Source organism: Bufo bufo, chromosome 6 (assembly GCF_905171765.1).
Source record: "Bufo bufo chromosome 6, aBufBuf1.1, whole genome shotgun sequence".
Lineage (NCBI taxonomy): Eukaryota > Metazoa > Chordata > Amphibia > Anura > Bufonidae > Bufo > Bufo bufo.
This window is the reverse complement of record NC_053394.1, coordinates 368,282,928-368,427,106: the sequence shown is the minus strand read 5'-3', so window position 1 is coordinate 368,427,106 and position 144,179 is coordinate 368,282,928. Positions and strand designations below refer to the sequence as shown.

The 144,179-nt window shown below is 44.1% G+C and overlaps 1 protein-coding gene across 1 annotated transcript; it reads right to left on the bottom strand.

Moving 5' to 3' along the window:
- Positions 1-73,254: 73,254 nt before the first annotated feature.
- NOTUM (notum, palmitoleoyl-protein carboxylesterase) lies at positions 73,255-135,504 on the bottom strand. The gene is made up of 12 exons (XM_040435559.1): positions 135,431-135,504; positions 99,793-100,117; positions 95,833-95,885; positions 93,721-93,816; positions 93,467-93,527; positions 93,297-93,355; positions 89,212-89,314; positions 88,919-89,110; positions 88,118-88,218; positions 84,072-84,219; positions 83,940-83,987; positions 73,255-73,898 (listed from the first exon to the last, which is right to left on the bottom strand). The coding sequence occupies exons 2-12, from the start codon at positions 100,095-100,097 to the stop codon at positions 73,598-73,600; spliced, it is 1,467 nt and encodes a 488-aa protein (XP_040291493.1). The 5' UTR covers positions 100,098-100,117; positions 135,431-135,504; the 3' UTR covers positions 73,255-73,597.
- Positions 135,505-144,179: the final 8,675 nt, after the last annotated feature.

The following is a 144,179-nucleotide window of genomic DNA, read 5'->3' as shown; positions in this document are numbered from 1 at the left end:
CTCAGCAGAAGTGGCCCAAATCATTAAAAATAAAAAGCTAGCATTTTGTAATTATAAAAAAAAAACAGAGCAATGAAGATAAGGAAATCTACAAGATTAGGCAGAGAGAGGCCAAGCAAGTTATAAGAACTTCTAAAGCGCAGGCAGAAGAAAAACTAGCTCAGTCTATGAAAAAAGGGGATAAGACATTCTTCAGATATATAAATGAAAAAAGGAAATTAAAACAAGGAATAACTAAATTAAAAACAAAGGACGGAAGGTATGTAGAAGAGAATAAAGGGCTAGCCGACTGCCTTAATGAATACTTCTGTTCAGTTTTTACAAAAGAAAAAGGAGAAGGACCTCCACTAGAAAGAATGACTAATAAATCGTTTGATGCATGTATCTTTACAGAGGAAGATGTTCTAAGTTTGCTGTCTAAGGTGAAGACAAATAAGTCACAGGGGCCTGATGAGATACACCCAAAATTATTAAAAGAGCTTAGTGGTGAGCTGGCAAAACCGTTAACAGATTTATTTAACCAATCATTAGTAACAGGAGTCGTCCCGGAAGATTGGAAATTGGCAAATGTCGTGCCCATTCACAAGAAAGGTAGTAGGGAGGAATCGAGCAACTATAGACCAGTGAGTCTGACATCAATAGTAGGCAAATTAATGGAAACCCTATTAAAGGATAGGATTGTGGAACATCTAAAATCCCATCGATTGCAAGATGAAAAACAACATGGGTTTACTTCAGGGAGATCATGTCAAACAAATCTTATAGATTTTTTTGACTGGGTGACTAAAATAATAGACGGTGGAGGTGCAGTAGACATCGCATATCTAGATTTTAGTAAGGCTTTTGACACTGTCCCACATAGAAGACTTATCAATAAACTGCAGTCATTGAGCATGGACTCCTATATTGTTGAGTGGATTAGGCAGTGGCTGAGTGACAGACAACAGAGGGTTGTAGTCAATGGAGAACATTCAAAACAAGGTCATGTTACCAGTGGGGTTCCACAGGGATCTGTACTGGGACCGATTTTGTTTAATATCTTCATAAGTGGATATTGCAAAGGCCTCGATGGTAAGGTTTGTATTTTTGCTGATGACACAAAGATATGTAACAGGTTGATGTTCCTGAAGGAACGCCAAATGGAAAAGGATTTAGGAAAACAAGAGAATGGTCAGAACTCTGGAAACGGAAATTTAATGTGGATCAGTGCAAGATAATGCACCTGGGGCGTAAAAACCCAAGGGCAGAATATAGAATATTTGACACAGTCCTGACCTCAGTATCTGAGGAAAGGGATTTTAGGAGTAATTATTTTCAGAAGACTTAAAGGTGGGAGACAATGTAATAGAGCAGCACGAAATGCCAGCAGAATGCTTGGATGTATAGGGAGAGGTATAAGCAGTAGAAAGAGTGAAGTGCTTATGCCGCTGTACAGAACACTGGTGAGACCTCCACTTGGAGTATTGTGCGCAGTACTGGAGGCCATATCTCCAGAAGGATATAGATACTCTAGAGAGAGTTCAGAGAAGAGCTACTAAACTAGTACATGGATTGCAGATAAAACTTACCAGGAAAGGTTTAAAGGACCTTAATATGTATAGCTTGGAAGAAAGAAGAGACAGAGGGGATATGATAGAAACTTTTAAATACATAAAGGGAATCAACTCGGTAAAGGAGGAGAGCATATTTAAAAGAAGAAAAACTACCACAGAGGACACAGTTTTAAATTAGAGGGGCAAAGGTTTAAAAGTAATATAAGGAAGTATTACTTTACTGAGAGAGTAGTGGATGCATGGAATAGCCTTCCTGCAGAGTGGTAGCTGCAAATACAGTGAAAGGGTTTAAGCATGCATGGATAGGCATAAGGCCATCCTTCATATAAGATAAGGCCGGGGCTATCCATAGTATTCAGTATATTGGGCAGACTAATGGGCCAAATGGTTCTTATCTGCCGACACATTCTATGTTTCTATGAGTTCAGATGGGACCAGTTCTGAAGAACTTCCTAGTAATCCAAAAAGAATAATCCAAGTTTCTTCTGGTAAAGTTTTTCTTTTTGATTGAATGAATGGATGGATCAAAGGATATATATAGATCCTTTTCTCTAGCCCCCTCTGCTACTCCGCACACGAGTAATTATCCCCCCCCTTATCTACATCATCCCCCCTTAGATTAGGGATTCCCAATCAGGTAAGGTGGGTGTATTCGCATGCTAATAACATCATGATGTCATATCAACTCTAAAATAGTATAGAACAAATTAATGAAATAATATAATATTGTCCATCCTGCCTCCAGATGTCACTGCGGTCCTGTAGATGAACATCAAACAACTTTTTATGCATTAAAAATAATATCTAATATTCTTTCACAGGACATCGTTGACCTTTCTAAATAAATCATTGAGAAGGTCCTTTTCCTGACACTTTTAATTACCTATATCCTGGACTTGTTGGAGTTGACTTTCTTCTCCTATCTTTTTGAAATATAGGTTGACTTGATGAAAATTTTATATAGCGGCTTTGATGCTTGGCATCGGAACTTGTACATTTCACTTATCTACAACCATGAATAACTATTGTTTTGAAATCCAATTAACATAAACGTACTTGTTTCTGTACCTTCTACAATACCTTCTAAATGGTAAATACATGGTATGATATATATATAAATCGATACATTGTTACACATAGATAACACATTATATGAATTATTGATTAACATATGTTATAAACTAAATATACCATGCAGAGATATATATATAATATAATTATGAATATATAAATTGAACCTCATACAGCAGGTGTGCCTCAAGGATATGAGTCCTTATCAAGTAACCTTGTTCCCTCCAGACAGACATGTCTTAGGGAGTTGACTTACTCCTTACAGATGGTCCCATATCTTTAGCAATAACTTTTAAATACAATGTCCGTTTATGTTCACAATTATTTTTTTCTATAAACTGAACTTGCCATGAACTCATCTTGGCTTTTTTTCAGCCACATAATAGAACTTTGGTTCAGGCTGATCTTATTCTTAAAGGCAATGAGATGAGCATTAATTTTGATTATAATGTCATTAGATAATATTGTATACGTATGAAAATGCAGAACAACTGTAGTGGAATTGGAGACTGAGACAAGGATGGTGCAATCCAGCTTATAACTTTTACTGAACGTTGCTCCTGGTAACGATTACATCCAAGTATAAAACAGTCTCTAGTACATCCAGATATGAAATACAGTCTTTTTAAGAGGGGTAGAGGTAAAGCTGCAAGAGGTCCACTGCTTACAGGTGTGACGTCTGTCTCTCAGGCTATTAATGATATAGATTTTATGCTTACTAGTAGAGGACTTCTACGCTGGTCTCTGTTATCCCAGTGCAGGTAAGTGAGGCTTCCGGAGGCTGGTAAATCCTTCACTTTTAACTCCAAAGGTCTTAAAGCGTGTATAGCAATATCCGTAACCCTTTGGGTCTCTGTTTCTTTAGTGTTTTCTGGATTAATATTCTTTTCTGAAGCTAAACTTCTAGCTGATGTCCACTAACTCTTAGCAGAGTTCTGAGTAGGATGTGGACCACTTCAGCTCAGGGCTGAAGACTGAAGACTAAAAACTAAGACTGACACACTAAGACTGACTCCTAACTAGGCCTGAGCTGGGCTATATATGGGATGTGTTGTCTCCCCCTAGTGGTAGGCTCAGTGTAATGGAATCTAACACACCTGTAGGCAGGGATTATGCATAAAGATGCACTACAGCATAAAACAGGTTAGATAAAGCATACAAAGCATAAGACTACAACTTTGCAGTACCCACGTGGGTAGTGGGACACTGCATACACCCTTGTTTAACCCGCGTTGTCCTCAACATGAAGATGAAGGTCTCCTGAAAGATACAAAAATAGAACAATCCTGTAGGCATGAAGAACAGTACCATTACCCATAATAATCCCTTTTCTTTAGACTGAAAAGCAATTGGTTAGGCACAAATGTAAATATCAGGCAAACATCAATAATGGTAGTAAACAAGTGAAAAAGGGCATTGTTTCTTCCCTCTGGAGACTGATGAACAGGGGCGCTGACCTGGCACAGCAGAGTGGCAATAAACCAGGATAGTCCGTAATGGGGAAATAATAAACATGGATGCAAGTCAGGAGGCTCACAGAGCATGAGTCCGTTCCCTGAGCATAGGGGATGTAAAGGTGATGGACAACAGAGAGGCTCAGGTACATTTGAGTCTTTCTTCGGGCACAGGTTTGAACGTTGCGACAACAAAACAAAGAAGACTGTAGAGACTCCTTGGAGTAAGGCAAATAATCAGAGTCAAAAAAAATTCTTACCCAGGCTCTGTAGTTTCACCAAAAAGCAAAATATTAATCCAAATTAAACTGGGATAGCTGGAAGCATTCTTCTCTGATTTTGAAGTAAACACTCCATATAACAGGCAGGTGGATCTGCGAAGTGGTGGTCCTTCTTCTTGCCTTGGCGCAAGGGGACTTGGTACATCTGGAGTTTCTTGAACTACTGAAACTTTTTCCTGAGGTGGTTCCCCTGGCTGACGTGACACTTTACTGACTGGAGTAGGCACAGTAATGTTTAACCATGGTGTAAGAAACCATTTTAGAGGATCTGTTTCTGTCATTACTTTTTCAACAGTTTGAATGGGCTCTACAGGCTTAACTTCTGGTTCAGGCTCTTGAATTGGAGGCTGATGTTCCTCTGCTACAGTCTCGTCTGGAAGGATTCCTCCTGGAGTATTTTTCTCTTTGTTGCACAGTTTCAAGCGACTGCGATGTACTACTTGAGGTCATTTGTTTTCTCTGGTGATCTCATAGGTGTCAGTTGCTGGATTGGGGATAGCTGAAACGATGTAGGGGTCTCTTTCCCACTTACTGTCCAACTTGCTGGTGCGATGATTGTTCTTTAGCCACACATAATCACTAATTTTAAGAGGCTCTGCTTTGGCAGATTTGTCATATTCTTTTTGCTGCCTTTTGTGAGCATGTTCCATGCGGTGGTGAACAATTTCTTGTGCATCAGCTAGCCGTCTTTGGTGCTCGCTCACCCAATCAGATTTTGGCAATGGATTGATGGCATAAGGCACTTGTACGTCCAAAGTATGGTCAGCAGGTAGTTTACCTTGTCGGCCAAACATGAGGTAGTAAGATGTATACCCAGTGGAATAGTGAATGGTATTATTATAGTATACATCAATTGAGGCAGAAGAGTAGGTCAATCATTCCTGGTAGCAGGTGGCACAGCTCTAAGCATTTCTATTAGGGTCTGGTTTATCTTTTCACAAAGTCCATTACCTTGATGGTAGGCTGTTGTTCTCATTTTCTTGCAATTGTGAAGTGAACACAGTTCTTTGAAGAGTTGCGACTCAAAGGCAGATCCCTGATCTGTAGGAATTTTTTCTGGACATCCGTATGGTAACAGGAAATGTTTCCAGAAGGCATCTGCAGTTGTTTTAGCGGTCAAGTCCTTAACAGGTACAGCTACGACGAATTTTGTGTAGTGGTCAATAATGGTCATAGCGTATGTGTAGCCTGAGCGACTTGGTTCCAGCTTGACGTGGTCAATTGCAATGATCTCCAACAGTGTCTGGCTTACAATAGGATGTAAGGGTGCTCTTTGATCATGCCTTTCACCTCGACCAACAGCACAGGCGGAACACTCTCGACACCACTTCTCAATGTCTCCTCGCCTTCCAATCCAATAGAATCGTCTACGGACGGTAGCTTCTGTCTTCTGCACGCCAAAGTGTCCTGATTTGTCATGGTACATCTCGAGAATGATGCTTGCATCCCGGTGGGGTATTAGGATTTGGTATACTCTGTCATAGGTAACTGGATCCAGACTTCTTCTCAATAGTAGGCCCTTCTGCAGAAAGAGTTGTTTCCGGTGTCTCCACAGCTTCAACAGTTCTGGGTCTGCATTTCTTCTGCGGATTCTCTCAGGTGTTCTTCCACTGGTGAGGAAGTCATGTAGTTCTCCGATTACTCTACTTTCTGACTGAAGTTTGATCCATCTCTCCTTCTCAATTTGAGATTCTGGATTGTTCTGTAGATGGGGATTTAGGACTCTTGTTTTTGATGGAGAGGATGCCTTGTTGGGTGAAATTTCTGTAGAAGTTAGGCATCTCCACTTCTTCCCAGACATCAATGTGTGCAGTAGGATCTTCCTTGGTATGAAGGCAAGATAAGGCATCCGTGTTCTCGTTGCCCGTTCTGTGTTTTACAGTGAAGTTGTAGTTAGCAAGACGTGAGGCCCATCTTTGTTCAAAGGCACCTAGCTTGGCTGTATTGAGATGTGCCAGTGGGTTGTTATCGGTGAAAGCTATGAAGAGAGTTGTAGTTCCGGTCATTCTTTTCAGCTCCTTTCAGGGATCTACAAGCGTAAGCAATCACTCTTTCGTGTCCTTCTTGCATTTGGGACAGAACAGCTCCCAGGCCTTTCTGGCCGGCATCAGTGTAGAGATGGTACAATATATGGGGTTCGGACCGCGCTTCTGGTCCAGGTCAGTATGCAAGTTCTTAATCCTTCTCACTTCCTCGTTTGCAAAGAGAGCCTGAAGGCTGCAAATATCCCTCAAGTAGATATCCTGCAACCAATGGAATTATAATAGTGTGAATCCGTATGTCACAGTAACCTGCATTGCACTGATTATACTCACACACTGCGTATCACACAAGGCGTAAATGTAATCTCTCCGTGGTAGGTTGCTCTTGTTCTGTCGAAACAGCCACGTTTCCATACAATCTGGTTCAGTCCCCACACGGACTCAAATGATATATACCTCAGACAGATCTATATTTCTTTTCTTCAGATTCCTGAAAGTATTCTGTGGACAAGAATGGCTTCTGCAATAGTGAAGCTCCGTAATACTTCTTTAAAACTTTTTATTTGTCCATACTTACAAGACAACTTTCTTAAAACAGCTTTTAAAACACATAAAATTCCCAGCGTCTGCTGCTTCTGCCCGACCCGGGTTTCACTCCTAGAGCTTCGTCAGGGGCACACTTGTTTTCACCCTCCCCCTCCTTCTTATTCATCCATTGCAACTAATCAGGAATCAGGTGTATTCCTCCACAGTATTTTCCTATCCTGCTATTAACCCTATACTGGACTCTCCTCATCCCCAGGGGAAAGAAGACGCATGTTATTACGTCCCCATTCACATGAGCATGCTTTTTAATATATCGTTTTTTCACTGATTCAATACAGCCTGCAGGTCAAAATCTACATTTAGACCTCCCGGCTGTAGTGTACTTAATTCATATATCCACTTGATATATGAATTAAGTGGATATATGAATATGAATTAAAGACTGCCTCCCCTCCAATGGTTTTGTACGGATTCCACTCCCATAAACTTTAGACCCTCTGTGTTTTTTTGGTGGTATTTTTTATAATGGGCCGATACTCCATGACTTTCAAGACCTTTTTTTATATTTCTTATGTGTTCCTGTATGCAGACTTTTAGAGGTCTAATAGTCCGTCCAACATACTGGAGGCCACAAGGGCACTCCAGTACATATACAACCCCTTTACTATGACAAGTCATCTCACCTACTACTTCTAGTTGTTTGTCTTTATTGGTACTTTTGATTAACGTATTCTTTTGTAATTTTTCTGTAATTTTTCTGTTCTTGCATGGAACGCAAAAACCACACCAATTAAAGCTATTTTTCATTTTTTATATTTATTTTCAAAACGATTGGCGCTGTGTACCAATTTATTTTTTAAATTGGGAGCCTTTTTATAGATGACTATCGGTTGCTCAGGAATTACACGTCCCAATATTGGGTCGTTTTTTAAAATCGACCAGTTCCTTCTGATTGCGTTTTTCAGTTCACCAGAACACTGTGTGAACTGGGTTATAAATGAAAAGCGGAAATCCATGGTCTTCTCTATTTTTTTAGGTTTATTGGGAGTTCCCTCTTGCTGTTCTGTTACATCTTTTATGCACCTCTCCAGGTCTTCATTTTTATAGCCTTTTTCAACAAAGCGCTCCTTTATTACATTGCTCTGTTTTTTAAAAATCGCCGAATCAGTGCAGTTGCGGTGGATTCTCTGGACCTGTCCCTTCGGTACATTAAGTAACCAAGGGGCATAATGACAGCTCGTTAGATCTATATAGCCGTTTACATCAGTTGGTTTAAAAAAGGTCTTGGTTTTGAGCTGTCCTTCTTCGGCATATATAGTTAGGTCCAGAAAATCCACAGCCACCGCACTGATCGTACTGGTAAAACTAAGATTCCATTCTTTATTCTCCAAATTGGCAATGAAGATCTCAAGTAGGTTTTTATCCCCTTCCCATATCAACAGGCAATCATCTATATATCTTTTCCAGGTTTTTAGGGTTCCCCTTTTACTGGATTTTTTTAGCTCGGGGTCAATGAACTGCTTTTCCCACCTGGTCATAAAAATGTTAGCGAAACTGGGGGCGAATTTCGCCCCCATCGCCGTCCCGACCTTCTGTAGGTAAAACTGATCCTTGAACCAGAAGTAGTTGTGTTCTAAACAGAATTCAACACATCGTACTACGAAGTCCGCTTGTGTCCTAGTCATGTCAGGGTCACTGTACAGGGTTTCTCTTATTGCTTGCAGTCCTAGTTTTTTCGGGATGATGGTGTATAGGGACGATACATCGATGGTGGCCATCCATGTATTGTCCCCAATTCCCTGCAATTCCTTTATTATTTCAACCACACTCCCGCTATTTTTCAAATAGGAAGGTGCCATTGGTACATACTTTTGTAGGAAATTATCTATATACTCCGTCATTCTACTGGTAAGAGAATTAATCCCTGATACTATCGGTCTCCCGGGGGGATTTGTAATACTCTTATGTATTTTCGGCAGTATATAGATAATTGGGGTCATTGGTTCTTTTATATTTAAATAATCCATCTCTTTTTTGCTCAGGATGCCTTTTTCACCACCATATTTCACCAGAGTTTGTAGTTTGTTTTTATATTCTAGGAGGGGGTCTTTTTTCAGCACGGTATAGGTCTTATTATCTCCCAACTGTCTTAGGACCTCTGCTTCATAGTCCTCAATATTCATAACTACTACCCCCCCCCCCCTTTATCCGCAGGTTTTATTATTATATCTAAATTTTCCTGTAACATTTTTAGTGCATCTTTTTCTTTTTTGGTTAGATTGCCCCTTTTCTTTTTTGCATCTATTTTTTCCAATTCATTCAAGATGCTTCTCTTAAAAGGCATCTATGCATTCATTATTTCTGTTTTTCGGATAAAATTTTGACTTATCTTTTAATTTTGTATGTATATATTGTACCTGTTTATAAAGTGATTGAACCCACATCACTTTTCGGACCTGCTGCATAGCATTATTGCGGACTGGTGATATATTTATTTCTTTAGTGTAGAGATGGAATGGCTGTTGGTAATATGGATATCCCAAAACAGGTGATTCGGTCAGCTTCTTTTTCAGGAGCTGGAAGGCAATTTCTCTGTCTTTATTCCACTCCACAGGTATCTGAGTCTTCTGATACTTCTTTGGATGTCCTCTTAGGAGTTCATGAATTGGCTCAGCAATCTGGGCGAAGTGAGGGATAAAGCATCTGTAGTACCCTGCAAAACTAAGGAAACTTCTCACCTCCTTTACTGTGGTAGGAGTAGGCCAATTCTGGACTGCAGCTAACTTTTCCGGATCTGGTTTAACACCTTCTGCACTGACAACATGTCCCAGGTACTTGACTTCTGGATTCAGCAGGTAGCACTTAGATGGTTTGATCTTAAGTCCATGTTTAATGAGGACTTGGAAGACTTCTGTAAGGTGATTCAAGTGGTCTTCGTAGGATTTGGAATAAATAATGACATCATCCAGATAGAGTAGGACAGTCTCAAAGTTTCTATGGCCTAAACAGCGTTCCATAAGTCGTTGAAATGTTCCTGGTGCATTACAAAGTCCAAAGGGCATGTAATTAAACTCGAATAGGCCCATGGGATGGTAAAACCTGTTTTCTCCCAGTCTTCAGGAGCCATGGGTACCTGCCAGTATCCACTGGTCAGATCAAGGGTAGAGAAATAGGCTGATGACCCCAGTGCTGTCAGGGATAGACATCCTTGTGGGTGATTTGATGAATTTTTCTGTAATCCACACAGAACCTGATGTTACCATCCTTTTTCCAGACAAGAACTAGTGGTGCAGCCCATGGACTATGGCTGTCTTGGATAATATTGGAATCCTTCATCTCTCGGATCATTTGTTTCACAGATAGGTACATCGTTGCTGGTATAGGCCGGTACCTTTCTTTTATTGGAGGGTGAGAGCCGGTAGGGATAGTGTGTTTGATTCCACTGACTTCCCCATTATCCGTAGAGTGCTTACTGAAGGCTTGATGATGTTCCTTCATGTTATTCAAAACTCCTTCAATTTGGTTTTTGGGCGTACAGCTGTCTCCCACGTTGAGTTCTTCCCACCATGATGCAGGCGGAGCATGTGCTGGAGTACTGGAGCCCTGCGCATATTGTTCTACTTTAATTGCAGGCACGCTGATGACATCCTGGAAAGAAATTAGCAATAACTGAGCAACAGGATAGTGTTTAGTGAGGGTAATGTGGTGATCATTCAAGTTTAGGAGACGGACAGGGAAACAGTCACTAAGCTCCTTGCAGCTCTGACTAGAAAATGATCATCTAGCGCAAAGGGCTCTACCATGGCTTGGTAGTCTTGACCTCGAATTTCCAGGGCGGCATGGCACCATATGCGTGTCTCGGTATTTGGTTTAAGGATCACAGGTTGGTTATCGCGAATGCGGACACAGCAGATTTCCCCTCTCTCATTAGCGAATTTTTGTTGTGCGCTTAACACACAGATGGTCTGTTGTATGAACCTTTTGGAGGCAGGTGAAGCAGTGGGCATAGATTGGCGTAATGCCTCAAGGACATTTATTCCTAGGATTACTGAGGGGCACCTTTGTCTCCATCTTGTACAACGATAATGCCTTGTCCAGGTAGGGTGGTTTCTCCTACTTGCAGAGTTGGCTCCCAATAACCAGGATTCTGGCGGTTGCGTAAATTGTCACTGGTCCCAGTATTTATCAAATGCAGGCTGTTGGATGGTAGTGACCTGAGATCCGGTGTCTAGTAGGGCGACAAAGGGAACTCCGTTAATTCGGATTGCTACTTCCGGGCGGGATCCTACATATCTGGGCATCCAGTTGGGATCTTGTGGACCTACTGGTTTACCTCCCGAGGGGCGGTCCTTAGCCTCGATGGTTTCTCTTTTGACCACCAACACAATGTTTCCACATGCCCTGACTTAATGACAGTAGTTGCAAATAGGTCGCCTGCGGGTGTTGGAGTGGTCATTTGGACGCTGGGATATACAGTATATCTTTGTAGTTAGGAGGGAAATGTTTTCTTGGTAACGATGTTTCATCCTCCAACAATAAAGGCTTCTCCCACTGTTCTAATTTTTGACACACCTTCTCCAGGCTTTTGTCAAGAAGTTAACCTGTTCTGTTAAGGCTGCTACAGCATTAGGGACTCGAGTTTGAGCTGCGTGACTGGCTACCGGACAACACATGGAAGGGGTAGCAGGCGTATGGACAGGAGTTTTAGCAAATTTAGCAGGCTCTGGTGGCGGACTCTTTCCCAGAATGCTAATGGCTAGCTCTTTAAAGTCCAGGAAGGTGACGCTTGGGTGTTGTACAGCTAACATTCTCAACTGGCTTTTTAGGTTGTCAGTGTTAACACCTTCAATGAATTGTTCTTTTAGAGTTTTTTTTGTAAAGACAATGCAAAGTCTCTGAGTGACTCACCGGTTTGTTGTTTCGTGCTGAAGAACCTCATTTTGACCTCTGACACGGTCTTGGGTTTGAAGGTGGTGTAGAGTCTCTCAAAGATCTGTCCCAGTGTTCTCCTTTAAGAGCTGAGCCAGGACTTCACCTCAAAGAGTGCGGCTCCCTCTAGTTGCGCTAGGAGCATTTCCATTTGCTGTTCTGTGGAGACAGGGAACAACCTGAACAAGGCACACATTTTCTCTTTAAAGTCTCTTAGTGTGTGAGCTTCCCCAGAGTATCGGGGGAACCAAGGGGCCCCAAAGTAGTAGGGCATGGTGAGCGGCATCATGCTGGCTGCTGCATCGGCAGGGGGTGCACTGGAGCCAGCTACGGCTGCTGCAGGGGATCCGCTGAGGTCGGGCTGCGTGGCTTCTTCCTGAACAGACATGGTAATGACAGTTTATTTAAATGCTACAGGCTAAATTTGAGCTTTATTTACTATAGGTAATGGTACAAGACAGGGTTGCCCCTTGTCCCCCCTGCTCTTTATCATTGTAGTAGAATGCTTGTTTCAAGCGATAAGACAGGATGATGGAGTCCAGGGTATGAAGGTGGGAGACACTTATCACCATTTAGCGGCTTTCGCCGATGATCTTTTGGTTATTATAACTAATCCAATGGAGGCTTTTCCGGCCATACAGAACTTGTTCCTGAAATTCGGAACCATGTCCAACTTCCTTATTAATCCTACGAAATCCCAAGCTCTAAATGTAACGGCTAGTAGGGACTTACAGTCGTCCTTAGAGACGCAATTTGAAAATGTCTGGACAACTAGTTCAATCAAGTTTTTAGCGGTAAATATAACCTCATTACCAAGTGACTTATTTGAGGCAAATTTCCGTAGTTTACCTAAGTCTATAACAGCCACTATTGACTCATGGAGCATCCCCTTCACTTCGTGGTTTGGGAGACGTACGCTGATTAAAACAGTATTAGTCCCTAAAATACTGTATTATATGTCGGTATTGCCTGTGCACCTGCCAAAAGCTTTTTATGCCCAACTGAGACAATGTTTTTCTAGATTCCTTTGGAAAAAAGCTAGACCCCGTATCCCGCATTCAACAATGATACAGCCAAACAAGCTAGGGGGAATGGGTCTTCCTGATATGGCAGAATATTACAGGGCTATTCAGGGAACGAGATGTTTGGAGTGGATTAGGAACCCAGAGAACAGACTTGACACTTGGGCAGATGCAGGTGACTCGAGACTTCCTTTGAGGTCTTTCCTTCTCTCGCCCCCTAAAGATATGCCTCAACAGATCAGGTCACTTAGCAACATGACAAAAATACATTGAAATTATGGCATTCTGAGCTTTCTAGAGTGCTGCTTTCGGACCACGAAGTGTCACCTGTGATTCAGGTGAGAGATGTTCTGTGGAGTTCTGGCGGAGTCTTTGGTTCTACCTTGCCAGGGGGAATTAGAGATATGTCCCTTCAGTTAGTAGATTTATTGGACCCTTCGGGACTTCTAATAGACGGATGGGATAATCACCCTAAATTGCAAACATTGTCCTTTATTCATAAATTGTACATTAAGCAATATTTGGGGAAAAAGAAAATCTCTCCAACAGCTTCTATGACACAGTTTGAAGTGATGACACTTTCCAAGGTGCCCCCTAGGAAAAAAGTGGCACAGCTATATTCTGTGCTTGTTTCCCAGACCAGACCTGACTCATACAGCTTCGTCCGTAAGTGGGAAAAGGAACTGGGAATCCAATTCTCAGATAGGGAAGTTGCGCAAATATGCTCTAACACTCCCAGGGTATCCAGATGTGTAAAGTTGCAAGAAAGCCTTTACAAGGTTATCACTAGGTGGTACTACACACCCCATAAATTACATCTCATTTACCCGAATTGTGATTCCAAGTGCTGGAGGTGTCTTAATGCAGAAGGCTCCATGCTACATATATGGTGGACATGCCCTACTATATCTGAGTACTGGAAACAGGTCTGCTCAATATGTTCACAGATCAGTAGTGTACAGTTTACGCCCTCAGCTAAAGGATGTTTATTAGGATTAATAGAAAAAGTTAAAGGAAACAGATATATTACCTCCTTACTAGGCCAACTCCTTGCGGCTGTGAGAGTTCTGATAGCGTTCAAGTGGAAAAGTCGTAGGGCCCCGTCCATCTCCCAGTGGATTGAGAAGTGCGATGCACTTTATAGATTGGAACAGATTGCAGGGTGGGAGTCCAAAAGAACACAGGTGTTCGAAGCCACATGGTCCTCGTGGAAAAAATATAGAGATTTCTCCTCATAAGGTGGATACGTTTTTGTATCAAGTGATATAGGGAAAGTAGGATCCCCCCCTCCCTTCCCACTTCCTTCTCTTCTTTTCTTTTATTTCCTCCTCTCCCCCCCTCTTCCTCATTATTGCTGGTACTTGAAAATGTTTGTATCTCAAACTGAATGATATGGAAATAAGTACCCTATTGTGGGGTTGATGTATCTTTTGTATTTTCTGCTTAAGATTCAGAATAAAGTATTTTCAAAATGAAAAAAAAATAAAAATAAATTTGAGCTTTATAAAGTTTTTGAATGGGGTTGCTATAGGCAACCGTTGCAGGTGTATGGCCCTTTAAGGCGAGCGGTACAGGCCAGAGGTTCTATTGAGGGAAATTATTATTAAATGTCTCCTCTGCTACTGATGGATGACTTAGACAGGCTGAAGAGTAAGATCGGGGCCTTTACTTGCATTTATCCTGTGGAGGTTGGCTGGCAATGCGACAGACCTCCTCTTTCTAGTTCGCATGCCAGATCTCGCGATCCGCGAGCGTACGTCACACACAAGTCCCATGTGTGGCACCTCTCTTCAACGCGATCCACAGCCAGAAGGGGCAGTGCTACACTCTGCATACAGCTCGGCCTCTCTGGACCTCAACAGGAGTGGTAGGCGGTACGCTGAACTATTCTTTTGCATATGGGGCGGTGTATCAACTTTTTCCGCTCTGAGAGGGGGTGTAACTTAGCTTTTCCCGCCAGGCTGCTCAGTGATGGCGCAGCAAACAATTACAAGTCCTTTAGGCGGCCATCTTAAGTGCAAAACAGTCCATTCAAACAGAGCAAGAAGCGCTATAGACTTTTTGAAAAATCCACAATTTAGCAGTTTTAAAAATGCGTTTTTTGTAGTAGAAGTGTAGCGCAATACATGCAGACAGTCTCTAAGCAGTCTAAACAGTCCTTTGGTCCAATAAAAGCAATCAAACAGTTCGGGCTCATTCACAAATGGCAGGCTATAATGGCGCAGGGGTTTGCAAATCCTGTTCACACAGTTTATTATAGGCACAAAGAAATGAATCCTGTTCGTGACACCAAGATTTATTATGCAGTAAGCCAGACCGACAGGGGAATTATATCTAAGGTCACGGTGTGAGCAATAGGTGGGCCGAGGTAAATACAGTTCTGGTTACTCACGGTTATGTCGTCCCTGGGCAGGCCTGCCCAAGTGATGAGGAGAACGGCACAGGAATTCTCTGGGGCACACTCTCGTGTAAGGGACACAGGCCAGATGGTGGTTCGAGGTCCCCTTGATGGTCTGTATTAATGTGCCTATGGCAAGGTCCCTTGTAGTCGTGACGCCAGTACCTTTTATGATGGTGCAACCATTTACTGTAGTGTTAACTGAGGAATTGGAGACTGAGACAAGGATGGTGCCATCCAGCTTATAACTTTTACTGAACGTTGCTCCTGGTAACGATTACATCCAAGTATAAAACAGTCTCTAGTACATCCAGATATGAAAGACAGTCTTTTTAAGAGGCACAGAGGTAAAGCTGCAAGAGGTGCACTGCTTACAGGTGTGAGGTCTGTCTCTCAGGCTATTAATGATATAGATTTTATGCTTACTGGTAGAGGACTTCTAAGCTGATCCCTGTTATCCCAGTGCACGGTAGTGAGGCTGCCGGAGGCTGGTAAATCCTTCACTTTTAACTCCAAAGGTCCTAAAGCGTGTATAGCGATGGCCGTAACCCTTTGGGTCTTTGTTTCTTTAGTGTTTTCTGGATTAATATTCTTTTCTGAAGCTAAACTTCTAGCTGATGTCCACTAACTCTTAGCAGAGTTCTGAGTAGGATGTGGACCACTTCAGCTCAGGGCTGAAGACTGAAAACTAAGACTAACACAATAAGACTGACTCCTAACTAGGCCTGAGCTGGGCTATATATGGGATGTGTTGTCTCCCCCTAGTGGTAGGCTCAGTGTAATGGAATCTAACACACCTGTAGGCAGGGATTATGCATAAAGATGCACTTCAGCATAAAACAGGTTATATAAAGCATACAAAGCATAACACTATGACTTTGCAGTACCCACGTGGGTAGTGGGACACTGCAAATGTGTGTAACACTTGGCATTTATTTTATGGTTGTTGTTAGGTGGTATATCAAAATTCTCTTAGTAATTTATACAGAAAATAAGTGTACAAATAAAATAAATTCATCTGATATCCACTTTCCCTTGGCTTTTTAATATGGTTCATGAGGACAGTGAGCCCCATTATGTGCTGTGCCCTCTGGGTTTATCTTGATGTTGGTCATTGAGGCCCAGCAGAAGTTTCTTTTCTCAATTTATTGTGAATGACCACCATTAATTTTCCATTCACAGGAATCCGCCCTCTTGTGATAAGGGAAGTAACAAAGCACAAAAAATTACAAAGAACAAAAAAAATGGAATAGACGGCTCTACTGCTCAGGCAAATGATCGAGGTGCGGGGCTGCTAGAACTGACTCACCCAGTCAGGAGTAGATTATTTGAAAGAAAATAAGTAAGCAGGCACACTCTAATTTGGGTCAATCTATTAATTTATTTCTATATAGTGGATGTAGGATATATTAAAATTGTTCGATAAAATGAGGCAAAGGTGTAGCATATAGTATGAAGAAACGTATTGGGGAATAAAATTCGGCTAACTGTCCTTTTTAATGGATAAAAAGTAATGGATGTGGAGATGGGTGGGTTGTCACTAAATGGTCACCAGCTGGTATTGGGGATGTTGAGGTAATAAAATATAAAAATAAAAATAAAATGTGCGCTAAAAAAATGATGCGCTAATAGAACGAAGGAGGTAAAAGAGTATAAGTAGGATAGTTGTCCTTATATATATTAATAATCTTTTCATGAAATAGTAGTCTCAAAGTGGAGGCTAAGAATAATGCGTATTGTTCCTTATATAGGATAGTTTTATTCTTTTGTGGTGATATCCTCTGTCTAGATAATAGATAAATATGTGAATATTGCGCCTTGTGACTCCTTATATGATTTGCGCTGTTAAATCGAGGGTACGTGATGCGCCTTTTTGTTATATAAATAGATCAGTTAATTGTCATAGAGTGTAATGTGTAGAGTGTAATGTACAATGTACATTAGTACATTGTAGCAATAAATAGATGTTATGCTTCTTATGCGGGTGCTATGGGAGGAAGGGGTGCTCTGTGCCTGAGTGCGTTGTCCCGCACTGTCTCTGACTACAGAGATCACTTACCCTTCACCCGGCGCTGCTGTCTTCAGTCCTCTGGCGGTGATCAGTTCTCCCTGGGCGGCTGTCTTGAATCCAGGAGTCGGCGGTGTATCTCGTGTTGCCAAGGACGCCGGGAGGCGTGGTTCGCGCGTAGGTAGTCACGTGATCGCGATCTTTCCCGGCTTGTACTGAATGGTCCCGGCCTATTCTGAATGATCCTCTAGCTCCGTTCCGAGTAATGGGTATTCCGACAATCCTCTGCTCCTTAAACGCGTTTCGGGAGTCTCTCTCTTCATCAGTAAGTGGAGGATTGTAGTGAATACTGGAGTATTTATAGGGCAGAGGCAATTAACTCATTTATGAGCTGATTAACTTTTTCAATCATTGCATATATTTTGTTCTGATTGTCTTATTGGAATCTAATATGATAGATTCCAGTTTGGCACATTTAGTTTATTACACAGGTAAATGTATGGAAAAAAGAAATTAAATGAGTGCAATGAATAGATAAATGAATAAATAAATGAAAAATATTGGAATGAATAAAAAAAGGCATAAAAAAAAGTGTGTCTAATTGAGACAGATTATTCCTTTAATCTATTTTGCTGGGTATTGTGATTATGTTCTTTAGTGCATGGGGTAATAATAATAATTGTAGGTTCATTGCTTAGGGGCCTACATATAGGCAGTGTTGTAAGTTCATTACTTAAGGGCCTACATATAGGAAGTGATGTAGGTTCATTGCTTTAGGGCCTACATATAGGCAGTGGGTCAGCCTGTGTGGCACAATATAAGATCATTGGTCCGTATTTAGTGAATGAGGATTTTTATCTGTCTATACTGTATTTATTGAAGGTTCCTGGTAATTAATATATAGTAATATTTGCCCATTCTATCACTGGTCCGTAGGGTAAAGGACCCAATGGATGTTAGGGTTTGTCATCCCTATATATTTAAATGAAGAGGGAAAATGCACAATGTAGCAAGAAAGTGGTAGATATAGTGCAGCAGAGGAAGGTGCTTACTGTGTAAAGTGCAGTATGCAGCATAGAGAGGTACTTACTATATAGGTGTAGATATTGTTTTGTATAGGTTTATCTGTGTATATAATGTCGATATGGGTATTATATATATTTTTTTTATTATTTATTTTATATTTTATATTTTTTCTTGTGGTGTTGCTGGTAGATCTTGATGTTCCCTGGTTGTAAGTGCACAGACGGATGTACCTAATATGTCGCTGGTCCGTAGTATAAAGACCCAGCGACTATTTGGGTTTATCATCCCTGTGCGTTTTCAAGAGGGTGAGCGTCATATAACATAACATCAAGGATGGATACTATTCCATCGTTGATAATTTTGTATAGATTAGGGACCACTTTCTATATTTAGTGGATAAGGATTTTTTCTCTGTCTATACTGTATTGTTGAAGGTTCCTGGTAATTAGTATATAGTAAGATTTGACCATTCTGTCACTGGTCCATAGGGTAAAGGACCCACTGGATGGATAGTGGAGTAGTGAGGGGCGGCCGTCCGCCAAGGAGCAACCGGAAGAAGTAATGAAGACCCCGCCGGTTTCTCGTCAGCAAGCGGCAACCCCCCCATTAGAGGAAGCCGAAAATTTCCATCTCTGCGTTCAGTCCATTTGGCAACACAGAGTTGAATTCGAAGATCCTCCTTGTAACGGCACGTTTCAGCAGACAAGGGGTTAAAATCCGTTTAGGCGATAAGCCCCTTTCTGAGAGACAGGCACAGCTACTGCAGGACACCAACTCCCGAACTGGATACAAAGTAGCACTCCAAACTGGAACCTCACGAATAGCTGCTAGCAGACGAACAGGAATCAGCTTACACTCCTAGCAATCAGTCTGTAACAGCATACAGTGAATCCCCCCAATAACGAGACAAGGCTCCGTGTTGAGGGTCAATCAGTGGTCTGACTGTACTTCACGTACAGCCTCTTTTATTCATAAACCACAAACATAGTACTGCCCACAGGGGTTTGAAATACAACCAATCAGTAATTAACAACACATACAATGTAACTACAGCAACCAATCGTTCACGCCCCCAGAGGACCAGAATGAAGACTGTGACATAGGACAACATATCCCCACAATGCATCATGGTCTCCTCCCCTCTGTCTGGAGACAACCTGAGGAGCAATCCAATTATCTCTCAGAACAAAGGGAGATCGCCAATACACATGTAGATACAACAGGACAGACATCACCATTTAAACACACAATGGGACAATGGCACAATAGAAACACACCCAGCATTTTCCTCCCAAGCTGACAAGTTACAATTATTATAGATTGTTACAACTTTGTGAGTTTACATTGGCCATACATATAACTTACATTAATTCAAACAGTATAACGTGGGGACAAACCTATCCAAAATTCACTTGAATCGGTTCAGGGGTTTAAAAGTTAGTATATGGCCCATAATCCTGGGGCAAGAGGCCAGCAGCCAGTCCTCTCCAAAACCCAGTGGCGAGGTCGGTTTCGCCACACATCTCCCCCCCCCAGGGAAGACTAACCAGATACCTGACCTCACGCCGGTCGGTACCTGAGTTAGTCTGGCAGCCCACCCACAACCAACTACTGGACCTGTTGACTTTAGTAGCCTGTCTCTGTCCAGTGAGTCCACCAAGGTTATGTTGGAAGCTGGTACTCCCGCTCTCTGTGTTGCTCCCTGGCTTGGAGTGGAGTTTGCTTTGTGGGCAGGGATCAGCGGTACTCTGCCCTGGTGCCAGCGCTACCACGGAAGAAGCCTGGTTGGAGCCTGGTTGTTGGAGGGGGAGACCGACTGTCTATACCCCCTGTGCTGTAAGTGCAGAGACCACGGTCCCATCTGCACTGTTGTGGGGCTTACTGTCTCCCCCTGGTGCGTTAAGCTGCCGCTGGGGAGAGGGGGTAACGAGCTCCTCTCCCATACATACTTCCAGCCGCTGGGGAGGGCGACCGACCGTCTCCGCTCCCAATACAGTGTCCTGCTGCTGGGGAAAGGAGACTAGGCTCTCTATTCCCTGCTGGACACTCTGCCGCTGGGGGACAGGACCGACTGTCTCTGCCCCCTGTAACTCCGCCTGCCGCTGGGGAGGGAGGACGCTGCTCTCCTCTCCCTGCATTTCACACTGCCTTCCCGGCATATCAATCTGCTGCTGGGGGGCAGGAACAACTACCTCTGCCCCCTGTAACTCAGCCTGCCGCTGGGGAGGGAGGAGGCTGCTCTCCTCTCCCTGCACTTCACACTGCCGCTGGGGAATGGCGACTGGGCTCCCAATTCCCTGCAGGACCGGTGGAGAGACCTCGGTCCCATCTCTACCGGCCACCTGGGGTCCTTCCCAGTAACACTCTACAATATCTGCCCAGCTGAATGGGTCTGGATCTGGGTCTGTCACCTTACCGTCCTGCTGAGCCTTCTCAATGGAGTGGAAGAGATCTCGGTAGTCCTGCTCCAGTTCCCACTCCAGGGTTGCTAGGTGAGCCAGGTCTTGCTCTACCTCATGGGGGTCATCCCACTCATGCCTAGCCTCCCTCTCATAGAAAATGTCCTGAAGTCTGGACTGTGCAGGGCTCCCGAAGTCAGGCTCTGCAAAGGACTCCCATAACAAGCCAGGACCATAAAACTCCTCTCCCTCTGGCTTGTCATGTTCGGCTGTCCGGGGTATATACTGTGCCATATACCACCAAAGCGCCTGGTAGGCATCCTCCAGCCATAGCTCCTGCCATACCCGGTGCTCTAGTTCCTTCACCCATTCCTCCAGGGGCTGCTCTCCCAGGAAGGGCATCCGCAGGGCCACTTGCTTCTGTAACCGCTGCTCTTCACTGGGGAGACTCTCACCCCGCTGGTATTGTAGATTATCCAGGGCCTGGTACCAGATGCCTTTCCTTAATGCATCCCGGCCATCCAGGTCCTCCTCCTCGTATAACACTGCTGGTTCCATCCTGCTGCTGTCAGGGACGCTGTACTGGGACATGCGTTGTCCTTAAATTGTAGAATCCACAGAAATGGTGTCTCCTGTAGCTGTCCTTCTGGCTGTAGGAACGATCCCGCTGCTTGCCACCAATGTAACGGACCGTTTCAGCAGACAAGGGGTTAAAATCCGTTTAGGCGATAAGCCCCTTTCTGAGAGACAGGCACAGCTACTGCAGAACACCAAAGTCCCGAACTGGATACAAAGTAGCACTCCAAACTGGAACCTCACGAATAGCTGCTAGCAGACGAACAGGAAAAGCATACAATCCTGGCAATCGGTCTTCTAACAGCATACAGTGAATCCCCCCAATAACGAGACAAGGCTCCGTGTTGAGGGTCAAACAGTGGTCTGACTGTACTTCACGTACAGCCTCTTTTATTCATAAACCACAAACATAGTACTGCCCACAGGGGTTTGAAATACAACCAATCAGTAATTAACAACACATACAATGTAACTACAGCAACCAATCGTTCACGCCCCCAGAGGACCAGAATGAAGACTGTGACATAGGACAACATATCCCCACAATGCATCATGGTCTCCTCCCCTCTGTCTGGAGACAACCTGAAGAGCAATCCAATTATCTCTCAGAACAAAGGGAGATCGCCAATACACATGTAGATACAACAGGACAGACATCACCATTTAAACACACAATGGGACAATGGCACAATAGAAACACACCCAGCATTTTCCTCCCAAGCTGACAAGTTACAATTATTATAGATTATTACAACTTTGTGAGTTTACATTGGCCATACATATAACTTACATTAATTCAAACAGTATAACGTGGGGACAAACCTATCCAAAATTCACTTGAATCGGTTCAGGGGTTTAAAAGTTAGTATATGGCCCATAATCCTGGGGCAAGAGGCCAGCAGCCAGTCCTCTCCAAAACCCAGTGGCGAGGTCGGTTTCGCCACACTCCTGGATTCTATTCTTGACATTTTGTGTATGAAATTTCCCCCCCTCCAATCTTTTTTTACCTTTTCAAGTGCCGTATATTTGAGTCCACTAGGATCTTTGTTATGGGTTATGCTGAAATGATTTGATACTGTGTGTTTGTCGTAGCCTTTTCTTATGTTTGCAATGTGTTCGGATACTCGTTTTTGGAGTGTTCTTTTAGTGCGGCCAATATATAGTTTTTGACATGGGCATTCTAGGGCATATATAACTTCTGTCGAGCTGCATGTTAAAAATTCTTTAATTTCTTGTTTATGAAAGTTTGTTTTGGATATGACGCAGGTGGTTTTTTTCGGAAAGGATGTGGTCCGACAGTTCTTACATTTTCCACATCTAAAGAAGCCTGTGATGTCTGCCCATTCTTGAATTGTTGTGGACTGTCCTGTGGTTTGTTTAATGGTGGGGGCAATTTTTAGGCCTAAATTCGGAGCTTTAGTGAATGTGATTAGTGGAATATCTGTAATGGTGGACCCTATTATTTTATCCTGTTTTATATGGTACCAATGATTGTTTATGATCTTTTTGATTTTTTTGTATTGTGGATTGTAGGGTAATATAATCCTGGGTGATATGTCCTGTTCTTCTTGTGTCTTAGTTGTTTTGTTAAAAAATGATTCCCTTTCCATTTTTTTTACTTTATTCAATGATGTTTCTAGCAATTCAATAGGGTATTTTTTATCAATAAACTGAGTTTTCATTTTCTCCGATTCCTCCTTGAAATGAGATTCTATTGTGCAATTTCTTTTAACCCTACGGAACTGTCCCTGTGGAATGTTTATGAGCCATGTCGGTAGGAGGCAGCTGTCATATCGGATAAAGCTATTTTTAGATGTTGGTTTGTGGTAGGTGGTGCATATGAGTTTGACTTTTTCTATTGTTATTTGTAGGTCCAAAAATTCTATTTTCGATGTGCTGATGGATGAAGTAAATTTTAGGCCATACAGATTTGTATTGATTGTTGTTAGGAAGGTATCCAAGTTGTCTTTGCTGTCCTGCCATATGAAGATAATGTCATCGATATAAAGTTGCCAGAGCACCAGATCCGACCCCAGTCTGGGTGTTATGGTGTCATCCTCCCACTGCGCCATAAATAGGTTTGCGTAACTGGGGGCGAATCTGGTGCCCATGGCCGTTCCTTGAGTCTGTAGGTAAAAATCTGAGTTCCAGTAAAAATAATTGTGGTTGAGTATGAATTCTATGCCTCAATTTGTTCCAGGGGGTAGTTTGGCTTCTTTGATCAGTTGTTTTTTAACTGCCTCTGTTCCTTGTTGATGGTTGATACTGGTATAAAGTGATTGAACGTCTAGTGTTCCTATGTGCCAGTGTGATTCAAACTTTAGATTTTCAACTGTTTTGATGATTTGTGTGGTGTCTTTAATATATGATTTATTATTTTTAACTCTTGGCTGTAGAAGTGTATCTATATATTGTGATAGGTTGCTTGTAAGTGATTCTATGCCTGAAATGATAGGGCGGCCGGGTGGGTTATCTCTGTTTTTATGTATTTTTGGGAGACAGTATAGTGCTGGTAGTCTTTGGGACGTATTGACTATAAAGGTGTATTCTGTTTCTGATAGGATGCCGCTTTCTTTTCCTCTTTCACAGTATTGTACTAGTTCATGGTGGAATTTTTCAGTTTGGTTATTTTTTTATTTTTTGTATGTGCTTGTATCTGCTAATTGATTCATTCATTGTTATAGTCGGAGATATTCTGGATTACAATTGCTCCTCCTTTGTCAGCTGGGTGTATTACTATATCTTTTTCTTTTTGTAATTTTTTTATAGCCTCTATTTCTTTTCTAGATAAATTATTCCATTTCTTTGGTTGTTCCTTCATGTTGCGTATGTCTCTCTCTACACATTGTTTGAATGCTGCCAATTCTTGTCCTATTTCCTGTCGCGGATATTTTTTGGATTTACTTTTTAATGGAGTGTGTTCATATGTTCTATTAGTTGTGTTATCTTTTGTGATGGGATTTTTTATGTAGTATTTCTTCAGACAAAGTTTTCAAATGAATTTTTCTATACCTATAAAGGTGTCAAATTTATTGAGTGTGTTGGTGGGTGCGAATTTGAGACCTTTGTTCAATAGGCTGGTTTGGGCCTTTTTTAAAGTGACACTACTTAGGTTTATGATTGTGTCTTCGTGATGGTCTATCTGTTGTATTTTGGTCTTATGTCCCCTTCCTCTGCGTATCTTTTTCTTTCTCTTGAGTCGTGTTGTCTTGTTTGATATGTTTGGTGATTGTCTCTCCTTTGTGGTGCTTGGTGATTCTCTCCTGGTTGTTGTTTTGCTCTTTTTGGGTATTGTGGATTGTGTTGGTGATGTGGTCTGTATTCTTGTTCTGGTGATGGTTGTCTGTATCGTAGATTGTATCTGTGATTTTGAGGGGTCGGTGTTGGGGAACGTGGTGGTCTCTGTCGGGTGTGGGGTCTGTGATGTGGGGGAGTGCGGTCTAAAAAATGGTTTGACTCTTCCAGTATTTCAAACCAGGGAGAACTGATCACCGCCAGAGGACCAAAGACAGCAGCGCCGGGTGAAGGGTAAGTGATCTCTGTAGCCAGAGACAGTGCGGGACGCCGCACTCAGGCACAGAGTACCCCTTCCTCCCATAGCACCCGCATAAGAAGCATAACATCTATTTATTGCTACAATGTACTAATGTATATGCCTGCGGCTCTATGTCAATTAACTGATCTATTTATATAACAAAAAGGCGCATCACGTACCCTCCATTTAATAGCGGGAATCATATAAGGAGTCACAAGGCGCAATATTCACATATTTATCTCTTATCTAGAGGATATCACCACAAAAGAATAAAACTATCCTATATAAGGAACAATGCGCATTATTCTTAGCCTCCACTTTGAGACTACTATTTCATGAAAAGACGATTCTATATATAAGGACAACTATCCTACTTATACTCTTTTACCTCCTTCGTTCTATTAGCGCATCATTTTTTTAGCGCACATTTTATTTTTATTTTTATATTTTATTACCTCAACATCCCCAATACCAGCTGGTGACCATTTAGTGACAACCCACCCATCTCCACATCCATTACTTTTTATCCATTATAAAGGACAGTTAGCTGAATTTTATTCCCCAATACGTTTCTTCATACTATATGCTACACCTTTGCCTCATTTTATCGAACAATTTTAATATATCCTACATCCACTATATATAAATAAATTAATAGATTGACCCAAATTAGAGTGTGCCTGCTTACTTATTTTCTTTCAAATTACAAAGAACCATGCTGGGCATAATGCATACATTGATTGCACTGTTTTGTTGGTTGCATTATTGCTAATAGCAAGGAACTGAGGTTCCCATAAAACAGAAATATCAGTTCCCGCAGTCTGAGAGTCTTAAGATACTATGTCAACACCCAATGCTCTCTACAATAGAAAACAATGGGGATACCTACCTCCAATAGTGAAGTACCACAGCTCCTGCTTCTCTACACAAGTATTTTTGAACAGGCACATCACATAAAAACTTTAGTGGGATGTCATAAATTGAACCACATGTAGCCAATTCGAGTTTGACCTTTATGTCTTCTTCCAGGGAAAACTTGGCTTACATGTTGTTGTACTGGTGCTCACCATTCAGACTTTGGATCAAATTTAACAGTTTGGCCACCACTAACCAGTTTGTGCCCATCATTATTGATTCAACCACAGCCTCAGATGATGACTTATTCTTTAGTGCCCTAGTGTGCACACAGTGTGTGTGAAGAAGCTGCAACAGAAGCTGCCCTAATCTCAATTGGACCTGTGGACCTTTTAGTGAACAATGCTGGAGTTGGAAACAAGCAGCCCTTTCTTGAGATTACACAAGATGGATTTGACAGGTATATATCATACAATTTTATTATTTCTATTAGTGTGGTGATCGGTATCTCTGCAGTTTGGATTCAAGCAAGCCAGCTCTAGATGCTCCTATAATAATCCATAGCACAGTGTCCATTTACTGAACGATAAATAAATTAGATATGTCACTGTCTATCAGTAAAACCTTCCATAAAATTGTATTTGAAAAGTCGGTGTCATGTACAGTGGCATTCAAACGTTTAGGCACCCCTGGTTAAAATTACTATTATTGTGAACAGTTAAGCAAGTTGAAGATTAAATGATCTCCAAAAGACATAATGTGAAAGATGACACATTCAATTTGTATTTTAAGCAAAAAAATCATTTTCATCTTTTATATTTTCAAAATAACAAAAATGGAAAAGGGCCTGAAGCAAAACTTTGGGCACCCTGCATGGTTAGTACCTAGTAGCACACCCTTTGTCAAGTATCACCGCTTGCAAATGCTTTTGGTAGCCAGCCAAGTGTCTTTCAGTTCTTGTTTGAGGGATTTTAATCCATTCTTCCAGTTATGTGAGATTCCTGGGCCGTCTTGCATGCATGGCTATTTTGAGGTTTAGCCACTGATTTTCAATGATGTTCAGATCAGGGGACTGCGAGGGCCATGGTAAAACCTTCAGTCTGTGCCTTTTGAGGTAGCTTTTTTTACTGTTGGCATTATGTTTTTTTGAACATCATAGACTGGTTTTACTGGTGTCTGCACAGACGGATCCGCTCCTATAATGCAGACGTTTGGATCCGTTCAGAACAGATCCGTCTGCATTATAGTTTAGAAAAAATTCTAAGTGTGAAAGTTGTTCAGACGGATCCGTCCAGACTCTACATTGAAAGTCAATCCGTTTGAAAATCCGTTTGAAAATTTAGCCATATTGTGGATTACATTGTAAGTCTGGACGGATCCATTTGCCTCCGCACGGCCAGGCGGACACCCGAATGCTGCAGGCTGCGTTCGGGTGTCCGCTTGCTGAGCGGAGCGGAGGGTGAACGCTGCCAGACTGATGCATTCTGAGCGGATCCGCATCCACTCAGAATACATTGGGGCTGTACGGATGCGTTCGGGGCCGCTTGTGAGAGCCTTCAAACGGAACTCACAAGCGGAGCCCCGAACGCTAGTGTGAAAGTAGCCTAACTTTGCCACTGTATTCTGATTTTGCCTCTAACATGACCTTTGGGTATTTGACGTTGCTTGATTTTGACCTCGCCTTTGCCTGCTGACTTTGTCTCTGATGTAATCTCCTGGTTTGGCTTAGCCTTTGGATTCTGATCTGGTCCTGGTTTTGCCTGTCTGGTTTTGACCCTTTTCTGTCTGACTACTTTTTACCTATTTAAGCTTAGGTCCCAGCACTTAGTGAAGTCAGGTACCGTTGACAAGTTGTGGGCGCCATTAGAGGTGGATAGTTAATTAGATAGGAATTAGATTATTCATTACCTACCTTCTTGCTTAAGGTCCCATTTCATTAGCACTAGTGGCACAATCCCATCATTTATGGCCTTAGTTAACCTGACCTGACCGTTTCTTGTGGTCCCCAGGCTGCTGAGTCAAAGGTAGCACCTCTCATAAGCTTTTCTTATGGGTAACTAATTTCATTGCTGGCATGGCATACTTATCCTAGATGCCTAGATGTCCTACATGCTTCACTAGATGCTTCTATTTCAATACATAGTACAATTTTATGGTTTCTCAACGTCAACTACATTATGTTATCCTGTCCTGGCTTCATAGGTATATTGCTGATAATACAAGGGCAATAATCCCAGTATCACAGGTAAGATAAACAAAATGTGGGACAGAAATCCCAGTATTACTTTGTATGGATGGCAATAGACAACTCAAGCAAGACAAATTATCTCATTAACCATTTAAGAATGTGGGCGCCTACAGTAAGTACTACATTATAACCTAGTCATTACTGTAATTATATTCCAGTTATTCCTTATGAGATGTGGCTAATGTGATTGATATTGTAGACCAGAATTGTTTTACATTTGTAGATAAACTGAATTATGGGTGTATTCTAAAAGTGCCCATACACCTTTGATAGCTGCCTGTCCACGTTCGGTTCAGCCGAGTATATGTTGTCAATGTGGAAAGAGGAGAAAGCTGCTGCCAAACATATCTGACTGCGGCTTACTTCTGGCATTGAAACCCAACGCTCTCAGATCTGTCACTGCCATTAATTTTGTTTATTTGTTCGTATAACAGAAAATGGAAATACACAATGTACATGTGAACTTAGGGTACTTTCACACTAGCGTTTTTCTTTTCCGGCATAGAGTTCCGTCACAGGGGCTCTATACCGGAAAATAGCTGATCAGTTTTATCCCCATGCGATCTGAATGGAGAGTAATCCGTTCAGTTTGCATCAGGATGTCTTCAGTTCAGTCATTTTGACTGATCAGGCAAAAGATAAAACAGTAGCATGCTACGGTTTTATCTCTGGCGAAAAAAACTGAAGACTTGCCTGAATGCCATATCCGGCATTTTTTCCCATAGGAATGTATTAGTGCTGGATCCGGCATTCAAAATACCGGAATGCCGGATCCGTCATCCGGTAAAAATGTGAAAAAAAATACAAGACGGATCCGTCTGTCCGCATGACAAGTGGAGAGACGGATCCGTCCTTGCAATGCAATTTGTGAGACGGATCTGGATCCGTCTCTCAAATGTTTTCAGTCACATCAAAATCGGCGGATCCGGTGGGCAGTTCCGACAACGGAACTGCCAGCCGGATCACACTGCCGCAAGTTTGAAAGTAGCATCCTCAGTCATGCTGGGAGGTGCATGGCAGGATGGGAGTGGTGGCCCTGATAGGAGTAGTAGTACTCACAGTTCACACTGGCAATCTTCCCACTGGTGCTCCATGGGCCATGCAAAGTGAGTGGAGGGAACACCCCTTCTTCCCTTAGGGCTTCTGTCTATGGTAGTTGGGATGCTCTTGATGTTAGGTGTGTGGCAGGGTGAAAAACAGGAGTAAAGATGCCTCGGAGGGTGCGTGGTGAAGGCAATAACCAGGGCCAGTAAGAAGATTATAAGAGTTGCAGTGCAGATAGCAGCAACTGGTACAGTCCTGAGGTACATCACAGAGCTTTCTTGGTTGTGTATAGCCAATAGCAATGATGATGGCAGTCCTCCGAGTCTCACTCTAAATTCATTACACAATCTTCCAAAATAGCCAAAGGTATGCAATTCCGTTCTCCTTAATTCTTTATTCAGTTCCCAGTCTGATGGGTCTAGATCTTAGATTGGGATGGCCAGTCCGTCTCAAGGTGTGTGGCGGGTGCCAGAGAAGTATAACCCTTTCAATAAGCAGTAAAGTCTGTATGCCATAAACAAGCGGTATCTTACTGCCTGAATCCAGTGCACTGCCTTGGAGTGTGGTTCTAGACCTTGTATAGCTGTCAGTTCTCTTATCCTTAGGTGTATTCTTGTGGTAAAGTTGATTCTCTGTCAGCTGTAGTCTGATAAAAGAGATGAAGGGTTCTCTGCATTTGAGCATAGTTTTCAGGAACTTGCACATGCACCTTTGATCTCTAGGCTTGCTCAGATCAAACTCTCTAACCAGGGGGAGGGCTTAGCCAATTAGCAGCAACCTAACCAAGTCTGCAAGGGTTAACTATATATTGCCAATACATGACCATTTGAGACACATAGTGCATAAAGAAATAAATGTTCTAACAACAAACCACAACATTTGACTCGTGGTGCATCAATAAATCTTAACCCCTTTAGCAGTGTACCTCTGGGTCACTACACCTGCATTTTAACTGCACTTTGATGTAGTTTTTTGAGCCAAGGCGAAAAGTGGATCCAGCAGGAAGGATAAGTATAAATCCTTCCATTATATTTCTCATTGCCTTCCAACCCACTTCTAGCTTTGGCTCTATAAACAACATAAAAAACTGCATCAAAACTGCATGTGTGATTTAAGCCTAATAGAGCTACTCATTATCATTACTATATTTGATTTTGAGTTTACAGGTGCCAGTAAAGCACCTATGGACATGCTAACTAAAGTTATGGGGCTTGAACTTGGACCCCAAAAGGTATCACTGCAGATTGTAATTTGCTGTTTAAATAGTTAAAAGGGTTCTCCCACCATTACGTATCATATTCATTTTACAGGTCATAAGAAGTTAAAAATGGTTGCCATATTCTTGCTGTTAAAAAATTATCCAGTAAAAAGATATGACATTTACCTACATGGTATGGCGCCATCTGGTGTCTGGTGGACATGCATGCTCAGTCACTCTTCTGAGAGCCAGGTCTTTGCATAGTCATCTTCTCCACTGCAGGGCAACCAAAAGAAATTGCTTTCTGTCCTGCTTGTCAGGAAAGAGCAGAGCCTTTGCAGTAGCATGGTAATATAGCTGAGAAATACTACTATAGGAAGTACTAGAGGAAGTAGGCTATATTGTCAGCTGCCAGAGGGGAAAGGAGACTAATTCTGTCCAGAGCTCACCCTCAGCAGGTAAGATTAGCAGCATCATCATGGGGGACACATGAAAGCAAAAGATGATTAAAAGGGGTATTGTTTATGCAAGAAACGCTGCTGATTACTTGAAAGGGTCACTGAGTTTTAGAGCTTCTCACAAAGTAACTTCAGTGTTTGCTGAGGGCAATGTGAGGATCCATTCCAGCCTCCCCCAGTGCTCTTATCTGCTTTTACCTGCCCCAGTCTGTTGCCCCTGCACAGGGGCGTAGCTAAAGGTTCAAGGGCCCCGATGCAAAAGTTCAGTTTAACCGCACCCGGGGGGTGCACCCCTCCTCAGTGCTTTGCGGCAAGGGACATGGGAGCGCCTAGCTTTTCTACTGCCTGAGGTAAAAATTGAAATGCCCCACACCATGCCAAATTCTCAACCTAACCCCTTCCCTCCAGGCCTACTGTTAAAGGGGTTATCCTCTCATTCTTCAGCGGTCATTAGAACTGTAGACTATTGATGGCTATCCCCTGACACCCCCGCCGATCAGCTGTTTGAAGAGAAGGCAACGCTCAAAAGAACGCTGCTTTCTCTCCTCTGTTTACCTGCTCGCTGCAGCAATTGCAGTGGTGAGCAGTGTAATTACAAGTGTGGCGTGCCCATTCGCTTTTATTGGACGGCTCAGTCTGTACTACAGAGCCAACTCATAGAATGAGGACACCATACTTGTAATTACACTGCTCACCACTGCAATTGCTGTGGTGAGCAGGTAAACAGCAGTGAAGGCAGCGCTCATGTGAATGCTGCCGTCTCTTCAAACAGCTGATTGGCGGGGTGCTAGGAGTCAAACCCTTGCTGATCGGATATCGATGACCTATTCTAAGGATAGTTCATCAATAGTAAAAAGCTGACAACCCCTTTAAAGACATACTTGAAAAACATTATATACTGCTCTACAAATGATAAGGGAGAATACAGCGCCAAATGTACAGTCGTGGCCAAAAGTTTTGAGAATTACATAAATATTGGAAATTGGAAAAGTTGCTGCTTAAGTTTTTATAATAGCAATTTGCATATACTCCAGAATGTTATGAAGAGTGATCAGATGAATTGCATAGTCCTTCTTTGCCATGAAAATTTACTTAATCACAAAAAAAACTTTCCACTGCATTTCATTGCTGTCATTAAAGGACCTGCTGAGATCATTTCAGTAATCGTCTTGTTAACTCAGGTGAGAATGTTGACGAGCACAAGGCTGGAGATCATTATGTCAGGCTGATTGGATTAAAATGGCAGACTTGACATGTTAAAAGGAGGGTGATGCTTGAAATCATTGTTCTTCCATTGTTAACCATGGTGACCTGCAAAGAAACGCGTGCAGCCATCATTGCGTTGCATAAAAATGGCTTCACAGGCAAGGATTTTGGGGCTACTAAGATTGCACCTCAATCAACAATTTATAGGATCATCAAGAACTTCAAGGAAAGAGGTTCAATTCTTGTTAAGAAGGCTTCAGGGCATCCAAGAAAGTCCAGCAAGCGCCAGGATCGTCTCCTAAAGAGGATTCAGCTGCGGGATCGGAGTGCCACCAGTGCAGAGCTTGCTCAGGAATGGCAGCAGGCAGGTGTAAGCGCATCTGCACGCACAGTGAGGCGAAGACTTTTGGAAGATGGCCTGGTGTCAAGAAGGGCAGCAAACATCAGGGACAGATTGATCTTCTGCAGAAAGTATGGTGAATGGACTGCTGAGGACTGGGGCAAATTCATATTCTCCGATGAAGCCTCTTTCCGATTGTTTGGGGAATCTGGAAAAAGGCTTGTCCAGAGAAGAAAAGGTGAGTGCTACCATCAGTCCTGTGTCATGCCAACAGTAAAGCATCCTGAGACCATTCATGTGTGGGGTTGCTTCTCATCCAAGGGAGTGGGCTCACTCACAATTTTGCCCAAAAACACAGCCATTAATAAAGAATGGTACCAAAACACCCTCTAACAGCAACTTCTTCCAACAATCCAACAAAAGTTTGGTGAAGAACAATGCATTTTCCAGCACGATGGAGCACCGTGCCATAAGGCAAAAGTGATAACTAAGTGGCTCGGGGACCAAAACATTGACATTTTGGGTCCATGGCCTGGAAACTCCCCAGATCTTAATCCCATTGAGAACTTGTGGTCAATCCTCAAGAGGCAGGTGGACAAACAAAAACCCACTAATTCTGACAAACTCCAAGAAGTGATTATGAAAGAATGGGTTGCTATCAGTCAGGAATTGGCCCAGAAGTTGATTGAGAGCATGCCCAGTCGAATTGCAGAGGTCCTGAAAAAGAAGGGCCAACACTGCAAATACTGACTCTTTGCATAAATGTCATGTAATTGTCGATAAAAGCCTTTGAAACGTATGAAGTGCGTGTAATTATATTTCACTACATCACAGAAACAACTGAAACAAAGATCTAAAAGCAGTTTAGCAGCAATCTTTGTGAATAGAGTTGAGCGAACACCTGGATGTTCGGGTTCGAGAAGTTCGGCCGAACTTCCCGGAAATGTTCGGGTTCGGGATCCGAACCCGACCCGAACTTCGTCCCGAACCCGAACCCCATTGAAGTCAATGGGGACCCGAACTTTTGGGCACTAAAAAGGCTGTAAAAAAGCCCAGGAAAGAGCTAGAGAGCTGCAAAAGGCAGCAACATGTAGGTAAATCCCCTGCAAACAAATGTGGATAGGGAAATGAATTAAAATTAAAATAAAAATGACTCAATATCAATTGGACAGAGGTCCCATAGCAGAGAATCTGGCTTCACATCAGCAGAGAATCAGTCTCTTCATGCCATAGCAAAGAATCTGGCTTCATGTCAGCAGAGAATCAGTCTCTTCATGCCATAGCAGAGAATCTGGCTTCATGTCACCCACCACTGGAACAGGCCACTGTCACATATTTAGGCCCCGGCACCCAGACAGAGGAGAGAGGTCCCGTAACAGAGAATCTGGCCTTATGTCAGCGCAGAATCAGTCTTCATGTCATAGCAGAGAATCAGGCTTCACGTCACCCACCACTGGAACAGGCCACTGTCACACATTTAGGCCCAGGCACCCAGGCAGAGGAGAGAGGTCCCGTAACAGAGAATCTGGCCTTATGTCAGCGCAGAATCAGTCTTCATGTCATAGCAGAGAATCAGGCTTCACGTCACCCACCACTGGAACAGGCCACTGTCACACATTTAGGCCCAGGCACCCAGGCAGAGGAGAGAGGTCCCGTAACAGAGAATCTGGCCTTATGTCAGCACAGAATCTGTCTTCATGTCATAGCAGAGAATCAGGCTTCACGTCACCCACCACTGGAACAGGCCACTGTCACACATTTAGGCCCAGGCACCCAGGCAGAGGAGAGAGGTCCCGTAACAGAGAATCTGGCCTTATGTCAGCACAGAATCTGTCTTCATGTCATAGCAGAGAATCAGGCTTCACGTCACCCACCACTGGAACAGGCCACTGTCACACATTTAGGCCCAGGCACCCAGGCAGAGGAGAGGGGTCCCGTAACAGAGAATCTGGCCTTATGTCAGCACAGAATCTGTCTTCATGTCATAGCAGAGAATCAGGCTTCACGTCACCCACCACTGGAACAGGCCACTGTCACACATTTAGGCCCAGGCACCCAGGCAGAGGAGAGAGGTCCCGTAACAGAGAATCTGGCCTTATGTCAGCGCAGAATCTGTCTTCATGTCATAGCAGAGAATCAGGCTTCACGTCACCCACCACTGGAACAGGCCACTGTCACACATTTAGGCCCAGGCACCCAGGCAGAGGAGAGAGGTCCCATAACAGAGAATCTGGCCTTATGTCAGCACAGAATAAGTCTTCATGTCATAGCAGAGAATCAGGCTTCACGTCACCCACCACTGGAACAGGCCACTGTCACACATTTAGGCCCAGGCACCCAGGCAGAGGAGAGAGGTCCTGTAACAGAGAATCTGGCCTTATGTCAGCGCAGAATCAGTCTTCATGTCATAGCAGAGAATCAGGCTTCACGTCACCCACCACTGGAACAGGCCACTGTCACACATTTAGGCCCAGGCACCCAGGCAGAGGAGAGAGGTCCCGTAACAGAGAATCTGGCCTTATGTCAGCACAGAATCTGTCTTCATGTCATAGCAGAGAATCAGGCTTCATGTCACCCACCACTGGAACAGGCCACTGTCACACATTTAGGCCCAGGCACCCAGGCAGAGGAGAGAGGTCCCGTAACAGAGAATCTGGCCTTATGTCAGCGCAGAATCAGTCTTCATGTCATAGCAGAGAATCAGGCTTCACGTCACCCACCACTGGAACAGGCCACTGTCACATATTTAGGCCCAGGCACCCAGGCAGAGGAGAGAGGTCCCGTAACAGAGAATCTGGCCTTATGTCAGCACAGAATCTGTCTTCATGTCATAGCAGAGAATCAGGCTTCACGTCACCCACCACTGGAACAGGCCACTGTCACACATTTAGGCCCAGGCACCCAGGCAGAGGAGAGAGGTCCCGTAACAAAGAATCTGGCCTTATGTCAGCACAGAATCTGTCTTTATGTCATAGCAGAGAATCAGGCTTCACGCCACCCACCACTGGAACAGGCCACTGTCACACATTTAGGCCCAGGCACCCAGGCAGAGGAGAGAGGTCCCGTAACAGAGAATCTGGCCTTATGTCAGCACAGAATCTGTCTTCATGTCATAGCAGAGAATCAGGCTTCATGTCACCCACCACTAGAACAGGCCACTGTCACACATTTAGGCCCAGGCACCCAGGCAGAGGAGAGAGGTCCCGTAACAGAGAATCTGGCCTTATGTCAGCGCAGAATCAGTCTTCATGTCATAGCAGAGAATCAGGCTTCACGTCACCCACCACTGGAACAGGCCACTGTCACACATTTAGGCCCAGGCACCCAGGCAGAGGAGAGAGGTCCCGTAACAGAGAATCTGGCCTTATGTCAGCACAGAATCTGTCTTCATGTCATAGCAGAGAATCAGGCTTCACGTCACCCACCACTGGAACAGGCCACTGTCACACATTTAGGCCCAGGCACCCAGGCAGAGGAGAGAGGTCCCGTAACAAAGAATCTGGCCTTATGTCAGCACAGAATCTGTCTTTATGTCATAGCAGAGAATCAGGCTTCACGCCACCCACCACTGGAACAGGCCACTGTCACACATTTAGGCCCAGGCACCCAGGCAGAGGAGAGAGGTCCCGTAACAGAGAATCTGGCCTTATGTCAGCACAGAATAAGTCTTCATGTCATAGTAGAGAATCAGGCTTCACGTCACCCACCACTGGAACAGGCCACTGTCACACATTTAGGCCCCAGCACCCAGACAGAGGAGAGGTTCATTCAACTTTGGGTTGCCCCGCAATATAATGGTAAAATGAAATTAAAAATAGTATTGAATGAGGAAGTGCCCTGGAGTAGAATAATATATTGTTAAGGGGAGGTAGTTAATATCTAATCTGCACAAGGGATGGACAGGTCCTGTGGGATCCATGCCTGGTTCATTTTTATGAACGTCAGCTTGTCCACATTGGCTGTAGACAGGCGACTGCGTTTGTCTGTAATGACGCCCCCTGCCGTGCTGAATACATGTTCAGACAAAATGCTGGCCGCCGGGCAGGCCAGCACCTCCAAGGCATAAAAGGCTAGCTCTGGCCACGTGGACAATTTGGAGACCCAGAAGTTGAATGGGGCCGAACCATCAGTCAGTACGTGGAGGGGTGTGCACAGGTACTGTTCCACCATGTTAGTGAAATGTTGCCTCCTGCTAACACGTTCCGTATCAGGTGGTGGTGCAGTTAGCTGTGGCGTGTTGACAAAACTTTTCGACATCTCTGCCATGCTAACCCTGCCCTCAGAGGAGCTGGCCGTGACACAGCTGCGTTGGCGACCTCTTGCTCCTCCTCTGCCTTCGCCTTGGGCTTCCACTGGTTCCCCTGTGACATTTGGGAATGCTCTCAGTAGCGCGTCTACCAACGTGCGCTTGTACTCGCGCATCTTCCTATCACGCTCCAGTGTAGGAAGTAAGGTGGGCACATTGTCTTTGTACCGGGGATCCAGCAGGGTGGCAACCCAGTAGTCCGCACACATTAAAATGTGGGCAGCTCTGCTGTCGTTGCGCAGGCACTGCAGCATGTAGTCGCTCATGTGTGCCAGGCTGCCCAGAGGTAAGGACAAGCTGTCCTCTGTGGGAGGCGTATCGTCATCGTCCTGTGTTTCCCCCCAGCCACGCACCAGTGATGGGCCCGAGCTGCTTTGGGTGCCACCCCGCTGTGAACATGCTTCATCCTCATCCTCCTCCACCTCCTCCTCATCCTCGTCCTCCTCGTCCTCCAGTAGTGGGCCCTGTCTGGCCACATTTGTACCTGGCCTCTGGTGTTGCAAAAAACCTCCCTCTGAGTCACTTCAAAGAGACTGGCCTGAAAGTGCTAAAAATGACCCCTCTTCCTCCTCTTCCATCATCGCCCTAAGTGTTTTCTCAAGGAGACATAGAAGTGGTATTGTAACGCTGATAACGGCGTCATCGCCACTGGCCATGTTGGTGGAGTACTCGAAACAACGCAACAGGGCACACAGGTCTCGCATGGAGGCCCAGTCATTGGTGGTGAAGTGTGTCTGATCCGCAGTGCGACTGACCCGTGCGTGCTGCAGCTGAAACTCCACTATGGCCTGCTGCTGCTCGCACAGTCTGTCCAGCATATGCAAGGTGGAGTTCCCCCTGGTGGGTACGTCGCATATGAGGCGGTGAGCGGGAAGGCCGAAGTTACGCTGTAGCGCAGACAGGCGAGCAGCGGCAGGGTGTGAACGCCGGAAGCGCGAACAGACGGCCCGCACTTTATGCAGCAGCTCTGACATGTCGGGGTAGTTGCGAATGAACTTCTGCACCACCAAATTCAGCACATGCGCCAGGCAAGGGATGTGCGTCAAACCGGCTAGTCCCAGAGCTGCAACGAGATTTCGCCCATTATCGCACACCACCAGGCCGGGCTTGAGGCTCACCGGCAGCAACCACTCGTCGGTCTGTTGTTCTATACCCCGCCACAACTCCTGTGCAGTGTGGGGCCTGTCCCCCAAACATATGAGTTTCAGAATGGCCTGCTGACGTTTACCCCGGGCTGTGCTGAAGTTGGTGGTGAAGGTGTGTGGCTGACTGGATGAGCAGGTGGAAGAAGAGGAGGAGGAAGCTGAGTAGGAGGAGGAGGAGACAGGAGGCAAAGAATGTTGCCCTGCGATCCTTGGCGGCGGAAGGACGTGCGCCAAACAGCTCTCCGCCTGGGGCCCAGCCGCCACTACATTTACCCAGTGTGCAGTTAGGGAGATATAGCTTCCCTGGCCGTGCTTACTGGTCCACGTATCTGTGGTTAGGTGGACCTTACCACAGATGGCGTTGCGCAGTGCACACTTGATTTTATCGGACACTTGTTTGTGCAGGGAAGGCACGGCTCTCTTGGAGAAGTAGTGGCGGCTGGGAACAACATACTGTGGGACAGCAAGTGACATGAGCTGTTTGAAGCTGTGTGTGTCCACCAGCCTAAATGACAGCATTTCATAGGCCAGTAGTTTAGAGATGCTGGCATTCAGGGCCAGGGATCGAGGGTGGCTAGGTGGGAATTTACGCTTTCTCTCAAATGTTTGTGAGATGGAGAGCTGAACGCTGCCGTGTGACATGGTTGAGATGCTTGGTGACGCAGGTGGTGGTGTTGGTGATACATCCCATGTTTGCTGGGCGGCAGGTGCCAACGTTCCTCCAGAGGCAGAGGAAGAGGCCGAGGCGGCGGCAGCAGCAGCAGAAGAGGCCGAGGCGGCGGCAGCAGCAGAAGAGGCCGAGGCGGCAGCAGCAGAAGAGGTAGCAGGGGGAGCCTGAGTGACTTCCTTATTTTTAAGGTGTTTACTCCACTGCAGTTCATGCTTTGCATGCAGGTGCCTGGTCATGCAGGTTGTGCTAAGGTTCAGAACGTTAATGCCTCGCTTCAGGCTCTGATGGCACAGCGTGCAAACCACTCGGGTCTTGTCGTCAGCACATTGTTTGAAGAAGTGCCATGCCAGGGAACTCCTTGAAGCTGCCTTTGGGGTGCTAGGTCCCAGATGGCGGCGGTCAGTAGCAGGCGGAGTCTCTTGGCGGCGGGTGTTCTGATTTTGCCCACTGCTCCCTCTTTTGCTACGCTGTTGTCTCAGTCTCACCACTGCCTCTTCCTCCGAACTGTGAAAGTCAGTGGCACGACCTTCATTCCATGTGGGGTCTAGGACCTCATCGTCCCCTGCATCGTCTTCCACCCAGTCTTGATCCCTGACCTCCTGTTCAGTCTGCACACTGCAGAAAGACGCAGCAGTTGGCACCTGTGTTTCGTCATCATCAGAGACGTGCTGAGGTGGTATTCCCATGTCCTCATCATCAGGAAAAATAAGTGGTTGTGCGTTAGTGCATTCTATCTCTTCCACCCCTGGGGAAGGGCTAGGTGGATGCCCTTAGGAAACCCTGGCAGCAGAGTCTTCAAACAGCATAAGAGACTGCTGCATAACTTGAGGCTCAGACAGTTTCCCTGATATGCATGGGGGTGATGTGACAGACCGATGGGCTTGGTTTTCATGCGCCATCTGTGCGCTTTCTGCAGAAGACTGAGTGGGAGATCATGTGAACGTGCTGGATCCACTGTCGGCCACCCAATTGACTAATGCCTGTACCTGCTCAGGCCTTACCATCCTTAGAACGGCATTGGGCCCCACCAAATATCGCTGTAAATTCTGCTGGCTACTGGGACCTGAGGTAGTTGGTTCACTTGGACGTGTGGCTGTGGCAGAACGGCCACGTCCTCTCCCAGCACCAGAGGGTCCACTAACACCACCACGACCATGTCCACGTCCGCGTCCCTTATTAGATGTTTTCCTCATTGTTCCCGTTCACCACAATTTTGAGAATGGCAAATTTGGGAATAGTTTTTCAACCCAGAACAAAAAGTGTGCTTTTACGGTCACTACAAATAACTTGACCAGCTAAAACAGTACAGATTTGGTTGAATAGAAATGTCAGGCCTGTTTTTTTTTTGCGCTGTGTGACAGGTATAGGTTTAATCACAGAATCAGACTTCTATCTGCACGGTAGCGTGTGTCTTAGGTTTTTCTGAATGACACTATCAGCACCTTCAATGTAAGATATCCTTTTTGGGATAGATTTCAAGTAGGCCTCATATACCAGAAACTAGTTATTTTGAGAATGGCAAATTTGGGAATAGTTTTTCAACCCTTAACAAAAAGTGTGCTTTTACGGTCACTACAAATAACTTGACCAGCTAAAACAGTACAGATTTGGTTGAATAGAAATGTCAGGCCTGGTTTTTTTTTGCGCTGTGTGACAGGTATAGGTTTAATCACAGAATCAGACTTCTATCTGCACGGTAGCGTGTGTCTTAGGTTTTTCTGAATGACACTATCAGCACCTTCAATGTAAGATATCCTTTTTGGGATAGATTTCAAGTAGGCCTCATATACCAGAAACTAGTTATTTTGAGAATGGCAAATTTGGGAATAGTTTTTCAACCCAGAACAAAAAGTATGCTTTTACGGTCACTACAAATAACTTGACCAGCTAAAACAGTACAGATTTGGTTGAATAGAAATGTCAGGTCTATTTTTTAGGCGCTGGGTGACAGGCTCAACTTGCCCCTGATGTAGTATATGGCCAAAAAATAACCACACTATTGATGGTTAAATGCACTTGGGTGACACAGGCTCAGCCTGCACCAGATGTAGTATATGGCCAAAAAATAACCAGACTGTTGATGGTTAAATGCACTTCGGTGACACAGGCTCAGCCTGCAGCTGATGTAGGATATAGCACAAAATAACCACACTATTGATGGTTAAATACACTTGGTGATAGCTTGTGCTGGCGCACCACAAGTCACAAAATGGCCCCAGAAAAAAGTGATCTAAAAACGCTCTGGGCAGCCTCAAAAAAGTGAGCAAGTCGATATTAGCACTTCAATGATCCACAGCTGCAGATCGATCACAGAATGAAGTCTTTTGGAGGAGTTAATCTGCCTAATCTCGCCCTAACGTCGCAGCTGCAACCTCTCCCTATGCTTGAATCAGCAGAGTGACGTGCAGCGCTACGTGACCCAAGCTTATATAGAGGCTGGGTCACATGCTGCACTGGCCAATCACAGCCATGCCAATAGTAGGCAAGTAGTATGATGGCCTCTTGGGGCAAGTAGTATGACGCTTGTTGATTGGCTGCTTTGCAGCCTTTCAAAAAGCGCCAAGAAAGCGCCGAACACCGAACCCGAACCCAGACTTTTCCGAAAATGTTCGGGTTCGGGTCCGTGTCACTCATCCCTATTTGTGAAAACTGATATTTGTGTCATTCTCAAAACTTTTGGCCACGACTGTACATATGTACCTCCTACATCCAGTGACGTCTCCTCTGATGTAGACATTCTCTTTCCTTATCTTCTCCATTCAGACCAGACTGCCATGATGATTTCTTTCAGCCACATGTTCTCTCTGTAGAGTTTGACAAACAGATATCTTAGTTTCCTACTTTTTCATCATCCTCCCACCTTCAGAACACCCCATCCTGCCACCTCTAATACTGTGCCCACTGTACTCCTCAATAATATACTCCAGAAACAATCCACCTGAAAAGTCCCACCAATAGAAATAATTATCTGCCAGTTTTAACAGTGCCCCCAACAGTAATAATGCCCCCATTGTGCCCATACTAGTAATCATGTTCCCCATAGCCCCCCAGCAGTAATACATCTCCTTATAATGTATGCCAATAGAAAAATACCACCTAATGTATGCCAGTACAAAAACCACCCCCTTATAATGTGTGTTAGTGCAAATACCCCCTTAGAATGTAACCCAGTACAAAAATACTGCCTTAAGTCTCAGATCAGACCCCCATCTCAGACCTCAGATTACACCCCAATATCAAACCTCTGATGAGACCCCCCCCCATCTCAGACCTCAGGTCAGACCCCATATCAGACCTCTCAGACCTCCATTAGACCTCCCAGACTTCTAGACTAGACTTCTCAGACCCCCCAAACCAGACCCTTATATTAGACCAGACCCCCATATGATACCTCAGTCAGACCCCCATTAGACCTCTCAGACCCCGATTAGATCTCTTAGACCCCCATTAGACCTCTCAGACCCCATATCAGACTTTAGACCAGACCTCCATTAGAACTCCAGAACCCTATATCAGACCCCTATTAGACCTCCAGACTCCCAAAGCAGACCTCAGACCAGGGGTGTAACTACCATAGCGGCAGACATTGCGACTGCTATGGGGCCCTGGGCACCGGGGATAAAAACTTGGTCAGGACTCTACCCTCTAAAGGAACAACTTTTATCAAATGAAGCAGTGGAAAATTGGCCCAAGAGTCATTGAAAAGGGTTTAGGCAGAAACCCTTCTGTCCTATGGGGCCCTTACTTCTCTATGTATGCCAATGCCTCAGACCAGATCTCGAAACCCCCATTAGACCTCTCAGACTCCCCATATCAGACCTCAGATCAGACTTTAAAATAAATCAGACTTCCCGGCTTTCTTGCTGTCCTTGGGGCCCCACTGCACATTCACCTGACTGCCTGTGTTCTGTTTTCTTAGGCTACTTTCACACTGCCGTTTCTGGGTCCGCCTGTGAGATCCGTTTCAAGGCTCTCACAAGCGCCCAAAACGGATCAGTTTAGCCCCAATGCATTCTGAATGGATAAGGATCCGTTCAGAATGCATCAGTTTGCCTCCGTTTAGCCTCCATTCCGCTGCTTGCAGCGTTTTGATGTCCGCATGACGATGCAGAGCCAAACGGATCCGCCCTGACTTACAATGTAAGTCAATGGGGACGGATCCGTTTTCACTGACACAATATGGTGCAATTGAAAACGGATCAGCCTCCCATTGACTTTCAGTGTAAGTCAAAACGGATCCGTTTGCATTATCATGAACATTTTTTGTTCATGGTAATGCAAACGGATCCGTTCTGAACAGATACAAGCGTTTTCATTATAGGTGCGGATCAGTCTGTGCAGATACCAGACGGATCCGCACCTAACGCAGGTGTGAAAGTAGCCTTACACGTTCACACAATGTGCAGTCTGACATTCAGCATAAACCATTCCTGTCTTCCAAATAAGAGGACTGTTCTTTGTAGTCTTACTTGTTTATTGGTCAAAAGGTTGTACTCTGCGCGGTGCACGTGAGTGAGAGATTGTATATGTGGTAAAACTACAAGAATACAAATAGCATGCATAAGTATTATCCCCATTTTCACCCAGGCAGCCCCCCTGACTTGAGCATCGGAGCAATTCATCCTCTGATGCTCTCCTTTGCCCTGCACTAAATCGCGCAGGGAAAAGGCATTTTCTGGAGTTCCGGTGACGAAACTGGGCTCTCCATTGGGCTGCCAGGCGGAGGCATTTCATGCTTCGATGCTCTTCCTTGCCCTGCGCTGGATCGCCCAGGGCAGGGGCTCTTTTATTTACGCGGAAGTTGAGAAAGAGACGCGGCACTCACCGAACTGTTTCGTGCTGGTAGCTGTTTATTTCTGGTGGAGCATCATGCGCAAGCAGGGGGGGCGGGATGGCCACAGTGTGCGTCGGCGGCTCTTTTATTTACGATAACACACTGCCAGGCGGAGGCTTCCGCCCAGCAGTGAGCCCAGTGACGTCACCGGCACCATTGGGCAGTCTTTAGCACTGCCCTAAACCAAAACAGGCCTCAATAAACAAACATTAAATCAGGACATAAATGCAATAACCATAATATACCTACAATATTGTTGTTCACTCAAAAACAATGACACATGCCCAAAATAGTCAAAAAATATAAATCCATTTTATTGCATAAAAAATCCATATACAAAACATATCACAATATGAAAATAAGAATGAAGAGGAAACAACAGTATAAGGGTGCCCGAAAAACCCAACCTCTGCTGCTGCTACCCTCAAACAGATGTTACACATGTCCCGCGTAGTCACAAATATAAATAATATAATACAATATATCACAAAAAGCCTAACACAAGTAGGCAGTACATACCGCAAGACATGATTGGGGGTAGAGAAGACAGCACAGGTCAGCCAGAAAACCTTGATGCGCGTTTCGCCTCAGCTTTGTCAGGAGGTAATAAAATTTAGCCCTCAGCCCAAATTTATATCCAAAAAGGTGATTAAAGTATACATAATGAACTTCACCTAATACAGCTGCTGTATCCTATCAAGCGCATCCCCACCTGATGATGCGCGCTGTGGTCAAAGCATGGAGATGCCATTCCCATCAGGAGGAGGGGTGGAACTCACACTATGCATTCCAGCCCGCCTCCCAAGGGGGAGTAGCGGCGTCCCATGTGACCCAGCGCACAGCGCACCACAGCGGTGCGCTACAACAGCTGACAGGGTAACCAAGCAACCCTGTAAACTATATACTAGGCGTCCATACCAAAAGCAAAACGCGCGTCAAAGTTTTCTGGCTGACCTGTGCTGTCTTCTCTACCCCCAATCATGTCTTGCGGTATGCACTGCCTACTTGTGTTAGGCTTTTTGTGATATATTGTATTATATGATTTGAGGGTTGTAGCAGCAGAGGTTAGGTTATTCGGGCACCCTTATACGTCTGTTGTTTCCTCTTCATTCTTATTTTCATATTGTGATATGTTTTGTATATGGATTTTTTATGCAATATAATGGATTTATATTTTTTTACTTTTTTGGGCATGTGTCGTTATTTAGCACTGCCCTAGCCTGCCCATCAGAGCCGGTGACGTCACCGAACACATTGCTGGGCGGAAGCCTCCGCCCGGCAGTGTGTTATCGTAAATAAAAGAGCCCTCGCCCTGCGCGATCCAGCGCAGGGCAAGGGAGAGCATCGAAGCATGAAATGCTCCGATGCTAACATCAAGGGGGCTGCCTGGGTGAAATTATGGTATGTCCGGGTTCAGCTCTGACAACCCCTTTAAGCATAGAATTGCATGTACTATCACATTAACAGTCATTAGTGAAGGCACATGGTAAAATGGCTCCCTATACATAGGATTGAATACCTATTAATAGTAATAACTCCCTGAGTAACAATACAACCTAAATGAATAGCTCTGCATTACACAATATCCCTTAAACAGAGGTAGATCTCTTACCAAATATACTTTTACAAGGATAGTGAAGTTTAAGAAGGAGACATGCATAGGAGAGCTCTGTAATGTGTCCTGGAGGCTTCTCTTTCCCAGGATGCTTTTCACTCCAACAATGTAGTGCACCACCCACAATGCAGTAGTCTTTGTAACAAGAAAACCTTGTGTGATACAATTTAACACCGATAGATGGTGCTATAACCAGTGGCGTAACTACCGGGGAAGCAGGGGAAGCGGCTGCTTCGGGGCCCGGGCTGACAAGGGGCCCGGCGCCCGACAGCGTGTTAGTCAAGTTTAATCTTTTTTATTTACAGTATATACAAATTACCTTCCTAACGTGCCCAAGAGGTTGTCCCTCTGGCCGCTTGTGCCCAGCCACGCCCATTATCGCCAAGCCCACCACCGCCACTGCCCGCTGTGAATTATTTACTGCTGTCCTCGTCTTTTTTTTTCTCTAAGTGCGCCGTAGTCTCGCGCATGCGCTGATGTTACTCACGTCCGAGCCCATGCGGTGTCCTGGCAGCAGCCTCAAGTAGTGTAATCACGCATGCGCCAGCTTTCTCCGCTTTCTGGCGCATGCGTGATTACACTACTTGAGGCTGCTGCCAGGACACCGCGCGGGCCCGCACGTGACATCGGCGCATGCGTGAGACTACGGCGCACTTAGAAAAAAAAAAAAGACGAGGACAGCAGTGAATAATAATTAATAGTGGGACGGCGCTGGCTTGGCGATAATGGACGCAGCTGGGCACAAACGGCCGGAGGGACAGCCGTTTGGGCACGTTAGGAAGGTAATTTGCATATAAATAAAAAAGATTTTTATCAAAAATAAAAAGGACAGGTGGGGGTAAAAATAGTATATAAAAAATTGGGCGGGGGGCTCCATACAAAAATTTGCTGTGGGGCCCAGGCACTTCTAGTTACGCCCCTGGCTATAACCACACCAAATACCCCTGAATACCCTGACTATGGCAGAACAGCCTGAAGCGCCAGGTCATTGTGTGCTCTGTACGTCCTGAAGCTGTAGGCAGCCAGGACACAGCAGCGCGGGCTGCAAGCAGGGAGCAGGAGTAAGTACAGCGCTGACAGCACTTCACTCCCCCACCTCCTGCAGACTAGGGAGCGCTTCCATAATGGAAGAGCTCACTAGTATTCCCTTTATAACATGCACTGCATCTTGTAAAGGGAAAAGTACAGTGCCACTGGCAAGGGGGCCCCTATAGCGACCCCCAGGGCCGGATTGGCCATAGACCTTACAGGGAAATTTCCCAGTGGGCCAAAGCCTAGGGGGCCGCCTAGGCTCTCCTCATAGCCGGCTGCTAAAAGTTTTTGGGGATGTATTTTGTCCTTCTGGGGCAGTATTTTGTGATGGACTGTGGTATTTGGCTCTGTTGGGGTGGTATAATGTGCTACAATATGGTATTGCTGGCCCTGCCTTGCATCAAATTGGACCAGACTACAAAACAGGGCCACTTTTAGCATTTTTTTTCCAGGGCCACTTTAAGTTCCCAGTCCATCCCTGGCGACCCCTATGGCTACGCCAGTGCTACTGCAGCCAGCAGTTCTCAAGCCTGGGGGCATGTCCTAATACAGCTAGTCCGCCATAACTATATTGCTCTAGACTTCCTTTCCCATGCCTCTAGGCCAGTCACCAGCGACACCTATCCTAATCCTTGCCCTAATCTCAGCACACATGGTCCATAAGAGGCGGTTTCTGCTCACAGTCACATATCTAGTACTCAGAATACACGTTATCATGACAGCATAGAGAGGGGAAAATAATTGCAGGTCACAGAAGACAGTCTATAGGGATAAGTACTATGTAAACTGATGCAGAGTCAGTTCAGTGAGGGATGTCGAATAAAGAAAAAGCTAAAACCAGCACACAGAGGCACACAAGTACGTCTTAAGTTAATTTGATTATGACGGGAGAGTAAGAAATTTACTTACTATATACTGGAGGGAAGATTTGGCTGTCATACACAGAAAGCAGCAGTCTGAGATACTAAGCATTCTGCATTGTTCAAGCGCTGAGCCCTGGATGGGGAAGAACATGCTCATTATTTAAACCATTAGCAGAGTTTCTGCATTTTTGGTATGAACGTGAATCTTGCTATAATCCCTTTAAACAGATCATGAAATTGAAAGGGGTTTTATCAGTTACAACATTAATACCTATCCACAAGATAGGTGATATATGTCGAATCGCTGTGGCTGGGACCCCTGCTGATTACAAGAACGAGGGTTCCTGAACCCCCTGTTTGAATGCAGTAGTGATGCGTATGTGCAAACATCACTACTTTTACTTAACAGCCTCAGCTCCCCTAGCTTAAACACCCTTAATCCCTTAAGGACTCAGCCCTATTTCACCTTAAGGACTTGGCCATTTTTTGCAAATCTGACCAGTGTCACTTTAAGTGCTGATAACTTTAAAACACTTTGACTTATCCAGGCTGTTCTGAGATTGTTTTTTCGTCACATATTGTACTTCATGACACTGCTAAAATTGGGTCCAAAAAGTTAATTTCTTTCCGTAAAAAAATACCATATTTACCAAAAATTTTGAAAAATTAGCACATTTCAAAGTTTCAGTTTCTCTACTTCTGTAATACATAGTAATACCCCCAAAAATTGTGATGACTTTACATTCCCCATATGTCTACTTCATGTTTGTAGCATTTTGGGAATGATATTTTATTTTTTGGGGATGTTACAAGGTTTAGAAGTTTAGAAGCAAATCTTGAAATTTTTCTGAAATTTACAAAAACCCAATTTTTAGGGACCACTACAGGTCTGAAGTCACTTTGCGAAGCTTACATAATAGAAACCGCCCAAAAATGACCCCATTCTATAAACTACACCCCTCAAGGTATTCAAAACTGATTTTACAAACTTCGTTAACCCTTTAGGTGTTGCACAAGAGTTATTGGAAAATGGGGATGAATTTGAGAATTTCATTTTTTTTTTGCCTAATTTTCCATTTTAACCCATTTTTTACACTAACAAAGCAAGGGTTAACAGCCAAACAAGACTGTATCTTTATTGCCCTGACTCTGTCGTTTAGAAAAACACCCCATATGTGGCCGTAAACTACTGTACGGGCACACAGTAGGGCGTAGAGGGAAAGGTGCGCCGTATGGTTTTTGGAAGCCAGATTTTGCTGGACTGGTTTTTTGACACCATGTCCCATTTGAAGCCCCCTGATGCACCCCTAGAGTAGAAACTCCATAAAAGTGACCCCATCTAAGAAACTACACCCTCAAGGTATTCAAAACTGATTTTACAAACTTTGTTAACCCTTTAGGTGTTGCACAAGATTTAATGGAAAATAGAGATATATTTGCAAATTCACTTTTTGGCATATTTTCCATTTTAATATTTTTTTTTCCATTTACAAAGCAAGGGTTAACAGCCAAACAAAACTCATTATTTATGGCCCTGATTCTGTAGTTTACAGAAACACCCCATATGTGGTCGAAACCGCTGTACGGGGCACACGCAGGGCGCAGAAGGAAAGGAATGCCATACAATTTTGGAAGGCAGATTTTGCTGGACTGTTTTTTGGACACCATGTCCCATTTGAAGCCCCCCTGATGCACCCCTAGAGAAGAAACTCCAAAAAAGTGACCCCATTTTAGAAACTACGGGATAGGGTGGGCAGTTTTGTTGGTACTATATTAGGGTACATATGATTTTTGGTTTCATTTATATTACACTTTTTTGTGCGCAAGGTAACAAGAAATAGATTTTTTGGCACGTTTTATTTTTGTTATTTACAACATTCATCTGACAGTTTAGATCATGTGGTAATTTTATAGAGCAGGTTGTCACGGACGCGCGATACCTATATGTATACAATTTTTTTTATTTATGTAAGTTTTACACAATATTTCATTTTAAAACAAAAAAAAATGGTTTAGTGTCTCCATAGTCTAAGAGCCATAGTTTTTTTTCAGTTTTTGGGCGATTATCTTAAGTAGGGTCTCATTTTTTGCGGGATGAGATGACGGTTTGATTGGCACTATTTTGGGGTGCATATGACTTTTCGATTGCTTGCTATTACACTTTTTGTGACGTAAGATGACAAAAATTGCTTTTTTTACACCGTTTTTATTTTTATTTTTTTACGGTGGTCACCTAAGGGGTTATTTCATGTGATATTTTTATAGAGCCGGTCGATACGGACGCGGAAATACCTAATATGTATACATTTTTTTTATTTATTTAAGTTTTACACAATGATTTCATTTTTGAAACAAAAAAAATCATGTTTTAGTGTTTCCATAGTCTAAGAGCCATAGTTTTTTCAGTTTTTGGGCGATTATCTTGGGTAGGATAAGATTTTTGCGGGATGAGATGATGGTTTGATTGGTACTATTTTGGCGTACATGCAAATTTTTTGATCACTTTTATTACCTTTTTTGGGAAGTAAGGTGGGCAAAATTTCAATTTCCTAATAGCTTTTATTTATTTTTTTTTATGGTGTTCACCGTGCGGGGAAAGTAACATGACCGTTTTATAGAACAGGTCGTTACGGACGCGGCGATACCAAACATGTGTAGGGAATTTTATTTTTTTCATTTTTAATAAGTGATAAATGTGTTTTTTGATTTTTACATTTTTTTCACTTTTTTTTGGACCCAGACCCACTTGGTTCTTGAAGATCCAATGGGTCTGATATCTGTATAATATGGTACAGTACAATATATAGTGTACTGTACTGTATTTTACTTACACTTTGTCTGAACAGATCTCTGCCTTTAGCACAGATCTGTTCAGCACCATGGACAGCAGGATGCCTGAGACGGCGTCCTGTTGCCATGGGAACCTTCCCCGTCTGCTCAGTACTGGTCAGAACTTTGCAGACGGGGAAGGGTAAGGACGGGGCTGTCGGGGGGCTGTCTGGGAGCTCTCTCCCTCTCCATCGGGGGGCTGCAAAGGCACTGCAGCCCCCCGATGGGAGAGGGAGGGAGCTCCCTCTTACTGTTAACTTTTTCCATACAGCGGTCCAGGACATAGGAGCTCCGCCCAACAACCAAACCCACTTAGCCCGTATGCCCTGGCAAACCAGATTTCTCCATTCACATCAATCGATGTGAATGAATAAATCATTGCCGGGATTTTTTATTTTTTTTTATATACAAAGTGTTTGCCAAAGTATATGAACACCGCCGCCCCCTCAGCTCATATGCCTCGCCAAACGTATCTTTTACTGCAGAGGAGAAATCTCGTCTTGCAGCGCCGCATACACCGACTTTTGTGTAATCTGACAGCAGCGCAATGCTTCTGTCAGAATGCACATCGGTGCTGCAGCTAGTCGATCGGTTGGTCCACCTGGAAGGTAAAAAAAACAAAACAAAAAAGAAAAAACCAGGCCGCAACGCAATAAATTTCTTAACTTTATAATAACATTTGAACGGAACATATAAACTTTATTAAACTTTTTGAACAGAACGTTAACTTTTTTGCTTACCGGTGATTTTTTTTTGGTTTTGTTTTTTTACCTTTATAGGACAAACCTCTCCTTCCCCATGGGAGAATGTGCAAAGCGCAAATCGCCCAAAGATGTGGCGAAGTACATTATGCACTTTGTCCCAGGTGAAAGGAGAGGTTTGCAGCAGCTGTGAGTGAAAGGGCCCTAATAGCCCTGTGTGCCTGTCCTGTGAGATGCAATCCCTATGCTAAGTGTACATGTGTGTGGTACTTCCAGAAACACTCCCCTAAGCATACGGCAGGGTGGTCAGGGCAGTCAGGACAGAAATAGTGGGTGTCACGCCTTATTCCACTCCTGCTACAGACACGACATCTTTTTCGGGGTGACGGTTGGGTTGAGGTACCAGCAACGACATTGGGGAAATGTCGCTCGTGTAGACGGCTCACTACACTGGTGGATGGGGCCACAGAACCTCCTGGATACAGGAGGTTCTCGATGATCTCTTCCTGAAATTTGAGGAAGGATCCTGTTCTCCCAGCCTTACTGTAGAGAACAAAACTATTATATGCAGCCAATTGAATCAAATATACAGACACCTTCTTATACCAGCGTCTGGTGCGTCGGGAAACTAATTAAGGAGCCAACATCTGGTCATTGAAGTCCACCCCTCCCATGTGAAGGTTATAGTCGTGGACTGAGAGGGGCTTTTCAATGACACTGGTTGCCCGATCTATTTGTATTGTCGTGTCTGCGTGAATGGAGGAGAGCATGTAAACGTCACGCTTGTCTCTCCATTTCACCGCGAGCAGTTCTTCGTTACACAAGGCAGCCCTCTCCCCCCTTGCAAGACGGGTGGTAACGAGCCGTTGGGGGAAGCCCCGGCGACTAGGTCGCGCTGTGCCACAGCAGCCAATCTGTTCTAGGAACAAATGCCTGAAGAGGGGCACACTTGTGTAAAAATTGTCCACATAAAGATGGTACCCTTTGCCAAATAAGGGTGACACCAAGTCCCAGACTGTCTTCCCACTGCTCCCCAGGTAGTCAGGGCAACCGACCGGCTCCAGGGTCTGATCTTTACCCTCATAGATCCGAAATTTGTGGGTATAGCCTGTGGCCCTTTCACAGAGCTTATACAATTTGACCCCATACCGGGCACGCTTGCTTGGGATGTATTGTTTGAAGCCAAGGCGCCCGGTAAAATGTATAAGGGACTCGTCTACGCAGATGTTTTGCTCAGGGGTATACAAATCTGCAAATTTGTTGTTGAAGTGGTCTATGAGGGGTCGAATTTTGTGGAGCCGGTCAAAAGCTGGGTGGCCTCTGGGACGAGAGGTGCTGTTGTCGCTAAAGTGCAGGAAACGCAGGATGGTCTCAAATCGTGTCCTGGACATAGCAGCAGAGAACATGGGCATGTGATGAATTGGGTTTGTGGACCAATATGACCACAATTCATGCTTTTTGGTTAGACCCATGTTGAGGAGAAGGCCCAGAAAAATTTTAATTTCGGAAACTTTGACTGGTTTCCACCGGAAAGACTGGGCATAAAAGCTTCCCGGGTTGGCGGCTATAAACTGAGTGGCATACCGATTTGTTTCTGCCACGACTAATTCCAAGAGCTCCGCAGTCAAGAACAGCTCAAAAAATCCCAGTGCCGAACCGATCTGAGCTGTCTCAACCCGAACTCCAGACTGGGCGGTGAAAGGGGGAACTACAGGTGCGGCTGAAGTTGGGCACTGCCAATCAGGGTTTGCCAGCACCTCAGGGACTCTAGGGGCTCTACGGGCCTGTCTGTGCGATGGCTGCGACGGGGGAACTATTGCACGTGCCACCGTACCAGCTTCAACTGCCCTTCTGGTGCTCGCCACTTCACCATGTTGTACGGCAGTGCTGGTACTAGGTCCAGGATGGGCTGCGCTGCTGGTGTATGCCTCACCACGTAATCCGACAGCGCCAGCCCCACTCTGCTGCCCTTGAAGCGGATCCTGCGCAACCTGTGGTCTAGCAACACGGGGCCGGTACGCCTGGTGCTATCAGGGACCTCAACCTCCTCGTCCGAACTTTGGGTCAGACTGCCACTGCTTTCTACAGGTTCATATTCTGACCCGCTGGATTCGTCAGATGAGGGTTCCCATTCCTCATCCGACTGGGTCAGAAGCCTGTAGGCCTCTTTAGAAGAATACCCCCTGTTTGACATTTGGACTACTAAATTTAGGGGTATTCCCTGAGACTACCCAAGAAAAAAAGCAAGCCTGTCTTACAAATGGGAGGCTGTTCCGGTAGGTGAACAGCCTGTCTGATCCGTCCTGCCACTAGTTCACGTGTGCCCCCGGACTGCCGCTCCATCCCTATTAACTATAATGGGGGCGGGGGCTGAGTTCTGGCAGCAGCACGGCAGCGCACGCCGAGAGGCGGCCGGACTAAAAGTACTGCATGGGGTGGAAGGCCCCTCACCTTTTCAGCTGAAACGTTGTGCATAACCTACTCTGGGGAAAAAGATCGAAGTGACTGCTAAGCCAGATGTCCTAGCTCCAGGTCACCAGGGTTGAAAGATTGCCGTTAGTAGTGTGAAGAAAGACAAAATAACTTCTGTCATGGCACTGTCAATGTCTAGAAGTATGACATGTTTTAAATTGGCATGAAAGACTGTATTGATATTTTGGGGAGGTATCCACTTCATCCAAAACACTGATAACCTATATTTTGGGGCATCATAGATGTCATTCTGTATCTCTTTCGTAAGACTTTGGCTTGGCCATTCATGGACGTTTGCATATTTGTCACAAAGCCACTTGTACACAGTCTTGGTTTTGTGCTTAGCATGATTTTCCTTCTCACCGTACACTGAGGTCAAAAGCGCACTGGAGCAGGTTTTCATGAAAGATCTGCATTTTGATTCAGTCATTCTGATTAGTCTTCCATTTCCTGTAGCTGAAACACATCCTGACCATGCTCCATCATAGGTAGCTTATTGACCAAATGACTGGTTTTCTCCAGACATGATGTTTGGCATTCAGACCAAAGAATCTCATCTTGGTTTCATCACAGATGTCAGGTTTGAGATTTTTAGTGCCCTATGGAAAACTTTCACTGAGGCAAGGCTTCTACTGTACATTGCCACTCTACCATACAAGCCTGACTAATGTGTGTACTGCAGGGTAGGTTGTCCTTCCAGAGGGATCTTCATCTCCACACTACAACCGTGGAGCTCGCCAGAGTAAGGGCTTGTTCACACGACCGTTGTCCCTCCATGCCCGTGCTGTGGACTGCAAATTGCGGTCCGCAATGCACGGGCACCGACCATGGGCCAGCCGAAAGCAGATCACGAACCCATTCACTTGAATAGGTCCGCGATCCATCCGTTCTGCAAAAATATAGAGCACGGAACGGAACCCCAAGAAGCACTCCGTAGTGCTTCCATGGGGTTCATTTCCATGCTTCCGTTCCACACAGCATCTCTGGATTTGCAGACCCATTCAAGTGAATGGGTCCACATCCGTGTGGCGGAATGCACACGGCCGGTGCCCTGTGTATTGCGGACCCGCAGTATGCGGGCTGCAATACGGCAACGGAGGTGCAACGGCCGCGTGAACGAGCCCTAACCCCCAGGTTCTTAATCACCTTCCTAAGGCCCTTTCCTCCAATTTAGACCTGATAATTTCAAACCTCTCATATTTAAAAGAAGCTTTGGGGTAAAACTGGTTCCTATGGCTTTAAATAAAACTCTTAACTACTCACAAATAGAAGGGTGATGCATTGGTCAGATGTGTCGTTCTACTGTTTTCACAGTCATATGGCCACCAAACTGTGTTCTTCAGCCTTAAGGACCTATGGCAGGTCCTCTATTCACACAGTCCGGATGCCTCCCACTCATCCTGGGAGCATGCATCTTTACTGCACAGCACATGTACCTCACATATTAAATTAAATTCTTGCTTGAGCTTTTCTTAATAGCATCTAGAAAGCATTAAGAAAACTGCTTTACAGCAGCCACATGGCCCATAGACTGGTCTGGCGGGGTCCTCATTGACTTCTATGAGTTTTCCAGGCTTGCTTGTACAAGGAAAGAATAGATAAGAGTTAACAATCACCTATTGTGAATGGTTAATCCTGTCTTATCTATCATTCTAATCCTGCCTGTAATATCACCTCAGTGTATAAATAAGCAGGTAACGGCAGTAAAGTGATCTGTACAGACGATGACCTGGCGCCTATTATTAGGCTTAGAGGCCAGTGTGAAACTGAAGGATTTTAGTTTTTGTTTAAATATATTTAACAAAATTAAAAATTAAAAATGACATCAATTTTATGTTAAACATAAAAACATGATTTAAAGACAAGGTCATTTTCTGATGACAAATTCCCTTTAGGTTTATTATGTACATACAGATATGTCCACGCCTAGTCGCCTACCTTTCTATGAATGCCGTTAAAGGCATATTCCTACCTGGGACATTTATGTCTAATAGGAGCAGGTCCCACTTCTGAATAAAGGGCTAGCTGCGAATCCACGGCCATAGTCCATTGACTTTTATGGAGGTTACGAAAATGATAATTACTCTTACCGGTAATTAGATTTTCCACTGTCCATGACAGAACCAGGAGAGAGGATCCTCCGCCCAGGACAGAAAACTCAGATATTTAAGAAGGAGGGCCTCTCCATTCTTCAGTGGTCTTCAGAGACGAAAGAGAGCATCCCCGATAACCATCCTTCTGATTCATCAAAATCCATTTAGTTTCATTCATTGAAATTTTATTTTATTTTTTCTGCGCACCCTGTGTACCATAACCAAGACCCATCACCCACACCAAACCAAGGGAGGGAATATACAGTAAGGCCTCTTTCACACGAGCGGGTTTTCCGCGCGGGTGTTATGCGCGACGTGAACGCATAGCACCCGCACTGAATCCTGACCCATTCATTTCAATGGGGCTGTTTACGTATCAGTTCTGCGTTGCGTGAAAAACGCAGCATGTTCTATATTCTGCGTTTTTTACTCAGCCCTGGCCCCATAAAATTGAATGGGGCTGCATGAAAAATGCATTGCATCCGCAAGCAAGTGCGATGCGTTTTTTACTGATGGTTGCTAAGAGATGTTGTTTGTAAACCTTCAGTTTTTTATCACGTGCGTGAAAAACGCATCAAAACGCATTGCACCCGCGCTGAAAAAACTGGACGCAATCGCAGACAAAACTGACTGAACTTGCTTGCAAAATGGTGCGAGTTTCACTGAATGCACCCTGAAAGCATCCGGACCTAATCCGTCACGCTCTTGTGAAAGGGGCCTAAGGGTGCTGTCATGGACTCTGGAAAATCAAATTAACAGTAAGAGTAATTATCATTTTTCCCTTCGTCCTATGACAGCACCAGGAGAGATCTCGGAGATAAAGAGATTAGGGAGGGATAACAGCCTTCAAGACCTTGCAACCAAAAGACAGATCAGAAACAGAAGAGAGGTCCAGTCTATAGTGCCTATAGAAGGTTAGAGCAGAAGACCAGGTAGCTGCTTTGCAAATATCGTGGATGGACGCATCTGCTCTCTGCCGACGAAGTATATACCGATCTTGTGGAGTGCGCTGTCCAACCCATAGGCACTGGTTTCTGTAAGGAAACATGAGCTATTATAAAATATAAATAATGGAGAACAACAGGATGTAATACAGTACACGGAGAAGCACAGGGTAAGTAAATTCATAGGAACCACCATAGAACTGCGCAAAATAAAGCACAGTTCTTGCGCAATGTGAAGCATAAAACAGGTGCGACCAATAAAGCAAAAGCTAAGACTCTGGGCAACCAGATAAATATCACATATATGGTCTCCCTAATAAGGGTATGGTACACAAGTACCACAGGCCAGATATAGTAACCCCAGAGTCGTAGCAAGCATGCACGGTATGATGTAAATGTCACAATCAGCCAAAAACAGTGATATGATAAATACAAAATCACTAGGCTGAAGTCAAACCATAACTAACGTGCACCAAAGTACAAGGGACCCAGCGTGGATACATACGAGGGTACCCCGCAAGTAGCATGGAACCGCGCTAAATATAGGACGTACCTGAAGACATCGTGGCAAAATGAATGACCGGCCCTGGGCGCGAGACCTCGACGCGCGTTTCACCTCAACGGCTTCGTCAGGAGGTACTATATAATGCATAGCAGGGTATATATAGAATGAAATGGGGGTGGGGCGATGGACAAGAATCACCTGAATGCTGCACACCTGCGGACCACTCGATCGGGCGCGGGAAGCACCATGATACACGGCGCCATCTCCCAGCGCGTCCACGTCTGCGCACCGCGCATGTGCGGCGGCACATACAGACGTCACGGAGCGCGTCGAGATGGCGTCGCCCAGCGCATGCGCACCCCAGGGCCCCGTGGAACGCAGGTGAGCCGCAATCCGCCACTCTAAAAAAGACTAGATAATGGGACATGATCACAAAATTGCCACAATGCTACAGGCACGTACCCGCTGCATCCACACAGGGTCCCACGCTCACAGGAATTATCATATAGGGAGAAACCCCTCAGTAGATATCTAATATAAATCAAAAAATAATAATAAAAAATAACGTGATCATAGATCTAATAATAAATAACATAACTGCGTGATCAACACACATAGTGACATATCAAGTAAAAAAGTGACATATAGGAGGTCCATATAAATGGAACCATGAGAAAGGCTAGCTATAGCGTAACTCCGTGGCAAATACATAAAAAGCATGTGATGTACTGGGGGTCCATAACAATGGAACCGCAGTATCATTATAGCGATCATACAGATGATCTGATTATATAGTGAGTAAGAAAAAGAATAGTGGGATAAAAACATAATATATATACAGGAAAGTGCTGTCAATGGTATACATGTAATCATTTTTCTACATACTCCAAAAAGCATCCAGTCAGATCATGTGGGTCAATAATACAAGTTAGGCCATAATTAGCCCATAACTGGATGCACTCTTCATTTCCTACTCGATTATACATAATGATACAGTCTCTCATATAACAGAACAAATACATGTATACAAGGAGAAAACACCGTAAAACACGAAAAACATGTAGACCTGACAGATATGTGTAATAAAATGATCTATACAAGTACAGGGAATCATCCCATAGCAAAGGATGATACTGTGTGAAGCGCTATATAATGCAGACCCTCTAGGATAATGGTAGAGGGTGGGGGCGACATGGGTGGCACCCCGGGCAGCAATTGGCAGCCCGCGGTGTCACCCCAGGCACACCCAACCCACCAACCGACACAGATAACAACAGGATCCACAGAGTCCTGAAAGGGCAAGGGGTGGCCGGGGTGACACCACCGGCGGCAAAGGCCGCCGGCGGGGTCAACCGAGACACCCCCAGCCAACAAGACAAAAAGCAGCAAGGGTAAAAATATAAACAATGGCAATGCCCATATGGCACCAGGCACGTCAGAAATCTAACAAGACCTCCTTAAAATGTAACAATGTCATAGCAAAAGGTCTCACTGGCTAGAATATGCCAGAAAGATCTACTACCCATATAAAATCGAAGCACAAAGTAATGCCCCGCCATATGTGTATACTAAAGAATGATAAAATATCATATGAATATGTTGCTAGGAGATCTTGACGAACATCTTCTCTTGTGGCGGTCATGTTGTCGCAATAGGTAGCTCTGTCCATCGTCACCAATCCCACACGGAAATAAATAGTATGATCTCAAAAGAAAACATAAAACAATATTATAGAAGTACAATATAATAAAACAAAAAAGAAAAAATATACCCCGCAATAAAATTCGCGCAATATTCATAGAAAGGAAGAAAAACTGTTAGATTCATTAAGGCCGTACGGAGTGACGGTGTCAAGGTTGACAATCACCTAGTCTCTCTACGGAGTAGAGCCACTTTAATGTTACCACCTCTAGACCCTAGATGGATTCTGTCAATACCCTTCACCGTCAATCCCCCTGGATCGGACCCGTGGAACCTGCGAAAGTGTCGTGGAACCGCCTGCAGTGACTCCCAATCCCTCTCAGGGATTTCCGCCGCTGCTCGAATCCTACACACATGTTCCAAAACCCGTGTTTTTAGGGCTCTCTTTGTCATACCAACATAAAAAAGATTACATGGGCATGTGATTAGATATATCACAGCCTCAGTATTACAGTTTATGTTGTGTACGATTTTAAAGTCTTTTCGGCCTGAGGAGTCACTGAAAGCAGTAGAACGAATCATATACCTACAGGCGGCACACGATCCACAAGAGAAGGACCCCCACTTGGGGCCCTTACTACCGAAAATACCCCCCCTGGGTGTGGGGACATAGTGACTCTTGGTGAGGATGTCACGCAAATTGCGTGACCGCCTCCACGTGATCTGGGGATATGTGGGGAGACATACCGCCAGATCACCATCTGTGTGTAAGACCGACCAATGTCTCCTCAGAATATTCTGAATATACCTCCATTTCGTATTGAAAGGGGTAATAAATCTCACACATGTGTCACGGTTATCCCTTTTCTGAACTCTACTCACCAACAAGGAGTCTCTAGATGTTTTTTTGGCTCTTTCATAGCCCCGCTGTATGGTATTATATTGATAACCTCTTTCAAGAAATCGTTGTGTCAACACGCCGGCTTGATGTTCAAACTGCTTATCACTGGAGCAGATCCTGCGAGTTCTTAGGAACTGCCCTGTAGGTATTGCCTGAATCGTATTGGGATGGTGAGCAGAGGAGGCGTGGAGAAGGGCATTGACGGCAGTGGACTTCCTGAAAAGATCAGTAGACAAATAACCGTCGGCAGCTTGTGTACCAATGTGGGAAGGTTCATCGATTTCTTTCTCCAGAAAAGTGTAGAAACCCTTCCTTCTTTTGTTAAAGATACCACGGACATGCTGAGACGGTTAAATGGGATTCATGTGGACCCAGATGTGGTCCTTGTTACATGCGACATTGAGTCGTTATACACGTCTATATACCATGACCAGGGAGTGCGGGCATCTAGATCCTTTTTGACCATGTCAGATTATGACAATAGTATGATTGAATTTATTCTGACATTGTTAGAATTTATGCTCACGCATAACTATTTTTTATTTAAGGACCGCCTCTTCCTACAGCTCCAGGGGACAGCTATGGGGGCATCGTGTGCCCCCGCATATGCCAACTTGTTCCTGGGGCTGTGGGAGAGAGAGATCGTCCAGGACACACCTGGATATGATGCCGCACTCCTATGGTCTAGGTATATAGACGATGTGTTTTTCTTATGGCAGGATACCATTCCGGCCTTGGAAAACTTTTTGGCCCGTCTCAACCATAACACACGCAATATTAGACTTACCTGGAAATATAGTCTCACGAATGTCGAATTCTTGGATATAATGATCACTAAGGGATCCGACGGTTATTTGTCTACTGATCTTTTCAGGAAGTCCACTGCCGTCAATGCCCTTCTCCACGCCTCCTCTGCTCACCATCCCAATACGATTCAGGCAATACCTACAGGGCAGTTCCTAAGAACTCGCAGGATCTGCTCCAGTGATAAGCAGTTTGAACATCAAGCCGGCGTGTTGACACAACGATTTCTTGAAAGAGGTTATCAATATAATACCATACAGCGGGGCTATGAAAGAGCCAAAAAAACATCTAGAGACTCCTTGTTGGTGAGTAGAGTTCAGAAAAGGGATAACCGTGACACATGTGTGAGATTTATTACCCCTTTCAATACGAAATGGAGGTATATTCAGAATATTCTGAGGAGACATTGGTCGGTCTTACACACAGATGGTGATCTGGCGGTATGTCTCCCCACATATCCCCAGATCACGTGGAGGCGGTCACGCAATTTGCGTGACATCCTCACCAAGAGTCACTATGTCCCCACACCCAGGGGGGGTATTTTCGGTAGTAAGGGCCCCAAGTGGGGGTCCTTCTCTTGTGGATCGTGTGCCGCCTGTAGGTATATGATTCGTTCTACCGCTTTCAGTGACTCCTCAGGCCGAAAAGACTTTAAAATCGTACACAACATAAACTGTAATACTGAGGCTGTGATATATCTAATCACATGCCCATGTAATCTTTTTTATGTTGGTATGACAAAGAGAGCCCTAAAAACACGGGTTTTGGAACATGTGTGTAGGATTCGAGCAGCGGCGGAAATCCCTGAGAGGGATTGGGAGTCACTGCAGGCGGTTCCACGACACTTTCGCAGGTTCCACGGGTCCGATCCAGGGGGATTGACGGTGAAGGGTATTGACAGAATCCATCTAGGGTCTAGAGGTGGTAACATTAAAGTGGCTCTACTCCGTAGAGAGACTAGGTGGATTGTCAACCTTGACACCGTCACTCCGTACGGCCTTAATGAATCTAACAGTTTTTCTTCCTTTCTATGAATATTGCGCGAATTTTATTGCGGGGTATATTTTTTCTTTTTTGTTTTATTATATTGTACTTTCTATAATATTGTTTTATGTTTTCTTTTGAGATCATACTATTTATTTCCGTGTGGGATTGGTGACGATGGACAGAGCTACCTATTGCGACAACATGACCGCCACAAGAGAAGATGTTCGTCAAGATCTCCTAGCAACATATTCATATGATATTTTATCATTCTTTAGTATACACATATGGCGGGGCATTACTTTGTGCTTCGATTTTATATGGGTAGTAGATCTTTCTGGCATATTCTAGCCAGTGAGACCTTTTGCTATGACATTGTTACATTTTAAGGAGGTCTTGTTAGATTTCTGACGTGCCTGGTGCCATATGGGCATTGCCATTGTTTATATTTTTACCCTTGCTGCTTTTTGTCTTGTTGGCTGGGGGTGTCTCGGTTGACCCCGCCGGCGGCCTTTGCCGCCGGTGGTGTCACCCCGGCCACCCCTTGCCCTTTCAGGACTCTGTGGATCCTGTTGTTATCTGTGTCGGTTGGTGGGTTGGGTGTGCCTGGGGTGACACCGCGGGCTGCCAATTGCTGCCCGGGGTGCCACCCATGTCGCCCCCACCCTCTACCATTATCCTAGAGGGTCTGCATTATATAGCGCTTCACACAGTATCATCCTTTGCTATGGGATGATTCCCTGTACTTGTATAGATCATTTTATTACACATATCTGTCAGGTCTACATGTTTTTCGTGTTTTACGGTGTTTTCTCCTTGTATACATGTATTTGTTCTGTTATATGAGAGACTGTATCATTATGTATAATCGAGTAGGAAATGAAGAGTGCATCCAGTTATGGGCTAATTATGGCCTAACTTGTATTATTGACCCACATGATCTGACTGGATGCTTTTTGGAGTATGTAGAAAAATGATTACATGTATACCATTGACAGCACTTTCCTGTATATATATTATGTTTTTATCCCACTATTCTTTTTCTTACTCACTATATAATCAGATCATCTGTATGATCGCTATAATGATACTGCGGTTCCATTGTTATGGACCCCCAGTACATCACATGCTTTTTATGTATTTGCCACGGAGTTACGCTATAGCTAGCCTTTCTCATGGTTCCATTTATATGGACCTCCTATATGTCACTTTTTTACTTGATATGTCACTATGTGTGTTGATCACGCAGTTATGTTATTTATTATTAGATCTATGATCACGTTATTTTTTATTATTATTTTTTGATTTATATTAGATATCTACTGAGGGGTTTCTCCCTATATGATAATTCCTGTGAGCGTGGGACCCTGTGTGGATGCAGCGGGTACGTGCCTGTAGCATTGTGGCAATTTTGTGATCATGTCCCATTATCTAGTCTTTTTTAGAGCGGCGGATTGCGGCTCACCTGCGTTCCACGGGGGCCGCGGGGTGCGCATGCGCTGGGCGACGCCATCTCGACGCGCTCCGTGATGTATGTGCCGCCGCGCATGCGCGGTGCGCAGACGTGGACGCGCTGGGAGATGGCGCCGTGTATCATGGTGCTTCCCGCGCCCGATCGAGTGGTCCGCAGGTGTGCAGCATTCAGGTGATTCTTGTCCATCGCCCCACCCCCATTTCATTCTATATATACCCTGCCTATGCATTATATAGTACCTCCTGACGAAGCCGTTGAGGTGAAACGCGCGTCGAGGTCTCGCGCCCAGGGCCGGTCATTCATTTTGCCACGATGTCTTCAGGTACGTCCTATATTTAGCGCGGTTCCATGCTACTTGCGGGGTAACCTCGTATGTATCCACGCTGGGTCCCTTGTACTTTGGTGCACGTTAGTTATGGTTTGACTTCAGCCTAGTGATTTTGTATTTATCATATCACTGTTTTTGGCTGATTGTGACATTTACATCATACCGTGCATGCTTGCTACGACTCTGGGGTTACTATATCTGGCCTGTGGTACTTGTGTACCATACCCTTATTAGGGAGACCATATATGTGATATTTATCTGGTTGCCCAGAGTCTTAGCTTTTGCTTTATTGGTCGCACCTGTTTTATGCTTCACATTGCGCAAGAACTGTGCTTTATTTTGCGCAGTTCTATGGTGGTTCCTATGAATTTACTTACCCTGTGCTTCTCCGTGTACTGTATTACATCCTGTTGTTCTCCATTATTTATATTTTATAATAAATTATATCTTTTGATATAAACATTCCACTTGTTTGGCTTTTAGTTTACTCTGGATGTGGTACAAGTGGTCATTATAGCTGTCTAAGTTGACAGAGCTGCCTTTTTGTAGGTTAATAGGAAACATGAGCTAGACAGATAGCCTGTTTAATCCACCTGACTATGGAACTTTTGCTGGCAGCCTTCCCTTTATTAGGACCTGAATATTGAACAAACAAGGCACCTGATTTCCTCCAATCCCTAGTAGCATCCAGGTAAGCTAGAACACATCTCCTTACGTCTAAGTAACTAAATTCCAACTCCTTCTGACACCTGGGGTTGGTACCGAAAGACGGGAGAATTACCTCTTGCGACTTATGGAAGTTAGATACTACTTTGGGAAGGAAGGCTGGGTCTGGTCTAAGGACAATTCTATCCTCCTAGATTGAAGTATATGGGGGATTGATGGACAAGGCCTGGATCTCCCCTATCCTTCTAGCTGATGTGATTGCCACCAAAAAGGCACATTTGAGGGTCAACATTCTGATAGAGATGTCAGAAATGGGTTCAAAGGGTCCTTTCTATATTTAGGTCCCAGGGAGGAACCTCTAAAGCCCTAGTCGGCATGTCCCTTGCTATTGCTTTACAAAATCTCATGATAAGGGGATGAACAGCCAACCTAACGTCAAACAGAACGCTTAAAGCCGAAATCTGGACCTTTAAAGTACTAAGGGAAAGGACTTTCTCTAGACCCCTCTGAAGAAACTGCAAAATCCTGGGAATAAAGAGACTATCCTGCACGGAGCTTGACACTAAAGAGACATTTCCAAATGGAAAAAGTTATTTCAGAGGTTTCCACACAGGGGGAGACTAATATTACCCCTGACACAAGTGATACTCCTCATTCTAATAATGCATGTGATAATGTAGAAATGCCTATAATGTCTGCTAAGTCTGCCGTTTGATTTTATAGAATTGTGACAGGTAGCCACACTTCAGGAGATGTGCCGGGAGCAGGTTTCCTATACACAGAATATTTCCAGGTCCTTTAGAGTCTCTAATAGAGATTTCTACCCTATCAGGTCCAGGTCTCCTGCTCTCGACAGATTTCAGGAATTGGTGGAGAAAGATCTTTGTAAGCTGTATGAAAAAAACAACTGTTATGGTCACACTGATAATGACAATTCTTCTGTATGCCCTCCCAGGGCAAGGTTGACTGGATCCATCCACCATTTCAGGGAACTGCATGTCTGCCTGGAAATTGAAAACTTTCTGTCTAATTCCTCTACCTTCCCTGACCAAGACTGGAGAATCTCCCCTTGAAGGCTCCTGGAGTGAGCCTGAGCCCATGGAACCGCCATAATGCAGGAGGTCAGAGTTCCCAGAGTTGGCATGCCCTTTCTGATAGACAGCGAAGGAAACTGAATAAGCTGACGTACCACTGACCTTACTCTCTGGCTCTTCTCTGGTGGCAGAAGAGATTTGAGATGTAGAGTCTAGTAATATGCCCAGGAATTGCTGAACCTTCTGAGGGACCATTCTGGACTTTTCCACATTGATTATCCACCCCAGAGAGTTCAGAATGCAGATCACTGGTTCCCGTACGTCCTAACCAATGGCACAGATGGGGGTATTCTGCCCCTGTGGACTGGTTAGGACAGGTGGAAGTTTTAATGAAATTAAACAACACATACACACACCCTCCCTCCCCTAATAAAGAGGGGGCGTGAACCCCAGGCCCTTGTGTTTTTTTTCTGTCCTCTGGACAGCTATAATGGGTGGTCCCCTCCTCCGTTTCTGCGGAGGAGGTTTTTTTGTAGCTGGCTGGGTCGGAACGTTTTGACTCGATTCCGGTCTATGATGGGGCCGTAGGTCGGGCACTCACCGTTGCTGTGCTCCATCTTAGGGGAAGTGATGTCATGTGACGTCAATTCCCTCCTCCGCCCTGCCGATAGCAGGCCTCGTTTAAACTTCTTCCAATGTGTTTTTTGCAGGGCATTTTTCATTTTTTATCTTCGGGGCAAGTTGCCCTACAATTTATTTCTCCTATAGGGTCTGTATAGGACAAATTAATTTAGATTTTATTATAAGGTTAAGCCCGCCTCTTCCGGGCTTAACCTTATAATAAAATCTAAATAAATTTGACCTATACAGACCCTATAGGAGAAAAAAATTGTAGGGCAACTTGCCCCAAAGCTAAAAAATGAAAAATGCCCCGCAAAAAACACATTATAAGAAGTTTAAACGAGGCCTGCTATCGATAGGGCGGAGGAGGGAAGTGTGGCGCCAAACATGGCTATTTAAAGCTGGTGTTTATCTGTTTTACCTTGAGACTTTTGTGATTATTTGCAGGTTTTGCTTTCTTGCGTGTTGCGATTTGCAATTCAAACCTTAGGATCTTTTGGGTAAAGATCCTGAAGCTTGCTGTTAATTGTCCGTTTTTTTCCTCAGAATTTTACGGTTTATCCCTTCTTTTGTATTGCAACCATGTCTTCTACCGGAGACGGTGACCGGGAGCCCACCAGAAAAAGTGCTGGCAAGAGGAGTCATCTGCAGTGCCATGACTGCCAGATTGTGCTGGAGGACAGCTACGCTTTTTCCAGATGCCCTCCCTGTAGGGCCAAAGCACTCCCCCAGCAGGAACCGACGGTCCATGACGTCGTCGACTGGGTTAAGGGCTGCATGGAGACCAACCTTAGCCAAATGAACACTTCTATAGAGGAATTGAAGCATGCCTTTGTCTCCAAACGTCGACGTCCTTCCTCTCCTCACTGGGCGATGGAAGTATAGGGGGCTCAGGATGTAAGAGAAGGATCGGCCTCTTCCTCCTCTGAGGACGAGGATGGCTTTGCTTATTTTTTCCCTCCTGAAAAAGCCCAGCGGCTGCTAAGATCCATCCGGTCGGGGGACCAGGACGTTGATCCGGGGGAAGCCTCATCTTCCGCCTCTAAGGGACCCAGGGCCTTTAAAGCGGATAGTTCCCTACTTTCAGTAATGAATACTGAATGGAAAAAAACTGAGAAAGGTCCCGTATTGACCAAGAGATTCAAGGCGGTTTTTCCTGTAAAGGAGGATCAGGTATCATCCTGGGGGCCTGTCCCAAAGGTGGACATGGCTATCTCCAAGCTATCAAGGAGGACTTTAATCCCATCGGACGACGGATCAAGCCTCCAAGATCCGATGGATCGGAAGGCGGATTGCGCCCTTAGGCGAGTTTATTCTTCAGCGTCTGCCTCTGCCTCAGTCGCTATTGCGTCAGCAGAAGTGGCGAATTTTCTTAGGTCAAGGTTTGCCCAGATACAGTCTGACCTGGACCAGGGGGTTTCCAGGGATGACATCTTGGCCTCCTGTAAGATGGCCAGTTTAGCCATCGACTTCTTGTGTGACTCAGCTCCGCAACAATTGAAGTTGGCGTCCAAGTCCATGGCGCTTTCAACCGCGGGCAGGTGTCCGCTCTGGTTGAAGCCTTGGAAGGCCGATACTACCTCTAAGCATAACCTGTGCGCTATGGCTTATGAACCCGGCAAGCTTTTTGGAGCAGAGCTAGACCAGATAATGGAGGGGCTGTCGGACAAGAAGGGCAAGTCCCAGCAGTCCTTTCGTGGTCGGGGCAAGAGGTTTGGTTTCAGGCCAGAACCTCAACCTAGAACCCCGAGAGATTGGGGTTCCCGTAGAGGAGGAAAATCCTCTAGGGGATCTAGACCCCCCAAGAAGTCCTTGTCGCTATGATTGCGGGCCTCCTCGAGGCTCTTGGTATTTAGCCGGTCTGACTGGATGTCCAATGCTCCCTGCTCCCCACATTCCCCTAGGCGGGTGCCTACAACATTTTCTAGATTTTTGGCAGGATCATATCCAGGACCAATGGGTCCTTCACATTTCTCAAGGTTACCTTGTGGACTTGAGCAGTCCGCCCGTGGACAAGTTCGTCCAGACAAGGTTACTTCCCTGCAGCAAGCAAAGAGTTCTAGAGAGCTATGTTCTAGAATACCTTCAGAAGGGGGCTCTAGAGGAGGTCCCCCCCCCCACAAGAGAAGGGAGCAGGTATCTATTCCCCAGTGTTTCTGGTACCCAAGAATACCGGAGGATGGAGGATGATTATAGATCTGAGGTACTTCAATCGTTTTATCAAACGAAAGAAATTCCGTATGGAACCTATCCAGTCAGTGACCAATCTTCTCATGCCGGGGGATTTCCTGGCAACCTTGGACCTCAAGGATGCTTATCTCCATATTCCCATCCACCCTGGGTCCAGAAGATTCTTAAGGATCGCGGTACAGATCAGGGGGGGGGGGGTCTTAAAACATTTCCAGTTTGTGGCCCTCCCGTTTGGGATTTCTTCACACACTTTTACCAAGGTGGTGGTGTCCGTGGTGGCCGCTCTAAGGCTTCAGGGTCTGAGCATAGTTCCTTATCTGGACGATTGGCTCCTCAGAGCCCCTTCCCAAGCGATCCTGTCCCAACACATTCAACAGACTGTCGCCTTCCTTCATCAGCTAGGATGGATAATCAACTGGGACAAGTCCTAACTTCTGCCAGCCACCTCGGTAAGGTTCCTGGGGTTCGTGGTGGATTCAGTAAAGATGACTATTCATCTCACTCCCGAGAGAAGGCGATCCGTTCAACTAACAGCCTGTTCTCTCTCAGTACCACGAGAGGTAACAATTCGAACATTGATTAAAATGTTGGGACTAATGTCATCAACCGCAGAGGCGGTTCCTTGGGCATTATGGCATCTGCGTCCGCTTCAGTCGGAGGTACTAGCCAAGTGGAATCACAGTCCCGGGGGGACTCAATTCCGTGCACTCCCTGTCTTACCATGCCCGATCCTCTCTAAGATAGTGGTCTCACCTCGAGGATGGCAAGTCCCTGATTCAGCCCTCTTGGATCATACTTACTTCAGATGCATCCCTAGTAGGCTGGGGAGCTCATTTTCTGGACAAGACAGTCCAAGGAACATGGACACCACAGGAGAAATCATTGTCATCGAATCTCCTGGAGGTCAGAGGGATCAGACTAGCTCTTTTTCATTTTGCTCCCTTCATTCGAGGGAAAGCAGTGAAGGTACAGTCAGACAGCATGACCGCTGTGCTGTATATCAACAAGCAGGGAGGCACGAGGTCACAAAGTCTCCTGAGAGAGATAGGGGTGATATTGGATTGGGCAGAACTGAACCTCACCCACTTATCAGCCATTCACATTCGCGGTGTTCACAATGTGATTGCGGATAGCCTGAGCCGAGGTCTTCCAACCGGAGAATGGTCACTTCATCCAGAGGAGAATTTCCTTGGTACCAAGGGTCTTGATGAAAATCAGGCAGGACCAAGCGTCAGTCATCGCCATCATTCCATACTGGCCAAAGAGAGCTTGGTTTACCCAACTCTTCCAGATGAGTCGGGGTCAATTTTGGAGGCTTCGGGGGACACTCGGATCTCCTCAAATCTTCAAATGTTCAACCTGACGGCATGGAGGTTGATCAGTCCCTTCCAAGGATAGAAGGGCTTTCGGGGTCTGTCTTGAGAACCTTAGAGCACTCCAGATCGGAAGCTACTAATAAGTCCTACTCAAGGATTTGGAGGATTTTTTCATCATGGTGTTCTATGCGTCAGCAGTCATCCACAGGTCCCCCATAACAGTGCCATCCACAGATCCCCCATAACAGTGCCATCCACAGATCCCCCATAACAGTGCCATCCACAGGTCCCCCATAACAGTGCCATCCACAGATCCCCCACATGACAGTGCGTCATCCACAGATCCCCCATAATAGTGTCATGCACAGACCACCATTAATTCAAAGCCCACCAAAAGCACAACTTTTGGTTAAAAATATTTTTTTCTTATTTTCCTCCTCAAAAACCTAGGTGCGTCTTATAGTGAAGTTTAATATTTGTATATATATAGGTCTCACTTGTGTTATTGGGCAACGGGATGTTGGGGGTCAGCAGTCATGAAACAACAATGTTGTTCTATGAAAATGTACGATTTATTATTTTTTATTTTTTTTGATGCGGCCCACATAAACTTAAATTTTGTTTTTTTTGGCCCATGTTAGCCTTTGAGTTTGACATGCTTGCTCTAAGCCCTCCATCAGTCGATGGATTAAAGAGGCAATTCGGGAGTCCTATATGTCTCAGGGCTCGGAGCATCCTGAGTTTGTAAGGGCCCACTCCACTCAGGCAGTGGCCACTTCATTTGCAGAGAGAAGCTAGATTCCATTGGATGTGATCTGTAAGTCGGCTTCTTGGAGTTCTCACTCCACCTTTATTTCACACTATAGAGTGGATTCTAGAATTCATAGCTATTCCTCATTTGGCCGGACAGTATTAACTTCCGCCAGGCATGAGGACCCTCCCATGGGGGTTTCTTCTTGCTAAATCCCCATCTGTGCCACTGGTTAGGACGTAAGGGAATCATTAATTTCTAACAATAATTTGTTTTCCCTTAGTCCTAACAGTGGCACACAAATATCCCCCCCTTAGTTATACTTTAAAGTTGTTATTTTTTCTACTTGTAACTACACAAGGGCCTGGGGTTCACGCCCCCTCTTTATTGGGGGAGGGAGGGTGTGTGTATGTGTTGTTTAATTTCATTAAAACTACCACCTGTCCTAACCAGTCCACAGGGGCAGAATACCCCCATCTGTGCTACTGTTAGGATTAAGGGAAAACAAATTATCGTTAGAAATTAACGATTCCATCTGGGTGAGACAGGCTTGTTCGGACTGGGCCATCATCAGGAAATCGTCCAGTACAAACAGGATGTCCCTTTCTCTTATATGAGCAGCCATTTCCGCTACGAGCTTTGTGAAGATCCGCGGCACTATGGAGATTCCAAAGGATAGTACCTGGAACTGAAAATGCCTCAGACATATCTATACCTTCAGTGTCACTCAAGAATTTCTGATGAGCCGGGTATATTGGGAGATAATACGCATCCCTGATGTCTAGGACTACCATATAACCGTCCCTGTATAGGAGGTCCACTACTGACTTTATCGTCTCCATTTTGAATTTTCTGTATACTAAAAACTTGTTTAATCCATTTAAGTTTATGATGGTCCTGAAATCTCCAGTTTTTTTTTTTTTTTACCAAAAAAAGTTGGAGTAGAACCCCATACCTTCTTCTGATGGAGGACAAGAGATAAGAGTGCCTTTTAAAATAAGCTTCTCTACCTCCCTTTCTAGAGCCTCCTGAGCCTACCTCTGTTACAACAAATTTTTCTGGGGGAAGAGTCTTGAATTCCAGCCCGAATCCCTCCTGCAAAAACTGAAGAATCCAAGTACTGTTGGAAATCTTTGACCAGGCTGGGAGGAAGACCAACAGCCTTCCTCCCACCCTGCGTCATTGGGGGTTGTCTTTTTTAGTAGAGCCGGGAATATTGCCCTTGAACAAGAAGCCTTTGGATTTAGAAGAAGAGAACTTCCACCTGGAATCTCTCTTATTCAGGCTCTTCTCTGTACCTGAAAATCTTCTATGATGAAAGGAGGGATTCTGCTTTCGAAAGGAAGAGGGAAACGCTTTTTTCCTATCTCCTGCTTTTTCAAGGATATCGTCTAAAGCGGACCTGAACAAGTATTTTCCTTCACATGGAATACTACAGAGTCCATTCTTAGACGCCACGCCCCCTGACCAATTCTTAAGCCAATCTCTGCGAGCCGAATTAGCCAGGGAAGATGACCTAGCAGACAATCTAACTGTGTCAGCGGAAGCATCCACCAGAAAGTCAGCTGCTTTGGCAATAGCCGGGATAGATTCTAATAACTGATCCCTAGGAGTCTTATCCCTGATCTGGTCTTCTAACTGCTTCACCCATAAAATAAGGGCCCTAGCAGTACAAGTGGCCGCTATGTTAGGATTAAGGGAGGCCCCCGCTGATTACCATGTTCGCCTTAGGAAGCTATCTGCTCTCCTGTCCATGGCGTCCTTAAGCTGCCCTAGATTATCAAAAGGCAAAGATGATCTGCGTGAAACTTTAGCCATCGGCACGTCAATTTTTGGTGCAACGTCTCAGAGTACCGAATCCGCAGAGTCAAAGGGGTATTTGTGTTTAACAGACAGGGGAATAAAATTAAGTTTGTCTGGATTTTTCCACTCGTTTGTTATCATAGCTGCCACGTTCTTGTGAATAAAAAAAACACAATCTCTTTTTTCTCCCTTTCAACCCCTCAAACATTACGTCCTGTACTGATCTTACTTCCTTGGGGTCCTCAATATTCATTGTAGCTCTAACGGCTTTCAAAAGTTGATCAATGGGAAAGCGTGGTCTACCGCTTCTATCTTCATCCGAAGAGGAGTCGGAGGAAATTTCCCCATTTTTGTTATTAAGGTATTTCCATACAAACTAGAAACGTCCGATAATTTTTGCTCAGAAGGGGATCTGTCTTTGCTTCTGTGGGCTTCTTTTTTGGATTTAAGGGCGTTACCCACTTCTTCTCTAATCAGCCTTTTAATGCATTGAGGGGGACTCTTCTGCTATAGTGTTTTCTATGCAGGAGCGACAGTAGTTTAACATAGGATGGGGGAAAATTGGCTTTACAAATTCCACATTCCTTATGTTTAGTTTAGCAGACACCTTCCTGGGTTTTTCCTAAAAGACAATATGCCATAATGAACCCACAGGTCACTGAAAAAACATTAAGGTGGATAGAACCCCCTGCTGTACATACCCTCCAACCATACCATGGTGCAGGGGTAGACTGTTCCTTCTGTGCCTCTCCAACGTCCTCCATGCTGTACAGAGGTCCACACAAGCATTAGATCTGGTCCTTCCAGCAAGGATCCACAGGCCGCTCTAGCTGGGCTTAATGTGGCCAGAAATTCAAATCTCCCGAGCTCCAGCGCAGTAGGAGACGAAGTATCATGAGATCTCGCTCTTGCTCCGTGGTCTCGCGATGCTAGGGACCGGAAGTGCTATCGCCGAATACCTGCACTCCCGTCTTCCCCGACAATCACGCTGATCACGTTAGGCAGGAGAAACAAAGGAAAGGGAATCATCCAGAGGTATGTCACCCTCTCCTCTTCAGGGAGCGCGTAGCGGGGAACTCACTCAGCACACTCCCTAGCTCAGCCGGCGAGTTAGGCTACTTTCACACTGGCGTTTTGGTTTCTGTTTGTGAGATCCGTTTCAGGGCTCTCACAAGCGGTCCAAAACGAATCAGTTTTGTCCTAATGCATTCTGAATGGATAAGGGTCAGTTTAGAATTTATCAGTTTGCCTCCGTTCTGCCTCCATTCCACTCTGGGGGCAGACACCAAAACGCTGCCTAACGATGCGGAGGCAAACAGATCCATCCTGACACACAATGTAAGTCAATGGGGACGGATCCCTTTTCACTAACAGAATATGGCACAACAGAAAACGGATTCGTCCCCCATTGACTTTTAATGGTGTTAAAGATGGATCCTTTTTGGCCATGTTAAAAATAATACAAACAGATCTGTTTTGAACGGTTGCATGCGGTTGTATTATCGGTGCGGATCCGTCTTTGCAGATCCATGACGGATCCGCACCAAACGCGAGTGTGAAAGTAGCCTTAACTTGGAGAGAAACTACTCCCCAGCAGATGCTAGTAGGAATCCTCTCCTAGGACAGGAAAGCCACTGAGAAATGGAGAGGCCCCTCCTTCTTAAATATCTGTGGGTTTCCTGTCCTGGGCAGAGGATCCTCTCTCCTGGTGCGGTCATAGGACGAAGGAAAAAATAACAGTTTGTCGGCTTAGGTATGGTCATAATTATCATTGCAGTGAATGGAGGGACAGCTGTGCATATTGGGATTGCTCTTCATTTGTTGCTATGGGACCTCCAGAAAATAACAGATTGCTCACATGGCTACTTTCAGAAGTCCTATAGTAGTGGATTAAGAGGATGCCACACATGTTCTCAGTTCCTGGCAGGGCATTGTTCTTGAGTAAGGAGTGAGTCCCTCCTCTGGACATTTATGGTGTATCGTATCAATATTCCATAAATGTCCTAGATGGGACAACCCCTTCATAGGACTGCAATTTCTCGTGATACTAATTCACTACATTATTCCCCTATACATCAAAGTCCTTGACAGATTGCAATTCACATCTCAACCACTGGGTGCTCACTGACACATATAGCATAAATAACTCCCAACAGAATCACAAAATCATGTCTTGTTTTCAAAGCTGGTCATCTCACAGCAATCATCTGAGGATGGGCCGAGCCAAGAGAAAAGGTAAGAAAGGACACATCTAGAGTTTGCCTAGCAGGGGCCCAGTGCCCCATGAAGGGAAGAAATGGAGTATACTGGAGCTCCCAGAGGAACTCAATTAAACAAAGGAACAGGATATACCAATCTGGTTGTATTGGAAATTATGGCCAACAGCTACCCATTGAGTGGTAGAGAATGCTTGTCCCCAGATATGTAAGAAAATGACAGAATTACAGGCACTCAGGATATTATTATTTTTTTATTAATGAGGGAATAGTTTCCATGATACAGGACATGCAGGTACTATTTACAGCTGTACACAGGGCAGCTCTCCTGCCCTCATTCATAAATAGGATTTACAAACTCCAATAAATAACATGGCTCCCCCGGGAATGAGGTTTGTTTGCTTTGTTTTATAAAAAAAAAAAATATATATCTTACAAAAATTATCTAAAAAAAATTCTTCTTCTATAGGTCTCAGACTCAAGTCACTATAGAAGAGGGCACATTGATGTCCCCACACTGCAGTGGGGTCTATGGCAGTCTGACCTCTTATAAGACCACCCATTTATAGTTGGATAGTGGCTCTGCTCTAAAGCTACACTGACCAAAGCCTCATCTGACAATGACTGGTCACTTCCTCTTATCCTTTCATGCCCTCATCGTTTCATCATCGTCAGATGCCTTACCCCATAAATATCAGCCCCCCACCATTTTACGCAGAGCTTACCCTAACTAGCTACTAAGCACGCCCAGCAGTTTACTTGGCTCCATGCCTTGTTGGCTTGCCATCTTCTGAACATCAAACCCAAGATGCATGAGAAACTGGACCACGCTCATCTCCTGCCCGGTGAAGTGGTCGCGGATGGAGGGGCAGGTGGGGTTACACTGTGGCCATGGGCAGCTGTCCATTAAGTGGTAGGGACATCCCTTTAAGGGGGTCTTGCTGTTCTTATTGTTTTCCTGAAGACTGCGATCCCAACAATGCAGTGCACGGGGTAGAGATGTCCCACGGACCTGCACTTCTGTCCAGTGACTGGAAAAAAATAAAAATATATATATATAATTAACACTGTAAGTGAACACATTGACAACACTTGTGCTGAATCACACACATGTAAAGCAGTAAGGGCCCAAATGACACAGAAAATAAGACTTATGAGCACAAAGTCAGAATACCACTTAAAGGGGTTATCTGGAGATTAGAATTGATCACCTATCCTCTGGATAGGTCATCAATATCAGATGGGTGGGAGTGCTAGGACAGTGGCGTTGCCGTGCATCGGTCACATGGCAGCTCAGCCTCATTGAAGTGAATAGGACTGAGCTGCAATACCAAGCACAGCCACTATACTGCGCTGTGCTTGGAGAGATACTAGGAGCCGATTGTACTCACCAGAGCTTCAGTGAGCGCGGTGGCTCCCTGTAACAGCCAATCCTGAAGATAGGTCATCATTATATTTACAAGGATAACCCCATTAGAACCCTGTGATTTTCTGTTGTGTTTTTTACTACCTGCCTTCGGAGAACCAAAACTTTTTTATTTTTCTGTTCACATATGAGGGTATGGTTTTTTCAGGACAATTTTGACTTTCTAAAAGCACCATTTAATATTCCATACGATGTTGCAGGAAGCTAGAAAAAAAAATCCAAATGCGTTGAGTTCCCTATGTGGTAAAACTGACTTGTGTCCTTCATTTTATGGGTCAATTCGAGTTCGATACCAAGGTTTTTTACAGTAATAAAAAATTCACAAACTTTGCAAGACTTCTCGAAGTAATAACTTTGGCTCATCGGAGCCAATACATTATAATACTATACGGAGATTCATATTCGATTCGCTCATCCCTAATTATATAGTATATATAGTATAAAAAAGGTCTGGGGGTCAGAATATGGTGATGCAAAGAAAAAAAATGAGTTTTTTCAAAGTTGTTTTTTTTTTTTTTTTTTTACTACTACTGAAAAGCAAGAAAAAACTATATAACTCTGGTATCATATACCAGAGTTATATAGTTTTTTCTTGCTTTTCAGTAGTAGTAAAAAAAAAAAAAACTTTGAAAAAACTCATTTTTTTCTTCTTCCGCAATACGGAAGCGATCAGTACTTTTGATTGATACCATGTTGGAGTGTGTACGGTGTTTTGATCACTTTTAGGGCTCGTTCACACGACCATATGTCTTTTTCAATGTTTTGTGGGCTGTTTTTCACGGATCCGTTGTTCCGTTTTTTTGTTTCTGTTGTGTTTCCGTTTCTGTTCCGTTTTTCCGTATGGCATATACAGTATACAGTAATTACATAGAAAGAATTGGGCTGAGCATAACATTTTCAATAGATGGTTCTGCAAAAACGGAACGGATACAGAAGAGATACGGATGCGTTTCCGTATGTGTTCCGTTTTTTTTGCGGACCCATTGACTTGAATGGAGCCACGGAACATGATTTGCGGGCAATATTAGGACATGTTCTATCTTTCAACGGAACCTAAAAATGGAAATACGGAAACGGAATGCATACGGAGTACATTCTGTTTTTTTTGCGGAACCATTGAAATGAATGGTTCCATATTCAATTTTTACGGGGATGTGAAGCGACAGACGGACATTGGCGCTTGGACATTTTTATTTATATCTCAATTATTCTGTTTGCTATATCGGATAAATATTTTTAGCGTTTTCAGACACGACGATATCCATGATGTTTATTTATAGTTTTTTTTTGTTATTCTGGGTAAGGGGCGATTTGAATTAGTTTTTTTAGATTGAAAAAAATAAATAAAAAAAAACTTTCTTTCTCAATTTTTTTTTAAAGAGAAGCTGTCGTCACCACAAAATGCAATTCAATATGAAAGCATCATGTTAGAGCAAAAAATGCTGAGCAGATTGATATGTATCTTTGTGGGAAAATATTCTGTAAAACCTGTAATTTATACATTTACACGTTTGCTTTTTCTAACAGCTATAGGTACAGGGAGGGGATGTTATCAGTGACAGCTATCTGTCTATGCACACACAATGCCATCAATCACACCTCCCTCCTGTACTAATACTGTTCACAGGCAGGGAAAAATTAAAATATATATAAATTTATATATTACAGGTTTTACTGAATCGTTTCCCACAAAAATATATCTCAATCTGTTCAGCTCCTCCTGCTCTATAACATGGTGCTTTCAGATTGCAGAGGTGACTATATTAGGCAATCATTATATTGCCATTTAATCTCCTCCATAATGGGGGAAAAAATGAAAAGAAAAACCTCAAAAAACAGCATGCAGTGTGCAAAAGAGAGGCTTCTGTTAAGCAGTAAAAATTTATGTGTGAAGTAAGCCTAAGGCTGGTTTCACACGGGCGTTGCGGGAACATGCACGATTTTTCCGCACGAGTGCAAAACATTGTAATGCGTTTTGCACGCGCGTGAGTAAAATCGGCATGTTTGGTACCCAAACTTCTTCACAGAAGTTCGGGTTTGAGTAAGGTGTTGTGTAGTTTGTATTGTTTCCCCTTATAACATGGTTATAAGGGAAAATAATAGCATTCTGAATACAGAATGCATAGTACAATAGGGCTGGAGGGGTTAAAAAAAATAAAAAATAATTTAACTCACCTTAATCCACTTGTTCGCGCAGCCGGCATCTCTTCTGTCTTCTTCTTTGAGGAATAGGACCTTTGATGACGTCACTGCGCTCATCACATGGTCCATCACATGATCTTTTTTTTACCATGGTGATGGATTATGTGGCGGACCATGTGATGAGTGTAGTGACGTCACCACAGGCCCTTTTCTGTGCACAGCAAAGAAGAAGACAGAAGAGAAGCCGGGTTACTCGAACAAGTGGATTAAGGTGAGTTAAATTATTTTTTTTATTTTTTTTTAACCCCTCCATCCCTATTGTACTAAGCATTGTGTATTAAGAATGCTATTATTTTCCCTTATAACTATGTTATAAGGGAAAATAATAATGATCAGGTGCCCATCCCGATCGCCTCCTAGCAACCGTCCGTGAAAAATCGCACCGCATCCGCACTTGCTTGCGGATGCTTGCGATTTTCACGCAGTCCCATTCACTTCTATGCGCACAATATAGAACATGCTGCGATTTTCACGCAACGCAAAAGTGATGCGTGAAAATCACCGCTCATGTGCACAGCCCCATAGAAATGAATGGGTCCGGATTCAGTGCGGGTGCAATGCGTTCACCTCACGCATTGCACCCGCGCGGAAATCTCGCCCGTGTGAAAGAGGCCTAAGTCTACTTGCGCACATTATGAATTTGTAGGCAGAAAATCATTGTGAAACCGATTAAAAACGTGCTAGAAAACGCACAAATCCATGGATTGTTGAAGATTTCCTGCTTAACAAACCCCATTGAAGTCTATGGGGAAAACCACTGTATATGTTGGTGCAGAATCGCGCAAACTGAAGTGCTGCAGATTTTAAAAACCGTATGACAGCTAAGACTGAGTTTACACTTCAGTTATTTGGTCAGTTATTTCCACCAGTTCTTCTGAGCCAAAACCAGTAAAGAAGCCTACACAGAAACCAGGTGTAATGGGAAAATCTGCAGCTGTTCTGTGTTTTTGACCCGAACCTGGTTTTGACTCACAATCACTGATGGAAATAACGGACCAAATAACTGAAGTGTGAACTCAGCCTATGGTGTACAAAATATGCAAAGTGGGCCCAAAGAAAACCGCACATAATTCACAATGTGTGCAGGTAGCCCACGGATTCTTGTGTGGAAGAACCCCAGCGTAATACATCACCAACAAAGTTTGAGACAAATCTCCCGTTCACTTGGCTTTTTTCATTCGATGCAGAAATTGACCTGCCGTGTGGATTTTGAAATCCGCAGCAAGTCAACTGTTCATGCGTATTTCACTTATTTCAATGGAAGGGCGAGATCTGTGGCAATACCACATCAAATCTGACCCCCCAAAAAAACACAAGAAACACATGCATAAAGGACAACTGGCTTAGTTGCCCATAGGAGCTGTGAAAAATGAAAGGTGTAATCTGATTGGTTGCTATGGGCACCAGCTTTGATAAATCTCCCCCATTGACATCAATTTTGCATTTTGAAGACGAGCATAGGACATGTTCCATCCTCGGCGGATGCTTTCTGCATCCGTATGTCCGTTCCACAAGAGACAGAACATTTGCTATGCTTGTCCACAAAATTCAGACCCATTGGGGTGAGATTTATCAAACTGGTGTAAAGTAGAACTGGCTTAGTTGCCCATAGCAGCCAATCAGATTCCACCTTTCATTTTAGACAGCTCTTTTGGAAAACGAAATGTGGAATCTGATTGGTTGCTATGGGCAACTACGTAAGTTCTACTTTAAATCTCCCCTATTAAGGCCTCTTGCACACGAACGTGTGCAGCCCGTGGCCGTGCTGCGGGCCGCAATGCACGAACACCCACCGTGGGGCAGCCGCAGCGGATCGCGGGGCCATTCACTTTAACGGGTCCGCGATCCAGCTGTTCCGCAAAAAGATACGACATGTTCTATCTTTTTGCAGAACGGAAGTACGGGATGAAACCCCATGGAAGCACTCCGTAGTGCTTCCGTAGGGTTCCGTTCCGCACCATTCCACATCTCCGGAATTGCTGACCCATTGAAATGAATGGGTCCGCATCAGTGATGAGGAATGCACACGGAACAGTGCCCGTGTATTTTGGATCTGCAAATGCAGTCCGCAATACGGCCACGGAGTGCAGACATTCGTGTGCAATAACCTTACCTTTTTAAAAATGCAGTCGGCACAGGAATTGCATCCATCAGTACTTTTATCCAGCTTCATGCTAAATATATATATATATATATATATATATATACACATAGACACACACACACACATATACATACATAATGTAATATAAAAAGTGACACTATTATATCAGTGGGGGAAAAAAGGGGGTCAGTCAGCACATCCCAATGTGCAGGTGCACGCTGCCATGGCTAGAAATACAAAGAAAAAAATGCGATGCAACAGTACTCTGCAAACCAAATAAAGTAATTTAATGCCATAGTTATTATTCTGGTGCTAATGCTAAGCTTATTTTGAAAATATGAGATTCTTGGCAAATACATTTTGTACAAAATTATTGGGGCCCGCCTTCCGGCGTCAAGGCGATCTCTGTAAGATGGGAACCTAATACTAAATTCTACCAGTTATGTGCTATAACGGCAACCATAAAATTCAGGGAGTGCAGGTTCCACATGCATGCTGGGCCCACTCTGCCTTTTACAATTTTTTGGTGCCATAATGGCCTCCATTAAACCCAGGGAATAGACCTGGCCATTGAACCTTTAGCTAGATTTCTAGAGGATTCTGAACTGTACTCGGGTATCACTATAGGCAAGAAGGAGGTCAAGCTGGCTTTGTATGCCGATGATCTTTAGATTTTTATGGATAAGCCCCAGCGACATCTAGGCCCCCTATTGGAGTTCCTACGTCTTTTTGGGTCCATTTCGGGTTTATAAAATAAATTCATCCAAAAGTAAGATCCTTGAGTTGCACGCCACGAATCCCCCACAGTTCTGGACAGATTGACAGCTGTTAAGAAACATATTACTTACTTAGGGATTAAAATTGGTAAGCTCCCAGGGTCACTGTACCAGCTAAATTACCCTCCCCTCATAGCGAAAATAATATCGGAATTACAGAAATGGCATTAGCTTCCCTTGTCTCTCCTTGGTAGATGTCAGCTCATTAAAATTATGAGCTTCTCTAAGTTGCTCTACCCCCTCCAAACGCTTCCGATTTTATTGAAACACACTGATGTCACTGCTCTGAATAAAGCGTTTACCACGTTTCTGTGGTCCGATAGGCGCCCTCATATCTCTCTTTCAAAGCTCATGTTATGGAAACCGGAGGGAGGAGTGAAATTCCCGAACATACGGGGATACAATCTATCCTGTCTTATGCGTCATATTTCAGATTGGGTGCACAATACTGACCTTTTCTCAAATAGAGAACTAGAACAAAACCTAGTGACTCCTTGGAATTGAGTAGCGTGTCTACATTCTAATCTGGCCTCGCTGCCCAAGGACATTAAAACCTTGCTTTTACTGAGAGATACGATAGCAGCCTGGAAGGCGATTAGGAAAACAGTAGGTTTGCCTCATGCAATCTCTAAGTGGATGCCGCTGTGGGGTCATCCTGAGCTTCCTCCGAGGATTAGCTCGGGACCTTCTGAGCTGTGGGTGTCTAGAGGGCTGACAAGGGCGGAACATCTGATGCACCAAGGGGAGAGGCGATGGCTGACCCCAAAGGAATTGAAGGAAAAGTATGCCGTGCCGGATTCCCATTTCCTGCAAATAATGCAGATAGATAGTGGGTTTCTGTTCGCATAGGTTACAGGATCTGTCAAAGGAGGCTACTACGAACTCCTTTGACGAGGTCCTTAGTTTCTCCCCTCAAACAGTTTCCCTCTCAAGGTTATATAGGGCTCTTTTAGGCAACTTCACGAAGGCTAAGGTATCCACCCTGTTTAAGAAATGGGAACGCATCACCATGGATGATGGGATTGGGGAAAAGATCCTGGAAGGTTGGAGCAAGGTCCGCCAGTGTGTAATAAGTGAATCGTGGCGTGAAACGTATTTTAAAATGATGCATCATGCCATTTATGGTTTTAATTTTCAAGCCTCGCCTCAATTCCCGGATCGCATCACCCATTGTCCAAATTGTAAAATGGTGGCAACGGATTTCTGGCATGGTATCTGGACATGTAGCAAGGTAGTTCATTTTTGGGCCACCGTGGTTGACTATGTCAAGAAACTTTGGATGTTGGAGTTACCTATGGAGCCCCAGGCTCTGGTCTTTCATTATATACAGTACAGACCAAAAGTTTGGACACACCTTCTCATTCAAAGAGTTTTCTTTATTTTCATGACTATGAAGGCATCAAAACTATGAATTAACACATGTGGAATTATATACATAACAAACAAGTGTGAAACAACTGAAAATATGTCATATTCTAGGTTCTTCAAAGTAGCCACCTTTTGCTTTAATTACTGCTTTGCACACTCTTGGCATTCTCTTGATGAGCTTGAAGAGGTAGTCCCCTGAAATGGTCTTCCAACAGTCTTGAAGGAGTTCCCAGAGATGCTTAGCACTTGTTGGCCCTTTTGCCTTCACTCTGCGATCCAGCTCACCCCAAACCATCTCGATTGGGTTCAGGTCCAGTGACTGTGGAGGCCAGGTCATCTGGCGCAGCACCCCATCACTCTCGTTCATGGTCAAATAGCCCTTACTTTCAAAGTTTTCCCAATTTTTCAGCTAACTGACTGACCTTCATTTCTTAAAGTAATGATGGCCACTCGTTTTTCTTTACTTAGCTGCTTTTTTCTTGCCAGAATACAAATTCTAACAGTCTATTCAGTAGGACTATCAGCTGTGTATCCACCTGACTTCTCCTCAACTGATGGTCCCAACCCCATTTATAAGGCAAGAAATCCCACTTATTAAACCTGACAGGGCACACCTGTGAAGTGAAAACCATTTCAGGGGACTACCTCTTGAAGCTCAACAAGAGAATGCCAAGAGTGTGCAAAGCAGTAATCAAAGCAAAAGGTGACTACTTTGAAGAACCTAGAATATGACATATTTTCAGTTGTTTCACACTTGTTTGTTATGTATATAATTCCACATGTGTTAATTCATAGTTTTGATGCCTTCAGTGTGAATCTACAATTTTCATAGTCATGAAAATAAAGAAAACTCTTTGAATGAGAAGGTGTGTCCAAACTTTTGGTCTGTACTGTACGTCTTGAGGGGGGACAGCCTGACAGTCCAACTCAGATCCCGATAATCTTACATTCTGTACTACTGATAGCCAAAAGAGTTTTGCTTCAACGATGGCTTATGAATGCCATGCCAGATGTGCCTGTTGTGGTCTCAGAGTTAAAGGTATTGTTGGGCTTTGAAAGAATAGAGGCATCGAGGCACAAGGAGTGTTCAGCTTCCAAATTTTTCAGCAAATGGCGCACTTTCATTGCCGCACACTTCAGTCCAGATGAGATTAAGGATTTAGTCAAACCTTTTCAGTACACATCCTGGTATCTTAAAGCTTCCCTAGGTAATACTTTGGGTTCCCTGGCAGTGTAGCCCTGCCTTTCCCTTCCCTCCCTATGCTCCCCCCCCCCCCCACCTCTCTCCTTTCCTCCCCGGATCTTTGACTCTTGTCTTATTTATTTCAATTAAACTGAAAAATGCAGTCAGATTTGCATGTACAGGATCCGTGTCCCTATGATGCTATATTTGACCCCTCTGCTCCTGTTTCGGGAAAAGTGGGGAAAGTATGTTACTGTATGATATGTGGGTACATGACCCTTGCTCTTGTTCTTTTGTGAATCTGCTTCAAATAAACAGAATAATATATTTTTTTAAAACAGGGAATGCAGGTACCAACATGCATGCTGAGCCCATTCCATACCTCTCCTGGTGCCAGATGGCTTCCAATAAATTCAATGCGAGCAGGCTACAGCTTTATACGGTACTTACACTAATTAAAATCAGCCTGTGGGGCAGACAGGCTGGTCAGGAGTGCAAGACTAAATGGAGTCAGCCGCCCACACCTCAAGTACCTCAAGTACATCCCAATGTGCAGGTGCACACTGGCCCAAATAATTTTGTACAAAGTGTATTTGCCAAGAATCTCATATTTTCAAAGTAAGCGTAGCATTAGCACCAGAATATGTTCTATAACTATGGCATTATTGTACTTTATTTGGTTTGCAGAGTGCTGTTGCATTGTGTTTTTTTTTCTTACTATTATATCAGTATTACATTTTCGCTAGGTGACCTGCAGCCCTATGGAAAATCTTAGAAATGAGGATAACGAGTAATGCCAAATGCATATCGATATATTTAATTTATTATTTCAATCCTAATCCGTCAGCAATTTTTTTTCTAACAGGAAAGCATTTACAAACCCCACCACTAGATGGAGCTCATGTTCTTCTCATTTCCATGGTGTCTTTTCATATATTGCTATGTGTTTGAGGACTGGTAGACATTCACACATGGGCTTGAACCTTCTCTCTGTGAACCGTATATTATTTGGTAAAATAGGTGCAGACCACATGATAGAAAAGCTCCTAGGCTCAGGCAAGGATTTATAGCTGCGGCTGATTAACAAGTAGAAGCAGCTGAGAGAAGGGGAGTGGTGGTCATGGCAGAAATGGGAGTAGTAGTAGTTCAATGAATAATATTTCTAATAGAAGTAGTGGGATAGTTACAGACCTGGACCGTCCATGGAACAACATGCAGTATTACGGGGGAGCTGGGGGGGAGGATTACATAAAGGGGGTTGTCTGGTTTTAATGGTTCACCATTTACTGTTAGATTACAGTCTGGAGCCCTGTACAGACACCTCTTATGGACTTTGGACTATTGCATCCAGATAAGACAACTACTGTATATGCAGCCAAATCTCTCCTCTCATCTGATGGTCTGCTACAGTGTATCAGTGTAGGTAAAATGTATCAGCCTGGAAATCCAGAAGATTGCATACTATGGATACAATTGTAGAAATCTCAGCTGTGAAAATAAGGGGTTTTCATTCTATGGAGTAAGGCAAGAATGTGCACATTCACTGACAGCAAGCAGGTCTTAAAATGCGTTGAAACATTTCTGCTTTAGTTACATCAATTAAAACCGACACTTAGGGTACATTCACACGACCGTGTTTTTTTGCGGTCGCAAAACTCGGATACCGGCCGTGGGCATTCCGCATTTTGCAGAACTGACAGGTCCAGCGTTGTTTAGAAAATGCCTATTCATGTCCAAGCTCACCTCTGCGACACTTGAATAGGAAGGAGCCATCCCATTAAAGTGAATAGGACGGCTTGTAATTACATCTGTGAAGTCGACGGCGAGCAGGTAAACAATGAAGGGAAAGCAACGCTGGCACAGTGTGTGCCTTCTCTTCAACCGGCTGATTGACGGGGGTGCCAGGTGTCAGATCCCCATCGATCTGATATTGATGACCTAGCCTGAGGATAGGTCATCAATTAAAATAACTTGGACAACCTCTTTAAATATAAGGAGAAGGATGAGACTTACTTCCTTGTGATGACTTCATGAGACAGACAAGCAGGAGCGAAGCTGGCCCTACAGGAAGAAAGACCATGGTCAATGTCTTAGAAGACCAGCACAGCGGTCAGAGCAGCAGTCAAACCAATTTTGAATACATACCCAACATCCTTCAAGGTGCTGCGCAGCTCACGACCCAAGTTCTGAATGTAGTTCCACTGGTTTTCCTGCACTGGCTGCCCACTCAAATGGACATTGTCCACAGTCAGCTGGGCCTCATCAAATAACCACTGTACTACAAATACAGGACCTGCAATAAAACAACATATACGTCAAAAACACTCAGGCTGTGGGGCATGATGGGAGCTGTAGCTTTGCAACAGTGGGAGAGCCACATGTAGCCGTTAGCCCGACAGCTATCCAATGCATATGGCCAACCGAAGAAAAAATTATTAAAACACAACTGCACCAATTAAATGGCCCCCAAAATATCAACTGGCTGACTGTAAAATAATAAACACATAATAAAACATGGGCCTTTCACGACCTGTAGAAACACAAGTCATGTATGGATCTTGACCTTTTTTCACATTACGAATAGGTAATATATTTGTGAGAACACGCGCTCGCCATCAGCGGGTGATATATGCATTTCAAAGGCAGACACAAATAGATGCGGCCATGTCTGGCTTACAGATGTCAAGCAGCTGGTGACACATGGCCCCTGGATGAGCATCCGGGACCCGATGCAGTCTGCCACACCATGCTAGTGATCAACTACTCCATGGACAGGAATGCAACCTGAAGATATAACACGTAGATCGCTGTACAGGTCACCATACAAAATACACTTTACTGGAGGATCTAAAACCTTGTGTCTGCCCAAAAGAGCAAATTATATTGTTACTAAGCTTCACATTGATGGATCTAAATATGGCTTTAAAGGAACAGGTCCATTAAAAAAAAAAAAAAAAATTACTTATATGTGAATATTCTATGTAATTTTACATATATAATGTTATAAAATATGGGGAATGGTTTTCTGGACATCATTTTTTTAAAGTCGCTCCATGTATTCTATTTCCTGTCACAATTCATTAAAGGGGTTTTCTGATGAACTATCCTCTAGTTAGGTAATCAGTATCTGATTGGTGGGGTCCGACACCTGGGACCCCCCTCCGGTCAGCTGTTTGAGAAGGCAGTGGTGCTCCTGTCCTGTTATTGGCGAGGTGAGAGAAGGCCATTGCGCTCACAGGAGTGTCTCTGCCTTCTCAAAATACCTGATCGTGGGGGTCTCGGGTGTCAGAACCCCACCGATCAGATACTTGATGACCTATCAGTGAAAAAAATCTCAGAAAACCCTTTTAAATTCCTCTTTGTTTTCACTTTTAGCATAGTAGTATTCTTGATTAACTCTCTCAGTCAGACCATCACTGCGACCAGAAAGAAGACCCCTGTATTGACCCAATGAGAGCATCACATATTACACAAATCAATGCAGTGCTCTTCAATGGACAGAGCTGTCTTACTGGTATTGCAATTCTACACCTACTATCATCATGAGGATTCAAACTACATCCCTCACAGCAGCAGTAAACTGACAATGGATCTATCTATCTATATAGGAGGTTTTCTCATTTGTGTACAGGAGGACAATATTTTATATTTTCAATGGTATAGTAATGCCAACATAAAAATAATAATTGTTTTCTACGAGTTAAAAAAAATACCCCTTTATGATGGTAGTGTCCCTTTCACCTACTTTGGGACAAGGCTGAGTCATTAAGTGACTGGTTGCACACCAAACAGCATTAGAGCTGTATAAGGTATAAAGCTCCTCATATGGAGACATTTTCAGCAAAGGCTGAGCTACGGATCTACGATTCAGCCTCCATTACTTTTTATGGGTGAAAAACAACGGTAATAGGTAGGCAACGGTAACCCATTGGCATGAAGATTATGCCATTTGGTCCAAACTTCACTTCTAAGGCTATCTCCATACATAGGGCGTTCTCTCCCGATCCCCACACCTTACCCATATTCAAATACGCACTCGCCTCAGCCGAGTCCTCTGGCAATGGCTTACATTCCCAAGAACAAACCGTTCGATCTTTAGCTTCCCCAATATCTACAGAACAGGCAAGTTGGGAGGTCCAGATAAACATGGATCAAACGTATATATGGCCAGTTCAAGGTGCCTCATTTCCAAAGTGGCCACGCCAAATTTCTGTACAAGACTTTATTTTTATCAATCTAATTAAACGTATGAACTTTATATAGTGAGAATCCTAAACCGGTAGCCCAAATTCTACTTATTTATATTGAAGAGTATTATAATTGATTCATGGGTTTTACATTTCATTTTATGCACCCTAATATTTTACTTGCTCTCGCAGCTGCTACTTGGCATTGAGTACTACTATTTAGCTTGTTGTGAACCCAAGACCTTCTCATGCTCTCCTTTGTAGATCAGTAAATGAGCAGTTTGTGTATATTGAAAAGATGTCAAATCAATAAGGCTACTTTCACACTAGCGTTGTTTTAATCCGGCGTTCAATTCCGACACCGGAACTGCCCGCCGGATCCGGAAAAACGTGTGAAAACTGATTACATTTGAATCCTGATCAGGATTTTGATCACAATGAAAAAATGCATTGGAAAAAACGGATCCGCCATTTATGGACTTTAACTTTTTTTTCACATTTTTCGGGTTTAACATGCAAAAGCCGGATCCGTTTTGACTGAACACACAGCGCCAGATCCGGTGTTAATGCAAGTCAATGGGAAAAAGGCCTGATCCGGCGTTCAGTCAAAGTGTTCAGGCTTTTTGGCCGGAGGTAAAAATACTGCATGCTACGTTTTTCTGAAAAGCCTGATCAGTCAAAAAGACTGAACTGAAGACATCCTGATGCATCCTGAAGGACTGATTCTCCATTCAGAATGCATGGGGATAAAACTGATCAGTTCTTTTCCGGATTTGAGCCCCTAGGACGGAACTCAGAGCCGGAAAAGAAAAACGCTAGTGTGAAAGTACCCTAAGTAATATGCTTAGTTTTTTCTTCGCTTCAGAGTCTATTTTAAAACAGACCCACACAAACAATTCAACATAATTTTGACAATAAAAGCCTGAAAGTTTATATTTCATCGAAATAAAATAAAAATATTAAAGGTGCTATCCAGGAATTTGATAGGATAGGTCATCAATATCAGGGTTCTGGGGGTCAGACCACTGCCATTCAGCTTTTTAAAGGGGATGCAATGCTCACAGGAGCTCTGCGGCTAATATTGGTGACTTAACCTGTGGATAGACCATCAATACCCAATTCCTGAATAACCCCTTTAACTTCAAAAAGATAAAATAGGTTTTTCAACTTTTAACTATCCTCTGGTGGGGGTCCATCATCCAGCACCTCCACGAATCAGTTGTTTACGGCAGACACCAATGCAGGAAAAATAACAGGACAAATTCAGAAGCAATGTCTTTCCATTGTGTAGAGGCCATGCCAGGTTATATTAATTTGAAAGGGAGCTAAGCTGCAGTACGCAGTCATAGCTACTACACATTGGATGGAGCTTTTAGCTTCTGGCTCCGCTCCATCTACTTTGTTGTTTCTGGCACCAGTGGCTGCTGCAAAAAGCTGATCGGTAGGAATGAGGGGACCTATACCAGACAGCTATTGAGAACCTGTCTTCAGGTGGACCTTTAAGTTGAAAACACTCTTGCATTATGGAACACAGATGAAGGCACATAATGGACAAGTCCAATTTAAAGAGGACCTTTCACTAGTTTAACTAAAAACTAACTATATCAGTGGGCAGAGCGGCGCCCAGGGGTCCCCCTGCACTTACTAGTATGTCTGGGCGCCGCTCCGTTTGCCCGGTATAGGCTCCGGTGTCTACAGCTCCCTCTGTTGTACGGGGCGGAGTTTTTGTATTAGGGTTGTCCCTTGCTGCAGCGCTGGCCAATCGTAGCGCACAGCTCATAGCCTGGGAGTCCCAGGCTATGAGCTGTACGCTACGATTGGCCAGCGCACAGCGCCCAGACGTACTAGTAAGTGCAGGGGGACCCCTGGGCGCCGCTCTGCCCACTGATATAGTTAGTTTTTAGTTTTTAAACTAGTGAAAGGTCCTCTTTAAACTCAAGTCTGTAATGATTCTACCAATATTGGTCTTGTTCTCCAATTTTTGTAGCTTTTTGTACTACTTACTTCTTAGGGTTGGGTATATCTTGTAGCCAAAGAAGCAGTTCCACTCTTCACCTTCTTTGAACTGTTGCTTACACCTCTCTGGAACAAGCCCATTCCAGTATCTGATACAAAATAAGGTTTTTGTCAGAGACAATTTCACAGCAATACTTATATGTTAGAACCATGGTCCTTGCAGCTACACAAAACCTGCATAAAGACTATTGGCTAATATGTACTAAAAAGGAGGTTCCATAGAGACCTTACCAGGAGAGAGTTTCCAAAGCATTTAGGGTGGCATTTTCTGATGAACAAAGGCCCAGTTGGCCTCATCCACATGGAGTCAATGCCTCTATTAACCTAGTGGAATATGTATATAGACCCTCTAAATCAATGAGCACTTGAAGGGAGGACTCCAGTCTATAGTCCCTCGACTGCAAATTAGGTGTTTTCTGGAGAAAAGGTACTTCTAGAGTCAGACTGGCCCACCAGAGGATCCTCTGCTCAGCCCAGGCTTTGAAGCTATAGTGGGACCCAAAGATAAAGGAGAAAAAACATTTGGAGCTGACTTTGGGGCCAATAAATTTCCACTCGGGTCTATTTCTTTGAATCAAAATCTATTAGACTTTGTTGATGATATGAGGTTAGGGCCTTGAGAAATAAAATTTCCTCTGTAGGGCCCAAGGAACTCCATTCCAACCCTGGGTACTTCCATAGAATGTTATAGTTCAGCTTATGTTCCCAAATGTAGTCATTCTGCAAGCTAAAAACCTTTTAGATTGTAATACATGTACAGATCATCTTCATTCTAGACTGTTCCATTACCTGATTCCTCTCTGGATGGCCTCTGTAGGGGCACATGTCATAATATCTGTGCAGTCAGTCCTTCTATACTGCTGGTTATCGAGAAACCAGCCAGAATCCGAAAGCCCACGTACTTGGATCCCGGTATAACCCAGTTCTTCTAGTTGCTCAGCCACCAGGTCTACATTTAGAAGAACGCCTGTTCCACCAGCACTAGTATGGTAAAGAATAAGAAATATTACAATATTTTATAAGAATCTAGTCATATCCGTCTTTTTTTCAACAAAATTTCACATCATCAAAATCTGACTCACCTGCTTCCAGCTAAGAGAAGCACTTTGGCTGTGTCCAGCCCTTTCCCCAAAAGTTCCTTCACAACCTCTTGTATAATAAGTGAACCCATAAAAGCATAGTCACCTAAAATAAAAGAACAACTTAACATACAACTTTTCAGAGCCTCAATAAAAGGTTATCCACTCTTGAGAAATCTTTCATAAAGTGCACTTTTAGGGGAGATTTCACACAACACATTTGAAGCTGAAAGACACATGACCAAGATTTTGTTTTTTGAGGGGGGGGGGGGGATCTGCATACTGTTTGTATGTTCTCCCAGTGTTTGTGTGCGTTTCCTCTGAGTACTTCGGTTTCATTCCACACATGAAAAATAGAGTATGCCCATTTTTTTGGAATTCAGATTCATGAGCCCCAATGGATAGATAGGGACAGTTGTGAGTGATGGCAATATTTGTACAGAACTGTGGAATGTGTAGGTGCTATATAAATGGCTAAAATAAAAGCAACAGTACTAGCCACCAAGATGCCTATATAATATGGAGACAGTAGTTAAAGGCTATGGACACCTTTGTGGGCTTTTTTTTTTTTTTTTTAACAATAGATCTTTATTAAATAGTGTATCCATGTGTCCTCTACTGTCTGCACTTTTTCTTCTTCACAATGAAATTTGTGTCTTCTTCACAAATTTGTGTCTTCTTCACAATGAAATTTATCACAGGAGATGTTTGATGGCTTAATCTGCAGCCCTTATTTCTACTTTCCTGAGAGTTCAAGCATTCAGTTAAGCTGAATTCTTATCAAATGAATAAGAATTCAGCTTAAATAAAGCTGGGCATATACAGGGAGTGCAGAATTATTAGGCAAGTTGTATTTTTGAGGATTAATTTTATTATTGAACAACAACCATGTTCTCAATGAACCCAAAAAACTCATTAATATCAAAGCTGAATATTTTTGGAAGTAGTTTTTAGTTTGTTTTTAGTTTTAGCTATTTTAGGGGGATATCTGTGTGTGCAGGTGACTATTACTGTGCATAATTATTAGGCAACTTAACAAAAAACAAATATATACCCATTTCAATTATTTATTTTTACCAGTGAAACCAATATAACATCTCAACATTCACAAATATACATTTCTGACATTCAAAAACAAAACAAAAACAAATCAGTGACCAATATAGCCACCTTTCTTCGCAAGGACACTCAAAAGCCTGCCATCCATGGATTCTGTCAGTGTTTTGATCTGTTCACCATCAACATTGCGTGCAGCAGCAACCACAGCCTCCCAGACACTGTTCAGAGAGGTGTACTGTTTTCCCTCCTTGTAAATCTCACATTTGATGATGGACCACAGGTTCTCAATGGGGTTCAGATCAGGTGAACAAGGAGGCCATGTCATTAGATTTTCTTCTTTTATACCCTTTCTTGCCAGCCACGCTGTGGAGTACTTGGACGCGTGTGATGGAGCATTGTCCTGCATGAAAATCATGTTTTTCTTGAAGGATGCAGACTTCTTCCTGTACCACTGCTTGAAGAAGGTGTCTTCCAGAAACTGGCAGTAGGACTGGGAGTTGAGCTTGACTCCATCCTCAACCCGAAAAGGCCCCACAATCTCATCTTTGATAATACCAGCCCAAACCAGTACTCCACCTCCACCTTGCTGGCGTCTGAGTCGGACTGGAGCTCTCTGCCCTTTACCAATCCAGCCACGGGCCCATCCATCTGGCCCATCAAGACTCACTCTCATTTCATCAGTCCATAAAACCTTAGAAAAATCAGTCTTGAGATATTTCTTGGCCCAGTCTTGACGTTTCAGCTTGTGTGTCTTGTTCAGTGGTGGTCGTCTTTCAGCCTTTCTTACCTTGGCCATGTCTCTGAGTATTGCACACCTTGTGCTTTTGGGCACTCCAGTGATGTTGCAGCTCTGAAATATGGCCAAACTGGTGGCAAGTGGCATCTTGGCAGCTGCACGCTTGACTTTTCTCAGTTCATGGGCAGTTATTTTGCGCCTTGGTTTTTCCACACGCTTCTTGCGACCCTGTTGACTATTTTGAATGAAACGCTTGATTGTTCGATGATCACGCTTCAGAAGCTTTGCAATTTTAAGAGTGCTGCATCCCTCTGCAAGATATCTCACTATTTTTGACTTTTCTGAGCCTGTCAAGTCCTTCTTTTGACCCATTTTGCCAAAGGAAAGGAAGTTGCCTAATAATTATGTACACCTAATATAGGGTGTTGATGTCATTAGACCACACCCCTTCTCATTACAGAGATTCACATCACCTAATATGCTTAATTGGTAGTAGGCTTTCGAGCCTATACAGCTTGGAGTAAGACAACATGCATAAAGAGGATGATGTGGTCAAAATACTCATTTGCCTAATAATTCTGCACGCAGTGTACATTAGATAGAAGCAGTGGCGTGTCTGGGTGCTGACTCTGACGGGGGTGCCAGCTGACCCAGAAGCAATGAGCGCTTTCATCAATACAGATGGAAGCGCTCATTGCTGAAGCGCTGACACCCACATACTGCGGTGGGGCAGGGAGTGGAGCGCATAGTTCCCTGCCCCGCCGCCAATCACCGCCATGACGTCATCACGCGCGCCTGTGCCAGGACTCAGCAGCACAGTGCTGGGACTCTGCGAGTAAGCGCAGGTAAGTATTTAGCTTTTAGGGTTTTTTTCTTTTATGTGCCAACTTTGGGGGACATGAGGGGGCTGGGGTGCACACAGAACTGAGGACGTGTGGGGGGAAATATGGTGGGATACTGTGTGGGGGCAATTTTATTTTATGTCTTTGGGGGACATGAGGGGGGGTGCACACAGGAGGACGTGGGGGGAATATGGTGGGATACTGTGTGGCACAGTGGGGGGCAAATTACTATATGGGCAATGTGGGGGACACTACTGTGTGGGGGCAGCATGGGAGCCTTTTTATTGGGGAGGCACTGTAGGGGCCATTCTATTTTTTCTGGGACACTATACAGGGATTATTGCCTGGAGCACAGTATTGGGTGTTATTACTGGGGGCACTCTAGGGGACGTTATAGCTGCTGTAGACACTATAGGAACATTTGGGGTAATTTATCAAACTGGTATAAAGTAGAATTGGCTTAGTTGCCCATAGCAACCAATCAGATTCCACCTTTCATATTTGACAGCTCTTTTGAAAATCCAGTTCTACTTTACACCAGTTTGATAAATGACCCCAATTATGTCTATTAAAGTCACTATTTTTTCAGCAGTATAGTACCTGGGCATTAGGGGGCACAACGGGCACAGTATTGGGGGTGGCAGCAGGATGACACTGTGGGGACACCAGGTTGGGGGGTTGATGGAGAAATTGAGAAATCTAACGTGTCTGTGTTACAAACTCTGTAGAGACGAGATGCGGCTGAAAGAATTTCTCATGGCGGTCTAACGGAGGAGAAGAGGAAAGAGAAGGTCTACATGACAGGAGATGTCCCTGGATGTAAGAGGTATGTGGTCAAGTATTGGGGTGGGGGGGGTGCCAGAGAAATGACCCGCCCCGGGTGCCAAACAGCCTGGGCACGCCACTGGATACAAGTTGGTTGATGGTTGAACACCAGTTGAAGAAACAAACATCTAGTGAACATTTGTTTCTTAAAATATTAAAATATAGCCACACACACTTTAGTCCATATTGGCCGTTACAGTTGTTCAAAACTGCCCATATACGTTCAATGAAAAAAATAATAATAATCGGGCAAAGGATGAAAGATCTTTATGGTAATATTCCTTCAAAGAAAGATCTTTTGTCCATGAATGATCTTATTTGAATGAAAGATCTTTCATCTGATGAAGATATTAAAAGCGGCAAACTTCTTTTCAAATGACAATGGTCTCTCACCTAGCGGTTATAATGATCATTGGTTGAAATCGTCCATTCTGATCAACTTTAGACTAATATACATGGCCACCTTAAATCCCTAGGAGCCTTCAGAAAATTTGAGACGAGGGGTAAAGAATGAGGCAACAGAGCAGCTCCTAAGCTATAATAAGGAAATGCCTTAGAATAATTGAAGGAACCAGTTGTCTTTTACCCAAATATAACAATGCCCACTAAGACACAGGAGAACATACTTTTTTCAGATTTGGGTGAAGCTCCACTCCAGACGTCACTGGAACAGTACGGGATGAATCTGCAAAGGGAAGGATCACCGTAGTGAGTAGAAATTCTCAGGTAAAAGACAGGCCTAGCGGATAACTAATATGAATGTATTAAGGTGGACAAAGACGCAGATAATACTTACACCATGTTAGCATTCCACCAATGTGGATTCTCCTCGGGCTGAGTTGACAAAATTCCTGAAGCTGAAACATGAAATGAAGCTTGACACAAACGAATGATTGCCACACGAACTTACATGCATGACGTGTAGGTGACTAGTAAGTGTAAATTACAGAATGAGAGGAGTTACATGGATGGAACAATGCAGACGGAAGACGTATTTGCATCCTGGGACAAGTGGATCCCAGTCACAATACATAGTGCAGGGTCACTCACCTTTTTTAGTGGCTAGCCATCCTTTCGAACTCATGAATCTTCTCATGGTGTCATAGCGGAGGTCACAGTTCTCACGGCTAATGCAGTACCAACCACCTTTAAAAAGGAGTAGATATCAGCACACAAGGAAGCTGGAGACCCAATAGCACAACATGTTATGAGGCCACTTCAACTGGTCACAGTTGCCTGTAGAATCTGTCAGATGTGCTTGTAACTTAATTTCATGACAAGAACCTTACCTTCAGAATGGCTTTTACACATTTACAATGCAGAGCTTTACAAGCCAAAGACGACAATCTCTGCGGGACCTGTAATGGCCGTATTTGTTCTAACTCAGCTTTCCCAAAATGGATATAACCACAAAAATAGGGACAACTAAAGCTTGAAATGCAGTGGTACACATGCATTTGTGCTAACACTCAATTCAGCTCTATAGTCGAGTAAAGCACTTGGCCATCTGCAGCAGTCCTGTAGAGTTTACATGGAGCGCCACCGTGCATGTTTGATTAATGCACTATTCAAATGGAGAGCAGGGCCCCCCCCCATGTCTTGTAAACTGTGGGGTTCCCAGCAGTCGGAATAGCACCAATCCAAAACTTATAGCGGGTGCTGCATCTCCTTAAAGAGACCAGTCCTGTATGGAGACTGACTGGAGGTACTCCAGAGACATGGGAAACAAACATGCAAAGATGTATCTCCCATGGAAAAGAACCATATCACCAGCGCCATCTATTGGAAGTTGCTTTCTATGAGTCAAAAGCAGACTTTCCAACAAGCCTTGGAATTTGAAAAGGGAATATAGCCAGACCAGATATCCATCCGTAGACGGCTGCCTCATGGTGCATGCTCCTCATCCATATGGAGTAGGATACTGGCTGGCTTAGTGTGATTGCTTGGAAGCAGCTGAGGCAAGGTGATGAATCTCCTTAAAGAGACCATTCTTGTATGGAGACTTACTGAACATGCTCCATAGTATGGAGACCTATTGGCAATGCTCCATGGGAAACGAATATGCAAAGAGACCAGTCTAGCTGTCTAAAATTTGAAAAAAATAACTAAAAACTAAAGTAGTAACACTCACCAATCCCCCATTACTCTAGTGCCATTTCTTCTAGGGTCCCTGCTGGTCTTCGTACTTTCTGTTCCAGTGATGAGATGTTGATACAACTCTGGTCACAGCTGTGACCTCAGCCATGTCAACCCATCACTACTACAGTCAGGGACTGGTGGCAGTGGTAACACATTGTGCTGACCGGTCACTGCTGCAGCAGGAACAACTCAGACCAGAGTGGGACCTGGGAAGTATCAGTACTAGAACGGTGGGGGACTGGGGTATTTTAGAGCATACTAAGTTTTTAAATTTTAATTCATTCATTTCCATTTACGGTAATGATTTTTTAAAAGGGGTATTTTGCTTACAGTTATCCCCTATCTGCTGGAGAAGGGATAACTGTTAAATCGGTTTGGGTTCGACTGCTGGGACCACCACATCGCAAGAATTATTTTATAGCATTCCAAGTAGTTTTCCTTTTTTATTTTGGGTGGCTGGACAACCCAGTTTAATTTTCAATAGAAAAATTGTGACGTTTAATGTATAGCTATAAATGTTATTCATGTATATTGTACAACCCCTTTTCTCATGAGCCTGTTTAGGGCATATGGACATTATGGAGGTGGGTTCTCTGCTTGTGGTCCTCCTCCTTTAGCCAGGATGGAGAAATGCTGCTCAGAAAAGTGCATCCGGGCCGATCAGTTGATTGCCAGCCGGCTGCTTTGAGGAAGGGAACTGATCGTTGCAAGTCAGAAAAAAAATCAAACATTGTATAAGCAGGACTAATCTGTATATGTTAAATCAGCTTTGTAGCTAGTAGATGTCATGTAGATACAGGTTAACTGTCAAACACTTACTATACCGAGACCTTTCCAAGTCAGGTCATAACCTTTGACTCTGGATTACAGTCTCATGTCACAAATTCATTCAAAAACGTGTTTTGGAAGCAAATTACGTTCTTACAACTCCTCACCACAAGCTCTGTTTATTTTCTCTTGCTTAGCTTGGGCAGGAGGCCCAAAATCTTCAGTGCAAAGGAAAAGATAAAAGTGAAGTTTTACCTTCCAAGAAGACGAGCCACCGCCGGCTGCCTTTGGACTCTTTTAGGTAGTAACTAGAAGGTAAACATAAGATGGAGTCTCAGTCACTGGTGGTGGGAGCACCAAGGAGGTGATGGACGCTTATCAAAGGAAAGAGACGGCAAGATGGAATATATACTTTACTTTGAAGCATTTCTGTATACAGATAGAAGAGACTCTGCAAGGTCCTATGCGCCCCACACGCTATTTAGATAGTTTCGGCTTTAATTCCGGCCAAATAAAGGATGTGTGCAGAATATACAATATACGCACATTACACAATTTTTAAGCTGTGAGGCGAGTAGGAGGAATTTAGAGGAACATATGAAACAAAGTCCTAATGTAAACTGTAAGGACTACTGGAGCCTTCAAGATGTTTCTAGACCACATGAAAAGAATATACAAATATCACAGAAATACCAGAACATTAGATGGGCTTCTTAGAGACCAAAGCCGAGGGTGGTCCTTCAGTGTTTTTTTTTCACATCTTCATGCACATAGCTCCAGGGGCATACACAGACAGCATAGGGCCACATAGAAAAACTTAGAATGCCCCCAATGATTTTTTATGACAAATTACAAATTTTAAGCAAAGAAAATATATAATAAAAAAGAAGGAAAAAAATAAAAAATAAGTTGTGCTCCACCTTACCCACTTGACCTAACTTCTAGGTCTGTAATGGCTAACCTTTGGCACTCCAGCTGTGGTAAAACTACAATTCCCAATATGTACACTTGCTTGGCTGTTCTTAGAACTCCATAGGAAATGAATAGAGCATGCTGGTAGTCAGTTTCACCACAGCTGGAGTGCCGGAGGTTAGCCATCACTGTTCTAGGTCATGCTTCTTCAATATGATGCCCTCTCTGAACACCATATTGCTCAATGTATTTACACCAGACAATTGGCACAAATAAAACAACATCTCTCCCACACAGCTCTAAGGGCTCTTTCACACTTGCGTTGTTCTTTTCCGGCATAGAGTTCCGTCGTCGGGGCTCTATGCCGGAAGAATCCTGATCAGGATTATCCCCATGCATTCTGAATGGAGAGAAATCCGTTCAGGATGCATCAGGATGTCTTCAGTTCCGGACGGAACGTTTTTTGGCCGGAAAAAATACTGCAGCATGCTGCGCTTTTTGCTCCGGCCAAAAATCCTGAACACTTGCCGCAAGGCCGGATCCGGAATTAATGCCCATTGAAAGGCATTAATCCGGATCCGGCCTTAAGCTAAACGTCGTTTCGGCGCATTACCGTGGCTGCCAGGACACTAAAGTCCTGTTTGCCATGGTAAGGTGTAGTGGGGAGCGGGGGAGCAGTATACTTACCGTCCGTGCGGCTCCCGGGGCGCTTCAGAGTGCCGTCAGGGCGCCCCACCCGCATGGATGACTTGATCGCATGGATCACGTCATCCATGCGCATGGGGCGCTCTGACGTCATTCTGGAGCGCCCCCGGGAGCCATACGGACGGTAAGTATACTGCTCCCCCGCTCCCCACTACTACTATGGCAACCAGGACTTTAATAGCGTCCTGGCTGCCATAGTAACACTGAACGCATTTTGAAGACGGATCTGTCTTCAAATGCTTTCAGTTCACTTGCGGTGTTACGGATCCGGCGGGCACCTCCGGCAAATGGAGTACACAACGGATCCGGACAACGCAAGTGTGAAAGAGCCCTAAATTCTTCAATTCCCCTTCACACAGTACATGATAACACAGGCTTTATAAAGCCACCACTAGAGGGAGCCTATTGTATAGAAAGTTAATATGAACTTTATTGAAGCAGTAAAAATCTCGATACACTGTGCTCCCCCTAGTGGTGGCTGCATAAAATGCAGCAGATTGTTTCTTGGGAACAGAATTCAGCTCAGGTCCCCCTCCCCTGGACCTCATAGCAGCCACTTCCTCCATGGTTGATACCCCAAGGTATGTATCTATACACCTCTTTATACATACAGGAGATAGAAGTCCATAATCTGTTCCTTCTTTTACAGCAAGTTGGGGAATTTAGACAAATGTACAAAAGGGGTTACCTGCCATTAGCCAGAGCAGAGAACTACTACAAAATATCGTCATGGAGGACCTCAGGACACCCATTGATTTTGCCTTCACCTACAATGGGGGCATATAGTTAGGATATGCCCCCATTGAATGATAGGTGCGGGTCCCACCTCTGGGACCCGCACCTACAACGAGAACGGAGTGGAGAAATTAATGAAGGGCACACTGCACATGCGTAGCCGCCCTCCATTCATTTTAATGGGGCCGCCGAAAATTGCTGAGCGCTGGCTCGTCTATTTCCGTCTGCCCCATAGAAACGAATGGGAACAGGGGCCGTAAATGCGCAGTGCGCTCCTATTCACTTGTATTGGAGCAGCACTTGGTGGTGGATGGACGACAAGAAACTCGGGGTCCTCCAGCCACAGCTCTCCCTGCTCCGTTCTCCTTGTAGGTGCGGGTCCCAGAGGTGGGACCCACACCTATCAGACAATGGGGGCATATCCTAGCAATGTGCCCCCATTGTATGTGATGGGAATACCCCTTTAATGGACCTGCTGAATGAAAGAGGAGTATACAAAGACCCGACTGTCTATCAGTGCCATTAGAGACCAAATTGCATGTGACTGATTGAAATTAGTTAGAATTGGACAGCCATTTTTCACTGGGAAAGGGAATTTATCACCCATATTTAAAAAAAAATTCTAATTGCAGTTTTTCTCGTTCTATTTTTGGTACATGTATGGGGATAGGCATTACAGCAACCACATGGATCATAGAACCTGTAGTCTAGAGATGACACATTGATTTTAATGGAGGAGTGTTGTGGGCATGCTCTGTGACTTATGCAGAGGTCATTGTGCAGGGAAGGGAAAGGGCCGAGATCGGTCCATCACCTATTGTGAATATTGGATCATGTGTTATTTATATATGTGTTTTAAGTCATTATAATCCTGCCTGTAATGATAATGAGAGGACTGCGAGACTCGATCTGTACAGTACAGGATGCGTCAACCTATTATAAGTCTCGGTGGACTCAAGCTGTGTACACCTTTGGGGACAACTTTTTATGATTGTATTTTACTCATTTTGGGCTAAAAATCTTTTTTGAATTTGGTCTTTATTAAAAATATTGAACCGTTCTGTCACAAAGGGTTAACCGTTTGTCTAGACGTGTGAATCATGCTTGTGCCTGGTCATCTAATAACCCTTATAATAACTTCTGTAAGCCATATTCTTATCAGGAAGATAAGAACTGAGCTATAATAAGTGTTTATAATGTCAGAGAGCAGAGATAAGGAGCCATCAGATTAGCTGTCTGACAGAAGAGAGAAAATTCAGATCCCTCTATTAGACCATCTCAGCCCTGTACAGAAAAATATACTCCATATTTGTAAAAGGCCAATTAAAAAAAAAAAAAAAATCTCTAAATGGGTATAATGCAATCATAAAAAAGTGGCCCCCAAAAGGTGTACGCAGCCTTTAAAGTACCCGGTTCCTTCTTTTTTCTTCATTCTGCCACAGATCCACTAATTCCTGATGAAACCAAACCAAACGAAACCAAATTAAAAGGCTACAACAAAATATAGCATATTACACCTCATCTACATGCTGCCACGATTACTACAAATTTCTAAAACCAAAATTAAAAAGGAGTAGATTGGACCCAACTGCTTTCTTCCATGGATTGTGTCTGGTATTTAGGCTCAGCTCCATTTAAGTGAATGGGGCTAAACTGCAGTACCACACAACCTGTGGACATCTATGGTAGCACTTTTTAAAGAAGCCATATTTTTCCAATCCTAGACAACTCCTTTAAATATATCAGACTTTCGCTTCAAGGCCTCCAGCCTGACAGCCATACTCCATAGGACCAACCATTTGAGTCATGTATGAACTACAATTTACATCTACTCTCTCCCATTTCTTCTCCACAGAAACTTACCCAGCTGGACTCCCATCATTGCAGGTGATAGAGTGGTTGTTCAAAAGGTGTAATTTCATCTCCTCATCTAAACGTTGTGCAGAGCATGGGTACAGAGACTGTGCCAGGTTCTTAATTTGAGTCATAAAGTTGTCCATATTTCCCTCCACAGCAGTGAAATCCAATGGGAAGCTCTCCCCACCCCCTTCAGTTCTCTCACGGCTGTTGGCCACAAGCTGCTGGCCACGTCTTCTCCAGCTCTTTCTGCTCCCTGTGGGAACAACGCTGAGGAGGAGCAAGAGAGTCACGCAAATACCTCCGGCCATGCCAGGCACTAGGTGCCACCCTGTGAGAGAGAGACAAACACAATATTAATTTGATTAAGAATGTCCTTTCTCAAATAACCCATTTGAAAATGTATAGTTCCTAGGGGGATGGGATAGAGCAGGGTCACAACTGCTAAGAAGAGTCAATCAGAAAGAAAATCAAAAGAAACAAAGAAAAAGAAAAGGAGATTTCTTGTGAGCCCTGCTTGCAGAAGAAACTTGCAACTGCGCAGTCTTGGTACGGTATATCCTTTTCTGTAGAATACCAACATTTTTGGGGGCGGGACCAGCCCGTTCCTCAGGCATCACACAATATGGTGTGGTTTCTGGGTGAAAAAGAAAGCATTTCTTGTTCCACAGAAGTGGAACCCAGAAAGGTTTCCTTGTTTTTGGATCCACTTCTGTGTTTGGCCACAAAAACTGCTTGTGTGATTTCCTCTTGGACACAGGGCTATAGAATATAATGGAGATGTCCCACTCCAGGGGTAAATGTGACTTTTCAGTGGGCCAGAAATAAGGAAAATGAAAAGAGAAAATGTTTAGTGTCTTAATATATTTTGTTGGTATTTGGCCATAGGGCTTCTTGGACTTCTGTTTGGAATCTTTTATTTCTGGGCTTCCTAAAGAAAGGTGTGCAAGATATATAATGTGTCAAAGTGTCACAGTTGTACCTGGCCAGGGTGCCCAAGGAAACCCAAAAGCAAGACTCAAGAATGAGACTCAATTTGGGAGTCATATGGGACCTGAAGCTTCAAAACAATGTGAATGAACAATAACAGCCAAAACATCACAGCCCTTCATTGGTACCAGTCACATAGTCAACGGATGCACGACCAGAAGAACTTGACCAACATATAAGGTCTATAATATTAGTATCTTATTAATATATTTAAAAAGCCCAGTAGATGGCCAACGTGTTGTGGACTTTTACCCTTAGTGGACTGGTAGACAGGCTTGCGGAGGCAGTATAGAGGCAACGACAACGTCTTTAACTTAAACAGTTCAGTGTTTTTTTCACACATAAGGAAAAAGTGACAACAAAAAGTCAGTTTCAAGATAAAAACAGTCACCTTGAGCAAGGTGTTTGTTCACACCAGGCAGCAACACATAAGTCCTTGGGTGAAACAGAAGTCCACGTGCTTTCATCCAAACAAGTTGCAGGCCTTAATCCCAGCCCAAACTCTCATGCCCCAACACAGAGACTGGCAAAGCTCCACTGTCAGATGGAGGATAATCCACACAGCTGAGACTGCTGGCTGGATTTTATATCCCTAACCAAAACCCGGCCTGGAACGTAGGGAACAGCCACCCACCCTGCACTTTGGCTGCTCCCAGTAAGAGCCGGCCTGAATCGGCTTTACAGCCACACTAAATAACCAATAGTGTCAGTCAGCACTAGCTGCCGCTGACACTTAAAATTACCGGCTCTTACCTCACCGAGGCCAGAAACCTTGGTGACACATATCTTCCGTCAATGACGGCCCCTTGTGCTTTCCTACTATATATATCTATCCTGTATATACAGTTGTGTTCAAAATAATAGCAGTCAGACATCACTAACCTGAACAATCACTGTTTTGGTAGAAATTATATTTCTACATGGCAAATAATTTACTAGCAGGTGTAGTAGAGTAATAGAAATCCAACAGACCCAACAGTCATGCCATGCATGCTGCTGATTCTCTGTAATTCATTTACTTATTGAAAGGGGCATTTTCAAAATAATAGCAGTATGGAGTTCAATTAGTGAGGTCATTCATTCTTTAAAAAACAGGTGAAAATTATTGCCCTTACTTAAGGAAGGAAGGAAGGCAGCAAATGTTGTACATGCTGGTTACAGTGCATTTGTCTCTGAAATTCTGAGGAAAAGGGGTCGCTCCAGACATTGTTCAGAAGAACAGCGTACCTTGATTAAAAAGTTGATTGGAGAGGGGAAAACATATAGAGAAGTGCAGAAAATAAAAGGCTGCTCAGCTAAAATGATCGCAAATGCTTTAAAAATGGCAACCAAAACCTGAAAGAAGTGGAAGAAAGCGAAAAACTACCATTCAACTGCATAGAAGAATAGCCACAATGGCAAGGACTCAGCCAACAATCAGCTCCAGGAAGATCAAAGAAGGTCTAAAGTTACCTGTGAGAACTGTTACAATTAGAAGACGCCTATGTGAAGCTAAGCTATCTGCAAGAAGCCCCCGCAAAGTCCCACTGTTGAAAAAAAAAGACATGTGTTGAAGACGTTACAATTTGCCAAAAAGCACATTGACTGGCCTAAAGAGAAATGGCACAACATTTTGTGGACTGATGAAAGTAAGATTGTTCTTTTTGGGTCTAGTGGCCGGAGACAGTTTGTCAGACGACCCCCAAACACTGAATTCAAGCCACAGTACACAGTGAAGACAGTGAAGCATGGTGGCGCAAGCATCATGATATGGGGATGTTTCTCATACTACAGTGTTGGGCCTATTTATCGCATACCAGGGATCATGGATCAGTTTGAATACATCAGAATACTTGAAGAGGCTATGCTGCCTTATGCTGAAGAGGAAATGCCCTTGAAATGGGTGTTCCAACAAGACAACGACTCCAAACACACCAGTAAACGTGCAACATCTTGGTTCCAGACCAACAAGATTGACGTTATGGAGTGGTCAGCCCAATCCCCGGATCTTAATCGAATAGAAAACGTGTGGGGTGACATCAAAAATGCAGTTTCTGAGGCAAAACCAAGAAATAGAGAAGAACTGTGGAATGTAGTCCAATCATCCTGGGCTGGAATACCTGCTCACAGGGGCCAGAAGTTGGTTGACTCCATGCAACACAGATGTACAGCAGTTCTCAGAAACAGCGGTTATACAACTAAATATCAGTTAAGTGATTCAAAGGAAAGCAAAATCTTCAAACATTTTTCAGTTTATATAGTGAATGTTTGAGTTTGTAAAGAAGAATAAGAACACAGTTTTTTTTTTGAACAGTCTAATATTCACTTTTCTCTAGGAACAACACAAATTTGATATATTTTTCTTCATGTTTTGATTTGGAAAAGAGTGTGTAGTGTTCCCAATGCATTTGTGTGTATGGAAATAAAAGCTATTAGAGGGATTTTGAGCTTTATTCACTTTTATAAAACACACTGCTATTATTTGTCAGTTTCACATGGCCATTTTGAATTATTGTATTCCTCCTTTTTTGTCGATTTGTCCATTTTTAAACAGCCATTTTCATTTGTTTTGCAGCAGTTTTTAACGGCCATTAAAAACTGATGAATTTCATAGTTTATTTCAATCCTAACCTCTGCCGTATATAAAATGCCATGCCATAGTTCCCCCCCCCCCCAGTATTAATGCACCACCATATAGTGCCTCCAGCATAGATAATGGCCCCATAGTGCTCCCCAGTATAGATAATGACCTCATAGTGCTCCTGATCAATGATATTTCCGGAAAAAAAAAAAAGATTTTCACCTCCTCCACTTGGGCAGGCAGAGACCCTCGCTCCTCACCAGATACTCTAGCACTCCCAGAGTGATGATGTGATGTCATCATGCTGGGTGCACAGGCCCTGGTGCATCCAGTGAGGAGCGGGTGTCCCTGTGTTTCCAAGTGGATGAGATGAGTATTATTTTCTTTCGTCACCCCTGAAAGCCACTTAGTGTACTCCTGACTATACGGCCGTCAAAAGCAGTTGCATCGATTTCAATGGGATCTGTCTGGCTAAGAAGCCGGATAAAAATAGGACATATGAATAGCCTCATAGACTTCAATGGGTTCTAAAAACAGCTGTGTGATGGCCATTACAAAAAAGGCTGTCACAAAGCAGTTTTTCACTGTCATGTGAATGAGGTCTCAGAAGTTGCTTTTTGCTCTGGCTAATAGATAAGGGTCCTGAATTCAACCCCCCTCCCCCCTTCCTCCCATTAAAGGGGTTGTCTCACTTCAGTAAGTGGCATTTATCACGTAGAGAAAGTTAATACAAGCCACTTACTAATGTATTGTGATTGTCTATATTGTCTCCTTTGCTGGCTGGATTAATTTCCATGGTTACAGACCACCCTGCAATCCATCAGTGGTGGTCGTGCTTTCACACTATAGGAAAAAAGAGTCAGCCTCTCTGGTGGCCGGTACAATGGGAGCACATATAGGCTAGAGTTTTTTCCTATATTGCGCAAGCACGACCACCTCTGATGGATTGCAAGGTGGTCTGGAACCATGGAAACGAGCAGTGTATAATGTGATGGAAAAACAAATCCAGCCAGCAAAGGAAGCAATATTGATAATAGCAATATATTAGTAAGTGGCTTGTATTAAAGGGTTTCTGTCACCAGAATTAACCCTATTAAGCTAGCTGACATTAGCGATGTCCTAATGTCAGCTGAACCTAATTAGCCTGTTCCTACTTTTATCTATGCCCCCATTACGCCAGAAATCTAACTTTTATAATATGCTAATTAGCCTCTAGGTGCAGGGGGGGGGGGGGGGGGGGGGGCCTTGTTCCTGCTCCTAGAGGCTCCGTTCTCCCACCTCTGGCCACGTCCTACTTCACTAGATTGACAGGGCCAGGCAGCCTTCACCTCCAAACTGCTGGCCCTGTGAGCTGAGGAAATCTCGCGCCGTTCAGTATTAGGCGCAGGCGCAGTGAGGAGACCGGCAGCCGGCGAGCGCCCTTCACTCACTGCGCCTGTGCCGAATACTGAACGGGACGGTGCAGGTGCGAGATTTACACGGCAGACAGGACCGGCAGTAAGAGACCAACGCTGCCTGGCCCTGTCAATCTAGTGTAGCAGGACGTGGCCAGAGGTGGGAGAACGGAGCCTCTAGGAGCAGGAACAATGCCCCCCTGCACCTAGAGGATAATTAGCATATTATAAAAGTTAAATATCTGGCGTAACGGGGGCATAGCTAAAAGTAGGAATAGGCTAGTTAGGTTCAGCTGACATTAGGACATCGCTAATGTCAGCTAGCTTAATAGGGTTAATTCTGGTGACAGAACCCCTTTAACTTTCTCCACATGATAAATGCCACTTACTGAAGTGAGACAAACCCCTTTAACTCAGACCACCCCATCATATTCAGTGCCATATGCTCTTTATAGACAATACTTTTAATCCATATGGAGATAAGCAGTTAAATGGATCGAGAGTGGACCAAATATACTCTGAGCCCCCTTGCTCCTCACTCTCCTACATTGACAGGACCAGGTTCCTGTATAGTCATCTCGCCTGGCCTTGTTAAAGGCTAGATTTTACCCTATTAAGCTAGCTGACATTAGCGATGTGCTAATGTCAGCTGAACCTAACTAGCCTATTCCTACTTTTATCTATGCCCCCGTTACGCCAGAAATCTAACTTTTATAATATGCTAATTAGCCTCTAGGTGCGCAGGGGGGGGGGGGGTTGTTCCTGCTCCGTTCTCCAACTTTTGTCGCCTCCCTCCAAGTCCTGATTGACAGAGCCAGGCAGCGCTCGCATCTGTCTGCCAGCCCTGTGCTCTGGTGAAATCTCGCACCGTTCAGCATTTGGCGCAGGCGCGATGAGGCAAGGACGCTCGCAGGCTGCCAGCTTCCTCACTGCGCCTGTGCCGAATACTGAACGGCGTGAGATTTTACCAGAGCACAGGGCTGGCAGACAGATGTCAATCAGGACTTGGAGGGAGGTGACAAGGGTGGGAGAATTAAGCCTCTAGGAGCAGGAACAACGCCCCCCCCCCCCCCCCCCCCCCGCGCTCTTAGAGGCTAATTAGCATATTATAAAAGTTATATTTCTGGCGTAACAGGGGCATAGACATCGCTAATGTCAGCTAGCTTAATAGGGTTAAATCTGGTGACAGGAACCCTTTAAGGAGAGGGAAGGGCTGGCAAAGAAAGCAGGAGGAGGAAGCTTGCACAGAGTGTCTTGGGCGCCCCCAAGTGCACTTAACTGCTCATTTGCCTACTGAATTAAAAGTCATTTTTATCCAAAATAATGCAACGTATTGTCATCGAAAGGGATCATTAGATTCAGCTGAACCAGCCCTACAAGGCATTGTGAATTTCCTGGCGACAGGCTCCCTTTAATTTTTATAGCTGACAAGAAAAATCAAAGAGCCTGGCTGAGATGAAGCAATAACCTTGTTTATATCTGGGACTGATTAGTAGCAAAAGATATTGGACATTAATTCCAGACTATTAGCTGTGGGTGACATAGTTTTCCAAGTCAAGGACTTCCAGCAAAGCCTGAAAATCCATAACAATTCTTAGAATCCATCTGGGTTCTTCATTAATACTCGGGTTACTTAAATAGTGAAGTGATGAGCTCAGAGCTGCCCACTTACGTAAAAGACATTTTTACAGACGTTTATGCTTTAGTGCCGTAGTTACCGTAGAAGTAACGGTACAATATTTTGAGCAGACATCTCAGTTCTTCCATTTTTAGGTAACTTTTGATCAGAGATTTTTTTTTAATGAACTATATACAGTTAGGTCCATATATATTTGGACAGAGACAACATTTTTCTAATTTTTGTTCTGTACATTACCACAATGGGTTTTGAACAAAACAATTCAGATGCAGTTGAAGTTCAGACTTTCAGCTTTAATTCAGTCGGTTGAACACAAGGATTGCATAAAAATGTGAGGAACTAAAGCTTTTTTTAAACTCCATCCCTTCATTTCAGGGGCTTTAAAGTAATTGGACATATTAAATAATTGTAAATAAAATGTTAATTTCTAATACTTGGTTGAAAACCCTTTGTTGGCTATAACTGCCTGAAGTCTTGAACTCATGGACATCACCAGACGCTGTGTTTCCTCCTTTTTAATGCTCTGCCAGGCCTTTACTGCAGTGGTTTTCAGTTGCTGTTTGTTCGTGGGCCTTTGTGTCTGAAGTTTAGTCTTTAACAAGTGAAATGCTCTATTGGGTTCAGATCAGGTGACTGACTTGGCCTTTCAAGAATATTCTACTTCTTTGCTTTAATAAACTCCTTGGTTGCGTTGGCTTTATGTTTTGGGTCATTGTCCATCTGTATTATGAAACGCCGACCAATCAGTTTGGCTGCATTTGAGCACACAGTATGTCTCTGAAAACCCCAGAATTCATCGGCTGCTTCTGTCCTGTGTCACATCATCAATAAACACTAGGGACCCAGTGCCACTGGCAGCCATGCATGCCCAAGCCATCACACTGCCTCCGCCGTGTTTGACAGATTATGTGGTATGCTTTGGATCATGAGCTGTACCATGCCTTCGCAATACTTTTTTTTTTCTTTCCATCATTCTGGTAGAGGTTGATGTTTGTTTCATCTGTCCAAAGAATGTTCTTCCAGAAGTGTGCTGGTTTAAGATTTTTTTTTTAGCAAAGTCCAATCTAGCCTTCTTATTCTTGAGGCTTATGAGTGGCTTGCACTGTGCAGTGAACCCTCTGTATTTACTTTCATGCAGTCTTCTCTTTATGGTAGATTTGGATATTGATACGCCTATATCCTGGAGAGTGTTGTTCACTTGGTTGGATAGTGAAGGGGTTTCTCTTCACCATGGAAATTATTCTGCGATCATCCACCACTGTTGTCTTCCGTGGGCGTCCAGGTCTTTTTGCATTGTTGAGGTCACCAGTGAATTCTTTCTTTCTCAGGATGTACCAAACTGTAGATTTTGCCACTCCTAATAGTGTAGCAATTTCTCCTTTAAGTTTTTTCTGTTTTCGCAGATGAAGGATGGCTTGTTTCACCTGCATGGAGAGCTCCTTTGACCACACGTTTACTTCTCAGCAAAATCTTCAAAATGCAAGCACCACACCTCAAATCGACTCCAGGCCTTTTATGTGCTTAATTAAGAATGAAATAATAAAGGAATTGCCCACACCTGCCCATGAAACAGGCTTGGAGTCAATTGTCCAGTTACTTTTGGTCCCTTTAAAAACAGGGTGCCACATGTAAAGGAGCTGAAACTCCTAAACCCTTCATCCAATTTTAATGTGGCTACCCTCAAATGAAAGCTAAAAGTCTGGACTTTATGTCCATTATATAACTATAACTTGAATATGTTTTAGTAAACAGGTAAAAAAAATAAAAAAATTGTGTCAGTGTCTAAATATATATGGATCTAACTGTAGATTTTTGCAAAAGCAATGCTGGGTCTTGCGGTGGCAACTGCTGACAGCTCGATCTGTCATTAGGAACTAATATGCAGAGGTAGGCACAGTAAGGAACATTGGCTGATATCTGCCCTCTACCTCTACTCCTACCCCTGCAAGAGGCACCAAGGCCAGGTTCCAGGTCAATACTGTCACTGTCTCAATACACTGGATAAAGGCTATGATAAATGCTTTTCACAAGAACAAGCCAAACATGAAAGAAAAAAGATCAGAGAACATAAGAAAAGAAGGCCATTAAAAATCTGGACAACCCCTGTCCATAATCCGTTGTAGGGCACAAAGACGTCATAGAATGACAGCTAAGATTTTTGCAGGCTATAAATATGAACTTTAGCTGAGCCAGCTGATTTCATGATGGCCGATCCTTTTGTTCTTGGCAGAGATAAGCCACCACCACAGCCTGTGTATCACGGGATGGTAGGGATAGCTGTCGGCAGAGCGTGTGCTCTGGTAGACAGGGTGTGCGGACGAAGTACAGAGGCAAATTACCAGTTCTTAAATCAAACTTCTGTGTTTATTCACACATAAAGCAAAAACAAAACATCACTTTGCAGTCTTGGTGTTAGTTCACACACAATGTAAAGTCCACATAGCAAAAAATCACTATGTTGGCAGTTCTGTCTCCAGCAGTCCATAGCAGGCTTCTAGGGGGCCCGTTTCCCTTACAGACGGGTCTCAGCCCTCCAGTATGGCACAAGCCTCAGATCCCAGCACAGACACCTCCTGAGCTCCACTGTCAGACTGAGGTAATCCTCCTCACCTGGCAGTGCTAGCTGGTTTTTAGGCCTGGCCAAACCCGCCTGGAACATGGGGAGTAGTCACCCACCCAGCACTTTGACTACTCCCAGTAAGAGCCGTTCTGGATCAGCTATACAGCCATCTTAAGTATTAAGGTGTCAAACAGCAACTGCTGCAGACACATAAAAACCGTCTTACTCCACCGAGGCCAGGAACCTCGGTGACACGTACCTATCATCCTTGATGATTCCTTGTACCTTCTTACACCTCTTAGAGAGGTCTACAACACTGTCCTACTGCTAGTAATGTGATGGTGCTTTAAAGGAGTTTTACGGGAGTAGATTTATCAAGGATAGGTCATCAATATCTGGCTTGTTGGGGTCAGTGTCCCGGTGTCCCCAGACCCCAGTAATCAGCTGTTTGAGGAGGTTGCTGTGCTCCCCTGAGCACCACGTCCTCTTTCTAGGCCAAACAAACAAAGGATATTTGATCAGCTCACCAATCCCAGGCGTTCATGGATCCAGATGAAACAGGTCCACCAAACAACAAAGGAAGGAGATCTGGCAGCTGAGGGATGCCCTTTCAAAAAAAAACTTTATTGAAAAATCAATTAAAAAAGTCTATAAACCAAGCAGTCACATATCCCCCCACAGAACAGTCGATGCATTATGGACAAGGATAGGACTGTTCTATTAGGGGACCAGTGTTCCATTCCGCAAAATATGGAATGCACACGGATGTCATTCGTATTTTTTGCGGATCCGTTTTTTGCGGACCACAAAATACGTATGGTCATGTGCATGAAGCCTTAGTAAAACATTCCCCTTGTAGAATAGCAGTAACACAATTAGGGGCATCACAGTATCACAACTTTGAAAGCACAAAAATGTGAAATGAAATCATACCATCCATATGTAGCAAACAATACTAGGATAAGAAATATTGCACTTACAGCTCAGCATTTTAATAAAACTACATCATATATTGGCGCCTGTTCATTCAGATTTTTTTGAATTTGTCCAGTACATCAATAGGAATGACATGAATTTGAGCTTAACACATCATTTTGGCTCCATCAGCACGCCATTCCTGGATGTAGTGCTCTCCCAGGAGAAGGGCAAAGTCATTAGTATGCCATTTAGAAAAAGCATGGCAGGTAACTCCATCTTGGCAGCTAGTTCATGACACCCTCAAAATGTAATTGAAACTATACCATATGGAGAGCTAAGGCTACTTTCACATCTGTGCTTTTTCCTTCCGATATTGAGATCAGTCATAGGAGTAGAGCTGAGCAAGCGCAGGGCCAGAGCTCCCATATCACATCGCTGCTCTGCCTGCACCCGCTGTCCTGCAGCATCAAATCCTATGGATTTTACCAATGAGCCATCAGAAGTGATGGGTCAACCACCACCAGAGGTTCCAGTCACAGACTAAAATACATGTTAGTTGCTTGTCTAAAAAACACTGCCAAACCCATGTATGCCAGCCAGGCTTTAGAAGAACAGCACTGAAACAGGTAGAAGCCACAAATCTGATATTGATGACCTATCCTACCGTCAAGTCATCTATTTTGAGTTCTGGACAGAAAGGCACCATTGCTAACTTCTTTGCTGCTCACCTGTTTGAACCGCAGTTAACATGAAATGGGGGAGGGGGGGATACAAACAGCCATGTATAGATAATGCACTGCTAGTATAGTATTGGTCATTTTGTCATGTGAGGACAAAGAATCCAGGGTTCTGGATTTGGTCTTGTAGTGACATTCACAGACAGTTCCCGGAGAGGAGCGATTAACTTACATAGACTCTAAAACACAACAATATAGACGTTTGAAGTCTGTGCCAAGGTTTTAAACTTGAAAGCGAATGAGCGGCACAGGAATTCATTGGGGTTATTTATGTGTACTCATCTTCTTTATATAGCGGAGACAGCCTATTCAGGCATGGTTGAGGAGAAATCTCTGGGATTCAGAGTCCTAGGCTCAGGATGGACTACATGCAACCGCTTGTGAGATCCGTTTCAGGGCTCGCACAAGCGGCCCAAAACGGATCAGTTAAGCCCCAATGCATTCTGAATGGATAAGGATCCGTTCCGAATGCATCAATTTGGCCGCGTTTGATCTCCGTTGCGTTTTTTAGACGGTCACTAAAACGCAGCTTGCAGCGTTTTGGTGACCGTCTGACTATGCGGAGCCAAACGGATGCAATTGAAAACGGATCCGTCCCCCATTGACTTTCAATGTAAGTGAAGACGGATCCATTTGGACTTTGACTTTTTTTTTAATGAATAATGCAAACGGATCCATTATGAACGGATACAAGCGTTTGCATTATTGGTGCGGATCCGTCTGTGCAGATACAAGACGGATCCGCACCAAACATGAGTGTGAAAGTAGCCTTAGATCCATAATACATCTCCCACAGAAAAGGATCCATAGTGCACATCTTTATGATTTCACACAGAATCCATTAGGTAAATCTACTTCAGAAGCAATGAGAATACAGTGCCATACAAAGGATGCCACGACACCTAGAATCCTGCACCAGTCCCTGAGCTCTAGACACCCTTGACCCCAGTCAATGCCAATATGCCTCAAGCTTCAGAAGGGACTCTTCCACCATCGCTCTAGGCACTGTGTCCTGTTCCTCCCATTAGTGACACAGCCTATTTAACTCCATCTTCCCATCTACTACTCATCCAGACCTCTGCCTTTTTACGGCTGTCCTCAGTCCATCTATGTGCCAGCAGGTACTACCCTATGGGGTTCCCTGTAGTAAAGTTCATAATTATTTGCAGCGGTTAAGGGTGAAGAACTCACGACCCCTTATCCTCCACTCTTGTTTAGCTCTACACCAAAATCAACAGCGATTTAGTGGGTCCACATCTCCTGTTAGCCTCGTTAAAGACTGTGTGCCACTGTACGGGCTCAATGCACCCAGATTTTCCCATGTGCATTAAGTCCAATGGTGACAGTTCTAAGAGAAGATGTACATGGTAAAGTTTCCAAAAATGTATATCTAAACTCAAGATGGCCCACTGTTTGATACAGAAGTCGTATCCTTCCAGACAAGCTAATCTCACTATGCACCTCTTCCCTTAATTTGCAGGTTCACACAAACCCCGTTGTCCTACAGACATCACCTGGAAGATTCTGTCAGACATCCATTGTAAAGATGCAAACTAGATCCAAACCCATTCCACGGGTTCAACAAACTGTTTCTGTAATATATAGATGCATTTTAGGGCTTGTATTATGGTCCTCAAACCCCACTCTACTGAGTTGAACTCCCATCACTGTAGACTTTATGGCAGTCTTAGTTCAGTAGAAAATGGAGGGTTCGGATGTTACACCTGTTGTATAAACATCCAGTATGGGTTCAATGTGCTAGTCTGGGAAGTATGAAGCCATCACATCTTGCTCCGTTTACTATGCCCACCCCCACTAGATCACCATGGGCAGCTTACAAAACTAAGTTTCTACTGTACTTTTGCCAAAAAACCATCATTGTACTGAGTGAATAGAAAGTATCACAATGACTTCTGAAGAAAAGTTCTTTTATGAAAGTTGTCACAATGGCCGGATCAGTGGGATGCCGAGAGTCAATACCTTCACAATGTCACTCCACTTTCTCCTTTATGTTCTTGCTGGTATCTAGACTGTGCTTTTGTTTTGTCCTAGTCTTTTATGACCATCAATTAGATCCTGTAGGGAAGGACAGTATCCTCTCAATGACACTAATCAAGACCATCATTAAAAGGCTTTTAAAGAAGATCAGTTCCCTTGATTTAACATCTGTGGTGCACACAAAGGTCATATCTGTGGAAAGGTCCATTTGTGGCATTACCTTCAGTAAGGTTGACTAAAAACGTTGACCGAAAAAAGACATCTGTCCATCCAGATCGACCCGTTATCCTGCAAGTTGATCCAGAGGAAGGCAAAAAAAAAAAACTGAGGTAAAAGGCAATTTTCCTCACTTAAGGGGAAAAAAATCCTTACTGACTCCAATCAGGTAATCAGAATAACTCCCTGGATCAACGACTCATCTCTAGTAGCTATAACCTGTAATATTATTACACTCCAGAAATACATCCAGGCCCCTCTTGAACTCTTAGTGAACTCACCATCACCACCTCCTCAGGCAGAGAGTTCCATAGTCTCACTGCTCTTACAGTAAAGAATCCTCTTCTATATTTGTGTCCAAACCTTTTTTTCTCCAGACGCAGAGGATCTCCCTTTGTCACAGTCACAGTCCTGGGGATAAATAGATGATGGGATAGATCTCTGTACTGACCCCTGATATATTTATACATAGTTATTAGATCTCCCCTCAGTCGTTTTTTTTCTAAAGTGAATAACCCTAATTTTGATAATCTTTCAGGGTACTGTAGTCCCCCCATTCCAGTTATTAGTTTAGGACCCTTTTTGAATAATTGGCACCACATTTGCTATGCGCCAGTCCTGTGGAACACTCCCTGTCAGTATAGAGTCCTTAAATATCAGAAATAAGGGTCTGGCTATGACATTACTTAATTCTCTTAGGACATGGGGGTGTATGCCATCTGGTCCTGGTGATTTGTCTATTTTAATCTTTTTGAGACAACGCTATACTTCTTCCTGTGTCAGACAGGGCACTTTTAATGGGGAATTTACTTTTACATTCTGCATGTCATCTGACAGTTTATATTCCTCAGTGAATACAGTGGAGAAAAAAATATTTAACAGCTTTGCTTTCTCCTCATCGCTCTCTGCAACTCCCCCCTCATTAATCTGTAGAGGGCCGACACCTTCAGATTCAAACTTTTTACCATTTATACAAATGTAGAACAATTTAGGCTTAGTTTTGCTCTCTTTGGCAATTAATCTCTCGGTCTGTAGTTTGGCTGCTTTTATTTGTTTTTTACATATTCTATTTTTTCCTTATAGTGTTTCAGTGCTACCTTGCCACCCTCCTGTTTTACTGACTTAAATGCTTTCTTTTTGTCATTTATTGCTTTCTTTAGGCCTCTTTCACACAAGGGTGACGGATTGGCTCCGGATGCGTTCAGGGTGTGTCCAGTGAAACTCGCACCATTTTGCAAGCAAGTTCAGTCAGTTTTATCTGCGATTGCGTTCAGTTTTCCAGTTTTTCCTGCATGGGTGCAATGCGTTTTGATGCGTTTTTCACGCGCGTGATAAAAAACTGAAGGTTTACAAATAACATCTCCTAGCAACAATCAGTGAAAAACGCATTACATCTGTACTTGCTTCCGGATGTAATGAGTTTTTCACTGAAGCCCCATTCACTTCTATGGGGCCAGGGCTGCGTGAAAAATGCAGAATATAGAACATGCTGCGTTTTTCATGCAACGCAGAACTGATGCGTGAAAAAAACGCTCATGTACACAGACCCATTGAAATGAATGGGTCAGGATTCAGTGCCGGTGCTATGCGTTCACGTCACGCATTACACCCGCACAGAATACTCGCTCGTGTGAAAGGGGCCTTACAGTTCTATTTATCCACATTGGTTTTTTTCTTGTTCCTTAACCTTTCATTGCCATAAAGGTATGTACCTCTCACAATTTGATTTTAGGATGCTTTTAAAAATATCCAATTTTGTGGCTGTATTTTTATTTTTGAGGACTTTGTCCCTGTTAGTTAGGCCTATGGCCTCTCTTAGTTGGCTAAATTTAGCTTTTTTGAAGTGTGGTATTTTTGTTCCTCCCTGAAGAAACACTCTTTTGAATGACAATTGGAAGGTAATTACTTTATGGTCACTATTTCCCAGGTGTCCCCAACCTGCACATCTGTTGTTCTGTCAGGTCTATTGGTTCATACTAAGTCCAGTATGGCCGTCCCTCTAGTCGGGTCATGAACCAGTTGGGAAAGGTAATTGTCTTTGGTTATTGCCAAGAACCTGTTTTCTTTAGGAGATATACAGGTTTCAGTTTCCCAGTCTATATCTGGGTAGTTGAAGTCCCCCATAATAACCACCTCATTATGATTTGCCGCCTCGTCTATGTCATTTGGTAGCAGATTTTCTGTGGACTCCTATTAGTATTTTATTATTGTTTTTGCCTCCATGTATTTCAACCCACAGTGACTCCACATGTTCATGTCCTTCACTTATATCTTGTCTACTAAAGTACTCTGAATAGTTATCATATACTTGAAGTCACACAGAAGGGAGTCACAGCAGGCCAGAAGATGTCTAAATGTGTCAGCGAGATGGAAAGCATAATGGTGAAACATGGGTTTTGTTGTCTTTATGAATCAAGAGACCCGTGTTTTGCAGAATTTAGGATCTATAACAGGGGTCAGCAACCTTCAGCACTCTAGAAGTTGGGAAACTAAAACTCTCAGCATGTTCCATTCAATTGGAAGTTCCAAGAACAAGTGTGTATGCTGAGTGTTGTAATTTTACAACACTTGGAGTGCCAGAGGCTGCCTGACCCCTGAGCTAGACAATGTTTAAGTTGCTTGCATTGGCAATTTAATTTAAGACTCTTAAAATTTACACATGTAAGAAAAAACTGACTTGGACCTCTCCAAGATAGGAGTCGAAGGGACATGACATACAGAAGAGCACCATGGCTCCTTCATGTGTGAAAACAACCCAGGTCTCAGGGAGAAATTAATTATGGCCCCAGGCCTGTTTTTGGTATATAAGATTTGCAAATCACCCAGATTTGTGACTTTTCAAGTTGCAATTGGCATTTCATACTACCCTTGCTAATTAAAAAAAAAAAAAAAAAAAAAGGCAGGGCAAAGGCGGGCCATCGAACCTGGCTCATTCATTATTATTTATGCCAGAAACTTGCATAAACTAGCACAAGGCCTGCCGGAGAAGCCATGTAATTTATTATGGAGCTTGAGCAAGCAGGCCCCACTGAGATCAGTGCAGCAGACGCCTTTCTTAATGAATCAGGGTTTTAGTGTCTAGGGTTAGATAGTGGTGCCATCTGCTGACATGCATCGGTTATACGTTAGTAGATAGAAAAAGGTACACAATTATGTATCTAATCACAGGGGCTACAGGAGGTGAAAATAATGGATATGGTCAGTGCAGTCCGAGTAAAGGTCAATGTTTGCTCCAGTTTCTACTGTTTAATTGTTCTTTTCCCTGATGAACACAATGCAAGGACTTCCACCCCTGGGGTTCACCAGGGAAAACCACCAGTCATTTCCTATTAACTTCCATTAATGCACACTTTAGCATGACCCCAACATTGAAGCCCATCCAAAGAAGTACTACAGTACATGGATGCACAAGGTCTGGCAAAGCAAGAACCACTCTTTCAAGTACAGTATCTCTCCACTCTAGAGATCCCAAACATAGGATCACTAATCACATCTATTTAAACTGGGGACATAGAATGAGGTTTTCCAGACTACATATACCTAAATATGTAAAGAGTTAGGCCTCTTTCACACGGGCGTTGCTGGAAAATGTGCGGGTGCGTTGCGGGAACACGCTCGATTTTTCCGCGCGAATGCGAAACATTGTAATGCGTTTTGCACTCGCGTGAGAAAAATCACGCATGTTTGGTACCCAAACCCGAGCTTCTTCACAGAAGTTCGGGCTTGGGATCGGTGTTCTGTAGATTGTATTATTTTCCCTTATAGCATGGTTATAAGGGAAAATAATAGCATTCTGAATACAGAATGCATAATAAAATAGCGCTGGAGGGGTTAATTTTTTTAAATAATAATTTAACTCACCATAATCCACTTGATCGCGGAGCCGGCATCTCCTTCTGTCTTCATCTTAGCTGTGTGGAGCAACAGGACCTGTGGTGACGTCACTCCGGTCATCACATGGTCCGTCACATGATCTTTTACCATGGTGATGGATCATGTGATGGACCATGTGATGACCGGAGTGACGTCACCACAGGTCCTGTTGCTCCACACAGCTAAGATGAAGACAGAAGGAGATGCCGGCTCCGCGATCAAGTGGATTATGGTGAGTTAAATTATTATTTATTTATTTTTAACCCCTCCAGCGCTATTTTACTATGCATTCTGTATTCAGAATGCTATTATTTTCCCTTATAACCATGTTATAAGGGGAAATAATAATGATCGGGTCTCCATCCCGATCGTCTCCTAGCAACCGTGCGTGAAAATCGCACCGCATCCGCACTTGCTTGCGATTTTCACGCAACTCCATTCATTTCTATGGGGCCTGCGTTACGTGAAAAACGCACAGAGGAGCATGCTGCAATTTTCACGCAACGCACAAGTGATGCGTGAAAATCACCGCTCGTGTGCACAGCCCCATAGAAATGAATGGGTCAGGATTCAGTGCGGGTGCAATGAGTTCAACTCACGCATCGCATCCGCGCGGAATACTCGCCCGTGTGAAAGGGGCCTTATTTAGTGCAAAACAAGTTTTTCAGATGAGCAATTCACAATTTACCTTACCTAGTGTCTTCTACATTTACCATCCGCTGCCAAACACCACGACCGTTGTTTTGGTCCGCATCCGAACCGCAGTTTTTGCGGCTCGGATGCGGACCCATTCACTTCCATGGGACCGCAAAAGATGTGGACAGCACTCCGTGTGCTGTCGGGCATCCGTTGCTCCGTTCCGTGGCCCACCCAAAAAATATAACATGTCTATTCTTGTCCGTTTTGTGGACAAGAATACACATTTCTACAACGGGCAGCCTGGTCCGTTCCGCAAATTGCGGATGGCACACGGGCGGATTCCGTGTTTTGCGTATCCGCAATTTGCGGACCGCAAAAAATGGAACGGTCTTGTGCATTTAGCCTAAGAAAAATGGGAATTACTTAATATACACTCACCTAAAGAATTATTAGGGACACCATACTAATACGGTGTTGGACCTCCTTTTGCCTTCAGAACTGCCTTAATTCTACGTGGCATTGATTCAACAAGGTGCTGATAGCATTCTTTAGAAATGTTGGCCCATATTGATAGGATAGCATCTTGCAGTTGATGGAGATTTGAGGGATGCACATCCAGGGCACGAAGCTCCCGTTCCACCACATCCCAAAGATGCTCTATTGGGTTGAGATCTGGTGACTGTGGGGGCCATTTTAGTACAGTGAACTCATTGTCATGTTCAAGAAACCAATTTGAAATGATTAGAGCTTTGTGACATGGTGCATTATCCTGCTGGAAGTAGCCATTAGAGGATAGATACATGTTCTCATTCTGTTTACGCCAAATTCGGACTCTACCATTTGAATGTCTCAACAGAAATCGAGACTCATCAGACCAGGCAACATTTTCCAGTCTTCAACAGTCCAATTTTGGTGAGCTCGTGCAAATTGTAGCCTCTTTTTCCTATTTGTAGTGGAAATGAGTGGTAACCGGTGGGGTCTTCTGCTGTTGTAGCCCATCCACCTCAAGGTTGTGCGTGTTGTGGCTTCAAAAATGCTTTGCTGCATACCTCGGTTGTAACGAGTGGTTATTTCAGTCAACGTTGCTCTTCTATGAGCTTAAATCAGTCGGCCCATTCTCCTCTGACCTCTAGCATCCACAAGGCATTTTTGCCCACAGGACTGCAGCATACTGGATGTTTTTCCCTTTTCACACCATTCTTTGTAAACCCTAGAAATGGTTGTGCGTGAAAATCCCAGTAACTGAGCAGATTGTGAAATACTCAGACCGGCCCGTCTGGCACCAACAACCATGCCACGCTCAAAATTGCTTAAATCACCTTTCTTTCCCATTCTGACATTCATTTTGGAGATCAGGAGATTGTCTTGACCAGGACCACCCCCCTAAATGCATTGAAGCAACTGCCATGTGATTGGTCGACTAGATAATTGCATTAATGAGAAATAGAACAGGTGTTCCTAATAATTCTTTAGGTGAGTGTACATTGAATTGTGTATGATAATATCAGACAAGTGTGCAAATTAAGACTTAATATATTTGCCACATCTACAAATGTCAAATTGTCTATATAATGGTGGTCTTGCTGCAGTATACCTTAATGTACACCCATCCATACAACAATTCTATGGTTTTCATCCTCATAGTGCATCTATAATTCTCAGCCGCCTCTGAGCTGGTGGGGTAGAGACTAGCTGTCATCATGTCTCCACATATATTGCACAGAGACAACAGATTCTGCCTCCTTTCCCTCGCTCATTCACTCAGAATAACCATATAGACATTATAGAAAAATACTGAGCAGTATAGATGTGAATAAAGCACTTGGAGTGAGACATAACCCTGTTAGCTGCTGAATCGTGTCTGTCTGCTTGTTCCTCCCTGCACTTTCTCCCTACTAGTTTACCTTCTCTTCTCCATAGGCTTCTCTGGGATGGCATATTCTGGTTCTTAAGTGAGCAGACAGCCTGTCTTTGGTTTAACAAAACAATTTCTCACAACTTTCAGAGTGAATATTATTTTAGGAAAGGGGAGAGGAAGAAATAGCTGCTAACTGTGCAACAAGGCATTTTTCTCTGATAAGTGATATTACAAAGTTTCTTATATTTGCCTGCACTTTAGATTTATGCAAAGTTGTGTGAAAGTACAGTGACTAAGTACTGTATGGGAAAAGCTCTACTGAACAGAAGCCGTTGAGAAACAGATACCAGTGCATTTTAAAAACCTATACAAATATGCTGTATGGAAAAACAGAAAGATTGCTTGTAAAGTAGTTAAAAACGGTCCTTCCTTTGAAACAAGGCTCCTGTTGGAGATACCATTAAGAAGTCTGTAGAACCTTTGATTCTCTGAACTGTGCCTTGGAGTATAAAGGAAAAAGCAAAAAGGCATAAAATAGCACATGCTTCCTGTGAATAGTCATCACACAGTCCTGGCATTACAAGAGAGCTTCAACAGCATCCAGTGTATGTGTGTATTGGTCTTGGCCTCAATTGTGCACTGCGCATTCACCAGGTACATAGATTGTCTGCCATTATCCCTCGTTATGTGGATGAAAACCTGACCTGACCATGTCTAGTTGATCCACATTTATATAAAATCCCTTTTTAGGTGTACGATTTAGACCCACATCAACCTGGTCATGGTTTGTAAGACCAGGAGGCCTTTCTAGGTGGCTGGATCAGCTGTGACATACTGTATGGAGTCTATTTGGACACAATACTGTCGACACAAGGAGACATTAAGACCACTTGAGAAGCCTAAGAAGATTAAACAACTAATGACCCAGTGTTAAAGGGAACCTGTCACTGGGATTTTGGGTATAGAGCTGAGGACATGGGTAGCTAGATGGCCGCTAGCACATCCGCAATACCCAGTCCCCATAGCTCTGTGTGCTTTTACTGTGTAAAATAAACGATTTGATACATATGCAAATTAACCTGAGAGGAGTCCTGTATGTGAGATGAGTCAGGGACAGGACTCATCTCAGGTTAATTTGCATATGTATCAAATCGTTTTTTTTTACACAATAAAAGCACACAGAGCTATGGGGACTGGGTATTGCGGATGTGATAGCGGCCATCTAGCAACCCATGTCCTCAGCTCTATACCCAAAATCCCGGTGACAGGTTTCCTTCAAAAACACGCAAGATGCTGGAGCCTTTGTATGCCTTCTCTCCACCAGGATCAGTCTTTGATCATGTCTGCAGGGAGAGGTGGAGTGTGGTGGTATCAGTGACAGCACCCAGCTCCATGCTTTCTGCTCTTGGTGGAAGCTCCCCAGCCACCTAATCTATAAGAATGGATCCACAGGATTTACTTTATGCTGTTAAAAACAAAGCAGGGCGCACCATAGGGTAATACCGTTGGTAGACAGATAAAATAAATGGTTCCAGTACAGGGCTCACCTTTTGTGGTTGTGCTATCTGTAGGCACAACTCTAGTAGAAGCTTGTCAATACATGTGATGGAGTCACGATTCGCTGGTGGATCTGCAGCCACAGAGGGATGACTTCTTGTCGGAGATCCCTGAAGTCTCCAAGAAGTGATAGGATACAGAGGTAAAGAGATAAAATATCCCAGGGCGCAAGAATCCAATCCAGATAGTGGTAGTAAATAGTAAACTTATTTATTGCAGAAGTACAACGCGTTTCGGGGAGTAGTTCTGCAGTGTTATGTACCTGATGAAGGGGAACTACTCCCCGAAACGCGTTGTACTTCTGCAATAAATAAGTTTTCTATTTACTACCACTATCTGGATTGGATTCTTGCGCCCTGGGATATTTTATCTCTTTACCTCTGTACCAAATCTATAAGGGCTCTTCTACACGAGTAAGGTTTTCGGCCTGATGCGATGTGTGAAAAGAAAGATTAGCGTCCGGACTGATTCCCAACCCATTTATTTCAATGGCTGTCTGTACACGGATCATCTTTGCGTGTTTTTCACACAGCTCTGGCTCCATAGAAGTGAATGGGGCTTGCGTGAAAAACGGAAGCCATCTGGATGCAATGTGTTTTTCACTGATGGTTGCTAGAAGATGTAGATTGTTATTCTTCAGTTTTCCTTCATGCACGTGAAAAACGTATGCAGTCCGGTGTGGGGTTTTGCTCTGGTAGATTGTAATGCGCCCGCTTACCATGAGGCAAAATACAAGTTCTTAACTCAAAACGTCAGTGTTTATTCACACTTGAGGCAATTGCACAAAACAGCACGTAACTTTGCAGTCTTGGTGTTAATTCACACACAATAGAAAGTTTAACACGTCACCTTGCTGGCAGTTCTGCCTCCAGTAGTCCACAGCAGTCTTTAGGGGGCCTGTTTCCCCAGCCCTCCAGCACAGCACAAAGCCTCAGATCCCAAAAACAGAGACTTCTCTGCTGAGCCCAGTTGCCTATTTAAGGACAGCCAGGTGCTGCTAAAACCCGGACCGGTACTTAAACTCCGGTCCGGTATTTGACCTCACCTCGCTGGAAAATACCTGCCTTGCCAGACACAACCCCTCACTGTGTCACACCGGATACAATCTAGATGGAAAATAAAACACACACACTGAACACAAAAAAAAACAAAAAAACTTTTTTTTCCTGAACAGATCCTGACACAATCCGTATCGCTCATGTGAAAAAGGCCTAAAAGGCAAAGAGCATAATCTGGTTACCACCTGTCTGCTGGGTTTTATCCAACCCTGGGTTAAATTATTTCAATGGTCACCCACTGTACAATAGAGAACCAGATGTTCTTCTTTGGTTACAGGATGCCCCTCTGTTACCATTGAATGCCTTCTAAAAAGGATTATTTTAGGTCAACCTTTTTTGCTCCCTCTTCTCCTTCATTTTATATATGTATTACCATGTCCATGACAGACATGTCTATGACCTAACATTCACAATTTCTAAACTCTAAGTCTAAAAGAAATTTGCAGTGGACAGTTCTGGTAAAGTCAGGCACCCTTGAGGCTGCACCCGAAGTTGGAGCTTTGCATGGCGAGTATAGTAGGGCATTTGAATATTTGAGGAAGGGGAGGGGGGGAGAATGAGTTTTGCATATGGACAAGGAAGATATTTTGCATGGTACAGAGCGGAAACAGATTTGCTCAGTGAGCAAGAGATGGGATTTTGCATGGGAACTGCGATTTACATAGTGAAGCAGTGGGAATTGTGCAAGCGAAGGGTAATGACAGAAACCTGAATTCTGGGGTGGACAATTTACAGTCCTGTAGACTTTAGGAATCAGTTAGATCAACCCAGGGGTCATCTTTATTTTCTCAGCAGCCAGACAATAAGAGGTCACGGTAATGGGCTGCTGGTATGTAGCTGTGTGCCAACAAAAGGCTCATCGCCGAAGATGGGTATAAGCAGGGGTGCCCATGTCCCTTCGGCGTGCTCCCCCCCCCCCCCCCCCCCCCCCCCCCCCACCTCCCACCTGGTGCAGCCTCACCTCACCTGGCCTCATTGGTGGTGCACCCCTGGGTGCAAGGGGAGAAGAAAGACTTTGATGCTACAACAATCTTTCCAAAGCCAGGTAGTGTGGACTGAGACCTATGGTATTTTGCTGCTGGCGCCTAAATTCTGAATCTGGCCCCCAAACTTTGCTAAGGTTAGTCCAGGTCTGTTTTATCTTGTGGTGATGTTGTTCCTGGAAGATATGAAAAGAGGCTGATCAAATTATTGCTAGTTCCAATCTCTTTAAGCTCAGATCTTGGGGACTACCCTAGATTCTGGAAAAAGAGATGGCGATATGACAAGTCCATGAGGTCCAACACTAACCTGCCATTGTGCTAATCGAGGGCCGATATAAGGCTTTACTAAGTATGTAAATTGGATCCACTTTAAAAATTTAAAAATCTGTCACTAATGAAGACCTTTCTATACTACAACCATACCGAGAAAGTACATGCCATTTCCTGCATGGACGTTGCTTTAAACCGTGGCAGGTGTGCACTAGTGGTTTAGCTCTACTCAATGGGGCTAAACCACAAATTGTGTTTCTCTCTAAGTACACACTGCAAAATCCACCATGTGAACAAGCCCTTAGGAGCTTTTCTGTGTAGACTGGAGAAGATGGAGAAGAAGCAGCTGTAGGTCAGCAGCTTCAAAAGGCACCAGACCAAAAGGTACACAATCTCTTCTTCAGTCAGGATGCCTGCCCTGCCACCTTTTGTGCAGACCATTGTAACCCTCTACTGTCTCCCCTATACTGCTGCTGACTTTATGATTTTGTGGGTGCCCCCATCAGCTTACTTTCTGCAGAAGTGTTGTCTTGGTTGTATGTAGGTACAGGATATGCATATGGTATGTGTTATGTGCAGTAGAGGGAAGAAATGCAAATGAGCTCTTAACCAACTTTGCCTCTAATGCCACCAGATGTAAGGCAGCTATCCTATAAGTCAATATTCAGCTCTTAAAATAAGCCTTGAGACATGACTTGGATATTAAATAAGCCAGCACCTCATCTGTAGACAGCTGTTTCGGGGTGATTGCCCCTCATCAGTTCAGAGCAGAGAGTACTGGCTTAACTGGGTAGGAGGCCTGTGTCCGAGCAAGGGGGGAAACTAACTCTACTTAGGGAGAGAGCCTTACATCTGGTGGCATTAGAGCATGTATGGCTTATAAGTCTCCTCACACTGATTAAGGTGCTCTCTCCCTAAGGAGAGTTAGTTCCCCCCATGTGCAGTAGATGCCTGCATGATAAGTGTATGCAAGTAACTGGAGTTTATGCAGGTGTGAAGTTTGCACATGTCTGGAGACTGTACAAGTGTGCAGCGTGTGTGACTAGCCTGTGTACCAGTGTGTAAAGTGTATGACCACAGAATGTGTGTCTGGAGTGTGTGCAGGGTGTACAGAGTGTGTGTGCAGCGTATGCAGGTTTAAAAACAAAACAAAAAAAAAAACACCCTATTTCCCTTTATCTGGAAAACACCTTTAAGGCCTCTTGCACACGACTGTATGGCTTTTTCAGTATTTTGCGGTCTGCCAAAAACGGATCCACAAAAAATACGGATGACGTCTGTGTGCATACCATTTTTTACGGAACAGCTGGCCCCTGATAGAACAGTACTATCCTTGTCTGTTGTGAGGACAATAATAGGACATGTTCTATCTTTGAACGGAACAGAAAAAGGGAAATACGAAAACGAAAGGCATACGGAGTACCTTCCGTTTTTTTGCCGATCCATTGAAATGAATGGTTCCGTATACGGAATTCAAAAACTGAACGTAAACGGAGAAAAAAAAAAGTTTGTGTGCAAGTGGCCTAAGGAAAATGCCAACAATGTAAATACTGCATACAACTCAATGTCATAGTAATCATTTTAAGGCAAAAGGCCAAAAAAGAAAAAATTTTAAAAAATTATGTTATTCTGCATTGCCTCCTGAAACTTTCCCCTCCTCTCGTCCCAGCATCCTCTTGAACTGTGTCTACCCTGCTTCTCTTGCTCCACGCTCCTCCATCCTCCTACCCACACCCCTTCCTTTTCTGTGGTTCTGGGTGTCGCCGCTCCTCTTTGATCTCAGCTTTTTTTGGCATCTTTTTTTTTTTTTTTTTTCTCTCCAAACCACAAGCAGTGTCTATGGAGCGGGTGAGGGGGGGGGGGGGGGGGGGGGAGGGTAAATAGAGGCCCATATCGTGAGTAGAGGGCAACAGCTTGATTAATGCGAAGGAGAAGTCTTTGATGACTATTCCCTTGCAGGAATAAGTTCTGGAGAAGTTAAAACTGTGGAGTAATGGGGTCTTGTATGTCCAATGGCAGAAAATGACTTATAGGATCCTATATTTTGGAATATGGAATAAAATTCAATTCCTTAGAATCAGTTCTGATAACAACCAACATCATATGTTCATCAGCGGACTGCTGCACGCTGTCAACAGGCTGCAGACATAGCCGATCATTTATCATCGTTGTTTGCGCCTTTTTGGGTCTTAGTTGGAGTGTTTTCAGCAGTCAATTTTTTTGTCGCATTTAGGCCCCTTTCACACGAGTGAGATTTCCGCGCAGGTGCAATACGTGACGTGAACGCATAGCACCCGCACTGAATCCTGACCCATTCATTTCAATGTGTCTGTGTATAGGAGCGGTTTTTTTCATGCATCAGTTCTGCATTGCGTGAAAAAACGCAGCATGTTCTATATTCTGTGTTTTTCGCGCAGCCCTGGCCCCATAGAAGTGAATGGGGCTTCAGTGAAAAACGCATTGCATCCGCAAGCAAGTGCAGGTGCGATGCGTTTTTTAACTGATGGTTGCTAAGAGATGTTGTTTGTAAACCTTCAGTTTTTTTATCACGAGCGTGAAAAACGCATTGCACCTGCGGGGAAAAAACTGAACAACTGAACGCAATCGCAGACAAAACTGACTGAACGCATCCGGACCTAATCCATCTCGCTCGTGTGAAAGGGGCCTTAGACCTACAGTATTTATGCAAGTGCTCCTTTTTTCTGCCAGAATTAGACAAAAATTTGGTCTAATTTCTACGCCTCCATGGGTGGCGTGGTTTTGTTCGTCAGTGATTTGTGGGACCCTACGACAATTCTATCTAGATCTAGACACACGGCTTTTCACAAACATAAACATATGTATATGGCTGTAATTTTTTATATCTAATATGCAACTTTTTCGCTGCACTTCTGCACGTAGTGAACCAACGAGTAAGCACACGATCCACTTGCAACCTGACGAATACAAAGATGCCTAATTCATCACCTGCTGTGAGACCCTTTATAAAATAGGTACCAGCTAATCGTACTCTAAAAAAGAGTCGAGCACGAGCAGAGATTAATGCATTTCCACATGCAGTCATTCAGAACCATGGACATGCAAGTCAAAACTGCAAACGTACCAAGCCCCTGGAACCCTTTTGTTGAGGGCAGTAACTCACAAGGTGTTGCAGAACTAGAGTCCGGTTGTCAGGACCTGCCGAGAACTTCAGATTTGCTGAAGAACCACAGGTTGGAGACCACTACCAGACCATGATCAATAGTACTTACAGTTGCAAGAAAAAGTATGTGAACCCTTTGGAATGATATGGATTTCTGCACAAATTGGTCATAAAATGTGATCTGATCTTCATCCAAGTCACAACAATAGACAATCACAGTCTGCTTAAACTAATAACACACAAAGAATTACATTTTACCATGTTTTTATTGAACACACCATGTAAATATTCACAGTGCAGGTGGAAAAAGTATGTGAACCCCTAGACTAATTAAATATCCAAGAGCTAATTGGAGTGAGGTGCCAGCCAACTGGAGTCCAGTCAATGAGATGAGATTGGAGGTGTTGGTTACAGCTGCTCTGCCCTATAAAAAAAACACACACCAGTTCTGGGTTTGCTTTTCACAAGAAGCATTGCCTGATGTGAATGATGCCTCGCACAAAAGAGCTCTCAGAAGACCTACGATTAAGAATTGTTGACTTGCATAAAGCTGGAAAGCGTTATAAAAGTATCTCCAAAAGCCTTGCTGTTCATCGGTCCACGGTAAGACAAATGGTCTATAAATGGAGAAAGTTCAGCACTGCTGCTACTCTCCCTAGGAGTGGCCATCCTGTAAAGATGACTGCAAGAGCACAGCGCAGACTGCTCAAAGAGGTGAAGAAGAATCCTAGAGTGTCAGCTAAAGACTTACAAAAGTCTCTGGCATATGCCAACATCCCTGTTAGCGAATCTACGATACGTAAAACACTAAACAAGAATGGATTTCATGGGAGGATACCACATAGGAAGCCACTGCTGTCCAAAAAAAACATTGCTGCACGTTTACAGTTTGCACAAGAGCACCTGGATGTTCCACAGCAGTACTGGCAAAATATTATGTGGACAGATGAAACCAAAGTTGAGTTGTTTGTAATAAACACACAACACTATGTGTGGAGAAAAAGAGGCACAGCACACCAACATCAAAACCTCATCCCAACTGTGAAGTATGGTGGTGGGGGCATCATGGTTTGGGGCTGCTTTTCTGCATCACTGCCTGGATGGATTGCTATCATCAAAGGAAAAATAAATTCCCAAGTTTATCAAGACATTTTGCAGGAAAACTTAAGGCCATCTGTCCACCAGTTGAAGCTCAACAGAAGATGGGTGTTGCAACAGGACAACGACCCAAAGCATAGAAGTAAAACAACAACAGAATGGCTTAAAGGGCTTCTGTCACCCCACAAAAGTCATATTTTATTTTTTGGATAGTTACATTCCTTATAGCGCGATATAGGAGAATATAATCTTGTCACTTACTTTCATGCGGCCGTTTCTTTAGAAAATGAAGTTTTATAATATGTAAATCCGGTCTCTACCAGCAAGTAGGGCGTCTACTTGCTGGTAGCCGCAGCAGAAAACCGCCCCCTCGCCGTGTTGATTGACAGGGCCAGCCGTGATCTCCTCCTCCGGCCGGCCCTGTCAGTATTTCAAAAATCGCGCGCCTCTGTTCATTCGGCGCAGGCGCTCTGAGATGAGGAGGCTCGTCTCCTCAGAACTCCCTCAGTGCGCCTGCGCCGATGACGTCTTCTCTTTCGGTGATGTCATCGGCGCAGGCGCACTGAGGGAGTTCTGAGGAGACGAGCCTCCTCATCTCAGAGCGCCTGCGCCGAATGAACAGAGGCGCGCGATTTTTGAAATACTGACAGGGCCGGCCGGAGGAGGAGATCACGGCTGGCCCTGTCAATCAACACGGCGAGGGGGCGGTTTTCTGCTGCGGCTACCAGCAAGTAGACGCCCTACTTGCTGGTAGAGACCGGATTTACATATTATAAAACTTCGTTTTCTAAAGAAACGGCCGCATGAAAGTAAGTGACAAGATTATATTCTCCTATATCACGCTATAAGGAATGTAACTATCCAAAAAAAAAAATATGACTTTTGTGGGGTGACAGAAGCCCTTTAAACAGAAGAAAATACGCCTTCTGGAGTGGCCCAGTCAGAGTCCTGACCTCAACCCGATTGAGATGCTGTGGCATGACCTCAAGAAAACGATTCACACCAGACATCCCAAAAATATTGCTGAACTGAAACAGTTCTGTAAAGAGGAATGGTCAAGAATTACTCCTGACCGTTGTGCACGTCTGATCTGCAACTACAGGAAACGTTTGGTTGAAGTTATTGCTGCCAAAGGAGGTTCAACCAGTTATTAAATCCAAAGGTTCACATACTTTTTCCACCTGCACTGTGAATATTTACATGGTGTGTTCAATAAAAACATGGTAAAATTTAATTCTTTGTGTGTTATTAGTTTAAGCAGACTGTGATTGTCTATTGTTGTGACTTAGATGAAGATCAGATCCCATTTTATGATCAATTTGTGCAGAAATCCATATCATTCCAAAGGGTTCACATACTTTTTCTTGCAACTGTATTTGACAGTAAATGGTCAGAAAATAATAGAGTTGGAGCGTCTCTTTTAAAAAGGTGCCAACACAACATAATCAAAATATTCTAATGTTCTTGATTAGTTGCCAATAATGTTCTATGGAAAAGATCGGTTGGCCACCAAAAACCTAAAATCAAGGTATGTTGGTTTTGTCACCTTTATAACCCATTCTCTTGAAAACCCAGATCAAAGGGGGTTGCGGTTTTGAATAATAATATTATTATTATTATTATTATTATTATTAATTGATATAGCTCCAACATATTCTGCAGCGCTTTACAATCAGGGTACAACCTGGTTGTATTGGTTGTCATGTACAACCAATATCACACAAAACAAATCAATAGTTAAAACATGAGGTGTGAAGATCTTACTTGAAAGAGCTTCAATCTAGGAAGAAATGGGGTCACACAAAGGGTAAAAAGGGCTTGTTTTGCACAATAGTCCATATTAACACAATAGTGGAGGAAATATAAAGCTGCATGAGCCGTCACCAGCCGATATCTGTAGTGCTTCTGAATGTATGGGGTGTGGTGGATACTGATGGATGAGGGTCAGAAGAGGGAGGTTGAAGGGGGAATCAGGTGAATGGAGAAGAGTTAGATTAGGGGATGTGATAGACCAACCTTAAAAGAGGTGTTTTTAGGGAGCGCCTAAAACTGCGACGTGGCCTGGGAAAGGGCATTCCAGAGAACTGGTGCAGCTTAGGAGAAATCTTGGCGACGGGAGGGAGAGGTTGGATTATGGTGGATGTTAGTCGTAAGTGATTTGCAGAGCATAGAGCACGGGTGGGGTGGTAGAAATGAGGTTGGAGATTTAGTCTAGGTCTACACGACGACATGTGTCGCGCGACAGATAGGGCACAACTACTGTACACTGCAACATTTGTCGCGTGACATTTTCTCGCACCCATATCGCGGGACAATTTTTATAATGATAGTCTATGGTGTCGCAATGCGACATGCTGCGTCTGCGACAGTCATGGAAAAATCCATCTCGAATGGATTTTTTGCGACTGTCGCGTCGCAGTGCGCATGTTGCAGTGCGACACCATAGACTATTATAAAAACTGTTGCGCGACATGGGTGCGAGAAAATGTCGCCGTGTAGACCTAGCCTTAGGGATGTGCAGCACTGTGGGGAGCTTTGTGGGTGAGAATGAGCAGTTTAAATGGAACCCTACACTGTATGGTCAACCAGTGCAATGGCCGCCACATGGAGGCATCGGAGTAGCGGTTAGACAGATAGGTGAGCCTGGCTGCTGCGGTCAGGATAGAAGAGTTTAATGACAAGGACAAGACCAATTCATTTGGATAGAAGGGTCACTTGATAATAAACTGATCAGTGGGACCCCAGCAATAACCTGCCAGTGTCAGATGCCTTGCAGCGCCAGCACAGGAGAAAATTAAAAGGGTCATACCATGACTGATGAAAAAAATAAAACCAGCCCTTTACCTCACATGGATCCAGAGACCTCCCCCATTCATTCCTCCAATTGTTCTGCTAGATTTATTTCAGGCTGGAAGCTCAGAAGGGAGTGTCCTTTCTGCTGCAGCTCTCTCCTCATCATAGCTCGGGGGGGGGGGGGGCCTGTCCTTTCTGAAGTAGTTATTTCCCTGCAACCATCACAGCTTTTGACCTCTTGCACACGACCGTATGCCTTTTTCTGTATTTTGTGGTCTGTTTTTCACGGATCCATTGTTACATTTTTTGTTTCCTTTGTGTTGCCGTTCCGTAAAAAATCTCTGTATGGTTTCCGTATGCAATCCGTTGTTTGCGGATCGCAAACGTAAACATACAATTTGTAATCATTACTGTAATGTACAGTAATGTTTTTAAACCGTAAACACATGCGCAAAGTGTGCACGGATCCGCAAAAAAACGGGAGGACATACGCATGTGTTCCGTATATTTTGCAGACCCATTGACTTGAATGGAGCCATGGAACGTTATTTGCGGACAATAATAGCACAAGTTCTATCTTTTAGCGGAACGGATATACAGAAACGGAATGCATACGGAGTAAATTCAATTTTTTTTTGCGGAACCATTGAAATTAATGGTTCCGAATACAGACCGCAAACAGAACAGAAAATATGGCTGGAGGCAGTTGAGGATTAAGGGTCCATTCACAAGTCCATAGTGTATTGCGGATCCGCAAATTGTAGATCTGCAATACACCCGGCCGGCACCCCCTATAGAACCGCCTATTCTTGTCCGCAATTGCGGACATGTTCTATATTTTTTCCGGAAATGCGGATGCGGACAACACACTGTGTGCTGTCCGCATCCATTCCTGCCCCATAGAGAATGAATGGGGCACATTCTACAGACGTGCGAATGGACCCTTAAACCGAGAGCGCGCAACCACCTCAGTGAGGTGGACAGAGATATAAGAAAAAAGAACGAACAGCAGGTGGCGCTATACAGATTTTATTGAACAGCTCACTGGCGATACCAAAAAAAGTGTTCAGATCCAGGAGCTGGTTTTAAAAAACGTAGAATATTTTTCATGGCCCAATCCTTTTAAGCATTACACAGCGTCCATTCAAATCAGGCAGCATGCAGAAAGGATTTGTGCTGGAGTCAGAGCAATGTCCTGAGAATGCAGTATTTGAGTAACATTTGTGATCGGATTGGAGCGTCTTTCTTGCTCGCCGGCGGTAGAAGGATTCGGAAAGCCACATGTCTGACTGCTGGTAACCCCAGTGAAGGAATGCAGGTGACAGAGAGTCTGCTCGCACCATGTATTTACTGCACATGATCTAGACTACGCCTGCCAGAACTCATCCACCACACATAGGGAACAGCCGCTGTCCCCACATGGCATCCTGATGTTTCCCACTGTTACAAGACTCCAGACTGCTGCCACTTCATGTCATCACCAGCTCCCAAGCACAGTCACACATAATCCTGGCGTCTCCTGCGCTGCACACACGTGGCATCCTCACTACCACTTCAAAGCACTGGGATGGCATTGTCTGCACACCTCCTGCGCCCATGTCGCCTCAGAACTGACTGGAGTTGTAATTACATGTCAGATTAGAGGAAACCTCCTGAAAATTCATTGTCTGCATTCACAAAGCATCCCATGTCCTGGAAATCAAATCAAAGCAGATCGGAAGGTCTTCCATATGGCATGCACCCGACCGTTGTGGTGTTCCGTTCCGCAAAATGGGGTTCCGTTGTTCCGTGATCCGTTTTTTGTTTCCGTGTGTCTTCCTTTATTTTTGGAGGATCACCAGACATAAAGGAAAGTTTGCCATGCAAATGATAGGAAAAAAAACGGACGCGGACGACAATCTTGTGTGCCTCCGTGTTTTTTAGCGGTCCCATTGACTTGAATGGGTCCGTGAACCGTTTTCCGCGTAAATAATAGGACAGGTTATATTTTTTTGACGAACTGGAACCACGGACCACGGACGCGGATGACAAACGGTGCATTAGCCGAGTTTTCAACCGACCCATTGAAAGTCAATCGGTCCGTCGAAAATCACGAAAAACGGAACAACGGACGCGGAATAAAACAACGGTCGTGTGCATGAGGCCTTAGGGGCAGATGCAGGGAACGGGATTAGCAAGGTGAAGTGTGAATGAGGCTCTGTACATGCTCTAAGGTTACAAAGCGGATCGGATGCCCGCAGGATGTGGCGTGCCATAGGTAGGGTACGTCTATGGGATCCTTCCCATCCCATGGATGAGAGGCATGTGAATAATCAGTGCTTCCCTACAACTGCAGTCAACGAGGTGAATGCTTTGGAATCAGTCACATGGGGACTATTAGCTTGCCTTCATTTATTCTGCCGTTTCACGGAACATGCAGGACACAAATTGTCCAATGGAAGTCCTGACAGAACCAGGTTGCTGAATACTTAGCAAAGGGATATAATGACAGGTTACGAACACTGATCTCTAGGTAGGTAGTGCATCCTTATGGTATGGAGCCTGCGGCCGCGCGGTCCGTCAGAACACTCAGGGAACCGATTTCGGAAGCCCATGCTAGGAAACGCCATAGTATATCTACGGGGCAAGCTGCACAGGGCATGTATATTTCAATGTCCCGCGCCAAATTCTGTATAGAGTGGCAACTGAAGCACGCTTCCTTAGTAGTGTTGAGCGTCTAAAGTTCGGGTTATCGAAGTATCCCGTTATGGATTCTAAATTCCGTTATGGTCCGTGGTAGCGGAATCCATAACGCGATTCTTCGATAACCCTAACTTTAGACGCCAAACTTAAAACACAAGTTCGCTCAACACTATTCCTTAGACATCAAAAAAATTGCACACAGTCAGTGCCAAGGTGTGAAAACTGCCCAAGAAATCGCTCACCAATGTAACACACTGCAGAGGTGTTGCATCCTTTCTCCTCTCCCCTACAGCAGACACGTTAGGGCGCTTTCACACATGCAGTTTGGATACAGGTTTTTTTTTTATGCAGCATTTGACATCAAAGCGAATAGGTTACAGAGGTAGAAGCTTTCCTATAGGCCTCTCTCACATGAGCGACACCGATTGTGTCAGGCAAACTGACGGCTTTGCATACAAGTTCATTCCGTCTTGTCTGCAATTGCATTCAGGGTTTCCGTTTTTTTCCATCCGGATTGCACTCGGAAAACTGAAAAACTGAAGAACAACAATCTAGATCTCCCAGGAATCATCAGTGATACACACATTGCATCCGGAGCCAGAGCTGTGGGAAAAACGCACACTGTAGAACATGCTGTGATTTTTCCTGAATTCAGAGATGATCCGTGAAAAACGACGTGTGCACCGACCCATTGAAATGAACAGGTCTAGGTGTTCACAACACGCATCACATCTGGACGGAAAACCCGATCGTATGAAAGAGGTCCTATTCTTCCACTTCTTGCTTTGGCTTAAAAAAAAAAAAACTGCATCAAAGCTGCAAGTGTGAAAGCATCCTACAGGTGTAAATGCATCACGCTCTATAAAACGGTGCGAATATTGGCAGTCACATTTAATAATAATGTGCACCACTTTCTGGGAGAACTACCTATAGTTTGTGGTCGCGAAGGGCTGTGTTTAGAGAGGAGTAAGGGTGGGTTCACACTAGCGTTAGGGATTTCGTTATGGCTTTCCATTATAACGGAAGATAACGGAATCCATAAGACGGAAGGACGGATCCGTTCTCCTGCCCATAGACTTGCATTATGACGGAATGCAAAACGGAAGCCTTTAAAAAGGCATTCCGTTTGCTTTCCGTCCTAATAGAAGTCTATGGGAAAGCATAACGGATCCGTCTGGGTCCCGTTATGCAAGACGGAAAACAAAGTCCTGCCGACAGGACTTTTTTCTCCGTTCTGCATAACGGGACCCAGACGGATCCGTTTTGATTCCCATAGACTTCTATTAAGATGGAATGCCTTTTAAAGGCTTCCGTTTTGTATTCCATCATAATGCAGGTCTATGGGCAGGAGAACGGATCCGTCCTTCCGTCTTATGGATTCCGTTATCTTCCGTTATAACCATGTTATAATGGAAAGCCATAATGAAATCCCTAACGCTAGTGTGAACCCACCCTAAATCCTTTATACAATAATCGAATGTTATGAATTTCCCCCCCCCAAAAAAAGTTCTAATTTCCTGTGTGAATCGCTTGAAATTAGAGAAGGTACCTCGCATCAAAACTGAGTCTTTTTTTCCCATTTTTGAACTGTTAATTTTACAAAAAATTTAATTTTGCAGCGTGTTGTGAGACAGTCTGATACCACCGGCTACCATGCACTTACCCATAGCCATATATGTCTGCGTCACTTTGACACTACTAATGCTGTCCTAGGCTAGGGCTACATGGTGACATGTCCTGCGACAAAAAAAAAAGTGTGCAGCTACACAGTGACATACGTCCCCGAAAAGTCGAATGACATTTTTTGTAATGATAGTCAACTTAGATGCATCGCAGTTGCGGCATGTCACACAGCAACACCATTGAATACCATTACCAAAAAATGTAGCATGCCAGACGTGTCGCCAGTGTAAAGAGCGTGAAATGGGTTGGATACAGTCCTAGGAGACCTCAGAGGGTCACATACGACTTTTCAGGACAATTAGGACACATTCTAGTTAGGACCCATACACACAAACGTATTTTTCTTCTGTTTCCATTCCATTTATTTACAGGTCCGTATGAGGAATCATTCATTTTAATAGGGGGGGTGGAAAAAAACAGAAATGATTATGTCCGCATGGACATTCCGCAAAAAACTAGAACAGGTCCTATTTTTGTCCACTTTGCGGACAAGGAAAGGCATTGTTTCAACGGATCCGCAACAAAACGGATGCAACACAGACATCACACGGATGCCATCCGTTTTTGTTTTTTTTGCGGATCCGCGTTTTGCTAATTACATACGGTCGTGTGCATGAGCCCTTAGGTGTCATTTATTCAGGCCAAATCGAAGCGGACGGCTGATCGACTAAATCAAAGCCAAAATTAATTTTGGAAAAATTAATTCATTCATCTCTAGCCATGGGTTACATAGAATATTTACAGCAGACACAAAAGAGGGTAAGCAATGCATTCTGCAAAGGTCTTATCATATATTAAAGAAATGGAGATGAAATCTTTAGAGAGGATTCCTCACAGCTGGGCACCAGCACAGGAAGATGAAAGACCCACAGATGGTGGGGAACCTCCAGACCACAGCCTTTACCTGGAGCACTTCATTTGTAACAAAGTTGCTAGAAACAATGAAGAACTTTGACAGAACTGATACATAGTAACAAGAATGATGGGAATATTTACCTGGTAGATAGTAAATACTGTAACCCTGTTCTGAGGTCTTCACGGTGCTGTCCTCCTCCTTCTTTAGGTCTTGATTCAGAGGTCCTCTTTAATAAATGTCTGTGAGCCAAGGCAATAGCAGAGATGGGCAGGTGCTGGCAGAGAGCTTGTTACACAGGGTAATATCCAGCCAGTGACATTCCAGGAGATGTTGGAGAAGAAGGGACAATCCTAGGAGTAGGAAGCACTATAAAGCCTGGTGCTGATTCTGAAGGAGTCCACCTTTGAAGGAGCTGAGGTGGGTGGGTGGATGTGAAGGTGACCTGATCCCCTCTCCAGTTACTAGGACAATGATCATGTAATGTGGATGGAGGTGAGGACTGGAGAAGCAGGAGAACCTCTGTGAGGCTCACACAGCACATCTACACATTTACCAACTGCAAGAAGGGAGGAGGAGGGGGCTTTAAATTAACCCTTTGTGACCTCCCCCTCCTGCTATTTCCTCATTAGGGAGCCGTTAAAGTCATCAGGGTGCAGCCACTTACTGGTCTTTTGCGGGTAAATGGGAAGTAATTTGAGAGGCGATGAAAAGTTTCAAAGGACTGGAGAGCTGGAGATGAGATCAGCGTCCCACATCCGTCCCGGGGATGAAGGGGAGTACTGCCCGGGGGTGGAGGGAGAGCTAGCACTGGAGGGTGAGGGTGCCATGTGGTCACAGACACTGAGGTGCTGGTGCCATGGAATCACACACCTTGGGGTGCTGGTGGAGAATGAGGGTGTCATGTGGTCACAGACACTTAGGGTGCTGGTGGAGGATGAGGGTGCCATGTGGGTGCTGGTGGAGGGTGAGGGTGCCATGTGGTCACAGGCACTGGGGTGCTGATGGAGAATGAGGGTGTCATGTGGTCACAGGCACTGGGGTGCTGATGGAGAATGAGGGTGTCATGTGGTCACAGACACTTAGGGTGCTGGTGGAGGATGAGGGTGCCATGTGGGTGCTGGTGGAGGGTGAGGGTGCCATGTGGTCACAGGCACTGGGGTGCTGATGGAGAATGAGGGTGTCATGTGGTCACAGGCACTGGGGTGCTGCAGGTGATTCTACTGATCCTGGGGTGCTGGAGGAGAACAAGGGTGTCATGTGGTCACAGGCACTGGGGTGCTGCAGGTGATCCTACTGATCCTGGGGTGCTGGTGGAGGATTTGGGTGCCATGCGATCACACTCACCCTGGGTGCTGGTAAAGGATGTGGTTGCCATTTGATCACAGATACTGGGGTGCTGAAGGTGCCATATGATCAGTCATTTGGGTGCTACATGTAACCACACTTACTGATAATGGATGCTCCATGAGATCACACCCAGTAACACTGGAGCGCCCCTTGTAATCAGATTGACATGTGTGATATTATGACTGGTTGTTAGTAAGGGGCGCACATGCTAATCCCCCTCACAACTTAATGCAACCCACTCACACAGCAGAAGACACAAACATTGTGGCCAACACCAGCAATTTTATTTTGTCTCTAATAAAAAGACATTCATCTTGACATGCCCAGGCCAAACTGTGGCACCACACTCCCACACCCAGCCAAGCTGGCAACGCCTGCACAGCACAATATCAGCAGTGTTGTTGGTGCAGTCCTTGCCCACTTAAATTTGACCAAGCATGTCGGGACCACCCTGAGCTCACCAATTACACCTCATCTGTTGGGGTGAAGAGAGGATAGGCCAATATTGTGGAGCCAGAATACCCCTTTAATAAATTCCCTACATTGCCTTTTGACTTTAGGATACAATACACCTATTATTCCCTATTTCCCAGCGAGAGGGTCGCTCTAGTCCCCTTATGACTCCTTGCACCAAGTCCCTGGTCCTCATTGTTCTTAACACTGTAGAATGGCACATAGATCTTCTTGGATGACTTTTCTGTAGGTCCTCAAATGGCTGGAATCCCTTTGTATTTAGGGGATACTGCTACATTACATCATTTTCAAATCCTAAGTAATTAGTATTCTTTCCATTTATGCCAAAATATGCATCACTGTGCACAGAGAGAGAATGACCCATGTGGATTCAGGAGCGCAAGGCTTGTTCTTCAGCTTTGGGAGTGTAAAGGTAATTAAGCCGCTAAGACTTACATGTACTTACAGCATGCATAGTGAGCATGTCGTCTGACAAGTGACCCTGCTGAATGAGAATAAAGCTGGCCATGTAACCACTGCATTTGGGATCTGTATTTTGCAGAATTAAAAGGGTTTTATAACTTCAGCAAGTGGCATTTATCATGTAGAGAAAGTTAATACAAGCCACTTACTAATGTATTGTTATTATCCATATTGCCTCCTTTGTTGGCTGGATTCATTTTCCCATCACATTATACACTCATCGTATCCAGGAGTTACAACCACCCTGTAATCCAGTAGCAGTGGTTGTGCTTGCACACTATAGGGAAAAGCGCCGGCCTCTCTGGTGGCCAGGACCATAGGAGTAGGTATAGGCACGCAAGACAGCAGCTCCCGTCTCCCCCATCTCGTACCTACACTGCAGCCCTAGAAACAAGCAGCGTATAAGGGGGCATTCACACGACTCCGTGTATTTTACGGTTTGCAAAATGCGGATCCACAAAAAATACGGATGACGTCTGTGTGGCACCCGTTTTTTTTGTGGATCCATTGTAAAAATGCCTATTCTTGTCCGCAAAACAGACAAGAATAGGACATGCTCTATCTTTTTTTGCGGAGATGCGGAACGGACATCCGGATGCGGGCAGCAGCATTTTTTGCACACCCATTGAAATAAATTGGTCCAAATCTGTTCTGCAAAAAACGTAGATCAAAAATAGTCGTTTTAATGGGGTCTAATGCGATGGAAAAATGAATCAAGCCAGCAAATGAGGCAATATGGACAAATACAATACGTTAGTAACTGCCTTGTATTTGTCTATATGATAAATTCCATTTGCTGAAGTGAGACAACCCCTTTAATGTCGTTATAGCAATCTCTCATTTCATGAGCAGGAGTGATTCTGCAGGCGTCTTCATCAGAATGCAGGCTCCATTTACGCAACCTATATTCTGTGAATGACATTTGGGCTTTTACAGGCTGAAGTAAATGTGTTCTACGTATGATCCCATCGGCCAGTTTCATCCCTCTGCCGTTACCCTGTGCTGGTATCAGAACTGCTGAGAGGTTCCTATAATAACATTATATTAGACAATTGCCCATAACGACTCCACAGGCAGAAGGATTTCCATCAAATATCTATCGTACAGTCCTGATCAAAAGTTTAAGACCACTTGAAAAATGGCAAAAAATAATATTTTACATTGTTGGATCTTAACAAGGTTCCAAGTAGAGCTTCAACATGCAACAAGAAGAAATGGGAGTGAGACAAAACATTTTTTGAACATTTAATTTAATGAAAACAACGAATAAACTGAAACAGGCTGTTTTTCAGCTGATCAAAAGTTTTGGACCACATGCCTTTAAAAGGCCAAATCTGTGCAAAGATGTGGATTCATTGTCATTTTCTGTCAGGTAGTCACACGTTGTGATGGCAAAGGCAAAAAAAGTCTCCCTTTTTGAACGTGGTCGGGTTGTTGAACTGCATAAGCAGGGTTTCTCACAGCGCGCCATCGCTGCTGAGGTGGGACGCAGTAAGACAGTCATTTGGAATTTCTTAAATGATCCTGAGGGTTATGGAACAAAAAAGTCAAGTGGAAGACCCCAGAAATGTCATGAGCACTGAGCCGGAGGATCCAATTGGCTGTCCGTCAAGACACTGGACGATCCTCGACCCAAATTAAGGCCCTTACTGGTGCTGACTGCAGCCCCATAACCATCAGACGGCATCTGAGACTGAAGGGCTTCAATAACAAAAAACATCTTCAAAGACCTCGTCTCCTTGAACGCCACAGAACTGCTCGTTTGGACTTTGCAAGAGAGCACCAAACATGGGACATTCAAAGGTGGAAGAAAGTTTTATTCTCTGATGAGAAAAAATGTAACCTTGATGGTCCTGATGGTTTCCAACGTTACTGGCATGACAAGCAGATCCCACCTGAGATGTTTTCTATGCGCCACAGTGGAGGGGGCGCCATAATGGTCTGGGGTGCTTTTTCCTTCAGTGGAACAATGGAGCTTCAGGAAGTGCAGGGGCGTCAAATGGACGCTGGCTATGTCCAGATGTTGCAGAGAGCATTCCTCATGACTGAGGGCCCTCGTCTGTGTGGTAACGACTGGGTTTTTCAACAGGACAAGGCTACAGTACACAATGCCCGCAGGACAAGGGACTTCTTCCAGGAGAATAACATAACTCTTTTGGCCCATCCTGCGTGTTCCCCTGATCTAAATCCAATTGAGAACCTTTGGGGATGGATGGCAAGGGAAGTTTCCAAAAATGGACAACAGTTCCAGACAGTAGATGGCCTTCGTGCGGCCGTCCTCACCTCTTGGAGAAATGTTCCCACTCACCTCAGGTAAACGCTTGCAGCAAACATGCCGAAACTAATTTTTGAAGTGATCAACAATAACGGCGGAGCTACTCATTACTGAGTTCATGTTTGGAAGTTGGATTTCTGTTTTGGGGGGGTTTGGGGTTTTTTGGAGGTGTGGTCCTAAACTTTGGATCAGCTGAAAAACAGCCTGTTTCAGTTTATTCGTTGTTTTCATTAAATTGAATGCTCAAAAAATGTTTTGTCTCACTCCCATTACTTCTTGTTGCATGTTGAAGCTCTACTTGGAACATTGTTAAGATCCAGCCATGCTAAATATGATTTTTTTGCCATTTTTCAAGTGGTCTTAAACTTTTGATCAGGACTGTATCTAACTTTTTCTCTATGCTAATAGCTTATCACTAGAGTTACTAGAAAGGTTTTGTCGCCATGTCTGCAGACCGCCGGTTACTCCACTGGTCGTAGGGGATGATGGGTGTGATACCATAAACTCCGCTCATGCCATAAACCATCAGCAGTTTATTAAAGAGGACTTGTTGTGACCTTTGGCAGTGACTTACTCTTCTCCTTGGGCATGCGTATGTATGGGGGAGTCAAAAAGAATAGCTTCCAATCGAACTAGGATTCAGATGATAGCTATTGAATGTGCATAGCTACATGGGTTTTTGGGGATCCAGCAGGCCCTCAAACCCAACTTATTTACACATAACTGGCCTATAGAAGAAAGTTTGTAATATACCTGCCATCTTGAAGTGTGGGGATCAGTCACTTGGGATCCCAGTCGCGTGACACTCCCCTTCTGAAAATACTTCTTTCTCTGGCATCATGTCATTTACAAGATTTCTGGCCTAGGCTATGGACAGGGCAAGCTGAGAACGTGGAAGAGCTGGGGACGCAGCCAAAACAGGTAGGTTTACAAACTTGCAGAGGCGCCAAGGAGAGTAAAAGTTCTGACCCCGTTCACAGTTCCGCACCTGTCCTAGGCTGTGGAAGTGATGTCCCCTCCCAGGGGCGGATTGGCCAAAGACCCTACAGGGAAATTTCCCACTGGGCTGATGTCCCAGTGGGCCACCCAGCCCTCCCCTCTGCCGCTGGCCGGGTACATAATGAGCCTTCAACAGAAATTAACACTGTGAGAATCAGGTAGTCATGGATGTAGCCAGTGAACACAGGTGCCTTCCTGAATTTAGCTGCTGTGGCCCGCATCTCACCTCCTAAGCCCCCACTCCAAATCTTTATGAAAGACAACTGGAGGGGGAACACAGAAGATGGTAGCTATTGATGGCTACCACAGAGGGACAACTTTTGGCGCAGTATATTGTGCTGCACTTTCGTATTTGGTTCTGCTGGGATGGTATTTTGCACTATGGTATTGTTAGCCCTGCCTACTTGTGTTGTCCTGCCTTCTGCTAAGTTGGACCCGCCTACAACATGGGGCCACTTTTAGTTTTTTTTTTTTTTTCCCAAGGCCACTTTAAGTTCCCAGTCTGCCCCTGCCCCCTCCATAGCCCAGACCAGGAACCTGGTGAAATAGTTGGGGCAGGTTTTCAGAAGAAGACAGTCATGTGACTTGATTCCTGAGTGGCCAATCCACACAACTTTTTGCCAGTCAGTTTATTACAACCCTAATTCTACAGGTGTGTTATGTGTAATTAAAGTGGGTTTGTGGGGCCTGGAAAGCCCCTATAGGGCCCAGAGGATCACACTTCAGCCATGATAAAAACTGTGGGTTACAATGAGCAGACTGGCATGCTTTAATGGTGGGGATAGGACTACTTGATCCAAAAGGTTAGACAGCTTAATACCTCTTAGCTTCTCCAACCAAGACCAAAATGGAAAACCCGCAGGATTACTTACAGAACTGCCATTACATGGCTATAAATATAGGAGGTGGCTCTAGTGTGTCAGATCTAACCAGGTATGCCATTGACCCAGATAGATTTGTATGACAACCCAACCCAAAGCTTGTCTATTAACCAGCTACGAAATTGCCATAGTTTGTCAATGAACCACAATAAGACCGTTTTGGCTAAAACCATACATTGCTCAGCCATAGCATTGACACTACTGACAATTATCTCATGATAATGGCTCCTGTCACACGGTGGGATACATTAGGCTGCAAGTGTGCAGTAAGTTCTTGAAATTGGTGTGTTGAAAGCAGAAAATTTTTTCAAGTTTTAGAATCTGAGTGACTTTGACCAGGGCTAGATGACAGAGCATATCCAAAACGGTAGGTCTTGTGGGATGTTCCCGGTGTGCAGTAGTTAGTAGTACCTACCAAAAGTGGTCCAAGGAAGGACAACTGGTCAGTGGTCATCGGGATTACGGGTGGGTGCCCAAGGTTCACTTATAAATGTAGGGAAAGCTAGCCCAGATTGTCTGATCTCACAGAAGAGCTACTTACTGTGGCACAAACTGCTGAAAGAGTTAATGTTGGCTATACAAACAATATAGCAAACATCAATCCAGCACTTAGTAAAATCAAATGAAAATGGGTTTCCTGCAGGGTCTCAATTCAATAATAGACTTCATGTTTACCTATTGATTCTTGCAGTTTTTTTTAAATAAGGGTTTAGTTGACTTGAGGTCCATAGTGTGGTATTAAGGTAAGTTTTGATTCATTATGAAATACTGTGACTTCTGTGAGTGAGTTTTCCATGATCTGTGTATGAGTGCCATGACTTTTTATGAAGTTACTATTCAAAATGGTTGATAGAGTTGTCATTCAATAAATGTTAAATATCATACCTACTGACTAGAATGCGTTCCTCTATCGTTTTTAACTTATGCACGCCTTACTGCAATTGTAACGAAAATCAAATGTAATGGATTATAAAACCCATGTGATATGGTTGTTTGTTGCAAATGGTTAAAGGGGTGGAGTTTGCAGGGATAAATAGGAAATAGTCACTACTGCTGGTAGAATGACGTCGGGGTTTAAAACGCGTAGGTTTAATGTGGGGCTAATGATACTATGTGATAGGAATATTGTATTTTAACAAAATGAAATAAAGTAAAATACTTTAATTTTACCAAGTACTTAGTATGTGTTCCATTATTGACAGCGCAGTCCAGTGCACATCTTGTCTAATGTATGCAGTCCTGGAACAGCCCTTTGAGGGTGCATATCTTTGTTCAAAATGTGAGCAAATTGCCCATTTGGAATCGCACATCGAGTATCTAAACAGGCGAATGTCAACACTGAGAAGCGTTGACAATTTGGAAAAGAGTTTGCTGCTCACTTAGCAGGCACTCTATGGGGTAGATGTGGGGGAGGGTGGTAGCAAGGAGGCTCAGAAAAGTGAGGTAGCTAGCTGGGTAAAAGTTAGAAAGTGGAGTAGAGGGAAGGGTGCCAGGGAGGCTAGCCCTGATCTGACACACCCCAACAAGTTTGCATGGTTGGCAGATGAGGGGAATGTCAGTTCAGGGAGAGCACTGCTGCAGCCAGACACTTCGTCTGCCAGTCAGGGGAATGTCAGCTCCAGTAAGCAGGGGACCAGGAGAGCAGGGCAGTTCAGACAGGTGCTGGTAGGGGGAGACTCAATTATTAGGAGTATGATCTGTCACAAAGACGGGAATCGTCAAATGGTGTGTTGTCTTCCTGGCACTCGAGTTCGACACATCGCGGATCGGGTTGACAGGTTACTGGAGGGGCTGGTGAAGATCCAGCAGTCATGGTCCATATCAGACCCAATGACAAAGTTAGAGGTAGGTGGAGCGTCCTTAAAAATGATTTTAGGGATTTAGGTCAAAAGCTTAGGGCAAGGACCTCAAAGGTAGTATTTTCCGAAATACTACCGGTACCACGAGCCACACAAGAAAGGCAGCAGATTAGGGAGGTTAACAAGTGGCTCAAGAACTGGTGTAGGAAGAAGGGGTTTGGGTTCCTGGAGAACTGGGCCAACTTCTCTATCGGCTACAGGCTCTATCGTAGGGATGGGCTACACCTCAATGGGGAAGGGGCAGCTGTGTTGGGGGAGAAGATGGCTAGAAGGTTGGAGGAGTGTTTAAAGTAGGGACTGGGGGAGGGTAATTATGTTATAGGATGGGAAGATAGTGCCGATAGAGACCGGGGGCGAGGTAATGGGAATGGGGCAGAAACTGAAGGAGGGACTAGAACAGCTCAGAAAGAAAAGTGTAAGGTACAAAATATACATAAACCTCTTAAATTCATGTATACTAATGCCAGAAGCCTGACTAATAAAACTGGGGAACTGGAATTGGTAATGTGTGAGGAGGACTATGACATAGTGGGAATAACTGAGACATGGCTGGATGGTAGCTATGACTGGGCAGTTAATGTACAAGGTTACA

Bases quoted from the DNA above. Each gene is read 5' to 3' on its own strand.
- NOTUM (XM_040435559.1), bottom strand. From the start codon at position 100,097: ATGGCCGGAGGTATTTGCGTGACTCTCTTGCTCCTCCTCAGCGTTGTT. The intron at 84,220-88,117 runs GTAAGTAGTACA...GTTTTATTGCAG, and splicing joins GATATACCCAACCCTAAGAA to GTCCTGTATTTGTAGTACAG. The intron at 73,899-83,939 runs GTAAGTCTCATC...ATTTTTTTCCAG, and splicing joins CATGAAGTCATCACAAGGAA to TCACTGGACAGAAGTGCAGG.